The sequence below is a fragment of the Xenopus laevis genome, chromosome 4S (genome assembly GCF_017654675.1).
Source record: "Xenopus laevis strain J_2021 chromosome 4S, Xenopus_laevis_v10.1, whole genome shotgun sequence".
In the NCBI taxonomy this organism is placed as follows: domain Eukaryota; kingdom Metazoa; phylum Chordata; class Amphibia; order Anura; family Pipidae; genus Xenopus; species Xenopus laevis.
The window spans coordinates 105,659,238-105,770,346 of record NC_054378.1 but is presented as its reverse complement, the minus strand read 5'-3'; the positions used below and the strand labels follow the sequence as shown (position 1 = coordinate 105,770,346).

The following is a 111,109-nucleotide window of genomic DNA, read 5'->3' as shown; positions in this document are numbered from 1 at the left end:
TTCAAAAAAAGTTAAATTTTTTTCTAAGTACCAAAAAACGCTGGCGTTTTTTCTATATTATGGGTGATAGGCTGAAAAAGATCGAAAAATTTTTTGGGGCTCCCCTCCTTCCCCCCTACATTTCCTAACTCATGGCAACTTAACTATACAGTGGGCACATGTGTAGGGCAAAATAAAAATTTTATTTGATGTTTTGAAGGTTTCCCAGGCATTTGTAGTGCTGCTACATATTCCTCCATTGAAATGTGAATTTGGCGCCGTATGCAAATTAACCATCACTAGCGTAACTTCGCTTCGCTAAGCGAATCAACGCTAGCGCAACTTCGCAACCTTACGCTACCCCTGAGTGCAACTTCGGATTTTAGTGAATTTAAGAATCGCTGGCGAAACTACGCCTGGCGATGTGCGGCGAAGTTACGCCTGGCGCAACTACAAATCTTAGTGAATTTGCCCCATAGAGTCTTCAGTAAAACACCCCTCAGTATAGCAGTCTCTATCTGCCTCCCTTTGGGACTTTTAAATAGTGCTGACAGCTGGAGGAGGCAGTTGCGTTTACTCATGTACCTCAAGGAAAACCGATTTCTGCAAGGACCTGATATTTAATGAGCCAAGGACTCAGAAAGGTGTTCTGGGGTTGCAGGAATGCAGCTACTTCCCTTCAGCTGTTAGCACCACTATAAAACCTCAAGGAAACTAAGAGAGCACTTTGCAGAACAGCGTTACACTGGGGCCCCTGCCTGCAAATTCTGTTAACCATATAACTGCTGACATGTACCTCTGAATAAGAGCTGCTATGCTCAGTCCTGGAAGGAGCAATATCAAATTAGTCATATCTTAAAAAACTTAAATTGCAAATTAAAAAAATTCAAATGCAAAGGTGCTCTTTTAGATTTTTGATTTGACTTTAGTTCCCCTTTACATTTCATTTCTGATTGCCGGTTAAAGTGATTTTACCCTTTCTCTCCCCTACATGGTATGTGCTAATTTGGTTCCCTTTGCCCTTGCAGAAGACACTTTATGCGTCATTTAAAATTTCACAAGCCTGTTTCCTGTTTGAGCAGCAGTAATGAAAAAGAGTGCAAAGCTAAAGCAAGCCCTCTATCACATCAGCTTCAGCTCATAAATTACATCTCGAAAATTTGACTATGAAATAAAAATCAAATGAAAGAAAGGGCTTAGAAGCCAACATTCCACCTGCTATCTAAAGGTGGCCATACACGGGCCGATAAAAGCTGCTGACAGACCGAGTCGGCAGCTTATTGGCCCGTGTATGGGGCCCCCCGACGGGCTTCCTCGATCGAGACCTGGTCGAAAGTTGGCCAGATCTCGATCGGATGGGACTAAAAATCCCGTCGGATCGCGGCCGCATCTGTTTGTTGAGGTGGTCCCGCATTCCGACCGCCCGTTCATTTGGATCCGATCATTGGGCCATAGGGCCCACAATCGTATCAGCCCGATATTGTCTATCGGAGAGAGATACGCTCGTTTGGTGAACGAGCGGATCTCTCCGTGTATGGCCACCTCCTTAAGATTAATGGAGGAGTAAAGGTGCAGAGGATGCTTCCGGACCCCTATAGTCTCTTTTCAAGCAACTGTTGCATGGCATACGCTTTTGCAAGTGATTGCATGTGATTGCCAAAGGGAGGGGGTACTTTCTGTAGGATATTACCTGTATGTACATTCCATTGTAAAACACTGTAACTTTGCTGTGGCATACCTCTGAGTTCTGTGGCTAACCACCATGAAAGTCTGAAAGGTGTCAGTCTGAAAGGTTTCAGTCGCTGCATTGGCTGGCATGTTTCCTATTGCGTGACCAATCATAAATGTTATCTAAAGTATCTAACTATTGATAATGAAATTGGCATTTGTCCATGAGTCTCAACTATTTTTATTATGCGATGGGGGAACTGGCTTCGAGATAGCAGCTGGATATTTAAACAATACAATGTGGAGATGGAATTGCTGTTTTTATGGAAATTTTGGAAAACAAGTTTATACATTAAACACTATATATATATGTATATATATATGTCACTTCGGATTTGAACTGAGTTCTTTATGCTGCCGTAATTTAACTGCGCACTGGTGGAATTGTAATGGGCGCGCACAGTTCGCTGGCCGCTGAGCAACTTTTGTTTTCTTTTTAGGACTTGGATAAGCAATGATACAACTGTAATTATTAAAGATTAGGTCTCCTGGGGAAACTGATTATCACAGCTTCTTCACCTTCATTACCATTCATTGTCTAATTCTGGGCAGTGTTATTCTGTGGCTACTAAAGCAAATAAAGTTCTGTCTTGTATAAAAAGGGCATTAACTCAAGGGGTGAAAACATAATTATGCCTCTTTATAGGTCCCTGGTAAGGCCTCATCTGGAGTATGCAGTTCAGTTTTGGACTCCAGTCCTTAAGAGGGATATAAATGAGCTGGAGAGAGTGCAGAGACTAAGTGCAACTAAATTGGTTAGAGGTGTGAAAGACTTAAATTATGAGGGTAGACTGTCAAGGTTGGGGTTGTTTTCTCTGGAAAAAAGGCGCTTGTGAGGGGACATAATTACACTATACAAGTACATTAGAGGACATTATAGACAAATAGCAGGGAACCTTTTTACCCATAAAGTGGATCACCGTACCAGAGGCCACCCCTTTAGACTAGAAGAAAAGAACTTTCATTTGAAGCAACGTAGGGGGTTCTTCACAGTCAGGACAGTGAGGTTCTGGAATGCACTGCCGGGTGATGTTGTGATGCTGATTCAGTTAATGACTATAAGAATGGCTTGGATGATTTCTTGGACAGACATAATATCAAAGGCTATTGTGATACTAAGCTCTATAGTTAGTATAGGTATGGGTATATAGAATTTAATTAAAAGTAGGGAGGGGTGTGTGTATGGATGCTGGGTTTTCATTTGGAGGGGTTGAACTTGGATGGACTTTTTTGAACCCAATTTAACTAACTAACTATGTAACTAACTATGTAATTATCAAAACTGTTATAACACATAAAACATTACCCTAAAACTCCCAGAAATGTGTTTAGATTTTCCTAACCTGCCAAATTTTTCCATAACCTGCTTTCCATTTTTCAAATGTTGGGAGTTATGAACATCCTTTTGTTTTATAGGAGGCCTACACTGTACTATTTCCAATATCGCAGCAGCTCACATAAGGCACAGAGTCAGAAATGCAGCTTTGGTACTTTCTTGATCCAGAGCCCGTTGTACCTCTTCTGCTTCTGCTGAGTGCAAGGGAATTGTTTCACTGGCTTTGTTGGCTGCAGTATATGAAAATACAACAAAGCCCCTATAGTACATTGCACCGTAGATACTGAACATTACACAGTTCCCAGTTCCCTTTTTGCTTCCCAATACATGGGATCACTCTGATGCCTAAAACATGTTTGCGCCAGAAAAAACTTCAGTATCCAGTTCCCAACTTTATGTCCTTAATAAAGTGTCAATACTCAATTCTTCTGGATATAGAAACAGATATTCCAATGCAGAAACTGTGCTGCTAAAAGGTTGAATAAATAACGTAGCAGCACAGTTTCTGCATTGGAGTATCTGTTTCTATGTTAGTGACGGCACCAGTCAATGGTTTCTTTACTTAAAATGCCTTTATTAGGACATGGGCTCTGACCCCAAACAATTGGCAACGTTTCAGAAAAGAAACCATTGACTGGTGCCATCTATAACTAATGTGGTTTGATTGAACGGATTGAAGGTGGAAACCGTTGGACGTGCATCCGATTAAAGTGATTTGGAGGTGAAGGGTGCGTACTGTGAAACCTGTGAAACGTATCTGTTTCTTTATCCAGAAGTATTAAACATCTAATATACATTACTATGGCCTCTTTTTAAAAGTTGAATTGTCCATAAAACCTGAAAGCTAAGATCCGTTATCTTTTTATATCTATCAAGCTGCTTTTTGCATATTTTCTGTTTAGAAGGACTGGACTGGGATTCAAAATAGGCGTCCAAACAGCCCCCCATAGGCCCAATAAATAGTGACTGTTTATTTTGATAGAATGGTAGTTGCAGGAACAGAGATGAACTATTTTAGAAGACCTGTGTGGCAGGATTCAATCTCCTGTCTCATTTAGAATACAGTATATTGGGCTAATAAGTATAGTTTTTACGGCACCCTTCCAGAGATGCTGAGATTTCTATATGATCTTACTCTAACACTGTGTAAAATACAGTATACCCCACAATCATGTTATGTGCTACAGAAACCACACTAACAACTGGAGATGGTGTAAGCATAGGGTTGGTAGCACAAGGGTTCAGCTGCAATTTGCATGATATAGTGCAGTGGAAAAAAGGAAGGAGAAGATTATTTGTTTAGAAACCATGCCAGTTACACTAACACGCCCATCAGCTGGTCATTATGCAGAGCTGCAAAGGGGCCTAAAGCTCCCCATAGACGCGACGATTCTTCTTGCCAAACGACCGATTTTAGGGATGTCCGACCAATCCTTCTAAATTATCGTGCGGTTAGTGGGATTCGAACGATCGTACATTTTACGATTTTTCGGCCAACATCTGTCAGGAAATGGATAGGCCAGGTCAAAAAATCTTTGTCGGTCCCAGTGCAATCTATCTATGTTTGCAGGGACAAGCGGCATCTCCCCTTTGTTTTCCTGGCAAATTGGTCTTTTTAGTTGATGGTCAATACGTACGATCGTATGATCGTTCCGAGAAGATCGTGGTCTCACGATGAGGATGTGATCTTTTAAAAATGTCAACATCTATGGCCAGCTTAAATCCTAAAATAGCAACGGTATCCTAATTCTCTGGGAGAAATGCTTTGAACGAGAGAAAGATTTGTATGAAGTTTGCAAAATGCAAAGTTCATTCTAAGGGGCAGATTTATCAAAGGTCAAGAGTTTTTTTTTTTTTTTTATCTCGAATGACCTCGAAACTGGAATTGTATCTTATTGAAGAAAAAACCTGAACGTCTAAAAATCTAACTAATATTACCGACCTGGAAACTTGAATGCAATTCAAACGCAATTCGAATTGAGTTTTTCCGAGAAAAGAAGGCTATTAACATTTTCAAATGGGTCAACGGACCTCAGCCATTGACATGAACTTTAGGCAGGTTTTAGGTGGCGACCTATCGAATTCAAGTTACTTCCAGGTCATGGTATGATGAATCTCGAATTCGAATGTGGTTTATTCCCAACTCGAATTTGTGAGTTTTGACCAAAAATTTTACTCAAAAATTCAAATTTAACCATTGGAACTAGGGATGCACCAAATCCAGGATTCAGTTCGGGATTCGGCCTTTTTCAGCAGGATTCGGATTCGGACGAATCCTTCTGCCTGGCCGAACCGAATCCGAATTTTGTCAGAAACCAAGGAAGTAAAAAATATTTTCCCATTCCCACCAATAATTTGCATTCGGTCTTCGGCCGAATCTTTCACAAAGGATTCGGGGGTTCGCCCGAATCCAAAAAAGTGGATTCGGTGCATCCCTAATTCGAACCTAAAAGTGATACTGACACTAAAAAATATTATTCAAAATATTTATGTACATCAAAAGTTACCTATTGCTGTTGTTGATCATTTTTCACTGATAGGGCTGCTTTTGTAAGTAATTGTTACTTGAAGTTCCTAAACCCGACTGTTTTGCCAACCGGACTGTCCCATCTAAACATGTCAGTTACAGTTTCTAATGCTAATAGACTACTGAAGCTCAAATATGGCAGCCCCCTCAGAGAGGAACATGGGGGATCAGATGGGTAATGTAAATGAATCTGCAAATACTTTTATGGCAAAATTATAGATAGCATGCAATGACAATATTATGATAGATGTAAAAAAAGGTTTAATTTCTGGTGTCAGTATTTAATAAATCTGCCCCTAACTGATAGGTTCAGATTATTCACAGTGGGACTAGCAGGTGCCAAGACACAACAGAATGTTATTGCCATCCAGTGGTAAATAGTTTGAATTACACTGAAGTTTGAACCTACAGATTTGGTACAAATCATATAGATGTGCAAATCAAGAAAAGTGAAAGGGGCGGCATTGCAAGGGCCATCTTGGTCTAAATTTTATAGTAGCAGGCTTGAAAGATGTTATATTCAATCTCTCTGCAGCTCTGCTTGGTATTTAAACTACTGCAAGCAACATAAAAGAAAAGTCTGAAGCACTTATATATCATATAGGGATCAGAATAACTTATCAAGGGAAGAAATACTAAATTTACACCTGAGCAGTAACTCGTAGCAACCAGTCAGTGATTAGCTTTGTTCAGAATAAAGAAAGCAAAGATTTGATTTGTTGTCATGGGTTACTACAAGGGGTATATTTACCAGTTGAGCTGCCAATTGGAGTCCTTTAGACTGAGTAAGCAGCTTATCTGCCCACCTGACCAATATCTGGCCAAACATCAGGCAGGTTTGATTTTCATGTTGAATCGAGGACCACGTTGGCGTGTTGATGCAGTCCTCACTCCTGCAGCCCCTATTCCAGTTGTTGAAATCTGATCATTTGGCCCTAGTTCTAAATTAGTTTAAAAGTTTCAAAGTTTCTTCTCCTTAGCCCTCTTAAAGGGGTTGTTCACCTTCCAAACACTTTTTTCAATTCAGTTGTTTTTAGATTGTTCCCCAGAAATAAAGCCTTTTTTGAATTACTTTCCATTATTTATTTTTTACGTTTTTTCCAAAATCGAAGTTTGAAGTTGAATGTTCCTGGCTCTGGTGTTTCAGTCTGGCAGCTCAGTAATTCAGGGGCAGACTCTGAACTGTTACAATTTTGCTACATTTAGTTGATCCATTTCTCAGCAGTATCTCTGGAGTATTAGTAACTATTGTATCAATTCTAACAGCTGCCTGTAATGAAACCCAGAGATTCTGCTCAGCAGGGACAAAGATAAGAAATGTATCAACTAAATGTATCCATTTAGAACAGTTTACAGGGTCGACGACCCCCCTCCCAGAGCTGCTTCAGAAGGAGAGAAATTACACTTTACACTTCAATATTAGAAAAACAGTCACACATAGAAAATAGAAAGTCATTGGAAAAAGTCGTTATTTCTGGTGATCTATCTGAAACCAACTAGTTGTTTGAAGGTGAACAACCCCTTTAACATCCACAGTGTGTTTAGTTTATGGTTTTAGTTAATTCATTTTGTTTCTGGTACCACCCATTGGTAACACCAAAGGAGACAGTGCCCAAGCTTGTGGGGGAGGGGGAGGATGGATCCACAAGGGCAAAATAACTTGAAACTTTTTCAGATCAGGACTATTTACCAGCACCTTATGCTATTCTTCTTGACACATATGTATAAATCACCAACATAAAAAAAGCCAATACCTCCTTATGCATCAAACGGGGTGATCCCAGGCTTTATTCCATGGTGCTCTCAACACTGTTCACAATATCAAACATTTCGGGACCGTATGGCCCTTCATCAGTGATGAGCGGGGCCATGCGGTCCCGAAATGTCCAACTGGCGGCCCGCGACCCCCCCTCATGTGGCCCACCACATCAAAGTCTGCCTGCTGTGTCTGTTTACCATATGTAAAATTTAAGAGGTATCACTAGAGAGATTAATTGGCCCCTGCATTGTCTAAACCTCAAATTCAGATAATCCCTGTATTGTTCACACTTCTGACACCTCTATTGTTCACACCCCTAAACCCTGTAATGTTCACACCTGAGACCCAGACTGAAACTGCCCACATTGTTCACCTGTTCACACATTATACAAAATGCTAATGGGGCACCAGCACTGTGTCACTGTATGTAGTACATATTAGATTGGACCTGATTCCTGTCTCCTGCTCTGTTCTGTCTTTCATATGCTCTTGTGTGTGTCATACTTTGGTATTTGTTCTGAGGGTTTGTTAGCAATTGAAAATTATAGTTAGTGGCCCCTAAGTTGTTTAATCATATGCTGGGGTACTGTATTATACACAGGGGAGGAGGAGGCATATGGATTTATGGGTATGTCTTAATATGACTTATCTTATTTCACATATGAGTGACATCCTTGCCAGGGCAGGCACAAGGTAGTTTGGCACCCTAGGCAAGAGCTTTACTCAGTGCCCCCTGTTCTGCATTACAATTTCCCTCCTTACCATGATGGTTTTTAAATAAAGAGAGCAAGAAACACCTACTTAGCACGCGGATGCCCGAAGAAATTTGAGAATATTTGGAACCCTTGGCTCGAGTTGCCAGTCACAACGACTAACCATTGATAGTCACTTTTTCAGCCGTACCTCTTTCTCTACTTTCCCCTTTCTTTCCTTCTACCTAGCTTTACTTCCTTCAAATTTTTTTTACGTTGTTAAAATTCAATAAAAATCAACCTTTTTTTTAAAAAAAAAAAAAGAGAGCAAGAAAATGTACAACACTTTTTCATTTATATTACTGCCCCCCTGTACCTGTACCAGCAAGCTCAGCAGCCATCCATCATACAGCCCTCCTGCAGCCATCATATTGCCCCCCTGTGCCAGCAGCAGCCAAAAATAAATCTGATCACATCATACTGCCCCCAAGTATTTATGTACCAGCGCCCAGACCAGCAGCAACAGCAAACAAATGGGCCCCAAATCTGTACCTGGCTGTGCCAACAGGAAGCTTCACACTTTACAGTAATAGAAAGAATGTCTTCAGTTCGGTGCAACTGTGCAAGGCTGAGAGCAGCGAGAGCCACACCAACATGTCATTGACGCGTGTACACACGTCGCGATGCACCGCACAGAAGGAGCTATTACTTGCCGGCAAGAGGGAGAAGGGGAAGGAGATGGATTCCATCCAACTGGGTGACCATGATTACTGAAACAAATTATTAAATAAACGCTTGAAAAAAGTGCGCCCCTCAATGATGGTGCCCTAGACAGCAGCCTACTCTGCCTACCCCTAGTTCCGGCCCTGATCCCTGCAGTGAGCACCAACCATTTGGTTTTTTGGTGTGCTATTAATGTGGACATGGTCTTGCGGTAACATGGGTGTGGTTTAAAGTGGGTGTGGTTTAAAGTGGGTGTGGTCTAAAAACAGGGAGTGGCTAACACAGGCTTCCGCTATTGGCCCTCCACCATGTAGATTGGAAAAATTCTGGCCCTCGGTACCATAGAAGTTGGACAGCACTGTCTTAGATGATCACTTGGTCATGCACTGCATGGAGAATATCGTTTATCCCGAGCACTAGTGTTGTGCTAACCACCTCCTCTGGTAATGAAGAAACATAGAAACAGAGCAGGAAAGCAGGGGAAGTTGCAAACAGTACTGTGACTAGTTTGGCCCTTTGCCTGCAGTTTGGCATGTGGCACTTGCTCATGTAACAAGGAAGTTGGGCTAAATCCATCCCAATCTGTGAAAAAAATGGTTCCTTCTACAAATCATGTAGCACTATTGTGCACATGATCCCAATCAGGGCCGTCATCTGGAATTCCGGGGCCCCATACCAGGCTCAGACTGTGGGTTTGTGGGTTCTGGCAAATGCCAGCGGGGCTGCTGTAAGATGCCATAGAAAGTCACTATTAATTGGGCTGCTGGGGGGCTGTTTGGGTCTCTGTGTACTTGAAATGCCAGGGCCTATTTTAAATCCCAGGCCAGGAATGCCACATACTGCTTATTGGGGCCCATCTACCTTGGGCCCCCTTTCCCCTGCGCGAAACCGTGCACACATGCGCGTACACTCATCCCTATCTGCACCAAGGACTGCATTGGCAGATGGTGCAGCTGGGCGGCATGCTGCCCCTTCAAATCGTGCCGCCCTAGGCCCGGGCCTTTGTGGCCTCCCCACAAATCCGTGCCTGACCTTGGGGGGCAGTTATTAACAAATTATTCCACTGTTCTCCCCTGATAGCAGGACTAGTCCCAGTAGAGAGATAGATCCTGACTGTAAACTATAACGCTGACACTCTGTTCCCATTTGCCTATTCCAAGCTTCCAGAGCAAACATGATCTTCTTGCGTTGGTCTTCCCCAGTTTTTCAGGGCATTTCTTTGCAATCTATTTTTCCTCTCTCAAATCTTCCCTTCTGCTCTTTCCAAGAACTTCCTGTAGTTTTGAAAGTTAAACCCCTGAATTCTTACACACACAGTGCCCCCCAGCAGCACACACAGTGCCTCCCCCCAGCAGCACACACAGTGCCTCCCCCCAGCAGCACACACAGTGCCTCCCCCCAGCAGCACACACAGTGCCACCTGCAGTGGTTTGAATGGCTCAGTGCCATGTTGCCATCCCAGTTCCTGGCCCAGTGCCATCCCAATTCCTTTACTGGCTGAATAATGAGTGTTGTGTTTGGAGCGAATCTGCTGGTGACACACCCCACACTAATCTCTGGCTCTTGAAAATGTAGAGCAGAGATTATCTAACCAATTTATGATAGTATCTAACTGTGGCTTCAGTATCCTTCATGTTTTCATAAAGTTTTCTTTAAAGGGGTAGTTCATCTTTAAATTAACTTTTAGAATGATGTAGAAAGTGATATTCTGAGAGAATTAGGAACTGATATTTATTCATTCTTAAATTTTTTGCGATTTCTCTTTGACCGCTCTTTAGTTTGGTATTTCAGCATCTATTTGGTTGCTAGGGTTTTATTTAACCAAGCAACCAGGTAGTGGTTTGAATGTAGGGTTGCCTTCCTATATATTTATCTTTTTTCCCTATTAATAACATTGGGATCAACCATCATTTTTAACAGCCAGGCCGGTAAAATACTGGCCAGGTGGCAAACCTATTTGAATGAGAGGCTGGAAGCTTAATAGGTGAGGGACTGAATAGAAGCATAAGCAATACAAAGTATCAATAACAATACAGTAGTAGCCTCACAGAGGCTGTTCCATGCCAGCTAGAGGTTGCTGCGAGTTAAATTGCTATTTTCTGTTGGTTTTCTCTGGGAGTCATGGTGCTGTTAGATGCCGACATTCTTGTGGGGTATACAGGGGGTTATTTATTTAAAATTGAATTTTAGAGATTTTTCTTAAATAAAAATAGTGCAACTAAACTAAAACGATTTACCCTTAAGTATCAAGAAAAAAATGCAAAAATCGCGACTTTTTCAGATTGTTGCACAAAAACCGCAACTTCAGAACTTCAAAAATCAGAATTTTTCTGATGCCCGAAAAGTCAGAATTTTTAGTGAAATCTGAGGAAAAGCCAAAAATGTTCAGATTATTGTACAAAACCCAGCGCAGACAATAATATCAAATTGCAAATAGCACCTCTGCCATTGACTTCTACGGGACCTTGACAGGTTGAAGATAGTATTTTCAGATTCGTACTTTTTGCAGCCTCGGGTTATAATAAATCTCAAAAAGATTATAGGTTTTTTTTACCAAAAATTCGGATTTAATAGTAAAAAAATTAAACATTTTCGAGTTTTTAGCATGTGGACTTTAATGAATAACCTACACAGTGTCATTTATTCTGGAGATTACTGGGACTCTCAGTGCTGGTATGTTCTTGGTATGTTTTTGGGAACACAGTGCCATTGGGTGTCACTATGTCCTGGGGTCAGTGTCGGACTGGCCCAACTGGATAATAGGAAAACTCCCGGTGGGCCCAAGTGTCAGTGGGCCCTCATGCTGCTAAACATTGGGCCTATTTCATGGCCATAGTAATGTAATAATAGTAGGGATGGACTGAATCCAGGATTCAGTTCGGGATTTGGCCACGATTCAGCCATTTTCAGCAGCATTCGGATTCGGCTGAATCCTTGTGCCCAGCCAAACCGGATCCTAATTTGCATATGCAAATTAGGGACAGGAAGGAAAAGGTGTGACTTTTTGTCACAAAACAAGAAAGTAAAAATGTTTTCCCCTTCCCACCCCTAGTTTGCATATGCAAATTAGGATTCGGTTCGGTATTCGGACTAATCTTTCGCAAAGGATTTGGGAGTTTGGTCGAATTCAAAATAGTGCATTCGGTGCATCCCTAAATAATAGATTATAGTATGTAAAGAAAAAAGACTACAATAGAGGAAGAATAATAGTACTGAGAGTGGGCCCCTGGTCTAAGGTTTTTGGGTGGGCCCCTGGTGTTCCAGTCGGACACTGCCTGGGATTACAATGCCACATGCACAGTATAAACTACAGAATCCCCATGATTATTACCGGAAGACTATTCTTACTGTTTCTGAGACAAAGGGCCAGATTCAATTCAGTGAGAATAAGGTTTATCGCATGAAAACTCAGGGACAAGCTTCAATTTGAGGTGCAATTCAATTCAGAAAACTCCAGCAGAAGAAAAACATGTGAAAACGCCACTGAATTCTATGGGAAAAAAACTGGAACTGAATTAAAAGAAAAGATTTTCTCCTTGAATTGAATCTCGTCTTTGGGTTTTCATGCGATAAAGCATGAGATCATTTTTTTTCTCACATATTGCACATATGCATATACAAGTTCTCAATAATTCTAGTTTTAAATAATTAATTAAGCCCCCAACACAATTTCATTAAAGTGGACCTGTCACTCAGACATAAAAATCTCAAAATAAAAGTCATTTTCAAATTAAACATGAAATCCAAATTTTTTTTTCTATTAAAGTATTCATGGCTGTTGTAAACTCATTTAAAAATCTCAGTTGTCAATCAAATATTGTCTGCCCCTCTTGTATGCCTTAGGCATAGAGACGGGGCAGACAATTACTTTCACTTTCCATTTAGCACTTACTAGATGTCACTGCTCTCCAGGCCCGGATTTGTGGCGAGGCCACAAAGGCCTGGGTCTAGGGCGGCGGAATAATAGGGGCGGTATGCCTCCCAGCTGCTTACCGGGGGAGCACAGCTCAAGCATTCCGGTGCATGTGCGCTCGCGCCAGAGGGGGGGTATGCTGGACTGCACAAGGACCGCACGGCCTTGGGGCGCCCGCCCACTAAGTCCGGTGCTGCTGCTCTCCCCACATTCCCCCAATTCTCTTAAAGGGATACTGTCATGGGAAATTTTTTTTTTTTCAAAATGAATTAGTTAATAGTGCTGCTCCAGCAGAATTCTGCACTGAAATCCATTTCTCAAAAGAGCAAACAGATTTTTTTATATTCAATTTTGAAATCTGACATGGGGCTAGACATATTGTCAATTTCCCAGCTGCCCCAAGTCATGTGACTTGTGCTCTGATAAACTTCAATCACTCTTTACTGCTGTACTGCAAGTTGGAGTGATATCACCCCCTCCCTTTTCCCCCCCAGCAGCCAAACAAAAGAACAATGGGAAGGTAACCAGATAACAGCTCCCTAACACAAGATAACAGCTGCCTGGTAGATCTAAGAACAGCACTCAATAGTAAAAACCCATGTCCCACTGAGACACATTCAGTTACATTGAGAAGGAAAAACAGCAGCCTGCCAGAAAGCATTTCTCTCCTAAAGTGCAGGCACAAGTCACATGACATGGGGCAGCTGGGAAATTGACAAAATGTCTAGCCCCATGTCAGATTTCAAAATTGAATATAAACAAATCTGTTTGCTCTTTTGAGAAATGGATTTCAGTGCAGAAATCTGCTGGAGTAGCGCAATTAACTTATGCGTCTTGAAAAAAAATATGTTTTCCGATGACAGTATCCCTTTAACCATTTAATTGTGTAGCCAGGACATGGGGAAGTACATCAGGTCCCCCATTCTGGTGCACAAACAAGATTCTGAGATGATACAAGGCTTGTCTTAATAACAGTGACCACAAAATGGCTGCTGCCTACTTGCTATAATTATGAGTTCCCAGACTGAAGGAAACAAGATTCAAGTCAGACCACGTCCAACAAACTCTCCTGGGTAGTTCTGCCCAAAAGGGCTCATTTAGATTAAAATTGGATGGTAAGGAATTAGTACCTGTGTGTGAAAATCTGGGAGTGCAAAGAATTGTGCCTCTCTGTATGTGGCATTGCTGCACACAGGAGCGGTAGGTTGAAAGCAATAGATCATATACAGACATACCAAGGGGAAACTATTTTTAAGGTGTAAGATTCCACAGTGCCTGATATATGCTTAAAGGAGAACTAAAGCTTAACTAAAGAAGTAGCTAGAGATGCTGTACATTATTTTGGGCTTCTGTACCAGCCCAAGGCAACCATAGCCCTTTACCAGTAAAGATCTGTGTCTCCAAAGATGCCCCTGTAGCTCTCCATCTTCTTTTCTGCTGATTCACTGCACATGCTCTGTGCTGCTGTCACTTACTGAGCTAAGGGACCCACTCACAATATACAGTACACATAGATTAGAAATATCACAGTATAAGGCTGAATAGTAATTAATATAATTACTATATGGCAGCACAGAAACCAGTGCAATTAGCATCAGAATTTAATAATCAGCCCTGTAGCATCAGCTTATATTACAGGCCAACCTCATTTTCTGCTTGATAATTTGCGACGACCCCTAAGCTTAGCTTCTCGACAGCTGCTCAGAGCCCACTGAGCATGTGAGTGTCACAGACACTTTCCAAGATGGTGACCCCCTGTGACAAGTTTGAAGTCCTGGATCATTGCTGCTATTGACAAGCTGAAATTTTAGGCTGGTGCAATAAGTTTAGTTTTTAGCCATATTCATTTTTAGGGTTTAGTTCTCCTTTAACATGCCTGCGTGTGTATTTGGTAGACTTTCCCTAGACCCAGGGGAGTGATCTGCTGGCTGTGTTTGTTGATTGGGCTATATCTCAAAATAACTAAAGGAAGATAAAGATTGAAACAGAAGGAAACTGGGGGTCTATGTTGTTTTTTTTTAAATGTAGGATAGGGTTGTATGGGCAAATGGTGTCTATTTAGCCACTGCAGAAACTATTGGAAAGAATAAGATATTTTGGCAGACCCCTGGAGCTGGGGGGCAGATTTACTAAAGGGCGAAGTGACTAACTTCCCGGCGTATGCAAATTAGGCAACGCTAGCGCAACTTCGCTTCTCTTTCCACAGTAACACTAGCACTACTTAGCCAGCGTTCGGCGCCCTGGACGCAACTTTGGATATTAGTGAATTAGCGTTGTCCTGGCGAATCTACCCCTGGTGAAATGTTGCGATGTAATCAAAGCCATCGCTGGTGAATTTTCGAAGGTTAGCGAATCTGCCCCTTTGAGTGATGGATTTCTGTCAGTAGCACTGCATGTGTATTCCGGTGGAACTGGGGAGAGTCCGATTAGTCAGTTATTGGTATAAAAGGGGAATGCATCCATTCTTGGGAGGTTTGAGAGCTGAAACTGTACCGTATTTTTGCAGCTGGTCTGTCTTCATCGTACAAGTTCCCTTGTTTACATTGTGTTGCCCATTAGGTGGCGCCAAATACCAAAGAATTTAAGTAAAATCAGAACTGTTCTTCCAAACATGCCATGGGTTTTTTTTACTCTCATGCAGTATTTACTCCCAGAATTCCAATAGAGTTGCAGTCTCCAGGTCACAATGACACTGATACATCCAGCAGATGCCATTTCCGGCTGGTAATTATATAGTTCAGACAGAATCTGACCAGACTGCATGTAGTGATTGGAGCCAATTTAGGCAGCATTTGGTGTAGTGCAAGTGTCATATTTTATGTTAATGTTGGGCTTTTAATAATCAGATAATGAGATACTCAGTGTTAGGTTAGGCTGTTAGCTCTGCAGATGAGGAACCCTTAAAGGTAACACAAATCCTCCAAACAAGTTACTATTACATTGCTCAGCGCTTTTGCAAATTACATTTACTTTTTTTTATCTAGTTTTCAACATGTTAGCAGTTTGTACATATAATGAATCTGACTTCAGTGCCACCTGCCATTTATTTCAACCAACCAGACACAGTGGCTGTAATTTATCAACACTGGGCAAATGTGCCTGTGGGCAGTAACCCATAGCAACCAATCAGTGCTTAGCTTCTTCCAGACAGCTGCAAGTAGAACAATGAATGCAAAAATTTGATTGGTTGCCATGGGTAACTGCCCACGGGCAAATTAGCCCAGGGTATATGATAAATGACTCCCAGTTTATAGAAATTAAATTAGGCAGAAAAGGAAAGTCTTATGACGTTGCTCTGCTTAGAACTGACCAGGGAAACATCAGGTGACTCTTCTCTGCTCACTGACTTCATTTTCAGAGCAACATCTCAAGACTTAAAGGGGTTGTTCACCTTTGAGTTAACTTTTAGCATGATGCAGAGGGTGATATTCTGAGAAAAATTTGCAATTGGTTTTTATTTTTTATAATTTTTGGTTTCTGACTTTTTTATTCAAAGCTTTCCTGTTTTAAAAGTCAGGAATCTGGTTGCTAGGGTCCAAGTTACCCTAGCAACAATGCATTGATTTGAATAAGAGACTGGAATATGAATTGTAAAATACCTGAATAGAAAGATGAGCAATCAAAAGTAGCAATAACAATAATTGTGTAGCTTTACTGAGCATTTGTTTTTAGATGGGGTCAGTGACCCTCATCTTAAAGCTGGACAAAGTCAGAAGAAGGCAAATAATTCAGATAAAACAGAAAAGTTGCTTAGAATTGGCCATTCTTTAATATACTAAAAGAACTGACTCCTGTTACATTGTTTTCGAAACCCTGAAACCAGGAAGGGAAAATCATTGCTTTCAATAGCAATTACATTTACAACTAACATGTTTTCTTTCATTATGAAAAAAATCTTATTTTAACTTCATGAAGTTCTGCAAAAAATAAATTGTGAGGCTCCCGACAAGCACAAAGTGAATTTGTCAAATCGGAAGTAATAGGGGGCTTTGGCCAAGTGTCAGGTCAACAGGATGAGGATTCTTAGCTGAATCACAAGGCAGAGGCCTCAACTGGGCATTGTGGGAAAATTGGAGCAGACATTGTGGCCTGACTGCTAGCAAGTATAAGTCAAGTTTGAATGTGAGCTGTTTCCTGAATGGATAGCATGGATAATGAGTTCCGATTCTTTCTGAAGAGGCACGAGATATATTGCAACAAGACCGTTTTTATCTGCTTAGACTGGATAAAATAATCTTCATGTCACCCAGACTAGACCCAGACCTGGATGTTCCACTGGTGGGCCTAAGTATAGAAACATTTGCTACGCTGGAAGGCATTACAAATATTCAAGCAATGGAAAACCTGAGTAACGCTACTATATAATAGAGTCTCATTTTATAGAATGTACAAGAAAAAACACAAACCTCTCAAGATCAAAACTAAACATCAGCCAATCAAGTTAGCCATCCTAATAACATTGGGTCAGCACACATTAGGATTTACACTTCACTTTACTTTGACTTTTCAGTAAAACATTGCCATTTACTATTATTCCAAAGGAGTCTGATTTGCATGTATATTGAGTTTGTGTATAACTGGGAGCTGCCATACTGGTCTTCATTGTTGCAACTAGTTTATTTCATAGTAAATAGGAGGCCAGTGTCAGTCAAATATAACTTCTAAACAGCATCTCATAGAGATATTAGTATTCAGTGGCATAGCTACCAGAGGTCCTGTGTCTGCAATTGTACCTTGACCGCAGGATCTGAGAGGGACCCAAAGTCAAAGAACTGGATCTCTGAGCACAAATGAATGAAAATGATTGCAGTGAGAAGATATGACTCACATATATGTTTTGACATAGAGGTTGTGGGAAACCCATAGTAACAGAGTGAAAATTTTAGAGATTAAAAGAAATGGGGGGCCCATGACCAAAACTGTCACTGACATTATCCATGTTGTACTATAACAGAAATGATCCATGCCTTCAAAGTCCAAAATGTTACTCCCCATCTTCTGATTTTGCCAGGCCATTCATTGAGTGTCAGTGGCACTGCACATGCTCAATGGGCTCTGGGCTTCTGTTGAGAAGCTAAACTTAGCAATGGTCAAAAAACCATTAGCAGAAAGTTACTAGTTAATTTGTCTATCAAATATATATGTATAGATCAATGTAGCCGTGCAGATTATATCCAAGAAATCTTCCAAGCCCCTGTTGGTTACATCTGTCATAGAAGCTGACATTGGGACAATTATTTAATATCGATGTTAAAGGAATTGTTCAGTGTAAAAATAAAAACTGGGTAAATAGATGTTTCTAATATAGTTAGTTAACCAAAAATGTAATGTATAAAGGCTGGGGTGATTTGATGTATAACATGTCAGTAAGAACACTACTTCCTGCTTTTCAGCTCTCTTGGTTTACACTGGTTACCCTGGTTACCAGGCAGTAACCAATCAGACTTAATGGGGGGGCACATGGGTCATATCTGTTGCTTTTCAATCTGAGCTGAATGCTGAGGATCAATTACAAACTCACTGAACAGAAATGTACCATGTGCCCCCCCCCCCTTCAAGTTGCTGACTAACTCAGTTATAGAGCTGAAAAGCAGAAAGTTGGATTCTGGCTGTTTTATTAGACATCTGTTCACTCCAGTCTTTATATATTAAATGTTTGGCTAACTGATTATATTAGAAACATTTTTTATTTTGCACAGCCTATTTACCCAGTTTTTATTTTCACACTGAACTATTCCTTTAAATCTTAATTACCATTCAGGCATGTATCATCCCGCCGGCGATTTGCATTCTAGCCGACGGGAAGGCTGTTAGGAGAGATTAGTTGCCCCAAAAAGAGATTTGTCAATGGGCGTCTTATCTCCCCAGATCAGACCGTGTGTATGTACCTAGATACATTGATAGAATCTATTCAACATGTCGGATAATATACAATGTAGACAAGCGCAAGATGGAACTAAGGGACTGCGTAGGTTGGACTTGTATGTATAGGTATGGGACCTGTTATCCATAATGGTCTGGACCTGGAGCTTTCTGGATAATGGATCTTTCTGTAATTTGCACCTTCATACCTTAAGTCTACTAGAAAATCATGTAAAACTTAAATAAACCCAACAGGCTGGTTTTGCTTCCAATAAGGATTAATTATATCTTAGTTGGGATCAAGTACAAGGTACAGATTTATTATTACAGAGAAAAAGGAAATACTTGGATTATTTGCAGACAGCCTTTCCATAATTCAAAGCTTTCTGGATAACAAGTTTCCGGATAACAGATACCATACCTGTAGTCACACAGAAAGGGTTTCTTGTTTTACAGTGAGAGCTGTGAAGAAGTGGAATTCTCTCCCTGAATCAGTTGTACAGGCTCATTAGATATGTGACCAACGTGACCTGTGCATTATTCCTACTGATTTACATATAATCCACAATAATAACATTTATGGTGCTTTGCACTCAGGTCATTGACTTTGGGATCTGTTCATTTTACAATCTGTGACAGGTAAAGGTTTTACGGAAGAAAATCATGTATTATTTGTGTCATGTGAAGTAAAGTTTCACAACTTTTCTTTATTCCTATGGACTCAATTATATAATAACAACTACTAATAGAACTAGACTAATTGCCCTTTTCAAGATCTAACTCGTTATAGCTACATAGTCCAAAGCTTTAGGCAGTGATATTTTAGGTTAATTTTCAGTATATTTATATATATATATATATAATGTTTTGTTTCAGTATGTTTAACAGAAAAGCAAGTACAGAATGAAGACCATTCTGTTTGCAACCAGAGCTGAAAGATATAGAGGTAGTTAAGAGATTAGTATACATGATGTATATGGCCACATGGAGGCCCGCAGGCCTATAGTCAGAGCCGTACCATAGACAAACATCAAGGACTATTAAATCAAGGATTACGTGGAACACTGGATATCCCAATGCGAATACTCTAGAAGGGGTAGTGTTTAGCAAGTGAGGGAATACAGGGTTATGGAAGATAGCTCATAGTACAAGTTGATCCAGGGACAAGTCCGATTTTGGAGTCAGGAAGGAATTTTTTTTTTCCTATAACAAAATAGGAGAGGCTTCAAATTGGGGTTTTTTTTCCTTCCTCTGGATCAACTAGCAGTTATGCAGGTTTAATTGCAACAAAGGTTGAACTTGATGGACTGTTACTATGTAAACAGCTGTAAGATAGATCCATTCATGTATTATTGGCCCCATATAATGGATTCAACACCTAAAAAAAATGGTTATTACTGGACAAGACTATGAACTCCCACATTAAGCCACAAATCATGGTTTGGGAATTTTTCTTTTAATTACCTCTTACAAAGATTAATTTCATCAAACAATTCATGATTCCCCCAAAAAACAACTAGTTTAACATAATTTAAAAACAGATTATATACTACATATCTACCTAACGCATAAATGCCCACTTCCCACACTTCTGCATGGAACAGGGCTGCAAATTCCTACCTTGTACTGTTACAAAAGTACAAATATTACAATAATTTAGTGATTTAAACACATTGAATTCACAAGGAGATCATCAATTATAGGTTGTTTAGCAATTCAGTGGGTTGGGTGTTTACAAGGGAAAATAAGCAACGTTTTCACGTGTTGTTTCCTTAAATAGGTTGTAATACATAAATGCATACAGTAGTTTATTGTTTAAAGAATATTCATGGACTATATGCAATCATTTTTGCTTACGTGAGAATAGCATGGAAGGTTTGTTTGTGATAAGGTGGTAGCGATGTTCCATTTATTCCCTAGACAGTGAAATAACCAATATGGCCTTGGAGACGGCAAATATGCATAAAAGTGATGGTACAATACAGTATTCCCTTGTTCCTTATGGTCTATTTAAGGAAATTAAGAAAGAAAAGATAGACAGAGAGACTTTGCTTATTTTACCTTTATACATACTTCCTTTCCCAGCCCCATAACTTCCATTTGTACATATATATCTCTCTCTAAGGGCAGATACACACGCTCGGATTCCGGGAGATGAGCCGCCCAGCGACAAATCTCTTCTTCTTTGGGGCGACTAATCTCCCGGAACTGCCTCCTGCCGGCTAGAATCTAAATCGCTGGCGGGGTGGCACTCGGAGCTCGTTTTCCGAAGTCACCCAAAGTTGCCTCACAAGGAAACTTCGGAAAATGAAGAGCTCCCGGTGCCATCCCACCGGCAATTTAGATTCTAGCTGAGGCAGTTCAGGGAGATTAGTCGCCCCATAGAAGAGGCGATTTATCGCCGGGCGACTAAATCTCCCCGAATCTGAGCGTGTCTCTGTCCTTATATATATATATATCTCTCTCTAATGGGCAGCTCGATTTATGTTGAGATAAACAGTGTCCAACTTCACCAAGTCAACAGAAAATCAATATGTTGACAGCCTCCCTGATCTCAGATGGGCAGGATTAATTAAGGAGCTGCAGAGATTTTTGAAAGGAGTCCCTCTCTCTGCCCATCCAACTCTATTGTTTGTATACGGCCATATTCTTTTGTGTTTATCATTTACAGGATCTTTTCTTGGGGTCAATGATTCCTTTCGTTCTTCTAGTGCCCCCTGATCCTCGCTAGGGAAGAGCAATTAGCCAGTGACAGAATGTTTCTTCCCAAAGTCTTGCAAGGTTTTGCCTTTTTGTTTTGTAGGTTCCCCTCTGGCCTCACCAGGCTCTTTTCTCCCTGCTGTCACACAGTCTCCTGCTTCTTCTCCCTTCACACTTAGACATCATTGTGCAGACTATTAATTAGTTAGGAAAACCTTTCCAAGTGTTGAGCTGAATTCCAGTTGAGAGGTGTGAGAGTGTTAGTGTCCCAGTGAGACAGAGCAGAGCTTAGAGGGGTGCACAGAGACTGACAAAGCCCTTTAGGTGGCTTTCACCAACTCTAGACGTGACTTGATTTGATGGCTAGAGGTTTTGTTCTGTCTGTAACACCAGCCAGGGACTTGTATGACTCCCCAGAACCAGTTTTGCACTTTTTGTGATTTCTGCAAGCTTAAGCTGTCTATCAGGGCACAACACAAGGGGCCAGTATTGGGCAGGGCTCTTCATTCTACATTTCAGCAATAATGGTACATTGAGAATGCAGCGTGACTTGGCCATTCACCATGCTATAGACAGCAATCCTTTAGATTCCACTCTGGTTTTCTGACGAGCAAATATTATAGAGAATCCCCATGTCACACACAAACACTACCTAAAAGTTACACTACACTGGCCCTGCAGCGACAAAATGTTGTATAACCTCCAAGCCCTAGGCATTTTTATCATTCAGAATTCCTACTCATCCCTTTACTAACTAGGACGATGGGTCTGCTGCCACCATTATTACAATCTTGGACCTGCTTATGACTATAATATGTAACTCATTCCCCCCACTAGGATATCTATCATGACTTCATGACACCAAATCTGTTGCTCCCTCTACGGCTCCATCCCACCAAACCTCTATTTATTTCCCATGCTACCTCTACTGTGGAATACTTATGCAGATTTTGGGGCCATTATAACACTTACAAAAAAAACCTTTATAGGTATTAAGTTCCAAAATTCTATTTACATGTTACACTCTGTATTTGTGAAGACTGAGATCGTATTGCAAGACCGCATACAGATCCTGATACTGGCTTGTGCTGTAGGTTCCTTTTAACAGCAAGGAGATAAAATGCTCGGATCTGGACCTCCAAGCACCATATGAATCCAACATATGCTAAAAACACACAAGACACCGATTTATTTCCCCTTTATCTTGCATCTTTCAAATGTCCAGATGAAATGTGGTATAGCCTTGTTCAGTTCTAACGATACAGACGGAGGTATCTGCTACCCATGGAGTATGTCCCCTAATGCTACAGGATGAGACAGGAAGGAAGCAAGTCCCTCTCTTATTAGCACAGGGACATGTAGCTTCTGTATTCTTCCAGTTCTACAGTTAATAGCAGACACATTAATGCCACCACAACAGGTCCTTCCAGGGGTGCATTAAACAAGTCTATCCTCAAATGGCAACCATAACTATGATGTGCCAGCACTGAAATCACCATGATGGGTGAAGTCCCATTTTGGAGAAGGAATGGGGGGAGTAAGTAGTGATATTTCAAAGGTTAGTGGCTTCCACCACTTTTACTGCTTCCAGTTGCCCAGTCAATGATGATAAAGCTCAGGCTCATGATCATAAACAGGATCCCCAGGACGGCAAAGCACGCAGCCTATGGTAAAGCAAAAAAGAGAGTGAAGTTTAAATGGAGGCGAAAGTATAAAGTGTTAGACGTGGATTTAATAGTTTTAATGGGTTTGGAACATTAAAATAATGCAGTATCACTCTACCTACCAATATTTTGGGTGTGGATTTTGTAGGTTCCTTGTCTTTCGGCATAATTCGAATATAGAAGATGGCTGGGAAAATGAAGATAAGGCATGGAGCAGATGTGGCACCTGGAAAGAAATGAAAGGCACATATGTGATGTCAAAAGAACTGGGTATAAAGACTAAAGGTGGCCATTCACGGAGAGATCCGCTCGTTTGGCGATGTCGCCAAACGAGCGGATCTCTCCCCGATGAGGTGGGCATTATCGGGCTAATCTGATTGTGGGCCCAACAATCGGATCCTAACGAATAGTAATGGGCGTTCGGATCGTGGGACCGCATCAACGAATAGATGCGGCCGCGATCCGACGTGATTTTTTTGTCCCATCTGATCGAGATCTGGCCGACTTTCGGCCAAATCTCGATCGGTGAAGCCCATCGGGGGCCCCCATAACCGGGCCAATAAGCTGCCGACACGGTCTGTCGGCAGCTTTTATCGGCCCGTGTATGGCCACCTTATGGCTCATGGTTCCCAAAATCCAAGTCAACATTTCTAACATGCACTCTCATAATGAGGTTTCATATTACTACTAATGGCTAATACTAATGGCTAGGTAAGGACTGGAGCATTAGGAGGAACACACCAAATAATATTCTATGATAGTAGCAGATGAAAGAAAATACACAGTAACTTACCAATTATGCCAAAGATTCCAAGTATAGTTGGTGCAAAAATAACCAGAAGATTAATCATTGTGAGCAGCAGCACTGCAATGATGGTGTGTCTGATCCAACTAAACTCCTTGTTCTGGAACAGCATGTGCTGAATGGCACGTCTCACCTAAAGGGGCACAAGAGCAATGAAATAAACTTGACGGAAAAAGTAAGTTAAATAGCTGTGGCATCTCACTGGCGCTCTTATCCAGGTATTTCCTTTAATACCCATCATACAAGGTCAGTCGCCGGATTTCAACCAAAAAACTGCTACAAAGATGTCTGTGTACATTTATGTTATCTCTGCATGTCAATTACATACATCCCTTTACTCCATCGAAATCTGCTCAGCTGGCACTAATGATCTGGACCTACAAGTAAACATTCACTTCCATACACAAATCCAAATAATACCACCTTTATTTTCCCCTGCGTCTGTAACTCAAATGGATTCTTTCTACTTACCGGGAACAACACTATGGGGACAGTGAGAGTGACAGCTGTGAGCACTGCCACTCGCACACACAGGATCAGGATATCGAATTGATCCACATAGCTGTATGTGTGCAGGAGCTCGGACTCCACATGATCTGCAAAAGCAATCAGATACAGAGGGTTAATGATAGGAGAGATGCTGGGGAAACCTTGCGATGCTTATATAGAACTCATGGGCAAAGAACTAGTGATGTGTGAAATTATTCACCAAGTTTCACCACGAAAATTATGCACGTAGACTCTAATGGGTGAAAAAAATGTGTATAGGCATAGATAATGTTTTCGGCAAGCTTGGGCCATTTCCCAAATTTTACGGCAAAGCCAAATGGATCAGGTCCGCCCATCACTACTCCTAACAAATTGTGATAGCACTGCCCTCAACATACGTAAAACAACAACATACTTGCAGTGCCAATGTTGAGGATGTCTGTCTACTGGAAAATCAAGAAAATATAAAAAAAAAGCCTTGCTTAAAGGAACCGTAACATCAAAAAATTTAGGGGGCACATTTACTAAGCTCGAGTGAAGGATTCGAAGTAAAAAAACTTTGAATTTCAAAGTTTTTTTTGGGTACTTTGACCATCGAATAGGCTACTTCGACTATGACTTTGAATAGAACGATTCAAACTAAAAATCGTTCGACTATTCGACCATTCGATAGTCGAAGTACTGTCTCTTTAAAAAAACTTTGACTACCTACTTCGCCACTTTAAACCTACCGAGCACCAATGTTAGCCTATGGGGACCCTCCCCATAAGGTTTCCATAAGGTTTCTAAGCTTTTTCTGATCGAAGGAAAATCCTTTGATCGATGGATTAAAATCCTTTGAATCGTTCGAAGTATTTGCGGTAAATCCTTCAACTTCGATATTTAAAGTCGAAGGATTTTACTTTGAATGTCGAATATCGAGGGATAATTAACCCTCGATATTCAACCCTTAGTAAATGTGCCCCTAAGTGTTTTAAAGTAATATAATGCAGTGTTGCCCTGCACTGGTAAAACTGGTGTGTTTGCTTCAGAAACACTACTATTGTTTATATAAATAAGCTTCTGTGTAGCAATGGGGGCAGCCATTCAAAGGAGAAAGGGTTCAGGTTACACAGCAGATAAGCCCGTAGAACATAATGGTGTTATCTTTTATCCACTATTTAACCTATGCCATAGAGACATTTTACAAATTCCGCTATGGCTACACAGCAGCTTCTTTATATGAACAAAAGTAGTGTTTCTGAATCAAACACATCAGTTTTACCAGTGCATGGCAACAGTACATGATATTTTCACTACTTTAAAACACTTTAATTTTTTGGTGTTACTGTTCCTTTAATGGAGCCTCTTTACAGAATCAGTATTATTTTAGTGTTAAGTAATTTAATGCATTAATACAGTGTTTTGTTTATCCTTTTATATGGGACTAATAATCTATTATTCTACCAGGCCCTAATGAATGGCTGTTTCATGCAGTATCCACTAATTTTGTGCTTATCTTGCCACTACAGGTATGGGATCCGTTATCCTGAAACCCGTTATCCAGAAACCCCCGAATTACGGTAAGGCCGTCTCCCATAGAATCCATTTTATCCAAATAATCAACATTTTTAAAAATTATTTCCTTTTTCTGTGTAATAATAAAACAGTAGCTTGTACTTGATCCAAACTAAGATATAATTAATCCTTATTGGAGGCAAAACCAGCCTATTGGGTTTATTTAATTTTTACATGATTTCTAGTAGACTTAAGGTATATAGTTATGTGGAAAACCTTTGGTTCCGAGCATTCTGGATAACAGGTCCCCTACCTGTATCAGGGAAAATTTGTGCCCTCGCCAACAGAACCCAATCAAATCTTTAATCTCATTCCTAACTAGTGTCAAGCTTTTATCTGGTTGGTACTAATAACTGCATTGGTGAAAAATACCACTGCTCTTTTGCATTTTCCTGTTTTTCTCATCTTCCTATAATTCCTTTGGCTCCTAAATATAAATAAAATAACTTTAGCACCATTAACCTACCATTGAAGGTGAGGTATCCAAAGAGAGCAGCGAGGAAATACATGCAATACATGACAGCAATGGAGATATTAGATACACGTTGCATCTTCTTCTTGGAGGGGCTGGGGGAAAAAAAAAAAAGTACAGTTGAAAAATGTCCTGTATAAAAACATTAGCATCTCACAAGCTGAGGCCGATGGAACAAGGGAAGTTTTAAGGCACACAGAATAGCTCTCTCCACCTGTGGCACACATGAAGATTCAGGGGAGATTAGTCGCCCATCGACAAATCTCTTCTTCGGGCGACTAATCACCCAGAAATGCCTTCCCGCTGGCAAAAATACGAACCGACAGCTGGATGGTATGGGAATTGCTTTGGATTTCCGAAGTCGCCCGAAGTTTCCTCATGAGGCAACTTCGGAAATGTATGCCATCCCGCCGGCGATTCATTTTCTTGCAACGGAAAGGCACTTGGGGAGATTAGTCGGACGAAGAAGGGGAGATTTGTCACTGGGTGACTAATCTCCCCCTGAATCTTCACGTGTGCCACCACCCTTACAGCTCAATCAAACGCACATGAAATACTACAAACAGCCAATAGAAACAAGAGAAATTCCTGGTTCCTCATTCCAATAGGCTGCACATTAACACGGATCACTGCCTGAAAGGTCACATACAGCAGTCCCTGCCAATGAACAGAATTAAAACTTGACTCCCACCCAGGAACTTCTCTTTCCTGTATACTTACTCTTTCAGCTCAGTATATATGGGCAGAACCTCTGGGTGGCACACAAAGGCAAAGGCCATAATGGGAATTGTATATGCCGTCTACAGAGAGAGTAAAACAACAGCATGAAGGGGTGCACCTGCAGCCATGTGGGTATGAGAAACTTGCTAGTGTCTGAATTAACAAGAGGAAGGGGCATAGTGTGGGCATCAGTGTTGCCCACTCAGGCCACCTCTGTTATTACCTGTGAGTTTAAGGTGAACATCTTGGGTTCACATTCGCCTGCCTCAGCTTCTGTGATTTCAATGTGGCCGTTCTGATACGCATGGCCTACTGCCGCCAGGCTCATATTCCCCAACATTGTGCCATTGGCATTAGCCCAGTCAAGAGGGCAGGGAATCTGAAACTTCTTATACATAACCTGAAAGAGAGGAGGATGATGAGAGCAGTCAAGGATCAACACAATCATATGGAAGAAATGTATCATGAAGGGTGAGAAAGGGAAAGCTTGCCCAGTTCAAGAGGTGGCCATGGTAATGAAGAAGAACCTGAAAGGAATGTGGTGTGTTTGTGAGAGACATGGGGAGTGGGAGATATGAAAACAGAGTGGACATTGGTAGAATAGATGGAGAGAGAATGGATCCTTGCAATCTGACCTTAGTGCACATACACAGGGTAGGAAAGTGCTATGCTGGGCACAGGAGAATAGAACATTATGGGGTTTGGAGCTGCTGAATTCACAACACTCACCGAGCATAGAAAGAAAATCATACAGCTGAGAGAAAAGCCGCTGGCATATCCCAGGTACCCTGCAGAGAGAAATCAGAAGATCATTTTATAAATGGCTTTGTCTAGAGAGGTTTTCTTGCTCACATCTACCATTAGGGAAGTTCTGGGAAAATTCCTTCTGCTGGCGCCTAGGCACCGTAGCAAAGAGACCATCACTGTTAGGGTGAGAAGGGCTACAAGGAGCTGAATAGCTCTTCTCAATGCAAGATGGGCCGTGAAAACCTCCTTAACACAGAATCTGCCTCATGCTACTCCCATAGCACTGCCTTAAAATCCAAAGTGAAAGGCTTTGACCTTCTCTTAAAGAAGAAGGAAAGGGATGGGAGGGGGGAAAAGGGATAGAGTAGCAAACTGAGCATGCTCAAGCCCTAGCCCTGGAGGTTTATGCTGAAAACAGGAAGTCTGATACAGAAGCCCATGTGTACACAATAGAAGGATAAAAAATGAGTTTCTTTTGACAAAGGAGCAGGATTATTTTAAGGATTTACTGGTGTATTTATATAGACCCTTCTGATAAGATAATTTCTGATAATTTTAGCCTTTCCTTCTCCTTTAAAGAATATGGGTTCTGTCCGGGCCACTGCTACACAGCCAGGGAGAAGTGGCAAGAGATGGTGCACACCAACACCACTGTACCATTCTACTGTTTTCATCAGGTACAGAGAAGTAAGCTGTATTTAGGTGTAAGGGAAGGGTGGCCAGTATACAGGGGTTTTGTTGTCCTAAAGAATATTTCTGCTGCAACCTAAGGCCTATATGTCTAAGAACAAACATGTTGAGAATGAATGGTCTGTGCAGACAAAACGCTTTCCCTTTCTACATCATCTATCAGAAAACAACCTTTCACTTGAATTGAGAAATCTAATATCAGCATCTGCACACAATAGGAAATACACAAAAGGGCGAATTTTTGCCTAAGAAGTCTTTGCCACACTTTCCACAACTTGGTCAGCCGCAAATTCCCTACAACTATGCTAATTCAATAAAATGCGAAGTTACGTCTTGGCAGCTGAATGCTGGTGAAGTTTCGCTCGCGAGCATTTCATAGCGAACTTTCGCTAGCATTGATTTCTTCCAAGAGAAACTTCGTTATTACACTTACGCCAATTTGAATAGGGCGGGTACATATAGGACGTATAGACTTCTTTATTACAGATGTTGGTGCAAATGCTTGAAGTGGCCACTTATTATTACACATGTCCAAGGAAGCAAAATAAAGATTTAAAGAGATCCTCTAATTCCCTAGACATGAGCTCACCCTAAAACAAATTTGACATGCCCCTCAAATGGTAAAGGTTAAAACAAAAATTTGTAATAGTGACAACTTTTAAAGACAATCCCGCTTTAAAAGATGAAAAAACGCCAGCATTTTTTATCATTTCAATAACTTTTCGGCATACAGGATATGATGTCACTGACATAAGATTGAGGAGGATGTAGCTTCATCTTATCAGTTCACCAGGTCTAAGGTGGCGAAGGAAACTCTGGCGAAAGAAGTTACATTTTGTAATATTTGCCCTTTAGTGAATTTGCAGAGTAACGATCTTTCGCCTGAGCAAAAATTTGCCTGGCAATATGGCGTGAAACTGCGATATTGACTGTCTCTTTTTCTAGCAAATTGTCCTCTATGCCGGTTAGTAAATTGGCAATGTCCCTGCGAATGGGATTTCTGTAGAGTTTTCGCTGGCGACGGGCACTTAACACTGTGGGGCAGATTTACTAAAGTGCGATCATTCTGCCAATGAGATTGCTGCCATACTCACCCAGTTGTTTCATCAGTGCCAGGGGTAGGATGATGGCGATGGAGACCATGACTACCAAATAGTTGCCATTCAAATACCAATCTCTAGAACAGGGATACATATCAATTAATGGGCAAGAATCAAAGGTGTGGGAAGTGTGACTAATGGAATGAATGCACATACAATAGACTAAGGGTGGCCCAATGGAATTTGAAAGATGGCGACCACAGCACAATGTTGAAGGGAGACATAAGCAGGCAGTAGCCTGGCCTGTATGTAACAGGGCCTCAGTAGGACACATGGAAACATACTATACTGTATTCATTACTGGGCTGAGGGCACAGACTTTGCTTGGAGATGTAAGAGGATACATCTTTTCCACCATCCCCCATAGGTGCCTGGCAGGCTTGTTGTATTTTTCCACTGCTCTCTGTCCTCTCCCCATACTGTGTTATTTTTAGGTGCTGTGAGTGAATACATAGCTGGACGTCTCTGCTATCTCTCAATAAGGAGACATAGGAGTCATGGGGCTGTGCAGAGAACACAAAGTGTAAGGGGTAACTGGAGAACAGGGAACGTATTGTGTGGTAACCTGACCTGAACATGCCTATCACACACGGCCGACAATAACAATAACAAAGATCGACGCAGAGAAGAGAGACGTGAAGCAGGAGGAAAGAAGAGAGGGCAGAAATAAGAAGTAATGTATATCAGTCAGTTAGGAGAAGCAAAGCTACCAAGGCAGTTTATTGCCAATAGATTAGCCACAATATTGCAAGCTAGAACCCTATATTTATTCTTTAATTTGCTTAACCATACCTGAGTAAATAGCTCTAGAAACTCTCTGTTGGTTTAGGATAGTAGTTGCCATATTAGCTTGGTGTGACATCACTTCCTGCCTGAGTCTCTCCTTGTTCACTCATTGTTCTGGGCTCAGATTAGAGCAGGGAGGGGAGGAGCAAACTGAGCATGTTTAAACCCATGCCCTGGAGTTTTAACCCGAAAGAAGGAAGTCCGATACAGGAGCCCATGTGTACACAATAGAAGGAAAGAAATGCAGAGTTTCTTTTGACAGAGGACTCAGAGCAGCATTACTTTGAGGGTTTACTGGTGTATTTATATAGAACTTTCAGATAAAGCTTACTCAATTTTAACCTTTCCTTCTCCTTTAAGTAAGAGCTTCCCAGACCAGTGAATGGAAGGTGCAGCCTGATGGCAAGACAGGGTTAAACCCTATATTTACTGCCGAGTACCCCCGGAATGATAGCGGGAAGTGTCCATATTATAACAATGTTACAGGCCTGGCTATATGCTGCGCTACAATGGGGGGCTTATCTATGCAGACATCTTTCATGAGGCGTGTAGTGGGTAAGGGTGTCATAAGGGTCTATTGATTGGGAGCATTGTATTGAATATGAATGCCTAAACCAGATCGGACAGCATTTAAATATATTTGTAGACCATTTGTGTGTAGGTAATGTTGTAACCCAAGGAGCTGCTTCTGTTCTTCTGATCCGAGGGTAATACAGAAAGAGAGTGAGAGAAATGGAAGGTTGTCTAAGTAATAACCCATAACATAATGGATAGATCCTACTGCACCTCTGTATTTCCTAGAAATCTGTTACTGTTCTTGTTGAGTTGGACTACTAGCTGTTGTAGTTCAGCAACATCTGGAGATCTGCAAGCAGCTAAAGCAGTGATGATAGTCCTGCCCCCACCCAAGCACTGGTAAAATGCAATCATAATCTTATCTATGTAACAGATTCTCTCAACAGCTAAAGACCTACAGGTTTGACATTTCTTGATGTCCCAATAGCCTACAATGAAAATGTGTAGGGGAGGGAGGAAGGTAAAAATGAATAGAAAGAAGGGCAGAGGGGAAGTGCAGAGAAGAAGCTGAAGGGGACAGATCAGGACAGAACCGCTGTCATATCCAATAAGGCAGCCAATGTGCTTGCTGGGGATTTAGAAGTGAAGAGCTTCATATACAGCTGCAGTTTTCTACATTTCAGCTCTCAGTCGCTCTAGCAGACAGAGGGTGTCCTATGAGATAGTCAGTAACACACAGGCTTTAATACATATCCAAAATTGGGCTAGGGTCTGTGCCAGGACAAATAGGCCAGGACTCAAGGGACTTACTGCTTCAGAGAGATGCCTATAATAGCTCTCCCTTGGCCACTATGCAGGACTTGGATTAGGAGAACGTGCAGATTTCAGTAGACGTGCAAATGGGAAGCTCAGAGTTCTCCTGTTTTTAACATTGTGTGGATGAATTATCTAGAGGACAGGTATCCGCTCAGCATGTCATGTCTTATTTTCCCAGGATTCCCAGCACTGCAATATTTCTTTCAGGCCCCCCATCCCCAAATCACAGATGACCCATGTTGTGAGCACCTGCAATTTTGCGACCCCTGCATCAAGAGCCGCAAATAAATGCTCACCCCAAAACTCCTAATTGCCTCCTAAAAGCCTAATTGCCTTTCAAGCTGGGCTTTTAGATGCATCTAAAATCATATGACCCACATCGCAGTAATTGAAGTGAGATGAGAAAACATTTAAGACTCCACTTTAACTTACGATGTTTTCTCTGAGAGATTGAGGAATGTCTGGATGACAAGTGGAAGCTCTGACTTCACAATGTACAGATAACTAGACATGGCTGTAGAGAATAGAACAGTTGCGTGAGTTCGATGTTCACCGCTTCTAAAAAGATACACTTTATAGTATAAAGAGACTATATTCACCTCCAATATTCTGCAACGTTATAGCAATACCAGCAGCCATCTTTCCTGGAGTCCCAAACGCCTTATATCCCAGTTGCTCATAGGCACGGATACCTACAGGAGAAACAAACTAGGTGAACAGACAGGACAGATACAAAGGCACAGATTTATATCATATACCGTATATACTCGAGTATAAGCCGTCCCGAGTATAAGCCGAGGTACCTAATTTTACCTCCAAAAACTGGGAAAGCTTATTGACTAGAGTATAAGCCTAGGGTGAGAAACGCAGCAGCTTCTGGTAAGTTTTAATCAAAAAATTGAGGGTTTCTGCTCCCATTGGAGGTGCCGGCATCTCGTTTTTGGATGCCGGCACCATTCTTGGACGTTGGTGAATATTCTTGGAAACTATTCTTGGACGCTGGCGACTATTCTTGAGCGCCGGCGATCGTTTTTGCGCTTGACCCGAGTATAAGCCGAGGTAGAGTTTTTCAGCATATTTTGGGGGCTGAAAAACTCAGCTTATACTCGAGTATATACGGTACACCTGGGTATTGAATTAGCAGCAAACGACTGACATTTTGGTTCTTGAAAGAAAATCTTTGTCTGTGCCATCCTAATATACCATGATTCTGAAAAAAGGCATCTACTGGCATTCTAAAACAGTGCCATTCAGTGTCGGACTGGAGGGTCCGAGGCCCACCGGGGCTTCAAACAAATGGGCCCCCACCCAGGGTTGTTTCGCCAATGAGGCCAGTTGAAGCTGTCGCCTTAGGCGGCAGCGCCCCACTAGGTACCAGGGGGCGGCAAAAATGCTGCTCCTGGTACTTTAAGAGCGAATTTCCAGGGGAGGGGGGGGGCAGTAGCAACTGGATCGCCCCTGCCCCCACCCCCCTCCGGGCCCCCAGCCACGACCCCCCTTCAGGTCCTCCCACACTGCCGCAACCCAGTCTGACCCTGGTGCCATTATCACATGGATACCTTTTAAACGAGAACTAAACCCTTAAACTCTTGGACTGGTACATAACCCCAAAATATAATGTGTAGCGTTTCTACCCTCCTTCTTTGTTAAGCTTTAGTTCTCCTTTAAAGGGGAACTGTCACAAAAATGTTATATAAGCGACAGCATACTGAAATAAGAAACATTCTAAAAACAACCAATTAAAAATTCTGTACCATTTCTGAAATAATCACGTTAATCTTCACTATCCCTCTCTCAGCATCTGTTTCTCTACGTTCTGTCTTCATGCAGCAGTTGGGTGTCAGATAATCATTGACATTTAGATCCAATATACTGTATGTTATAGGGGGCTCCTTTTGTCTAGAAGATGTATTAGAGCTCACACTAAAACACCAGACATCATGTCTCTCTACATGCAAGGATTGTGCAAAAGGCAGTTATTTTGTTAGATTTTGTTTGTACTGGAATCAGTTATTTGAGTGAGCTCTAATACATCTGCTAGGAAAGGGAGCCCTCCTATAAGATATATTGGATCCAACTGTCAACGAATATCTGACACCCAACTGCTGAATGAAGACAGAATGAAGAAAAACAGATGCTGAGAGAGGAATAGTGAAGATAAACTTGATTATTTCAGAAACTGTGCAGAATATTTAATTGATTGTATTTAGAAAGTTTCTATTTTTCGTATGATGAAGCTTATTTTACATTTTCATTTTTGTGATAGTTCCCCTTTAATGGAAATGAGGTTCAGTGGTCAGAACTGCAGTCTTATAGCAATGGAGTCTTGAGTTTGATTCCACCCAGGGCACTCTTTTGTATGTTCTCCCCCATATTTCCTAAAGGCATCCTTCCACTTTCCAAAAAATATACAGGCAAATTAACTGGCCACTGATGACACAGATCCTAGTGACTGTGATTTTATCACTGCGTGTTGGCATGGCCCACAAACACTCTGGCACTGCCACTCTAAGGAGATACATAGAGGAAAAAGCTGTATCACAAGCGGTTTGGCCAGCTCAGTGCCAGTTTATAATGGGGAGGGTGAGTGAGTACTACTCAGTTCTGCCCCACTTACCCACAATTCCTGATGCTTTTAGCAGTAGGTGGATAGAGTAGCTGGACAGCAGTGCCACAGCAGTCAGGAGGAAACTGTGGGAAAGAAATGTCACATATAAAAACTGTAACTCTCTGCAGACACAGCAGTCATATTTGGAGTTTACAGTAGCTGTTTGATATTCTTGCTGTAAGGACTCCCCACCACATTCTTCTTTCTGCTTCAAATTGAAACAAATGAGCCATGGAAATACTGGTATGCACTTTGCATGGTTAATATACAATGCCAGGTCCATGTATACACACAACAAACAATTATATATATATATCCATCCAATAAGTACATAATACATTTACACAGTATGTATGTGTCACGGACAAACACAGATATTTTCACTTTGCTGTCCCTGAGGCCTGGGAACAGACAGCTGGGATTTAATGGGAGGACAAGGTATACAAAGAATTATCTGTGCCAACTCCCACTGGCCGGCCAATCCCATTCTACAAGCCACGTGTAACCACTCACACACATAAAGAAACATAGTAAACAAAACTATTTACTGTACTTACTACTTCCCACCATTCTATGCTATATAAAAGAACTGCGCCTGTCAACACAATTCTTCATCCACAAATACACTAGTATTATAATTAGATCCCCTGTGCTTCAGCTAGACTCATAGCAACCCTGATATATGAAATGGACACCATTGTCAAAATAAAGTTAGTATTTGTGCCGGGTTAACTAAAGGGTGCATTTACTAAAGCAAGTACAATTTAAAAACACTTGCAAAACTACATCAGTACACACTTCTCTATGCTTACTCCTGGTAGTACCTAGTCTGCTGCATATAGTATATAGTATATAGCACACTTGACAACTCTAAGCTAATAGTTAGGTGGGTATTAATTGTAATGGACTGGGGAAAGTCTGCACTATCTCTGCTAGTTTTAGTTCATTTAGAACACAGAGTTGTGCAAATTTAGGCTGAATGCCTACACCCACTAAACAAGCATTTTTTATAATGTGGTCGAATTTACCTTCATATTTAAAAGCAGGGAAGTGTCTCACCTACAGGACAGAAGAGCCAAGGACCTTGTTTATAAGCGCCAGTGTGAGGCCACCTGCATAATCAGCAATGGAACTTTATTATACTCAAGAGACGTGCCAAGCCCCCTTGGATACACACAACTAGCAGCTTGTCCCTAATGCTTGGTGGCAGTGCCAGCCCTCTCATGCATACTAATGTCTGACCTATTCTCTCCTAATGTTCATGGCTGAGCCAGTTGTTTCTAATTTACTCAGCTCTGTCATCAGAAAGGTTATTGTCCCCTGATTATAAATAACCAGAGCCTGTCTCTTCCATTGAAATGGAAATACAAGCCTATAGTCCTGGTAGCCCCTAAATTAAATATTCCACCTCTTACTCAGCACAAACATCATTCCATGACATCTTTCATCAAATAATAGCAAACTACCCATTTCTCAAGAGGATGTGCCACCTTCCATTCTCAGTAGAGCTTCCTTCCATATTCTATTAGCTAGTGACTAGTGAAGTGCGGGTCGGCCTGATACCTGCAGGACCCAGGGGTTGGGCGGGTTTGGGCTAACGTCGCACTCTTCTCTGAGGGTGGCGGGCGGGTGCGGATTGAGCTCTTCTCCTGATCTCTCCCTGCCCCCCAACGTCAAATGCCGGCTTCCGGGTTCTTCTTTTATAGATGCTGCACCTGCTCGCCCCGCCCCTTTTGTGACATCATCAGCGGGGCGGCACTATAAAAGGAACCCAGAAGTCAGTCATGGACGGGCGTGGGTGGTCGGGTGTCGGGGGAAATCCCGACCCGCAAATCACTACTAGTGACTGCTTCAGCTTCCTCCTTCCTTGCCTGGGAATTCTTTGTAACCTACCTCAGTAAGGCAAAGGTAACAATTAACTGTTGGTACATTATGGGTCAGATTTATTAACAGTCGAATTGAAAATTCAAATTTTTTTTATGGTCAAAACTCTCAAATTCAATGTGAATTATCCAAACTCAACCCGAGTTTTAATTTGAATTCCGAGATTTATCACACTCTGGCCCTTTAAGAACTTGAATTCAACTATTCGCCACAGAAAATCTGCCGAGTTCACATATAAGTCAATCGGAGACGTCCAGGGACCCTTTTGGACATGTTAGTAGCCTTCCGGACATTTGCGAAAAAACTCGAATCGAGTTTAGTCAAATTCGAATCGAGTTTTCGGGTCTTGTAAAATTAATCCGAGTTTTATATAATCTATTTATTTTTGATAACTAACCCCCGAAGTCGAATTTCGAGTATATTCGATTCTAATGGAGTTTTAAAAAACTCACATGAATTCGAACTTCAATAAATGTGCCTCCAAATATTTAATGTGTTTTTTTTTTGAGGAATGCAGTGTACCCAGTTAATTCTCTTCCTACTCTGAAATATCTAAAATACTGATTCACAAGTCACATGTTGGAAGATTATAGGTTCTGCATGACTGAGGCGGCAACATTCATCTGCATATTGATGGGATTTTGAGTGGTGTTAAATAGGTCAGAAGCTAACAGGAAGGTGTGGTGGGTTAATATACTACAGGTCCAGCCTCCAGAGCATTACAGAGAAAAAACAGCATTCTAGATCTGGGAAAACACGTTATATAGGGCTCACAACACCGTGGTTTAGAAATGGCTGTAGCTAGCAAGAGCTATCGGTAATACCAGACATAGCAGATCTAGACCAGTAGAGAAATGTAGGCCAAGAATTCACTCCTACACTTCTTGGATGTGGCTCGACCCAGGTGCAGGCACATGCTGCAGATTTCAGCACTAAAATGCAATTTCTCACATAGTGACAAAATCTGCCATATTTGAGCGCACTCAGCCCAACCTAATTTCTCGGATACAAGGCACATCCGAGAAGTGTAGGAGTGGAGTGGATTTTTGGCCTGCTGCTACTGCTGGCATTAGACTAAGGGGCAGATTTATTAAGGGTCGAAGTGAAAATTCAAATTAAAATTTTTTTTTGGTCAATACTCTCAAATTCAAATTGTGAATTATCCAAACTCGATTCGAATGTCAAGATTTATCATACTCTGGCCCTTTAAGAACTTGAATTCGACTATTCGCCACCTTAAACTGCCGAATTGCTGTATAAGTCAATGGGAGAGGTCCGGGGATCAATTTGGTGATGTTTGCTGCCTTCCTGACATTCGATTTTTTAAATTCGAATCGAGTTGGCATCAATTTGATTTTATGAATACATTTTTAATGGTCGAATTTCAAATTTATGAATTTGAAATTCGACCCTTGATAAATGTGCCTCCCCCTGTCACACTTTGTACTTACTACAACGAGATGCTCAGATTCTGGCAGCAGGTAAATCAGATAAAATAATTATATATAAATCTACATGATAAAAATACATAATCCTGCAACTTTCATCGTCTGACTTGACACAATGCACATTGTAGCATGCTACACCCTCACCTAAAACTTGCAGTTGTTCGTATGAATAACCCCATATGGGTGGATCATGACAAGACTAAATAGAGAGTCACACATTTTTTACCAGGTCTAGTAGTCCATAGCAACCATCAGTTGCTTGCTTTCTGGTGAGCAGGTAAATACCCACTGCTGATTGGTTGATATGGATTACTACACGATGCAAACGTTGTCTCCTGTTGCTGCACTGCTGCTTACTTTATAATGATGTAAGGCATGGGAAGGCTTCTGGATGATGCCAAAGAAAGACAGGGATAGCTGGGTGTCCATGTGTAGCACAACTATTTTTGTGCTTTGTGCACTACTTATGAATGATAACTCAGTAGTACTCAGTAAAGCAGTGTGAGGATGTAGTTATTCTGGGGACAGCTGAAGAGCCAGGTTAGTGAAAGAGATCAGTGTTATTACATCAGCTATTACAGATTAAAGGGCTGCAGTGCTTCTAGGAGGATGCTCAGTATTATTGGAGATTTTGGATGGCCGGTAGCAGTATCTGGAGACATTATATTGGGTACAGACTTCCTTTTACCCCATTCTTCCTCGTTCATTTACTGGTACTCACAGGAAAAGGATAATCCCAGTATTGGCCATAGCGTATGCCAGTCCCAGGATGCCGCTGCCCATGATTGCATTGCTGAGGTTAAACACTGACATGCCAAAGGACGTCTTTCCCTCAAACTGCAAAGACAAGAACAAAAGAACAATACATGGTTTCATTAAAGGGATACTATCATGATTTTTATGGTGTTGTTTTTTTTATTTCTAATTTACATTGCAAATAAATCACTCTACCAGATAAAATGTTATTCCTGAACCAGCAAGTGTATTTTTTTTAGTTGTAATATTGGTGTGTAGGCAGCCATCTCAGGTCATTTTGCCTGATCCTGTGCTTTCAGAAAGAGCCAGCACTTCATGATGGAACTGCTTTCTGGCAGGCTGTTGTTTCTCCTACTTAATGTAACTGGAGTCCAGTGGGACTTGGCTTTTACTATTGAGTGCTGTTCTTAGATCTACCAGGCAGCTGTTATCTTGTGTCGGGGAGCTGTTATCTGGTTACCTTCCCATTGTTCTGTTGGAAAGGGAGGTGGTGATATCACTCCAATTTGCAGTACAGCAGTAAAGAGTGACTGAAGTTTATCAGAGCACAAGTCACATGACCGAGGTCACCTGGGAAACTGACAATATGTCTAGCTCCATTTCAGATTTCAAAATGAAATATTAAAAAATCTGTTTGCTCTTTTGAAAAACGGGTTTCAGTGCAGAATTCTGCTGAATCAGCACTATTAACTGATGGGTTTTGACAAAACATGTTTTCCCAATATTCCTTTAATGTGACACTAATTTCCCAACCGGAAGTAGCAGGTTTATTGGTGCATTACTTATCCCTTGCTCAATAAGCTTCATAGCATAGGGATATTTAATGTTATATATATGCTGCTTTGCTGTCCAGCCTGAGCTCTTTCACTTACATCAGTGAAGTGTGGCTTCTCTTTCCCCTGGGCGTGCGGCAGGAACTCCTCCAGTTCTTGATTGTCATTTCCGCTAAAACTGTGAAAAATAATAATTTTTGCAAAGGAAGAAGGAATTGAGCAGCACATGCAAATTCAGAGCAGACAGCAATAAGGGAACTGGCGTTAGAATTCTATAATGGGAGGGTAAATGGGCAAGCATAATGGAGTCTAGAAATTCACACGGGAATGCACATTACATTCATTCAATGTAGAGCGGCACATATATGTGACAGTTGGAGGGTGCAAACATGAAAATGTAGGGTGGCAAATATAAGTGACAGCTGGAGAGTGCACCCTTGGGAATGTAGGGTAGCACATACTGTATATGTGACAGTTGGAGGGTGCAAACATGGGAATGTAGGGTAGCACATATATGTGACAGCTGGAGGGTGCAGGGAATGTAGGATGACATGTATTTGGGACAGCTGGAGGATGCAAGGAATGTAGGGTGCCACATATTTGGAACAACTGTATGTACTTAAGCAATGTCAGTCATAGAGAAACTAGGTTATCAGCATGAGTCTGTAAAGTATTTAAGTTATACAGGTATGGGACCTTTTTTCCAGAATGCTTGGGACCTGGGGTTTTCCAAATAATGGATCCTACCATAATTTGGATCTTCATACCTTAAGTATATTAGAAAATAATTTAAACATTAAATAAACACACGGGGCTGGTTTTGCATCCAATAAGGATTACTTATATCTTAGTTTGGATCAAGGACCAGGTATTGTTTTATTATTATTATAGAGAAAAGGAAATAATTTTTAAAAATCTGGATTATTTGGCTAACATGGGAATCTATGGAAGACGGTCTTTCCATAATTCAGAGCTTTCTGGCTAATGGTTTCCGGATGATGGATCCCATACCTATATAAAATGGATGAAGTAAAAAAAAATTGAACTTTGGGGTGATAAAAACAAAGCAAGGTTGAGGGTTTCAGCACTTTGTCATTACCTAGGTTCTGGGGTTTCTGTTCCTAAACCCCCTTTTCCATTCAGACCCATATCTACCATTTCCGTCTGTTTAGGAAACTCCATTGCTATGGGACTATGGGACAATCAGATTACTTTCCCTGTAATACAAAAGAACAGAAACACAAATGAATTCATTTTTCATTATACAGAAGAAGTAACAAGTGATTTTTCTATTTTCCTTGACCAAGTATATTATGCTGTGATTTAAGCACTTGTGTGGCTTTTTTTTCTATATTATATGGCCAAATAAATCTGTTTGGTTTTAGAAACAAATTGTCTATGTTCTATTTAATTTATTGTATTGACTGATATGTATCTTCCAGTGTATGACCAAGTTACGGGAATGAAAGACAAGGAACATATACTTATGAGACTTAGCACAGCACCAATAAGAGTTTTAAGGGATTCTGTCATGATTTTTATGATGTACTTTTTATTTCTAAATGACATTGTTTACACTGCAAATAATTCACTCCAATATAAAATTTCATTCCTGAATCAGCAAGTGTATTTTTTTTTTTATCTCAGCCATATCAGGTCATTTTGCCTGGTCATGAAAGAGCCAGCACTTCAGAAAGAGCCAGCACTTTAAGATGGAACTGCTTTCTGGCAGGCTGTTGTTTCTCCTACTCAATGTAACTGAATGTGTCGCAGTGGGACCTGGATTTTACTACTGGGTGCTGTTCTTAGATCTACCAGACAGCTGTTATCTTGTGTTAGGGAGCGGTTATCTGGTTACCTTCCCATTGTTCTGTTGTTAGGCTGCTGGGGGGAAAGGGAGGGTTGATATCACTCCAACTTGTAGTGCAGCAGTAAAGAGTGGTTAAAGTTTATCAGAGCACAGGTCACATTACTGGGGGCAGCTGGAAAACTGACTATGTCTAGCCCCATGTCAAATTTCAAGATTAAATATAAAGAAATCTGTTCGCTCTTTTAAGAAATGTATTTCAGTGCAAAATTCTGCTGAAGCAGCACTACTAACTGATGCGTTTTGAAAAAATTATTTTTGAGAAGATAGTATCCCTTTAAAGTAAAAAAGTTTAACATTGAACCCATGTCTATATATGTGCCATACTTGAATATGTTGTTAGAAACGAGTAGACATTTGTATTCAACCTCTGTGCCTATGCGTCTTCTTGTCCCAATCCCAGAAAATAAACAAGATAAAGTAAGTAAACTGAGTGGGAGGAGTGAATTCAGCTTGGAAGATAAATGAGACACACAAGAACAGACAATAGAGAGCAGAAGTCTGTGTGCAGCTCTGGGTATATGTGTTGCTTATAACAGATAAGAGTCCAGCTGTATCAGACCTAACACTCCCAGCATGTTACCATATATATATATATATATATATATATATATATATATATATATATATATATATATATATATATATATATATATATATATATATATATACACACATATATACATATACATATATACATATATATATACCTGCCTTACAGGTAGATTTACATGTGTGCTGATATAAAGACCTACATGTTGCCTTTCCGGGTGAATATTGCTCCCATACTCCTTTGTGCACATCATCGGTTTAGGTTAGAGGTGGGGAAGTAGACTTTGCTCTTTTGTAAAGAAAACCATTAAGTAGCCAGGAACTCTCACCCAGGGGCAATAAGACTTTACAGCGCTATTCTCATCTCATAACCCAATGGCTAAATCAACACTACAGGCTACATTTCCAATAAACATCCTTTTTTCTGTGAGTTTTATTTTTCGTTCCGTCACTTGTTCATGTTTGCATGAAAGGAAAACTGATTTGGCATTTTGCACATAATATGGGGCATGTTGTGCCTAGTTCCAGTGCACCAGTGGTTGTCAGAGTCTTTTTGGTTCAGGTACCAACTGATGGTGGGGCCTTTGGTCAGGGTCCTCCTTAGCTCATAATAAGCTTACAGATATGTGGAAATATTGCATCAGCCATTTAGTCATAGTCTCTACAATATATAGAGTTCCACCCCCCAAATCTCACTCTGCCTAACCTTTGTGTTTGGCTTCCAGGTAAATCTAGAAAAGCATTTTACTCAAATCATACCCTTTGAGCTGAGCCCCCAACCATTGCTCCTTAGCATGGCCAGTGGCATATTTATGGAACCAGTGCACCCTCAATGGTTCCATTTGTTGGTATGTTGTTGTTATTTCCTACATGTCTGGCATCCTATAAGAAGATCAAGGCGTGGCAGACTCCTTTTTTGGGTTGCTTATCAGGAGGCAATATTTCCTTGTCCAATTTATTTTTATACATATGTTCATTTGTATGAGGTTGTTGGACATATTATGATGTTTTCAGGGGATCCCAAAAATAATTTACAACTCAATCAGTTTTTAAGATATGGTCTTCTGCTTCCCCCTGGTAAAATCACATTTAATAGGTTTTGAATCTTGTGAAAATGCTGGTCTTTAGTTACCACCATGTAGTTACCACCTTGAAGTGGGCAATATCGGACTGATCTGATCATGGGCCCTAGGGCCCAACAACCGGATCAGAATGGATCCGATACCACTGGTCAGATCGCGGGAACGCACAGATGCATTTTTTAACCTGCCCGATCAAGATCTGGCCGACTTCCGGCCAGATATCGATCGGGGGAATCCAGTCGGATGGCCCCACACATGGGCCAATAAACTGCCGACTCGGCCCGTGTATGGGGGCCTTAAGGGTAGTGACACAGGGGGAGATGTCACCCGCATTTTTTTAAAAGCATGTTTTTGTTTTTAAAAGCTGTTTGTCTTGCCATAGAGAAAAATGTAAATTGCCAGATACTACACCTTTTCAACCTTACTTACTATGTTACACATACAATGCTATTTGAAATCACCTGTAGTCCCAAAATGCACAGAGACCACTTTTGGAGCAATTTATCAGAAATAGCATGGCTTTTCAGAAGTAGTGAAAATCTGCGCTACCAAAACACAAAACAGGAGATTTGTAGCCGCGATAGTATGCAAATTCCTGTGTGCGCGGCATGTCGTAAGTACATAAGAACATATGGGTATAATTTCTGGGGTGGCAATTTCGCATTCTTTTTTCCAGGGATCACACGCTCACTCATCATTCACATACGAAGATATGCACAATACTTGTGCCAAATATGCTGCAAAAAATGCCTTTTTTAAGGCATTTCTTTCACACATCTAGGCACATTGATCTTGTTGAAGACCATCCAGCTCGTGTGGGCGGAGAAAGCACCGTGGTGCTTAATGGGATGCAAATCACTCGGAAGCCGAAGTTGCCTGAAATCTTTACTTGCAAAAAGATGATCGCCTTTCTCACTTTTAAAATATGGCGGGCGAAAAATATCCTCATGTGCCACTATGGGTGGTTTGCGAATCAGATGTGATGAAATATTGGTGATCACTGAGGTAGATTATGGCACACAATATACTGTCATGTCTCTGTGACCAAATTGAGACCTATGTATATTGTCCCTGGGGTTCTGACTCCCATGCTGTAACCTAAGAATTACACAGGTATCCGCATTTTAAGATAATTGCCTGAGTGTGCCATACCTATGGGCAATCCCATAGTGATATTTCCTGGGAAAAAATTGCTAAGAAAACATGCCAGGAAACTGTATGCAAATGTGGTCTCTTCTCGGTCAAGCTAATATGGATAATTTTCTGATTGTTGGACATCTGTGGAATTAAACAAGGTGGCCATTAACATGCCCTTGTGCTGTTGTTGACATTTACAAAAAACTGCCATTAGCACACAGGGCGATTCCAAGTGTTTTGTCACCTACACAATTTCCAGTTTGGAGGGCAGCCATCCAATACTGGAAATTACCCCTTCCATTGGTTTCTACAGTAATGACATGGACCCTGCTGCAAGTGGTATATAATAAACGTAAGCTGAAATGTGCACTTCCTTTGTATTTTATCCCCCGGCATATGCATAGTCCTGTGTGAATTTATGAGCATGTCAGAATGTGGTGAAACTATTTTTATTCTTCTATAAAGAAAGTCATCAAGAAGGATGAACTGTCACCAATTGGAACACTGGCGTTCACAGTGCTATCGTCATCTCATAAACAAAACAGCATCATCAGCACTACAGGCAAAATGACATGTCTTTAAAACTCTCATTAAACATCATATCTACCTGTGTGTTTCATGTCATGCTGTCCAGATGCAAAATATTGCCGCCATAAAATGGAAATTATCACCTGTGCATTTCAACATTTACAAACATGTGGAAAGGTGAAAAGTGCAATGAACAGGTTTAAAATGTCTGGTATTTTCCACCTCGCCCCAATCGACCACATCGTGCCAAGGCACCACTCGAATGGAGCTCAAAGTGTTGGGGCTCTCAGTGTAGGGCAAAGAGCACTGGATGCTAGAAAGGCACAACTGGTTAGTGCAAGTGGTTAGAGTTAGCACTTCTGTACTTGCACCTAAACTTTTGTAAATGGGCCCTGTAATCCCACCAGTTTATAGGGCACCTATTATTGAAAAATGGTGCGGGCTAATAAAGCTTTTATTCTTGTAGGTGAACACAATAGTTTTTTCCTAAAAATGCCAAGCCACCGTTACATCCATTTTTTGATAGGTGCCCTTTCATCAATACAAAGAAACTAGTGATGTGCTGGCCAGCCCAAATCCTGCAGGACCTGCGGGTCAGGCAGGATGGGGCCAACTTCTGCAGTACGTCCTCGGGAGCCATCTTCTGCACCACTTCCCAGGGCCACCATTAGAAATCAAGGAGCCCTGTCCAACAGGGGCCGAATGTTCAGATTTCCCTGATATAGCCCTGCCATTGGTGGGCATATCTGGGAAAGATCCGCTCGTTTGGCGTTGTCTCCAAACGAGCGGATCTCTTTGTGTATGACCAGCTTTAGTGCTTTTTATAACATAACCCCCCAGGGCTCAGTTTACAATTCTGCCTCTCAGTTATCATAAGCATCATGCTCTTCTGATCTTATATTGCCCTCATCATAAACTTCCCACTTTAACATGCCTCCTCCTGTCTTTCCTCACTTTCATGAGTTCTCCTTTTGCAATAATTAGTTGCCCCGAAGAAGAGGAGATTTGTCGCCCTGAATCTGACCATGTGTCTCTGCCCTAATAAAGGTTTTTTTTCCCTCTAAAATTTTGAGTTTTTCCCCTTTCAAAACTAGACCAGAAAAAATTTTGAGATTTAATAAGTAGGCCCCTCTGTGTCACATTTCTACTTTTGGGCATAAATGTAAACTAAGAGGAAAGTACATTTGACAGCAAAAGTGGACTCAACTTTGGCATTTGCAATTTGTAGTTAAAGAATAAAGTTAAAGACGATTTACCTTTATGTCCTCTGTGCTTCTCCTATCTGCTGACTGTACAATGTGTAGGACACAACATGAAACATGAAAGCATTTCTTGCAATTCCGGCTTTGGATGGTTTATTTGGGTTGCTAGTTTTGTTTTAATTAATGCTTTACCTCTACCTTTAAGTCTCAACACATTTACCTGCTCTAACACTTCAGTGTATCTTTTATTTAGTTTTACTAAAGAGATATACGTTGTTTATCAATATGTACTGTATCACATTGTAGGAATAATAATGTGTTTATTACCCACAGCATTTATTTAACTAAAGAACCAAAGAGTTGTACTTTATCCCGGCCCTTGGGCGTGTACTTTACACAATCAACTAAACCTGTGAACAGTCATAAATCATGAAAAGAATGTTTTGGGAAGTGCAAACAGAACAATCTCTGCCATCGCTGCTGAAGTAGGTAGGTAAGAAGCTTCTAGGTAAAAAAGCTTTGATTCCTGTTGAGATTGGTTATAAACCAATACCTGTCCTGCCATGCAGGCACACACCTAAAGGCAGCAAGAAGTTTCAACCTTTGGGAAAAGGGGTCGGGATAGAGCTGATGACACTCAGGCCCGCCGCCACTCACTGGTCAGTGATACTACACATCATTAAACCAAAAATACTAATAATATAAGTTCTAAAATGTTAATGCCACACAGCGACAATTAACCATGGAACAAGTTTGACATACAGTATAGCACTGAGTATACAATTATCTCTAGATCAATTAAAATACATGAAAACATAGAACTGAACATCAATTTTAAAGGTGGCTCCACACACACACACAGAGATATTATCGTATTAAACCAACAACAATATTCGGTATGGTGGGTTTATGGTGGGAGATGACTGATATCACTAAAAGACTTGGATATTAGTCATCTCGTTGATCGGCCAAGTCAAAATATTTTGATCGGGCGCCAGAACATCAGCAAACGTATACTACTGAATCATCAGATCGAGGTAGAATTTTATTGTTTTTACCAATATATCTGAAGATTCGGCTCTTAACGTTTGTAGTGAAAATGAACGATCTTTCCTGAGACCAATATATAATGGACAAAGGAAAGATTGTAATTGTAACATGTCTGGCCTTCATAAAGGTGACCGAACACAGAGAGATTCGCTTGTTTGGCGATGTTGGCAAACGGGTAGTTCTCTACCTGATATGCCTACCTTGAGGTGGGCGATATCGGACTGATCCAATTGTGGGCCCAATGATTGGATCATAATTCAGGAGTATGGGTGGTCGGATCGTGGGAATGCATCAATGAATAGATGCAGTCCGCGATCCTACGGGATTTTTAGCCCTGCTCGATTTTCGGCCAGATATCGATCAGGGAAGCCGGTCGGAGGGCCCCATACATGGCCCAATAAGCTGCCGACTCGGTCTGTCAGCAGCTTTTATTGGCCGTGTATGGCCACCTTAAACCTTACTCCTGAGCTCTGCTGCCTTAAAGGTGGCCATACACAGAGAGATTTGGTTGTCTGGCAATGTTGCCAAACGAGCAGATCTCTCCCTGATATGCCCACCTCGAAGTGGGCGATATTGGACAGATCCGATCATGGGCCCTAGGACCCAACGATCAGATCATAATGCAGGAGTACGGGCGGTCGGATCACAGGACTGCATCAATGAACAGATATGGTCCGCGATCCGACAGGATTTTTGGCCCCATACATGGCCCAATATGCTGCCAGCTCGGTCTGACGGCAGCTTTTATCAGCCCATGTATGACCACCTTAAGACTTATACTCCTCTGTAGCAGCTCTGCTGCTTGACTGTCCAGCTAAGATGACAATAAACAACAAGGATAAGAGTGCTGACAAAGGGACTGCTTGCATTTGGCTGGTGCAGATAAACTGGCAACTGACCGTTAAAACGTCATTGCACCGTCATTCTTCTGACGCATGAGAGGATAGGCCAAACCTAGATCAGTGTGCACCATCATCTCTGTTTTTGCATGGTCATTCTATGGGCTTGCATGCCAGCAATATTAGTCTGTCATGTCTATTTTGTTATGGAGCCATCATGCCTGTTGATGCAGTGAATGGTACAATGGCAATTCTCTAATGAGGCAAGAGAACATCATAGGCCAGGGCCACACTATCAGTACCTTTCCAACCTTTGTATATCTCAATATTTAGTACAATATCGATATAGGAATTTTTTTTATTTAAATAAATTATATAAAACCTCTTACAAAAAATGCACACCTCTAAAAAACTAACATGAGGAAAAAAAAACTGATTTGAGAGTCCATTTGGAAATGTTGATTTAGCATGTGACCCACCAATCCACCCACCAGAGGATAGTCAGATGCCAATGTCCAACCTCTGCCCACTCCGAATCAATTCCAAAAGTCTGCTTGAATTTCCTCCACAATACATTTCCACCACCCCGTCCCCCACCCAAAAGAAAAGATCCCAAAAGACAAAGCGAAGCCGGTTGCCATTTTCAATATAGATATAGGGAAGTGGTAACAGGCAAGTGTTCATCTAAACCCTTGCTGGAGTTTTGGTCCAGGCACAGAACAGGGACTGGGTGGGTATATATCAAGGCGGAGCAGTACCAGAAATTGGAAGGTTCTTACATCAAATACACACTCTTGTATAAATATGCCTTCCCCCAAAATGTCTGAATCCCTTTACAAGGAAACCCTGGGAAGTGCCTTGAGGAGGTCTTCCTTCCCGGGGTCCATTTTTGTGTTGCACTGACACAAGCACCTGAAAGCTCTTTTTGGTGCTACTAACATTGGCATGAAGATATGAAACAATTCACAACCCATTAATTGTAGGCAAATCAACGACACCACCTGTGCGCTATTTACCAGTGCAGACACATTTTTGAGTGGACAACTTATTGGACCCCCTGCAATTATTCCTGATTGTGGGTACCACAACTGTCAGAATCGTTACCAATCCTTTCCTCAATTTACAGCCATGTTTGCTTAATACTTGGGATTGGTTTTTTTGCTTTTTCTGCATCCTTCCCTCCTAAAGATTAAATCTGCTCCTAAACTGATACAAAGAATGGGGTGAGCTTCTCACCCCCTCCACATACTTAGTCCGATGAAAGGCTTGGCACAACAGACAAAGCTCTTCTGTCTCCCTCTCCCGTTATCCATTCCCTCTCCACTTAGCGTGACTAACATGCACCCCCTTTGTTAGCACATTGATTCTGACCCTATAATTATGGGGTCACTGCATCTTTGTTTTGCTTGCTCTGATATTAAGAATGTATAGAACATTGTATGTATGGATGTGCCATCTTATATTTCTTTATATAGCACTAACATATTCTGCAGAGATTACCCATCAGTCCCTGCCCCAGTGGAGCTTACAAGATAAAAAAACCACACACACTCAAGTCAGCTTATCAGGAGCCAATTAACTTGCATGTATGTCTTTGAGATGAGTGGGACAAAACACTAAAAGTACAAGGAGAACATACCTTCTACTTTCTACTAGTGCCCTGGGCACTTTTTCCTTGTAGGCGCCACTAAGGAGAGTATCATGAGAGCGACCTTACCTGCATTCTCCAGTTATACTCACTTAGTAACATCATAGTGCAATATTCTTTCTATTCTAGAAAGCGCTCCGAGTGCCATCCTGCCGGCAATTTAGATTCTAGCCGACAGGAAGGCTTTTCAGGGAGATTAGTCGCCCGACGAAGAGGCCATTTGTCGCCAGCTGACTAAATCTCCCTGAATCCAATTGCGTGTCACTAGCCTTAAAATTATACCGACACGTTCCTACAAAAATCATAGGAAAGTGTCTTATTATTAAGTATGTGCTGCACCCGCAATAGCCCCACTCAAAGCCGCCCCTAGCCCCGCGAACCTTGGTGCAGCAGACTGGCTGACACCACACCACTAACAGATCTTCCGTATTGCTTCAGTGACGCTGGGCTGGGGGTGGAGTGATCCTTCCATACGCTGAAGTCCTGTTTTCATTCGTAATTAGCCTATGGAAGGATTGCGCCGCCCCCAGCCCAGCTTCACCGTAGATCTTTTAGCAGTGTGAGGGTCAGGTTCATGAAGGTTCACGGGCTTAGGGCGGCTTTGAGGGGAAATATTGTGCAGCACAAACTTGATACTGACACCTTCCTATGATTTTTATAGGAACGTGTCAGTATCGCTTTAAGGTGGCCATACACAATAAGATCTGTTCGTTTGGCGAGGTCAACAAACAAGCGGATCTTTCCCCGATATGCCCACCAACGGCAGGACGATATTGGGTTAAACCGAACATTGGCCTTAGGGCCAAACGATCGGATTATACTAAGAAAATGGGTGCCATTGGATTGTAGGACCGATGCGGTCCTCCGTTGAAGGAAAAAAAATCAAACCTGCTCGATCGATATCAGGCAGATTTTTGGCCAGATATCGATCAAGGAGACCCGTCGGATGTCCCCACACACGGGCAGATAATCTGCCAAATTGGTCTAATTTAATCTGCTTGTGTATAGCCACCTTTACTCAATAGCTGCTATTATCGCTTTTGAGGACCCCAGGAACAAGGGGGTAAGTGCAGCTGTACATTAGACTGTAAGCCTTTGCGACAAGGGCCTTTATTATGTCCTGTCTCTGTCTGTCTGGGTTTCAGTTATTGTGTACCCTTATATACAGCACTGTGGAATATGTTTGTACCTTATCAATAACTGTAATAATACTAATACGATGACTGTCGTGCCCTGGGTGCATGATGTATCAGCTAGCTTTATGTAAGCGGGCCCAGTAGGTGGCTGGAGCTATATAGATAGTGACCATACATGATGTAAATTCTAGTGCCCAAGTGGGCCAGACAAGCCGTTTGGGTTCCCCCCTGGGTAATTAAATCAGAATCCATGGACATTCTGTGTATGTGACTTTATTGTGGCGCAGGAGGTAACTTTTATTCGTTACTGTATGAGCGGGACATGTTGAACTGATCTTTTCAGCTTCAACTACGCCAGCAAGATATAATGTTTCAGCAGTGATATGCGACAACCCACTGTCACTTTTCATATCCGTAGCCTTTGGATACTGGCTGAGTGTTGAATTCTTTTTCATTTACAAGCAGCTTGGCTCCAAGAGAACAGAAGTGGTGCCCTTATCAAAAGCATACCATTTGTTTTATTTTTCCTACGTTGCAATAAAAGTGGCCGATGTTGAACTGAACGCCTTGACTTATTTCACATTTTGTATTTATTGTGAAATTTCCTAAGCACATGATGTTATTGTGCAGATGCATCTTTGTGAGTACACATAGACAGTGTTGCGTCAGCCTATGGCTGGACCTGACATCATACTGATAAAGGAGCTGCAAAAAACCGATGGTGATGTCAAGAGAACGCCACGTTCCAGCCTCTGGCCAGTTGCAAAAGTTATCACCCTGCGCCCCTGAACCAACACTGACCTTCTCCTCCTCTCAAACCTGTTTGCACAGAGAAGCTGTTTTATCAGATCAAAATCCTCTTGTATCCGGAAAGCTAGCCGACATGGAGCTGCTTCTGGCTCCGCATGACTACTCCTTGCCACCTGTAACTCTGTGTCCTGCCAGTGCTTTTCCTCTTACTGGAACTCGGTAAACTCATGAATTTCTCCAGTAGGAAAATGAGTGAACTCTGACACCCCCGCCTGTACTGTCTGTTATCACCTAAACACAGGAGTAGCTGATATACGCACGTGCAGGGCACAAAGGTCTGACGTCAGCATCTACAAGAAAACCTTTATTTGTTGTTGGCATATATGTATCTGAATCTATGCACACCAAAATGTTTTGCTTCCATTTGTGTGAAGAATAAAAGCAAATATAGCTGCAATACAGGTTTGTTCAGGGGGTCTGGCTTAGCTGCATGGACATACACATTCCTCTCAAGCCTCTGCTCCGTCCACACTATTTGATTACTTGCAGTGGCTGGCAATCTTTCTAAAAGTGGCCATAGACACACCGATATCATATGCAAGATCGGCTCAGACTCGGTTCCTGCCTTTGCTGCCCCGATCTCTGTCTCCGGCCCCTTTAAAAACAGGTACGCTGAGGGCGGAGGCCCTGAGACAGCAGCCCGGTGGGCTATGGCCCCCCCCGTCCGACCCTGATCGTACGAAATAGATTTTCGTACGATATTCGGTTCGTGTATGGTGGGAAAAGAGCTGACCGATATCGACAGAAGACTTGGATGTCAGTCAGCTTGTCGATTGGGCAGGCTGGAAAATTTTGATCGGGCACCTTTGAAGGCACCAGAACATCGGCCTGATGCTGAATCGTCAGATACAGGTAAAATTAATTTATTTCTACCAGTATATCTGATGATTCAGCTCTACACGTCTGTATTGAAACGAATAATCTTTCTTGGAAAGATCTTTTCCTGGAAAGATTGTAATTGTTACTTCTATGGCCACCTTAACAGTGTGCAGGGGATTACACTTCAGCAGGGAGTCTGTTGTATTATAGTTACACCACTGGTGAAATATCTAGAGAAAAATCTTATCGTCTTTGGTAACCTTAAAGGGGACCCGTCACCCAAAAAAATTATTCATAATCCTAGTTTATCAATCAGTCAAGTAAAATGAACTTTAATTACACTGTATAAATTATTTGAATCTTGTTTCCTTCAGTCTGGGAATTCATAATTATAGCAAGCAGACAGGAGCCATTTTGTGGACACTGTTATTAAGACAAGTCTTGTATCATCTCAGAATCTTATTTGTGCACCAGAATGGGAGACCTGATGTCCACCCCATGTCCTGGCTACACAATTAAACTGTGAAGAGAATGGGGGAATGTGGGGAGAGCAGTGACATCTAGGAAGTGCTGAATGGAAAGTGAAAGCAATTGTCTGCCCCGTCTCTATGCCCAGGGCAAAGAGGAGGGGCAGACAATATTTGATTGACAGCTGAGATGTTTAATTGAGCTTACAATAGCTATGAATACTTTAATAAAAAATAGAAATTTGATTTCATGTTTAATTTGAAAATTACTTTTATTATACAGATTTTTGTGTCTGGGTGACAGGTCCACTTTAAGGCCCGAAGGGAGCATACAGACGGGTTTGGGGCATGGGGAACATACATCTTCTTTGAGTGGTAGGATCAGCCTCTCCGCCTGAGTTCCATGAATGTAGCCCAAGCCTGAGCAGAAGCTCCACATTGTCTTATATAATTTATTTATATAATATTCCACTTATTTTCCCATTCCCTGACTGGCAACATTAGCTCAGGGTGTTCTTCCATCTGCATTGCTTTCCCTTACACGCAGTTAGTTGAGTGCTGTGGAAAGGGCTTCTTCTGAGTAACCCAGGAGCATTTGTATTCCAGCAACGGGCAAATTCACTATAGGGCGAATATTCACCTGTAATGGCTTTGCATCTCTCTGTGCCACTTCGCCAGGCATAAATTCGCTACCACTTCGCTAATTCGCAAAAATGCAATGTTGCGTCTCTGGCAAAGTTTCGCTAGCGTCAATACGTCAGATCGCGAGCATTTCATAGAGAACTTTCATTAACATTCATTTCTGCCTAGTGAAAATGCATTAGTACTCTTACGCTTAGGTCAATTTGAATAAGGCGGGTACATATACCTCTTAAATATGACTTTATTAGAGATGTTGGTGCAAATGCTTGAAGTGGCCACTTATTATTACATATGTCCAAGGAAGCAAAATAAATCAAAAGAGATCCTTTAATGCCCTAGACATGAGCCCACCCTAAAACAAACGTGGCATGCCATTAACTAAATGTTAATAGTTACAACTTTAAAAGACAATCCCACGTTAAAATATGGAAAAACACCAGTGTTTTTACAACTTTTATGAGTTTTCAATAGGGATGCACCGAATCCACTATTTTGGATTCGCCCGAACCCCCGAATCCTTCGTGAAAGATTCGTCTGAATATCGAACCGAATCCGCACCCTAATTTGCATATGTAAATTAGGGTGGGAAGGGGAAAAATGTTTTACTTCCTTGTTTTCTGACAAAAAGTCACGTGATTTTCCTCCCGCCCCTAATTTGTATATGCAAATTAGGGTTCAGATTCGGTTCGGCCTGGCAGAAGGATTCGGCCGAATCCTGCTGAAAAAGGCCGAATCCTGGATTCAGTGCATCCCTAGTTTTCAGCATACAGGATGGATATGATGTCACTGACATACTACTGCGGAGGATGTAGCTTCATCTTATCAGTTTGAAAGCTCTTAGGTGGTATAGGAAACTCTGGCGAAAGGGGTAAAATTCGCACTTGCAGAGTAACGAACATTTGCCTGAGTGAAAATTCGCCTGATGATAGGGAGCAAAACTGTGCTAGCGACTGTCTCTTTCGCTAGCGAATTGTCCTCTAAGCCTGTTAGTAAATTGGCGATGTCCCTGTGGATGGGATTTCTGGAGATTTTCACTAGCGACGGCCACTTTGCCCTTTAGTAAATCTGCCCCAATGTATATTTCTAAATGAACAGAGGCAGAAAATAAAGTATTTGTTCCTATTTCCCTGCAATGACACAGCAACACAGGTTCATGTGCTCAGACACACAATATCCTTAGGATAGAATCTGGGCCCCAGCCCCCACACAGTCACACTGACCTAGCTTAACCCTCGTCCTGGCTATAGGTGGGTGGGGAGTGGAATGCTGGCTTCTCTGCCCAGTGCTGGCCCCATTATGTATTTATAGGATACAAGTTGGAACGTCCCTTTCCACCCCCCAACTCTACAGTGTTGCATTGTAACCAGAGTCTAGAGGAGTGTTCTGCTCGCAGATATACGTATGTAGCCTCTATCCTATGTATGCATTTCTAAATATATCTGGTCATCCTTGGTCATGTATGAAAAAAAACTCATTTACCTGCCCTGCCAAAAAGCTGTTTGATTTCTTTACAGGAGGGTTGTCTGTCTTGGGGGGGAGGGCTGTGGTTTGCATGTGACCCTACAAGTTACCTTTATGGTCCACAGCTTCCTCTAGACTTTATACTATGTGCACTTATGAACAAATAAGTATTTTATCATTCCTGTGCCTAAGGGTAAGGCCACACTGGGCGTTTTGGGGAGATTTGGTCGCCTGGCGACTAATCGCCTCGTCTTTTCGGCGACCAATCTCCCCAAAGGAACCGGGCGACTTTGAAAAACGAATCACCACGTGTGATTAGCGCTGGCGTTTTTTCATTTTAGCGGTGCAGAGTAAGGGAAGGCCTTTGGAGAGATTGGTCGCCGCAAAGACGAGGCGATTAGTCGCCAGTCGACCAAATCTCCCCAAAACGCCCAGTGTGGCCTGACCCTTAAAGCCCATGAACGTTGAGCCTGCTTTTGGTCAGGTATCCACAACTAATCCAAAGAATGCATTAAAGGAATTGTTCAGTGTAAAAATAAAAACTGGGTAAATAGATAGGCTGTGCAAAATAAAAAGTGTTTCTAATATAGTTAATTAGCCATAAATGTAATGTATAAAGGCTGGAGTGATTTGATGTATAACATGTCAGTCAGAACACTACTTCCTGCTTTTCAGCTCTCTTGGTTTACACTGACTGGTTACCCTGGCTACCAGGCAGTAATCAATCAGAGACTTGAGGGGGGGCCACATGGGTCATATCTGTTGCTTTTGAATCTGAGCTGAATGCTGAGGATCAATTGCAAACTCACTGAACAGAAATGTACCATGTGGCCCCCCTTCAAGTCGCTGACTAACTCAGAGTTATAGAGCTGAAAAGCAGGAAGTTGGATTCTGGCTGTTTTATTAGACATCTGTTCACTCCAGCCTTTGTACATTACATTTTTGGCAAACTAACTATATTAGAAACATTTTTTATTTTGCACAGCCTATTTATTTACACAGTTTTTATTTTCACACTGAACTGTTCCTTTAAATGGCAATTATCAGTACTACGTGTTAGTGCACAGGGATCAAGGCGGATGGAGTTAATGCTTCTCGTGCTATAATGTTCCCACTGTTTATGGGAATACTTGGCTTTTTCCATAAAGGAGTGGTGATTTCTAGTAACAGAGACTGGGCCTATAAAAAAATGATGGGAACCCTTCACAGAATCTCTTCTATACCCCATTCATCACATCGGGCTGGAGAGCGGGGTGTATTCTTTAAAAATCAGTTTGAGGCTAGAATACTGCGCACAAATTTCCCAGTACTACACACCTACCCCAGGCTCTGGGATAAGTACCGTTTGCTTATACTGTACATTGCCTGCACCTTTGGGGTACAACATTTATAAAACACAGAGCAGCATGGGGTCCAGCATGTATAGAACACAGAACTAAGATCACACTTCAGCATTTAAAGGAAAAGTTTAGTTTAAAAATAAAAACTGGGTAGCTGTGCAAAAAATGTTTCTAATATAGTTAGTTAGACGAAAACTTAATGTATAAAGGCTGGAGTGACTAGATGTCTAACATAATAGCCAGAACACTACTTCCTGCTTTTCAGCTCTCTAACTCTGAGTTAGTCAGCGACTTGAAGGGAGGCCACATGGGATTTAACTGTTCAGTGAGTTTGCAATTGATCCTCAGCATTCAGCTCACATTCAAAAGCAACAGTTATGACCCATCTGGCCCCCCTCACATCACTGATTGGTTACTGCCTGGTAACCAATCAGTGGAAACCAAGAGAGCTGCAAAGCAGGAAGTTTGGTTTTGGCTATTATGTTAGACATCCAGTCACTCCAGCCTTTATACATTACATTTTTAGCTAACTAACTATATTAGATTTTTTTTATTTTGCACAGCCTATCTATTTACCTAGTTTTTATTTTTATGCTGAACAATTCCTTTAAATTCATTCAGGTCCCTGTCTTCTAGATGTGCAGCAAATTATTCAAATGAACCTCAAGTATATTAGGAGTCACAGAGGTGTTTGCTGACTATACAGGTATCGACTCTGCCTGTGCCCCATGTTACCCCCTGTTCTACAGAAAAGGAAGCTGCTCAGAATGTCCTGACGTCAGACTACTGTAGAGCAGCAAAGCTGCAGACGGGTTTCAAACGAAGACTTAAAAACTTTAGAAATTTTAAAGAATTACAAAATACTCTTTCACATGGGGCAAAAGTGGCCTTTAACTTATAAAGCACACATTGGTATCTCCTGCCATGTTCAGAATGTCCCGTGACACATTAATATTCCTGTCTCTGGTTGCCGAGAGTGGTGACACAGCATGACACTACATTGTGCAGCGCATTGAACACGTGCAAACTTTATGGCAAGGAGCCCAGGCCACAGGGAGCAGAACATCCCGCTGCTTTCACCAGTGAAGCCTCGTTCCGTAGGGAGAGCACAGATTGTATCACAATATTTGCATTAAAGAGAACACACTCGAGGAACGTTGAGTGTGAGACGGTTGCCCAACTCCAAAGTCAAAGGTGGTCTGGGAGATATCAGAAGCTGAGTTTTGATGTACAGGTCGGTTTTTTTCCGGCCCGCACCGCCTGCTGGCTTCCTTTTATAGACCCGTGTGAACCGCCAATGATGTCACAAAAGAGGTGGGGAAAGCAGACGCAGCTGCTATAAAAGAAGAACCCAGAAGTCGGAAGCCGGCACTGCAACGTTGCGGGTGGGGAGAGCAGGAGAAGAGCTCAACCCGCACCCAAAGAGGAGTGCGAGGTTGGGCCGAACCCGCGCGACCCGCGGGTAAACCCGAGGGTATTGGGTCGGCCCACACATCACTAGAGTGAGGGGTAGTGGGGAGCAGGGCAGAAAAACCTTTGGGGTCTTTCAAAGCTGTATCCGCAGTGTGCATAGTGTACTTTTCTGATTTATTTATCCACAATGCAGTGTTTTACCCTAGAATTCCAGTAATTGTAGCTGATGCACAATTAATGTAATTAATACAACTGCATTCGCATTTTGACAAGACACACAACAAGTGCTAAAGGAACGCTGAAGCTCCCACATGGTATGGATGTGGCGGGAGCTCCAGGGTTCCCTTGTGTCAACGGGTGTTGCACCCAATTCAAAACAGATGGCAGAAGGGAGGCAGCGGAAGCAAGCGCAGCTATCAGGCCCCCACTTCCTTATTTGACGCCTCTAGGCCACCAGGTCCAAGAATCTGCCAGCTTTGGCAGGCACCGCCTTCCTCCTGCTTGTGCAAGCCAGATCGGTGGGGAGCTCCTTATAATGTGGCTGGGTGGCATGCCGCTCCTGAAATTTTCCTCACCTAGGCCCGGTTCTTTGTGGCCTTGCCACAAATCCAGGCCTGTCAACTATACTGAAGTGCAAGGAGTTAATTTTGATGCAAGTTCCTTTCATGAAAGAGATTTTATGCACAACTGTCTGCTAGTATATATGTGGGAACGCAACTGTGCTTGCAGTCATCCATGAGCCCAATCTTAATATTAATAGTGCTACCTGATCTGAAGCACAGGTACCACATCTCTCAGACCGCTGTAGGGCCACAGGTTACACAGTCTTACTTTACATAATAAATGTTTCAGCACAAAATCTGGTTTGCACCAGGTACTGCTAATACAGGGCAGGCTGGCCATAAGAGAAACTCCCACGTTCTTAACAAACCAGTCATACAGGGAGCGCTGAGTTCAGCCTTAACAGCAATACATTAAAATTTTCCACAAATGGCACAGGTACCCGTCGACAGATCTGTTCCAGCCCACCTGTTATAAGAACCAGGACTGATGGGATTAGAGAAACTGAGCAGCAGAACTACCTGTACAGAGAAGCTTGTGCTGGACCGGACGCCAGCTGGCAAATGCACAACAGCCTAATGCTGGAAATAAAGTTAAAAAAGAGCACATGTCCTGCTCCGCTGAAGCTAAAAAGCACTTTCAGAATCTTCAGCAGGTACAATAGGGAACAAGATGGGCAATCGGATTGGTCAATAAGTCACTAAAAATGATGGTCCTCATTTCCAAAAGTCAGTGACAGACGCTGTTTATGCCTTGTTACTGTAGTGTCTAGCAGCAATATTTCCTTAATACTTCATGGGGCAAGACCAGTGTGCAGCACTCTAGGCTAAGGGATATCTTAATTTAACAACTGCAGACCAGGCCTATAATCGATGGTTCTCATTAAATGCTGTGTCTGTATAGGTTATACCACGTGCAAATGGCATGTAAGTGAATGCCCATGTCATCGAAATGTGGTGCCCATAATGACACAAACTTACTTGCACAACATTTTTAGACAGGTTCTTTGCCTGAATTATCTCCAGAGATGGCCATGAAACACTGTTGTGTGTAGGTACCTCTGCTGCCTATCCCTACTTCTAGCCCTGCAACCCTTCTAAAGCTAACCATAGATGTGCAGATTTTAGTCGTGTATTCAATGAACGATGTTACATTGCAAGCTTCCAACCTGCCACTAACCATTCAGATGAAATAAGTAGTAAAAGAATAAATCAGATGTATCGATGAGCGTTTTTTTTTGCCGAGTTTCACCGACCATAGACGTTAATGGGTGAATAAAATTAGCACGCAACGAAAAAAAAATGGATGCACATAGACTTCAATGCATTTTAGCGAATTTTTGGTGAAGCGAAATGGGTCTGAATCCCCATCACTAATCAGATGATGTTGTGGCCATGACAGCAATTGTACGAAAGTTATGTCTGAAAAATAGAAGTGACAGTCATCTATAGATATTGTCAGATATATAGTGAATAAAGTACCCCCTCTTGTAAAATATAAGGATATTATTAGTTACCGAGGAGTTTCATGACCATATAAAAACACGAGGCCGAAGGCCGAGTGTTTTTATACAGGTCATGGAACTCCGAGGTAACTTCTAATATCCTCATATTTTACAACTGGGGGTACTTTATTTATTATAATACACAAAATTTAGTGAGTCATGTGACAGAAATGACATCACTACTCACCGTTTATAACTGATGACATCACTACTCACCGTTTATAAGGATATAATTTACAGGATATTCATGGCTTTTGTGTATTATATAATCATTCGCCAACAGATCGACTGTCTGATCGACTAAACGACCGATTGCCATGGTCGACACACGGTCCATGGCCAGCTTTAGTGTGTGTCTATGGCACACACTATATATTTTCACATTTCTCCTTGCCTGTCATGTACCTCAGACAAAAATGTCACGCCTGTGCTCCTACAGATGATAAAGAATTATAACCCCAAAAACCGCCATTTGGAGGGCCACAAGCTGGATACCCCCATTATAAGTGTGGAGTCTCCTGCCCTGTAAGACGGTATCAAACTTGCCTGATAGGACAGCCTGTAGTACATGAGATGACTTTACAGTGGTATGGGTTAGGGTAGAATAAACCAGAACAAGTCTCGTCCCACTGACTGACAAAGACTGAATAGAATTCATGTTACATATCTGTTCTCAACTTCTATATTCCTATATACTGTTTATGGAGGTAGGCGTAATAAATGGTGTGAATCCTTATAATGAGTAACCAGTTATATACATGTCAGAAACTGCTACTGTGTGTGACAAAGGAACGTTTGAAACTTGTGAGGCTATAAACCATGACACGTTTATTATGATACACACCTTAGATAATCCCTGCCAAAATGAAAGACGTTGTTCACCTTAGGCCTTGATATTATTGGCCATTTTCTGTTTTCTACTAAACTGCAAGAATAATGCAAATATAAATCAGTTATGAGATGTTGCAGTAGAACTTTCTCTTGTCAGGTCATTGTGCAGTGTTGCTTTAATATTAATGTTTTCCTCCTTGAATTTGAAGCTATATAATAAGAACAGAGTAACTGTTTGTCCATAGTAACTGGATTGCAGCTACGATTGTTTTGGACAGTTTCAACCATACTGCCCAACCTTATGGGCATTTCTGGCCCTTGTAAATCAAGTATTATCGTTGATCAGCCTAAAGCAGGGATCCCCAACCACTGGGCCGTGGACCTCGGGCTGTACCAAACAGGGCTGACCTCTGGTTCCAGTTGCAGTCTATAATAGTTACAAAAACAATTAAAAAGGCCCTATTTACCTGCAATCCCATGTCAATGATGCACCATTGTCATGACAACAGTTTTGTGAAGCCCATGAAGCTTTCCACTGATCGCGACGGACCAAAATACTGTTTGGACAGTTTTTTTGATAAGCCTGAAATGCACCCACAAATCTACATCCTCCCACCGGTCCTCGTAAAAATTGTCTTGCTTGAAACTGGTCCATGGTGCAAAAAACATTGGGGACCACTGGCCTACAGGAACAGCAGTTGCCCTGAACAGAAAAAAAGATAGAAAAGTATCCATAGATGTGTATGTCTACTTGTACAGTATCCATCTGTTCAGCCCTTGGGACAATCATTCAGATATCATATGGTTCAGTATACGTATGGCCACTGTTAGTCTAGAGCAGGGGTCCTCAACCTTTTATACCTGTGAGCCACATTCAAATGGAAAGAAAGTTGGGGAGCAACACAAGCATGAAAAAAATTCCTGGGGGTGCCAAATATGGGATGTGATTGGATATTTGGTAGCCCCTATGTGGACTGGCAGCCAACAGGAGGTTCTGTTTAGCAGTAGATCTTGTTTTTATACAACCAAAACTTGCCTCCAAGCCAGAAATTAAAAAATAAGCACCTGCTTTGAGGCCACTGGGAGCAACATCCAAGATGTTGGTGAGCAACATGTTGCTAATGAGCCACTGGTTGTGGATCACTAGAGTCATACAGAGGACCCTTTCCCCTATATGCAAGTCATTGCTTGTTTGATGAGACACCAGTCAAAGCTACCCCATAGTGCTAATGGCGGTGAGCAGGAGGGATCTACAGAAGGAAGGCAAGGGCAGCACCTGCTGACACCCAAAGCAAATATATATAAGCAGTAAATCACTGGGAGGATGGATCCAGGACAAGGGGCTAGAATTCTAAATGGCTTTAGAGGCACCTTCTCAGCAAATGAGATAGTTGCTTCAAGGGTCTAATCTTTCCCCTGGCCACACTGAGATATTTTAAACAAATACAAGGTCACAGCTTTTTAGGCTAAATTACAACTTAGCTCATGGCGTATGTGAAGAACCATAAGAGGCCCATTCCATACCAAAAGCACATTTGTTTATGTCACAAAGTGACTGTAGAGCTAGCAGCATAATCTGCTACTTGCCGATGACCTACATATGCCATCATTTGTGTGCCAATACAGTGCCAGGTAGTGCCATTGGCAGAAATCATATGTTTGTACAGGTATGGGATCCGTTATTCGGAAACCTGTTATCCAGAAATCATCAACATTTGAATGAATTAATTAATTTTTCTCTATAGTTATAAAACAGTACCTTGTATTTGTTCCAAACCAGGGTCTAATTAATCCTTGTTGAAAGTCGAACCAGCCTATTGGGTTTGTTTTATTTTTACATGATTTTCTGGTAGACTTGAGGTATGAAGATCCAAATTACTGTAAGATCCGTTATCCGGAAAAGCCCAGGTCTCGAGCATTCTGGATAACAGGCCCCATACCTGTTTAGAAGTAAAGCTTAATCTGAATTTGACTCTAGTTAATGCTTTTTGTGGGCAATAATAATGAGCATATGCATTAGATAATCTCCCGCTAACCTACAGCCCACTAAGCAAATCATTTCATTTATTTAAGGGTTAAGGCCCATCATTCCTTCACAGACAGAATTGTAGGACTTTCCTTGAGCAATATTTATTTTTTAATGTATCACCCTCTCTTCTGTATATTTAACTTGCGCCCCACTGCATATAAACAGATGATAGCCCCATACATAAAATAAAGTCCTATTTATGCTGGAGCCTTAGGTACCATAAGTATTGCCTTTGCCGTGTCAGGGTCAGTTCTAATGATCTTGAAATAATATTGAATACTATTCTGATTCTAAAAGGAACACATCCCTATAGAACAAGAGAGATCAGCATTTATTCCCCTGGAGAGGAGGAGATGCTTCCCATAGCTCAGCATGTGTCATGGACTGTAGGGGGGGCAGTGCAAAACCCACCCAAACAGCTGTCAAAATATATATATATATATATATATATATATATATATATATATATATATATATATATATATATATATATATATATATATATATATATATATATATATATATATATATATATATATATATATATATATATATATATATATATATAAATAAAATCATGATCTGGCAGATTCCATGCACTTATCGAATATACAAATACTCTTTTCTTTTGCACTGAACTTTGGATTTTATAGTGGCGCTATACAAAGAAAACTACAGTCCACTGGGAACCAATCAGAGCCCCGTCCACCTCTGCAGGAGTCGCATACTGTTCTGGTTTAGCAATTCCTATGGATTTGGATTTAAAATAAATTACACAGTTCAAAGGCCTTCAACATAAACCTCCCCCTGTACAGCAAAATTAACAGAACCCCTTTGCAGCGGGATTAATATTACTCCACCCACCAGGGGTAATAATACCTTTTATGAATTCAGTATAGATATGTACAGTAATACCAGGAAAGGGGGTTGCTAATACACACACATATACTGGGGGTTTTTTTTCCTAAGAACTAAGCTCTCTATGAGGTGATCAGTGACCAAAGCAAAAGGCAGTAGTTGGTGGACCTTATCAGCTTAAGCCCTCCTAGTAGGTCTAACCTTTATTTAGGGGGTTATAACATGGTTACATGCAGGACAACATTGGTGTATTTGGTTCCAAGAACAAGGACAGCAAATATGTTTTCACCCCATATCTTATTCTAACTGATCTTCAAGTTGAGATTTTAGGTGTATCTGGAAAAGCAAAGAGGCATCCACCCCAAATCGTTCCCTAATTGGTATGAAGGCTAGACCCTGTGGAGTCAGACTCACAATTTGGAAACCACATGCCTAAAAGTATAACAAGTTCCAGCTACATGGCAGCACTGATCTAACTCTTTGGTCAATAGAAATGAATGACAAGTGACCGCAGATAATCACAAGAAAAGTGCAGTCACCCCATCATCTTTATACTGCTTGGAGTCACAAGGGAACTGCCTAGACAGGCTGGAGGATCAGATCCGATATTCATGGAATCCCATGACATAATTACCGTCACATGGGCTCTGGACAAATAAAAAAGGCTCCATACTTGATCTGTGAATTCCACTACTTCATTTTTGGTAATATCATACACATGACTGCTGACTGCTTTAGAACTTATAGAAGTTGCTACTCAACTTCAATCTGACCTGCCCAATTGTTTCCTATTTGCACCTTTCAACCAGCAAAACCACTGTAGTCTAATCAGCCAAATTCCAGAGGTTAAATTGCCAGACAAACCCCCATTCAGGACTCTAACTGATGCGGAAGTTGTTACTCTTTTTTCACTAGAAAATTTGAAATAAAATGTAGAAATTAGGGTTAGAGTAATGAAAAAAAAGATGCACTAAAAGTTATCAGTGACCATTTAGGATGGGGTGAGTGGTATGACAAGCAAGAACTTGGTTATTTGGTTAGCTAAACAGTAGCTTTTACTAGAGTAGCAGGTTGTTCATTAATTATGAGACAAACAACTACTTCAAGCAGAAAAAAACAATAACAATAGCGATGACTTGGATTATCCAGTGGCGGAATGTCATCACAGATCAAGGGTGAGCTTCCAAAACAAAAGCGGACATGTGCTGATGCCCCTTAGTGGCGGGTGCTTGATATATCGGCAGATGGTGAAGTGGGAGTTAATTCGTTCAGTTCAATCATTTTCAATATGATGATCATTTAAAGGAACAGTAAAACCAAAAAATAAAGTCTTTTAAAGTAATGAAAATATTATATACTGTTGCCCTGCACTGGTAAAACTCTACCATAGTTTATATACACAAGCTACTGTGTAACTTTGGTGGCAGCCATTCAAAGCTGAAAAAGTGGAAAAGGCACAGGAAACATAGCAGCAGATAGGCTCTGTAGTATATAATGAGATTCTTCAGAACTTATCTGTTCTCTATTGTGTATCCCGTGCTTGAATAGCTGACCCCCAGGGCAAGCAAGCACACCAGTTTTACCAGTGCAGGGCAACAGTACTTTATAATGGTATTCCTTTAAAACACTTTCATTTTTTGCTATTACTAGTTCTTTAGGCCACTGTTCCAAACAAACCTAAAAATAGTGTGCCACGTCACACAATATCTATCTACTTGGCCAACAGGCTAATTGGTCTCATTTATTTAAAGGATGGCCTGGATATGATCACCTTAAATCTCAACAAATATATATAACAATCTGCTCATTTGGCCAAGATGCCACTAAATGATACAGAACATCAGCCCCTGGGCCAATGATTAGATCACAATTGAGACCAGTCAAGTGGCATCTACTGGGGACAGGTCTCATGGCCAGACGTTTGGAGAACGTCTGGCCATGAGACCTGCCCCCATTGTGATCTAATCATTGGCCCAGGGCTGAAGGTCTATATCAGTTAGTGGCATCTTAGCCAAATTAACAAAGTGGTTGTTTAATCTCCAATCTTCTGATTTAGTAAAGAATGACCACGTTCACCATATATCTGGCCACCTTTCAACAGGAGGTCCACAGCAATCCTTGCTAGAAAAAAAAATTGTTAGGATAAGGCCACACCTTGTGCAGGCCAGGAATCCTTTGCTGCTCAATCAGAGAGAAAATAAATGCTAATTATTGATATGTTGCAGTTAAGAGGCTAAAGGTGGCCATAGACATTACAATTCCAAGGACGATTGTTCATTTCAATACACACATGTAGAGCTGAATCGTCAGATATACAGGTAGAAATAATAGAATTCTACCGTTATCTGACGATTCAGCACTAACAATGACTGATGTTCAGGTGCACCCAATCAAAATTTTCTGGCCAGCCCGATCAACAAGACGACCAATATCCAAGTCTTCTGCCGGTATTGGTTGGCTCGTTTCCCACAATATTCGCACCGAATATTGTACGAAAATTTGTTTAGTACAATAATAACGGTGCGTCCATGGCTACCTTAAGGTAATCTACTCTTAAGCTTATAGATTTCGATTGGGCAGGTTGATGAGGTCCTTGCACCAACCTCCTGCATCCCGCCATTGTGATCCGATCAGTCCGATATCATCCACTCAAGGTGGGCATTTTGTGGGCAAGATCCGCTCATTTGGCGACCTCACAAAACAAGCAGATCTGCTCATGTATGACCACCTTAACTGTCAGTACGCCACCCTCTTTTTTTTTACCCAATGAAGCTCTTATTTTGGCCTCTCAAAAGAACTTAGGCACAGAGCATGGCAATAAAGAGTAACTTAATAATTACATAAGGGAAAAACAAGGCTGAGCTATGAGGCAATGTACAGACTTAGCACAAGGCTCCTGCAAGTAGGGGCGACTGTCTCTCTGCTCTTTGGGGGGGGTATCAGTTTATGTAGTTGCAAAGAATCTGTATTAAACCTCACACATTCATCCTTGTGGACCACAGTGTGATGTAGCATGTATAAAGTAATCCTGAACTACAACTCCCAGCATCCCCTTACAACTAGGGGCCACTACTAAAGGACTGCCTTATAAATTAATAATAATTTAAATATTCAATTCAGCATATACAGGACATGTATTTACACTGTAATGTGTACCAGAATCCTGATACATTTACATTCACTTGTGGAATCCCTTACTAATAATACCAGCTATAAAGTAATACAGATATGAAAGTAGATGAAAACCTTGGCACGGCCCCTACTTTCTTAATCTCTGTTGGATTAATTTGTGTGACTATTGCCCTACGCATTCCTTGCATGACAGCCACTCTTTTTTTTTTTTTAATCTGTAGCAAATAAAAATGGATTGGCAAGAAAAGGAAAAGCCGACGTGCGACTGTATCTGTCATTAAAAAAAGGTTCAGCGTCCCATAGTACATAGCTGTAATGGTTAAATATCTTTCCTGCCTCCCCACTGATTTCCTATAAAGTCAGCTTAGCAGATCAGCAAATAAAAAAATAAAAATGCAGTGGGCGGGGATACGTTAAATACATACTTACACATTTAAAGAGGTATGTCATCCAATATACAGTCACAATGAAATTCGAACTGTCCAATTTGCACAATTAAGATGGCTTTAAAGTTATTTATGAATGTAACTGCTACTGTAATGGCTGTTTCTACTGTCTGCACTGATGGATCTGACTCATGAAATAATGTAGCAGAAGCCAGGCTGCTGCTACAGAGAAACCAGAGAACAGACAACCGAGAACAGAAAAGAACAACACTGATACTGCTTGCATTTGCAATTACATTTACAAAGAATGTTACAAACAGCTTAATATTTCTAATTAATGTCAACGAGGATGTTGCTTAGATTGAGATTTTCATTCATTACGCAAATAAGAGTATCTTGCTGGAGGTCTCCTTTAATGCAATACATACAGGTAAGGATCATGCAGTCAATATACACGTAGGGAAGATTTTATCAGTATATACGTGGCCAGCTTTACACCCAGTTGGTAAACTTCTTGTAGCCTTAGCCAGACAGCGCCCGTTGGACTCTGCCAGCAGCACAGAACCTTTGCATTGACATTGCTGCTGTATAATGCAAGTTAAATCCTAGGGAACCCAGAGATCCCACAATTTCTGAGGTTGGAATTATTTCCAATGCATGGATAAAATCAATGGTGCAAAAAGACACAATCTCTCGTACTGGTCAACAATCCCAACTCAAAGATTTAGCCGCATCTGTTCACAAGACAGTGTTGCACACGGACAAATGAATAGGATTTAATAAGAGCCCTGGCAAAACCCAAACAGGGACCCACCGAAAGGAACTATTGGCCGGTGCATGAAACACAGGACCCTCTAGTTGTTGTTGTTATTATTATTAACACATATTCATAAAGGGGCAAATGTACAATAGATGGGTGTATACATCAAACATACACACCGATAACCAACACAAGAGGTAAGGAGGACCCTGCCCAACAGAGCTTGCAATCTACACGGCAGGTCCCAAACTGTCATAAAGAAACCGGTCTATACAATCTGATCCACAGGATCTACATTCTCTTTATGGAAAGTGAAGTTGGCAAAGTGCTGTTATACAGAGTGTATTTTCTATATACTGTATTATATACTGTACATACTGTATTGTCCCTCCTTTTAATAATTCATTGTGTGTACTGTAACTAGAGTATTCTATATCCTGATCAGCTGCTCACATAAGCACACACACACAGCAGTTGAAAGAACACACAATATCCACTCCAGAGCTCACAGTTGTAGCCCATAGTAAGTAGAGTGCTAGCTGTGTGCTCGCACACTCGGGAGTACAGCTGCAATGATCAGGGAGAGGCAATACTTGTTGGCACTTCTGTAGGAGCCCCGGGCACACGAGGGAGCGGAATGAAGCACATGGCTCTGGACTTACTTGTGTGTGTGGGGGGGGATCCTGGGCGCAGAGCTTCACACGCGGCCGGGCACCGAGCACTCGCAGGGTCACACACAGCAGCGCGCAGGCAGCAGCACACGTGGTGCCAACTTAGGGCAAGTGGATGAGAGACGGGTGAGTAAAGCTGCCACTGACTTTAATGATCCGGCAGCATACACGGTGCCACTGCTGCTTGCCTTTCTTCTCTCCCTGATACGGACTCTCTCCTTCTCATAATCTATCGGCTTGGAAAGTCTGAGCTCTTAAAAAAGGTCTCTGATACTGGTCCCTCCCTCCCAGAGGGTGACGCGGTGAAGGGGGAGGTCACAGACCCAGAACAGGGGGTTCAGCTAAAGTGAGAGCCACTCAGCCATACATGAGGGAGAAGCTGAACTGAGGGGGACGCATGAGGGAGAAGTTGGGGCTAAAGTGAGGGGTTTATGTGAGGTAGAAATATGAGCTAAAGTGAGGGGTTTAGATGAGGGAGAAATATGGGCTACAGTTAAAGGGATACATGAGGGAAAAGTTGGGGCTAAAGTGGGGGGGGGATACATGAGGGAGAGATGGGCTAAAGTGAGGGGTTTATGTGAGGTAGAAATATGAGCTAAAGTGAGGGGTTTAGATGAGGGAGAAATATGGGCTAAAGTTAAAGGGAGACATGAGGGAGAAGTTGGGGCTAAAGTGGGGGGGATACATGAGGGAGAGATGGGCTAAAGTGAGGGGTTTACATTAAGGAGAAGTTGGGGCTATATTGAGGGGTTTATGTGAGGTAGAAATATGGGCTAAAGTGAGGGGTTTACATGAGGGAGAAATATGGGATAAATAAAGGGGATACAAGAGGGAGAAATATGGGCTAAATTGTTGGAGATACATGAAGGAGAAATTGGGGCTAAAGTGAAGGGGATACATGAGGGAGAGATATGGACTAAAGTGTGGGGTTTACATTAAGAAGAAGTTGGGGCTAAAGTGTGGAGTTTATGTGAGGTAGAAATATGGGCTAAAGTGAGGGGTTTACATGAGGGAGAAATATGGGATAAAGTGAAGGAGTTACATGAGGGAAAAGTTGGGGCTATAGTGTGGGGTTACATGATTGAGAAATATGGGCTAAAGTGAAAGGGTTACACGAGGGAGAAGTTGGGGCTAAAGTAAGGGGGATACATGAGGGAGAGATATGGACTAAAGTGAGGGATTTACATTACGGAGAAGTTGGGGCTAAAGTGAGGGGTTTATGTGAGGTAGAAATATGGGCTAAAGTGAGGGGTTTACATGAGGGAGAAATATGGGATAAATAAAGGGGATACAAGAGGGAGAAATATGGGCTAAACTGTTGGAGATACATGAAGGAGAAATTGGGGCTAAAGTGAAGGGGATACATGAGGGAGAAGTTGGGGCTAAAGTGAGGGGGTTAAATGAGGGAGAAAGTGAGGGAGATATATGAGGTAGAAATTAGAGTTACACGAGGATAAATATGGGCTAAACTGTAGGGGATACATGAAGGAGAGATTGGGGCTAAAGTGAAGCGGATACATGAGGGAGAAGCTGGGGACAAAGTTAGGGGGATATATGAAGTAGAAATTGGGGTTACATGAGGGAGAAGTTAGGGCTAAAGTGAGGAGGTACATGAAGGAGAAGTTGGCACTAAACAAATGAAGGAGTCATGCATGAGGGAGAAGTTGGGGCTAAAGTGAGGGAGATACATGAGAGACAAATTGGAATGAATAAGAGGTTCACACTAATGGGGTTCACAGTCTCTCTTCCAGATTGTAGTATGCCCTCATTGCCCAGTCAGTATGTCCAAGTGACTGCGCTCTTTAGGCAAAATAACATGCAGGATAAATGTATTACCAGTTTCACGAATCATACCAAAGAACACATCATAATATAAATACAGTGCCAATTCCATACATCACAGAACCCACAGCAGTATAAATAAAATGATCAGATTCATGTCTAATGCCCTAGAACACATAGCAAGTGTAATGTGCCAACACATTTACACAGCAAACATTATTTATCATTATCTACCCCAGTGGAGTACCATGTATGTTAAATGAGAATAAAAGCTTAACTAAATAATTAGGCTAGAAATGTTGTACATTATGTTTTGGGCTTCTGTACCAGCCCAAGGCAACCACAGCCCTTTAGCCATAAAGATCTGTGTCTCCAAAGATGCCCCAGTAGTTCTTCTATTCTGCTGATTCACTGCACATGCTCTGTGTTGCTGTCACTTACTGAGCTTAGGGACCCACTCACAATATACAGTACACATAGAATAGAAATGTCACAATATAAGGCTGATTAGTAATTAATACAAATAATTACTACATGGCAGCACAGAAACCAGTGCAATTAGCATCAGAATTTAATAATCAGCCCTGTAGCATCAGCTTATATCACAGGCCAATTGATAATTTGTGACGACCCCTAAGCTTAGCTTCTCGACAGCTGCTCAGAGCCCACTGAGCATGTGAGTGTCACAGACACTTTCCAAGATGGTGACCCCCTGTGACAAGTTTGAAGTCCCGGATCATTGCTGCTATTGACAAGCTGAAACTTTAGGCTGGTGCAATAAGTTCTGTATGTAAACAATGGCATTTCTAGCCATATTAATTTTATTCATTTTTAGGGTTTAATTATCCTTTAACACCATGGCAGGATAAATTAAATGCCATACATCGCAGACCAGATGGAAGCATAAATACAGTGTTAATTCTATATATAATGCCCCAGAAGAGATGGTAGCAGAAATACAGTGCTAATTCTATATATAACCTAAGGAATGTTACAAACAACTAAAGCCAATGTATAGGGAGAATAAAGGGAGTATTTTTACCTTTAAATGAAAATATTTTGGTTTGCAGACTGAGAACCAAGGAACACTGTTAAGGAATGGAAAAGATTTTGTTATTGTCTGAGATATTTAAAGGGGCCATCAAGTGTCAAGAACAAGTATTTGGCCTTACATCACATACTTCTAAAAATAGAAAGGGGTTTCCTTGTCTGCTACTTCACTGGAAAATGTCTCCATAACCCTACTGGCACCTCCCATCTGTTCTACTTCCTACTGGCTGCTTTCCCATGCCTGTGATGTGCAACTCCTTCAATGCCAGCCAATCAGCACCTAGGCACAGACATTTCCCTGTGTAGAATAAATTAAGTAGTAATTTGGATGGAGATAGTTGGGGATTAATGGATTTGTAAATATGTAAAACATTTTGTAAACACATGTTGTAGGCTTTCATCCCTTCTTATATCCTATATGTGGCGGGGAATCAAACCATAGGTTACAACCCTGGAATATGCGTTTTTATTATTGAGTAGGTAATCAGTGGCTCACTAATTAATTTATCCAGGTTCCAGAATGAAGGGTTGAAAGTTTGTAAAAGGCCATGCAGTATGGATATAATATAAATAGTTAAAATAGGAAATCCTGTAAAATGTATAAACAGTCATGTATTTATACAATAAACCCTGGAAGGTGTATAAAGTAATTATGTAGGTAAGGTAAGCCCCCCCCCCTGCAAGCATGTACCTGCTTTACGTGCATCAATTCTTTATGCGATCGGGTGGGGGGAAGTTGGGGGCCCATCGTGTTTTTTCCCTGTGTCCCGCCGGCCTGGTCCGAAGCTGAAAGAATATATAGTGAATAAAGTACCCCCTCTTGTAATTTATAAGGATATTATAAGTTACCGAGGTTTTTATACAGGTCATATACAGGTCATGGAACTCCGAGGTAACTTCTAATATCCTCATATTTTGCAACAGGGGGTACTTTATTTATTATAATACACAAGTTTCAGTGAGTCATGTGACAGAAATGACATCACTACTCCCCCTTTATAACTTATGACATCAGAACTCACCGTTTATAAAAATATAATTTACAAGATATTCTTTGCTTTTGTGTATTATAAATTGTATATCTTCCCCTGGATACCTCGTTTCATTCTGCTTGTTTATGCTCCATGGGTGATAATGTGTATGTATATTTTAGAAAAAGGAGACCTACCCTGCAGTATTATATCTCCATACATTGTGGTGTTTTTTTTTTTATCAAAATCCGAATGATATTTTATTTTAAAAAAGTCAGAAAAAGGGTAAAAACTGGATAAAATTGAGCAAAAATCTGAATTGTATATATTTTTTTTCTGAATCATACTATTTTTAGAGGCATTTTCCCAAAAAGGCAGAATTTTGCCAGAAAAACACGAAATAGCTAATTCCAGCGCAGACCACAGAAACTTCCAAATTAGATAGGGACCTCTCCGATTGACTTATCTACAACCTCGGCAGGTCTAAGATGGCGGATTTTTGCATCCTCGGGGTATAATAAATCTCAAAAAATTTTAGGATTTTTTCCACCAAAAATTTAGATTTTAAAGTAAAAAGAATTTTTTGAACTTTTAGCATTTAAACTTTAATACATAACCCCCTGTATGTTTGCGGAACAGGTAAGGGCATGTATACCTCCACTCAGCTTTCCCTCCCAGCCCATTCCCTTACATACCATTAGCTTCTCCTTATATTATTATAACTGAGACAAGAGCACACCACAGAGAGCAGTACAAACGGTGAAAGCTCATTACTGTCCTCATTTTCTCTCTATGCACCAAATTCAAATCAGGGCCCCTATTCCATGAAGAGAGAGTCACATTGAAGGGGAACATGAATCATGGAGAGAGGGAATGGATAATCCAGTGCTATTTGGCAATGGTCGATCCACTCTGGTCATGTGGTTTAACTGTTAAGTCATCCAATGCACACTTTCAGCCTGCCATTTTAGCTGGATACGTATGACGAGTGTAATAATTAAAAATCCAGATTTATTGAAATGTAGAGTTCAAATCATGGCATAAATACACATGGATGCTGCAGGCAAAGGGGAGCATGGCTCGACGCGTTTCGTGACTATGATAGTCACTTCCTCAAGAAGCCCTATTCCATGAACACTAAGCAGGGTCAAGGAAGTGGGAATTAGTGTAAGAACATTTACACATTCTATATTATACATATTACACAGTTGGGAAAAGGCATGTACATCATGTTCAACCTTTTATTTTTATAGTTATGTTTTACTATTAATCCAGAGGATGGATCACAAGGCATTTATTAGTGAACAGTGATTCAATCCCCTCTGATGTTCTAAGGTAAATGTACTGAACTTACATGACTCTTCTTCATTCCTGGACATCACCATTGTTCTGATTAATTTAGTGACCATGTTCCTGGAATATTGGTGTATATTTCCCAATTAAGAGTTCAGATACCTCAGCCGCCCCTTGTACTTCCTCTCACTCCTCTCCGTACTCATTCTCGGCAGTTATAAATTAACCATTGTCTCTAAGTATGTAGAATAAAGAGAAAGTAAACATGTTTTTCCTTGGAATAGTTGCAGGGGTGGTCCTAGTTATACTGTTGCCCTGCCACTTTCTCTTACCCTTCATGGCAGGGGAGAAGGTCTTTAAGCTTATATATTTCTATAATACACAAAAGCCATGAATATCTTGTAAATTATATCCTTATAAACGGTGAGTTCTGATGTCATCAGTTATAAACGGTGAGTTCTGATGTCATTTCTGTCACATGACTCACCGAAATTTGTGTATTATAATAAATAAAGTACCCCCAGTTGTAAAATATGAGGATATTAGAAGTTACCTCGGAGTTCCATGACCTGTATAAAAACACTCGGCCTTCGGCCTCGTGTTTTTATATGGTCATGAAACTCCTCGGTAACTTATAATATCCTTATATTTTACAAAAGGGGGTACTTTATTCACTATATATTTATTATTATTATTATTATTATTTGTTGTGACCAGACATGTAAGTATCATATAGATGATTTGCACATGCAGCATTTTGATCCATGCTATTGTCCTGGGGGTGGTGCAAGGAATCAGGGCCTAGAATTATGTTGATGGCGTCTTAATTTTTAAAAGTACACATCAGAATTACAACCAGAAACCTGTTATCCATAAAGCTCCAAATTATGGACAAGCCCTCTCCCATAGACTCCATGTTATCCAAATAATCCAAATTTTAAAAAAATATTTCACTTTTCTCTGAAATAATAAAACAGCACCATATACTTGATCCAATTTATTGAAAGATCTGTTATCCGGAAAACCCAAGGTCCCAAGCATTCTGGATAATAAGTCCCATACCTGTACCCAGGCCTGGATTTGTGATGAGGCCAGCCCTGTCTGTACAATGAATTTATTTTAAATAATCTGGTTTACTTAATTTCTTACCCAGGTTAAGGTAGTAGTGTACAAGGTTTGGAAAGTACCATATTTCATTTTCATATATTCAAAGTGTAGTTGTTGAATGTCCTTTGATTTTTCCTGTTACTCTCCATCGTACAAGGGATCAAAAAGGGAAGTTAGACTCTGCTATTCTTTTCCTTAAACATATAATATCTGGTCATAAAATGATTATCAAAGAGACAATGGGAAAGACACATCACCCACCTGTAGTGGCACACCTCTGAGTTAGCAGTGAGTAACCAAATAAAAGCACACAATATTAAACGCAGAAATATGATGATATAAAGAATTGTTCATTTTTGGGTTCAACCAAATTCCAATGAAGCAGAATTAGGAACCAAATCCTAATTTTTCAATTTAAAATTGTGTTATCTGGTTGGCAAGTCTTCAAAGTCACTAGACTTTAAACCTAGGATTAGGTTTGGGAAGAATGAACTATTTGTTCTTCTGGATACACTTGAACGCCAAGTTTTTGCTGAGATTTAGGGACAGATGTATCAAAATGTGACATAGGAGTTTACTACAGAAAAACTCAATGACTTTCTTTTCATTCCTATGGGATTTTTAGAAGTGAATTTATCAAATGGTGAACTGTAACTGTCAGGCCCAGATTTGTGGAATGGCCACAAAGGCCTGCACTTAGGATGGCAGAATTTTAGGGGGGCGGCATGCCACCCAACCACACCCGCATTGGTTCAGAAGCACTGGGGATTCACAGGAGATACAATAGTTTTTAAAATTTCCTGTGCACCAATCCCCAGTACTCTGGACTCAATGCTGAAAATCTGTGCTTGTGCGCAAAAGAAGGGGACAGGAGGGGATAGGATGGGGGTGATGAATGGCAGGGGGCCTGGGGCACCTGCTAACTTTCACCTATTGATAAAACTCTTCTAAAAAATCCCATAGGGTGACTAGAAAGTTGAGTTTTTCTCTAAAGTTAAAACTTTACTAATTCTGCCCCATAGAGCCCTATTTAATGAGATACTGTCATGGGAAAATGTTTTTTTCAAAACACATCAGTTAATAGTGCTGCTCCAGCAGAATTCTGCACTGAAATCCATTTCTCAAAAGAGCAAACAGATTTTTTAATATTTCATTTTGAAATGAATGACATGGGGCTAGACATATTGTCAGTTACCCAGCTGCCCCCATTTCATGTGATTTCTGCTCTGATAACCTTCAAGTTGCAAGTTGGAGTGATATCACCCCCTCCCTTTCCCCCACAACAGCCTAACAAAAGAACAATAGGAAGGTAACCAGATAACAGCTCCCTAACACAAGATAACAGCTGCCTGGTAGATCTAAGAACAGCACTCAATATTAAAATCCAGGTCCCACTGTGACACATTCAGTTACATTGAGTAGGAGAAACAATAGCCTGCCAGAAAGCAGTTCCATCCTAAAATGCTGGCTCTTCCTGAAAGCACATGACCAGGCAAAATGACCTGAGATGGCGCCTACACACCAATATTAAAACTAAAAAATACACTTGCTGGTTCAGGAATGAAATGTTATATTGTAGAGTGAATTATTTGCAGTGTAAACAGTGTAATTTAGAAATAAAAAAACACATCATAAAAATAATGACAGAATCCCTTTAAGATTGCTCCATCCTCAACCAATCATTATGCTACAGTACAACCACACAGGGCCGAAATCAGCTAACTGAAACACGCTGGCTGATATCAGCCATATCTCGGGCAGTAGCATCCTCCCTTTACCGCATTTGTAAGTGTTGAATTGGCTTGGAGAGAACAGACTTCAGTTAAGAACCTTGAGTGTCTGCATTTTGAGCCAAAAGCCACAGAAGTCTGTTTGCGCCGAGGCAAGTCAACACTTGCGAATATGCAAAAGAGAGGAGGCTACTGCCAGTGATAGGGCGGAAATCAGCCAGCATATTTCAGTTATCTGATTTCAGCCCATGTGTGGCCCTAGCCTTAAAGAAGAACTAAAGCTTAACTAAAGAAGTAGGCTAGAAATGTTGTACATTATGTTTTGGGCTTCTGTACCAGCCCAAGGCTACCACAGCCCTTTAGCAGTAAATATCTGTGTCTCCAAAGATGCCCCAGTAGCTCCCAATCTTCTTTTCTGCTGATTCACTGCACATGCTCTGTGCTGCTGTCACTTACTGAGCTTAGGGACCCACTCACAATATACAGTGCACATAGAATAGAAATGTCATAATATAAGACTGATTGGTAATTAATACAGATAATTACTATATGGCAGCATTGAAACTGACATCAGAATTTAATAACCTTTAGTATCAGCTTATATTACAGACAAACCTCATTTTCATCTTGATAATTTGTGACGACCCCTAAGCTTAGTTTCTCAACAGCTGCTCAGAGCCCACTGTGAGTGTCACAGACACTTTCCAAGATGGTGACCCCCTGTGACAAGTCTGAAGTCCTGGATCATTGCTGCTATTGACAAGCTGAAACTTTAGGCTGGTGCAATAAGTTCAGTATAAAAAATACGGCATTTTAAGCCATATTCATTTTTAGATTTTAGTTCTCCTTTAAGGAAATCTCGTATCCGTTAACAATCTCACACAATATCTCAAACCTGATAAACGTTCGGATACCTGTCATACATTTTAATGCAATGATCTAAAAATAACATTCAGAATTAAATTGTAGGATGATTAAAGCAGAAATATTGTAACAAATCAGACAATGTTCTGGCCATTAATTGCTGGACAACAGTCGTATGAAAGTTATGTCCCAGTGACATCCCGTGTTACCCATGGATATCGATATCAATACATGCAAAGATATTATCATTATCCCATAGAAATTTTCTAATCTGTCTAATTTAACGCCCTATTGTCATGGTATGAAAATTGTCAGGGCGATGATTTAGAACACACAAAGTCCAAAAATCATACAATTGTATGGCCAGCTTAATTTGGTAAATTTCATTTTTTGCCCAAGCAGGCTTTTTCAGAAAAAAAAGTTTGCCTCCTAACTATACTGTATGTCTTAGATATTCTTCTTTTTACATATATTTGTAAAATTGTTAATAGCTAAGGAGCCCTAACTGGACGATGAACCTACAAAGTGGGACTTGAATGTCAACTGTGGTCTAAAACGTACAGCTGAGATATAAGCAGAAATGATGGGAAGAAGTACAATGAGGATGAAGCTTGTACAGGTATGAGACCTGTTATCCAGAATGCTTGGGACCTGGGGGGTTTTGGATAACGGATCTTTCCATGATTTGGATCCCCATACAGTAGTGTAACAACAGAGGAAGAAGACCCTGCAGTTGCAGGGGGCCCAGGAGTGTAGAGGGCCCAGTGAGGTCCTAATTAGAGAGCAATTTCAATATATTGTTATAGAATTGGTCAAATTACCAATCTTTTGGGGCCCTGAATTATATTTGCTGTGGGGCTCAGTAACATTTAGTGACGCCACTGTCCCCATTTATGCAAGAGAATCATTTAAACATTAAATTAACCCCAACAAATTGGTTTTGCCAATAAGGATTTATTATATCTTAGTTTGGGTCCAGTACAAGGTACTGTTTGATTATTAAAGAGAAAAGGGGAATTATATTAAAAAATGTGGATTATTTGGATAAAATGGAGTCTATGTGAGACTGCCTTCCATAATTTGGAGTTTTCTGTATACCGGGTTTCTGGATAACAGATCCCATACCTGTAATATACAAAGATATTTGATCTAGTTGATGCAGACTAACCACTGCCGCAACCCTTGTTCTAACTACAGTACTGGAGGGTGCTGGGGTTTGTTGTTTCCAACAGCTGGAGCTCTCTTTCTCTCTCTGCTCACAAATGAGTTGTGATCCATGAATACATTTTACAAACAGGGGAACTGTCCCGAAAATTCATATTTAATATAAGCTTACTCTCATGGAAATAAGAAACATTGTAAATGTAATGCGTTCGATATTCTGTACCATTTCTGAAATAATCAAGTTAATCTTTACTATCCTCCTCCCAGCAATCTGTCTCTCTACATGCAGCAGTCTGATGTTGATAAAGCAAATTTTTTCATAGTTCCCTTTTAAGGTGATCTATATCAGCAGGTCCCTACCTTTTTTAAATCCCCAGGGTCTCACATGCTTAGTAAAGTCAGCACCTGGGTCTCAATTATATGAAACATCGCTACCAAATTTATAATTAAAGTTACATCCTTCTGCACATTTTGTCACTGCCTTCAATGATTTTTTTTTTGTAGATCTGTGTTTATTGACTTTATAGAAATATGCAAATTGTTGTAGATAACAAATGTAAGAATGCAATGACAAGTTATAGTGATGTGCTGAAATGGCAAAATCCAGACAGTAATATACTGTATAATCAGAGAAACTGGACTAGCTTTGTGAGTGGGTGAACATTATTCATTACACTCGACCATTCTGCCGTTGATGGGGGACACCCAACTAATAGAGAAGTACATCTTGTATAAAACAGAAGGGTAACATCTAAAGCTGGCCATAGATGTAAAGATTTTTAAAAGATCTTTTCGTCATCGTTAGACCAAGCTTATCTTAAAACGATCGTTTAAATGTATGATTTGTCCATCAACTAAAAAGACCATTTCAAGCGATGTTGTCTAGTAGAAGCCAGGAAAACTGAACGTAGCTGCCTGCTTGGCCCTGCAAACAATTGGACAATAGATAGATTTCATTGTGAATGATAAAAAATTTCTAACTTGGCCGATCAATTTTCTGACCGATGATGGGCGAAAAATCGTTAGATGCACAATCGTTCGATTCCCACTCATGATAATTTGATGGATTGGTTGGATTGCACTAAAATCGGTCGTTCATCAAAGAAAAATCTTTGCATCTATGGGGGCCTTAACCTTAGCAACATTTGTAGATGGGGCAATCCAGGAGCTACGTTACCGCCCCCTCTGCCGCTCTGTGCTTTAGCATTGAGATTGTTTGAGGGGGGGATAGTGAGATGCATCACTAGTGCAGAAAGCCCTATATAAAAAAGGAAATTAGGCTCTTACCAGAGACAGCTTTTTGCTTATTTTAAGTTTTTTTTGCTCAAACATATGAAGAAAATACCTGGAAATGCCCCTCTGTGCTCCCTGGAATACGTTATATCAGTGATCCCCAACCAGTAGCTTGTGAGCAACATGTTGCTCTCCAGCCCCTTGGATGTTGCTCCCAGTGGCCTCAAAGCAGGTGGTTATTTTTGAATTCCAGGCTTGGAGGCAAGTTTTGGTTGTATAAAAACCAGGTGCACGGCCAAACAGAGCATCAATGTAGGTTGATAATCCACATAGGGGCTACCAAATGGCCAATCACAGCACTTATTTGGCACCCCAAGAACATTTTTCATGCCTGTGTTGCTCCCCAATTCCTTTTACTTTTACTAATGTTGGTTGCTCACAGGTTCAAAAGGTTGGGGATCCCTGCTGTATATAATGATGCACAGCTTACTAAGGTTTATGATGGACATACATGCCCAACATTGATGAGACAGTCTGGTTATTTGTAACTATTACACAAATGCTTGTTCATAGCACACTTGGGATGTGGAGGAAATTTAGAGACCATCCAATTTGCATTGTCCATCGTAATAGGAGAACTGGAAAATATTGCATGCTGCTAAACTCTGATGGCAATAACCAATATCAAACAATGTTGGTTCAAATACACTTTTGATGGGTCAATCAAATGTCAATGGACAAACTCCTGGTCATTTTATTCAGTCAAATACAGGCAAATAACTCAGTATTTCATTTCATCAGGTCCAAACACAGTGAATAAATATGAATGATAAGTGAAGTTGCATTATCAGCAAAAATGATCTGCACTTATACACATATTTTCCTGGCATGATGTGTGACCTATTATCCTCCCGCCACGAATGGGTGCCACATTACTCTGTAATCTATGGATTAGATTAACAAGAGCCTGGCTTTACAAGGGAGATAAGAAGATTTTAGGAATGAAATGGTTCCACAGCAGTGGATTATTCTTCACACCCCTAGTGTTTGCCTGCAGAGATGCAGAATACAACCCTATAACCAACAAATGGCTGGAGCAAACAACTATTAGGGTGCATCAGAAGCGCCAGACTCAATGTTCTACAGCCACTAATGCATTACGGTGCATTCCCAGTACAATTACATGCTGCAATGGCTACTCCATCTGAAATAGATGAACAAAGCATTACATTTATGTGTATAAGAGAAAAATTGAACAGTATCTGGGCAATCAAAGCATTAGTCATCATCCCTTTCTGATCATTAAATGCATGACACATACACACATGGAGCCACAAGACACAGCATTAGTGTCCCCACAAATGTAATTCAATAACAGCCGATGGGATGAATGTTCTCTTATTCAATTACAGAATAAGCTGTTGAAAACTACTCACCACAATGGATTATTTAGACAGTTTTCTACAAATGTACATATGAAATTCATAACTGGGCACCTAAAGATTTGCTCATTTGATAAGGCAGCTAAACAAGCAGATCTTTCCCTGATATGGCCACCCTGAGCTGGGTGATCAGATCATAGTGAAGGTTAATGAAAGCCTCAGGAGAGCACTACATCAACGAGCTGATGGGGTCCTTGCCCCGAGGGAAAAATCAAATCTACCTGATTGATAACTGACCGATTTTCGATCAATATTATTTGGCAGGCCCATCGGTGGGCTTCTCATGGGGGCCCATGTATGACTTTCTTATGATTTTAAGTTATACAGGCTAGACATATGGCATCCCCAGTGATTGAAGCTTTCCTTCTGCTTTTAAGGGTATCATGAAGACCATCTGTAAACAGCACTGGGATGCAGTTTCTGGTCTCAAACCTACAGAAATGCTTTCTCTCTTGAAGACTGCATTGACTTTGGTATGCTTTGTATGTATTACTCAAGCATTTTACCAGGGCATGGTAGGGAATCCATCGGAATACTGTTTTCTACATTGGTTGTAGGAAGTTTGGCTGACCTGTTTTAATTAATTTATGTTAATATTCTGTTATAAATTTTTTAGTAAAACATTAAAAAAAAAACTATTGTCACCCCCACATCCCAGTGCTGTTTTGTTCCTTTCCCCCACCCTCTGGCACATGCCTTTCTATAGTGTTTACCAAGAAGTTCTCTTCATAACATGTTGTTTTGTTTACCTTAGTCTTAAGATTGCCTTTATTTTTCGGTTACAGGGAAGCCAGGCAGAACCTGGGTCTTGGCAGGTTTATTTTGTTTTGATTATAAATGGAATTATCTAGTGTAGCACCTGTCATACTTTGCAGCTAGAGGATCACTTAACTTAAGGTGCCCATACATGGAGAGATCCGCTCGTTTGGCGATGTCACCAAACGAGCGGATCTCTCCCCGATATGCCCACCTTGAAGTGGGCAATATCGGGCTGATCCGATCGTGGGCCCTAGGGCCCAATGATCGGATCCTAGCGAACGCAAACGGGCGGTCGGATCGCAGGACTTCATCAACGAACAGATGTGGCCGCGATCCAACGGGATTTTTAATCCCATCCAATCGAGATATGGCCGACTTTCGGCCAGATCTCGATCGGGGAAGGCCGTCGGGGACCCCCATACACGGGCCAATAAGCTGCCGACTCGGTCTGTCGGCAGCTTTTATCGGCCAGTGTATGGCCACCTTAAGTTGTTAAAAAGTGCAAACCACTGGCCTTTATTTACATTTCCTGTTATACAGTGTTTATAGATATACGACTACCCCTACATGGAGAGGCAGGCAGGTGTGGGATATTTTGTTTTATTTCTCAACTTCAACTTGTCTCGTGTTACAGGCAATATCAACTTATCACTCATCTCACAAATCGAGAAACTCTACTCAGTGCTATATGTTTCCCTGGCATGTTGGCAGTTGAACTTGGACCTTATATTATTTTTTGCTAGAATCCTTCTCCAATCATGCTTGACTCTTTGGAGTAAGCTGCTAGACATCTCCCGGTGGTTAGCAAATTGTATGGGTGGGCTAATACTTAGAAGAGTAAAGGATAAGCCAAAGGACAGATGTTCTGTTGTATTCACTTACCACAGGGCCTAGAAATCCAATATACTGGAGAGATATATGGTCTCCTATACCTTGTGTAAAATTTGAAGGTGTACTTTATTTGGCTCAAATGTGAGCAGACATGTGCCACATGTCTGCTCACATTTGAGCCAAATAAAGTACACCTTCAAATTTTACACAAGTTATAGTGTGCTGCAGTATATTGGATTTCTATAATTGAAGTTTGGATCCGTGGCAGGTGTGATCGAATACTGCTAAAAGCACCTGATCCGAAAGGAGATATTATCTGAGGTGAGCACTCCAATTTTGTGTGGAATTACCACAGGGCCTAGACTTAAATAAGGATCATTAGATAAATCCGACTCGATTTCTAAATAATTTGTTAATTTTTTACTCTAAAATAAGCCCAGATTTCTCAGAAGCAACTGTTACTGTATTAAGTGACTGCACTGGTGCAATTTAAATTGATGGAGACCATATCATCTCTTACTTGTTCCACCAAAATAGTATCATTGAACAATTAAATTTTCTGCTTAATGCAGCATAATATACATCTACCTGGAAGAGATTGCGCCTTTAAGGTACTTTTCCGTCACTTGTATAGCCCATTCATGCTCTGTGAGGATCAAAGATGTACAGTCATGCAGCATTTGGTGTATCCTGGAAACCTAAAGCCCTGGGTTGGTGGTGGAAATTGATTTCATACAAGGCTAGGACAACAAGGGCCTCTTCATGCAGGTTTGGCTCCTGGTTGACCTGTGGTGCATCATGGTAGTGTTCACCTTCCAGCTGCAGCAAATCCAACACAGGCACCTGCCCCATATGCACAGAATGAATTAAGAAGAATGTTTGTACACCTAATATAGGTATCAACATTTAATCCACAGACACATCCCACAAAGAGTAAAGAGCGAAAACTTAAAGGAGCAAATTCACTAAAGGGCGTTTTTCACCAGCGAAGGCTCCGCCACAACGCGCCACGTGCAAATTCGCTACCGCTACGCTAACTCGCTAAAATGCGAAGTTGCGTCTCTGTAGTCAAATGCTGGTGAGGTTTCACTACCGTTAATTCATAGCATAAATTTCATAATGATCTTTCGCTAGCATTCATTTCTGCCTAGAGAAACTTCGTTAGTAGTCAATTTTAATAGGGCGGGTACATATACCTCTTATATATGACTTTATTAGAGATGTTGGTGCAAATGCTTGAAGTTGCCACTTATTATTACATATGTACAAGAAAGCAAAATAAAGACAAAAGAGATTCTCTAATGCCCTAGACATGAGCCCACCCTAAAACAAATGTGACATGAGCTTTAAATGATTGGGAAAGAAATGTTAACACAAAATTATTTAACAGTTAGTACTTTTGAAGGCAATCCTGCTTTAAAATATGAAAAAACACCAGCATTTTTTAGAACTTTTATGAGTTTTCAGCATACAGGATATGATGTCACTGATATAAGATTGAGGAGGATGTAGTTTCATCTTATCAGTTTGCCAGGTGGCGAAGGAAACTTTGGCGAAAGAGGTAAAGTTCTGTAAAATTTGCACTTTAGTGATATTGTGGAGTAACGAAAATTTGCCTGGCGTTAGGGAGCAAAACTACGCTAGTGATGGTCTCTTTCTCTAGCGACTTGTCCTCTATGTCTGTTAGTAAACTTGCGGTGTCCCTGCAGATTTCTGGTAAATTTTCGCTAGGGACGGACACTTTGCCCTTTAGTTAATCTGCCCCATGGAATAAAAAACAAATCATCTTTAGTTCCAAACAACTATGTGTATATATTTATTCATACAAAGTGCTACACAGCAGGGACATTGCATCAACATGCAGTCCACAACAGCTGGTGGCTGAAAGCATACCTGTGCTAGAGATGGCTTAGCTTTTGACCTGTTGCTCTTTTCATTTAAACATGCAAATTTGCCCGACAGACCTTATTTGTGCAGTCCCATTATGGGGCCTTTGAACTTCTATTTATTGTGAAAGGCAAGCTTAACACAGCCTAATACTGCGATATTACAACAATCCGACAGCAGACATTAGAAATAATCATAGAGTGAATAAAGGATTAAGCAGAGGATGAAGGTTGCAAAGAGGTCAGAGTGAAAGAGAAATCAAAGATCGAAAGGGAGGACAGAAATGAGGATATAAAAGATTGTCATGAGAATAAGAAGTGTTTACAAAAAATTAGAGATTCACAGGATCCATAATTTAGTTTACGTTTTGGCCAAATCCACAAACTTTTTGCAAAGTGTTCAGCCAAATGAATTATTAACCCTTTATAATATATATTAGCTGTGTTAAAGAGAAATAAGGCCAATTACTGCCTGGCCTCGTTTGGTTATAGACCTCAGACACAATGGAAGATACTGCCACAGGGAAGTTTCCTAGTCTTAGATTTATTTTGGAGTTGCTACAATGGCTCAATAATGTTCTGACCTTGGTGCTAGCTGGCAGGTTACCATAGTAGTCTCCATGCTAAGGGCAATGCTCATTTTCACCGAACAGCAAATACAGGGGCAAAAAACATTGGCAGAAAACATTGGTACTCATTGTCAGGTGATGGGGTTCCCAGTTCTTTCTGCACAAATATTATGGTACCCATCACAATGACAGAAACTGGATTCATTGGATCTTGGACAGTGTTTCTGTCATGGTTTAGGAAAAATATGTTGAGCTTGGTAAATATTTATCCAAAATAAACACAAGCTAACCATTAATTAAGGATGGTACATTAATGACGGTGGTTGTTCTGGGTCACAGAATTTTTCATGCAGTTGTGTGTAATGGGGAAAGCAAACATGTCATTAACAGCACTGGAGAGTTTGGACCCGACTGATAATTTGATACCACATGGTATTAGATTGAGACTAGAGACATAATAATGATGGAATAAGCACAAATATGCTAATAAATAAGGTTCCCTGTGCAGAATAATTTCACTGATCATTTATATGAAAATCAAATACACCCGACTTTAAATAGGGTATGTTATCCTTAAAGGAGAACTAAAGCCTAAATAAGGAAGTAGGCTAGAAATATTATACATTATGTTTTGGGCTTCTGTACCTGCCAAAGGCAACCATAGCCCTTTAGTAGTAAAGATCTGTGTCTCCAAAGATGCCCCAGTAGATGGGGATCTTTTTTTCTGTTGATTCACTGCAAATGCTTTGTGCTGCTGTCACTTACTGAGCTTAGGGGCCAACTCACAATATATAGTACACATAGAATATAAATGTCACAATACAAGGCTGATTAGTAATTAATACATACAATTACTACATGGCAGCTCAGAAACCAGTGCAATTAACATCAATATTTAATAATTAGACCTGTAGCATCAGCTTATATTACAGGTCAACCTCATTGACTGCTGGATAATTTGTGACAACCCCTAAGCTTAGCTTCTGAACAGCTGCTCAGAGCCCACTGAGCATGTGAGAGTCACAGACACTTTCCAAGATGGTGACCCCCTGTGACAAGTTTGAAGTCCTGGATCATTGCTGCTATTGACAAGCTGAAACTTAAGGCTAGTGCAATAAGTTTAGTATATAAAATATGGCATTTGTAGCCATATTAATTTTTGAGGTTTAGTTCTCCTTTAAAGATGGTTTCGGTACACACCACATAACTTTAATGGAAATTAAGGAGGCTTTTATGGAAAATGCCTTCTGCTGCATTATTATTAGCTGTAACCTACCAGAGAAAGAAAAAAGACTGTAATCTTTTGGGAAACGTATCTTGTATATTACTATTTGATAGATTTCATTGTATGAGATTAATGCTAAAATAAGGCTTTTGAAAAAACTTCTGGGTGCTATAAAATAAAATATAACTGCCTAACTGATTTACAGGGCATAAAAACTGACTTTTCCACTTATTTCACTTGAAAAGCCGGAGTAAAAATAGTTACATTTCTGGAGGAAAAAAAAATTAAGAAAAGTAAGTAAATATTCCTGTCTTAAAACCACAAACTCCTGCCTGGGCACACACAAACACAGGTTCTGTTCTGTGGATTAAGCTTCTCAAATCCTGTTCTAAATGTGTACAACTCTCTGTCGGTCCTTGGTCTTGCGGTGTCATGCAACAGTTGGCCATGGTTGCAAGGTAGGGCATGGGGTGGAAATGTAGATGAAAGTACATTTAATATTGTGTTATTAAAGGACATGTAAAGTCTAAAATAGAAAAAGGCTAGAAATGCTGTATTTTGTATACTAAATATAAACATGAACTTACTGCACCTCAAGCCTAATCAAACAAATAATGTATACTTTCAAAGTTGGCTATAGGGGGTCATCATCTTGTAACTTTGTTAAACAGCTCAGCAGTTAGGGACCATCTGACAATTCCTATCCACAGCAGTAAATGAAGGGAGAATTTCACTGCATACAGTCAGGTTTCTTAGAAAAATGGTACAATTTTTTTAATTAAAGTATATTGGAGATTGGTTTCTTTTTCTTTAAGGAAGGTAAAATGAGATTTTGTTTTTTTGCATTTACATGCCCTTTAAACTGCCCAACACACAGTTGAATCCTTCAAGTTGGACATCCCTGATTTATGCATTTTCCTCCTTCTTCTCATGGAGATACCTACATTGCTGGATTACCTACTCTGTTGGCCTGTTGGCCCTGTTTCTTAATGCTCACATAATAAATAAGCTCTAATTACCTAGAATATAGGGGAGGCCTATTTATTAATGTTCAGATTTTAGCGGTTTTTGAGGTTTTTGAAACCACAATTAAACTCTATGGGGCAAATTCACCAAGCGCCGAAGCCCCGAACGCTAGCGTCAATTCGCTAGCGTCGGGCATTTTCGTTACTTCGTAAATTCACTGGACGCTGGCGTAATTTCGCTAGTGTAACTTCGCACCCTTACGCCTGGCGAATTTGCGCAACGAACGAAACTACACAAATTCACTAACGCGCGCATTGTTTTGAACGCCACCTTTTACGCTAGACTTCCTTCGCCACCTCAGACCAGGCGAAGCGCAATAGAGTAGATAGGGATTGCTTCAAAAAAAGTGAAACATTTTTCTAAGTCCCAAAAAACCCTGGTGTTTTTTCTATATGATGGGTGATAGGCTGAAAAAGATCGAAAAATTTTTTGGGGCTCCCCTCCTTCCCCCCTACATTTCCTAACTCATGGCAACTTAACTATACAGTGGACACATGTGTAGGGCAAAATAAAATTTTTATTTGATGTTTTGAAGGTTTTCTAGGCATTTGTAGTGCTGATACGTATTCCTCCATTGAAATTTGAATTTGGTGCCGTATACAAATTAACCATCGCTAGCGAAACTTCGCTTCGCTTGGTGAATTAACTCTAGCGCAACTTCGCAAACTTACGCTACCCCTGTGCGCAACTTCGGATTTTAGTGAATTTGCGGTGCGCTGGCGAAACTACGCCTGGCGAAGTGTGGCGAAGTGCGGCGAATTTGCGCCTGGCGCAACTACGATTCTTAGTGAATTTGTCCCTATGTCTCTAAAACCTTGAATGCCATGAAAGTTATTAAAAGATCATTGAAAAAGTATAAATGAAAGTAGCCATCGAAAAAATACAGAAACCGTTAACTTTTTGTGAGCGAACAAAAAATTTGTATTACAATGAACATTTTAATCTACCTAAACTAAACTATGAACGAAAGGCTGATTCTTATAAGAAAAGAAATAGGAACGCCCTTTGAGTTTGAAAAAAATTGTGGGTTAAGTAACTATACGAAAAATGTGTTCATTTGTTCTAAAAAGTTCGATTTCAGTTTCAGAAATCGTTTTCAGAATTTCTGGAAAAAGTTCAGCATTTTTAGGAAAAATGTACATAAATCTGAAAAAAATGGAGCAGACCAAAACATAAAAGGTTTAATTTACTAACACAACTGCAATATATATTTTAATTTTGGAAGCAATTCATTATGAATGAATCCAGAATACAGTGTTATGCCCTAGAATTTCAGCTTTATTCTGATCATAAGGGCATCTAGTGCTAATGTGCCCAATGTGTCAAAATGCATGCATAAAATGACCCCTGTGTGAAATTCTTTAGGCCCAAGACTGCAGTGGGAATCCTGGAATTACCAGGGAGGCAGTAGCTCAAGGGTTTACCTGTGTCAATAGATACACATTTGCATTATTTGGCACAGGAGACCAGCCAGACACACTGGTGCAAAGCACTAAGGTTTCACCTTTGCGATAACTCAACTCTGGGCAGGGCAGGTGATGTTAGGGCAGGGTTATGACCTGGTGATCAGCGATTGGTTGAATGCCATGCCATTAACTTCAATGTCCTGTCTGGATTTTCTAATTTGGAAATCCTGATAGGCCGTTTTCACCCATACAACCCTGCCAAAAACCGGGCTGTCCGGGTGAAAACTGGACAGGTGGAAATCCTACCAAGCACAAATATATGTAAGTGCAAGCTCAGATGCATGGTCAAAGCTGCAACGCCAAGGGCCCCCCTGGCAGTCACCGAGGGCTCCCCTCCCAACTTCCAAACTCCGGACCTGAACCCTGCCCCCCATGAAGGTGGGCTGTCCTGCTGCCATGCACATCACACTCTAGGGGCAGCCAATCAGGGGAGTGGGTCTAGGCCATCCCTGTGCTGCACCAAATTGGCAATATCTACAGAAATTCCAAATATTTTAATGGAGCACCAATCATGTACCAACGTACAAAAAGTACATCCAATGTTGTATAAAAAGGGAAAAACTGTAGTTGCATTCCAAGTTCTCAAGTTGTATGTGCCAGTTAATTAAGGCAGTGCACATCAAAAAAGTCATATATGACCCCTGCTAGGCTCAAAGCCTAGCAGGCTGCTATGGCCATGGCTGGTTTTGGGAATACAAAGGTGCTATCCAAATAACTATAAACAAGAGTCCAGCATCTGATCACTCAGAGGAATGTATGAAGCATGTGTGGCATGCATTGAGTAAATCACATTTATAATAAATGACCATGGTCCTTACTGTGCATTGCAATACATCTGAATGGATATCATTATTTAATATATTCATTTAAACCTAGCTCTCCGTTTTGTCCAAAAAAATTATTTTCTTTCATTTATTGTACAGCACTGCCAAATATTTTGGCTCTTCATAACTATGTGTTGATAATAATTTAAAAAAATACATTGGCAGTCCCTCAATTGTAGAATTTCCTGCTCTCTGTTTTTAGTTGCTCAAGGTAAAATGACTCGGGCACTTGTCACCTGTACGGAGCTGTAAGTAAATGCATCCGCCCGAGGCTTGTTTGTATTGGCCTTGAATGTATTTGTATTGGGGTTATCATATCTGCTTGGACTGTTTTCCAGTGGAAAAAAAACTTGTATAACCCATGCTTTCCAGTAATGTTTTTCTTTTGCAGTCCTATCACATATTTATTTTGCTAGTACAGCCCATGTCTGTATTACATTCACACATAATTGCATTTATAACCCTCCCCCCCAAAAAATATTCACATTTGACACACAGACATTGGTTATCACTGCAAACAGACTATAATGTAACTAATGTAACTATATGCGTGCCATCCGGCTGTTTATTTACCATTGGGAATGCATGCATGATACTGTTTGATGGGTAATAAATATAATGTGACATACTTGGTAAGTCTATGTTTTCTCCAGCATCCTGTTCTTGTTGAGGTGTTGCTGTTTACACTTGCCTCTGTTGTAAATAGGTCTTGTGCACCTGCTTCTACTATATCTTATGTGGGATTTGTTGGCTAGCAGTAGAAATCATACTCTATATGGCTTCTGTTACACTGACATGGAGAGAGAGTGAGAGAGAACAGGCACCATACAATTCCATTTTCTTCTAGTATCTAGCATCGGACTGGGGTCTGGGGCCAGTGAGTCTGTTACCTCAGGGGTCACCACACCCTCCCCGGGCTCCATGCCCCAGTCTTGAAGTCCACCCAACGTCGCAACCCCCTCCCCACTCCTAGGATTTACAGTACCTTGTACTCTCCTCTGTAACAGCAATCTTGAGGAAGGGGGATCACTCAGGGTTTTTGTAGGGTATGATGGAGTGGGTCTCGGTCTGCGGGGCCACAAGGTCCAGGGTTTTTCCCCAGTGTTCTACTGACCCTGTATCACTCTGCAAGTATCCTTACCTTCTTTACCTGTGCTTTCTTTCTCCGAGTGAATGCCTTTGCCTTAAAGGGCATGTAAAGGCAAAAAAATTAAATCCAATTTTTACTTTCTTAAATGAAAAAGAAACCTATCTCCAATATACTTTAATTTAAAAATGTGTACAGTTTTTATAAGAAACCCGACTGTATGCAGTGAAATTCTCCCTTCATTTACTGCTGTGGATAGCAATTGTCAGACGGTCCCTTACTGCTGGGCAGGGAAACAAACATACTTATGAACAGCAGGGGGAGCAGAACTCAAGCAGTTACAAGATGGTGACCCCCTGTAGCCAACTTTGAAAGCATAAATCATTTGTTTGATTAGGCTTGTGGTGCAGTAAGTTCATGTTTATGTTTAGTATACAAAATGCAGCATTTCTAGCCTTATTATAGTTTAGACTTTAAAGGAACAGTTACACCAAAAGAAGGAAGTGTTTTAAAGGAATGAATATATCATGTAGCATTGCCCTGCACTGGTAAAACTGATGTGTTTGCTTCAGAAACTCTACTATAGTTTATATATACAGGCTGCTGTGTAGCAATGGTGGAAATTGAATAAAGTCTATATGGCACAGGTTAAATAGTGGATAACAGATAACACCATTATGTTCTACAGAGCTTATCTGCTGTGTAACCTGAGCCGTTTCTCCTTTGAATGGCTGCCCCCATTGCTACACAGCAGCTTATTTATATAAACAATAGTGTTTCTGAAGCAAACACACGAGTTCTACCAGTGCAGGGCAACACTGCATTATATTTTTATTGCTTTAAATCACTTTTATCTTTTCATGTTACTGTTTTTTTAAGTTGTTGTGGAAAAATAGGGGTTCTGTCATACCTTCATATTATTGGGATGCAGAGAAACCCCCTCAAGTAACTACTACTGAAATATAAGCTTCTCTAAAACAAATGGTGCAGCATGCACAAAAAGGGGATACTTGAATAACCAACATAGGGCTGCATGGCAGAGTTGCCAGAAAAAGGCTATTGCTGCACCAACGCCATAAAGCAGCCCCCTTACAGTACAACACTTGGAGAAGCCTCAAAATGTCTTGAAACAAAATCATTTGGTGTGATAAGTGAAAATCTGCACAACATAAACGCGCACTCCACAGACTCTATAATAAAAACATTGTAACACTATTTGGCATTCTATTTCCCCTTTATGCACGAATGCTGAAGAAGAATACTGACTAATATGCGGATTTCATTTGGCATCTGATTAGATGGCATCTGCCGAGTAGGTGATCTAGCTGTTAGACACCACCACCTGAATTATTCTGCATTGGCACTTTGTTTTGCACAAAAGCACTAGCACTTTCTTTTGGCTTTAATGGAAAACTAAAGCTTAACGACAGAAGTAGGGCAGAATTGTTGTACATTATGTTTTGAACGCAGGGTCGGACTGGGGGGCCCAGGGCCCACCGGAACTGCAGTCCAGGTCCCCGTACAGGCCCCCCGTCCCCCTGCTGTGCGCACCTTGCGGCTCTGTGCTCTGCTGTACGCCATGATCCGACATCCCCTTGGCGCGCATGCGCGTCGCAAAGATCGTTTTTTTTTAAAAAAAAACGAGCAACAGGAGAGCGGGGTCTGGCCTGGCGGGGTCCCATGTGGGTCGGGGCCCACCGGATTTTTTCCCGGTGTCCCGCCGGGCCAGTCCGACACTGTTTGAGCTTCTGTACCAGCCCAAGGCAACCACATCCCTTTAGCAGTAAAGATCTGTGTCCCCAAAGATGCCCCAGTAGCTCCCCATCTTCTTTTCTGCTGATTCACTGCACATGCTCTGTGCTGCTGTCACTTACTGAGCACAATATACAGTATACATAGAATATAAATGTTACACTGTAAAGCTGATTAGAAAATAAATCAGATTATTGGTACATGGCAGCTCAGAAACAGCACAATTAGCATCAGAATTTAATAATCAGTCCTTTGGCATCAGCTTATATTACAGACAAACCTCATTTTCTGCTTGACAATTTGCAGACAACCCCTAAGCTTAGCTTCTCAACAGCTGCTCAGAGACCACTGAGCATGTGAGTGTCACAGACACTCCTAACACTCTTCTATAAAGATGCGGAAACTTTAGGCTTGTGCAAAAAGTTCAGTATATACTGTAAAATATGGCATTTCTAGCTATATTCATTTTTAGATGTCACCTCTCTATAGAGTTACAATGTGCCATTGTGATTGGATTAGTGGAAGAGTCTATATGCCGAGGACTTCCCATACCAGTCAGTTGAACTGAAGAAGCTGCTCGGATAACTAGTAAAACATCTTCAATGATTACTCAGTAAGTCCAGTTCTTTTAGAATTACTAGATATACCATGACCTGGATGAATGAAAGTCTTCATAGTCATTCATTTTTAGGGTTTAGTTCTCCTTTAAATGTAACATCTTTATTTTATTGATTGTGCAGAAGTTTCTTCACCAGGACTAGTTTCTTTGAGTTTCCCTGCAGAAATTTGATTTTGTCTTGTGGATCCAACAAAGTGGGTTTTTATCAGGGCAGCTGCAATTGAAACACCTTTTTCACAGTACCACTAGAGAGCTAAATTAACTATTTTCTATGAGTCTTGTGATATTATTTTCTATAGTAGAAAAAGTCTAATATTATGGTTTTCCAGTGGAATAAGAAGAAGACAGTCTCTTTTCTAGAGTTTCTCTATGTCTGCCCTTGCTCCTTGGTGAAGGGATCTAGTCCTGTGCCCTGTGCCCAGGCCCAATTCTAGAGGCATCAGATTGTAGGCACCTGCTGCTTACTTGTCATATAAATGTCAAGGTCAGTATGATTAATGTTGCTTTCTCCTATAATAGTCGTGCTTTGTGGGTGCCCAAATAAGAGTATGTCAGTACTGCATGTAGATTAGAGATTTCCTACTACAAATGACAGCTCCCATCATCAGCCAGTACTGAACTGCTTATATAGGAACAGCCACTGCAGTTATAGGAGTCTGAAGCTGTATGTCAATCGATAAAATACATGTTTTTTGGTGAATTACATAATCATTTAGTGGAACAATGTGGGGGATCAAAATGCACTGACCTCTATTAAAGTCAGATTTTTCACTCATTCTACCCAAAATATAATTATTCAGCCTCCTTTTTAAAAATTGGTAATTTTCAGCCCAGTTGAATATATGGACAGGAGGGCACTCATAACTCCAATGATAAGAGGTAGTATGACATTACCTACATTTTTGTTTGAAAACCTAACAGGGTTCTGCAGGAGGCTACAGTGCTGGGATCACCTGAGGCTCTTGTTAAGCTGCTATACAGCAGTCTCATAGCAACTAGTACATAGTACTACGTCTCCTGTGATCACAATCATTAAATCCTTAGCACCGCCCACATTTATTATGGGCTGATACAAGAATTGAAATCAGCAAGTCATAGGGGCAGATTAACTAAAGGGCGAAGTGACTAACGCCGGCGTTACCACTTGCCAATTTACTAATGGGCGCAGGCGTAACTTCGGCTGGCGAATGGACATTACTCCGCAAATTCACTAAGATTTGGATTTTACTGAACGTTACCTCTTTCGCCAGCTCAGACCAGGCGAAGTACACTGGAGTGCATAGATCTTCCTCAATCTTCTGTTACTTGCATCATATTTTTAGTGGAAAAAGTTTCTAAAATTTTCTAAAATTACCAAAGTTTCTAAGTCCCAAAAAACGCTGGAGTCTTTTCCTTTTTTCAGAGTGATAGCCTGCAAAAGTCCTTAAATTTTCTTTTGGGTAACCGGGTTCCCCCATACATTTTCTAACATATGGAACATTAACTATACAGTGGGCTCATGTGTAAGGCATTATAACAACTCTATTTATTTCTTTATTCTTTTTCTTTATTAAGGTTCTCTGGACTTGTGTAATTTAATGTATTTGCTGCAATATATATGTCAATTAAACTTTATAATTTCCCACCGTATGCAAATTAGCCTGAGCAAAGACCTCTATCACGCTAGGGACTATGCGCTAGGCATATTTGAACGCTAGTGGATCTTCGCTTTGATTGCCGAAGTAATGCTAGCGAAAATTCAACACCATTCAGTGCCCTGGACGCAACTTTGCATCTTAGTAAATTAGCGTTGTCTGAGCGAATTTTCACCTGGCGTAGTGCTGCCGAATTTTCGGTGTTTAGTAAGTTTACCCCAAAGTATCAAAAGTGGAATGTGTGCAATAAGGAGATAACTGAATTTCTTTTATTTACCACTACATCATGTCTCTTTCAGCTTAGTCTCTAATAGGAGCAGATTTTTAAGTGTGACATTAGAGCTCAACACTGAAAAACTCATCCACTTTCTATTTATTCCAATGGGGATTTTTTGTGTGTGTGTTGAAAGTAGGAAGTCTTTTGGGAATATCAATGAATATGGGGCAAAATCCTGACATTTACAGACCAGCTGTTAGCCATTCCTAACTAGTATTTATTTACTTGGTATTACTGCTTACGTGCCATATCATATTATATGCCAAGCTATGGTACCTGCAGATATTCTACTATGCCACTAAGATCATTCTTCCATGTTGGAAACTTACCTCTCCTCCCTCTATGGAGACTTCTGAAAAAACCTGATTAATGGCTGTTGCTACGCAAAAAACTGATCTATCCATTAGTGATGTGTGGGTCAGAAAAAGCTGAGCCTGCACTCAACCCTAACCTTAACTCAAATCCAACCCTAACCCACACAGTGTTACCATGGCAGGTCATACCCAACCCATACCTGCATCATCCTGCTATGGGAGCAGAGAAGGAGAGTATTTCCCCAGTCTAATCCTCACTTAACTCGGCAATAGTTGCCCACGTTTCAACCTGAAAATGTCTGACCCATGGCTTAATCTGGTCATCATCTGGCCAGAGACAATATGGGTATATAATTCTTTATACAAGAAATATGGTGCCAGTAAAGGTTCACCTGTAATAGACTTTAGCACTGTTTAAAGGAGAAGTAAAGTCTAAAATAGAATAAGGTTAGAAATGCTGTATTTTGTATACTAAACATGAACATGAATTTACTGCACCACAAGCCAAATCGAACAAATGATTTATGCTTTCAAATTGGGCCACAGGGGGTCACCAACTTTGTTAAACATCTTTGCAAGACCAAGACTGTGCACATGCTCAGTGTGGTCTGGGCTGCTTAGAGATCGTCATTAATGATCAAAACAGCACAAGTCAAATAATATCTGCCAGAAGGCGATACAGCGAGACTGATTAATAATCAGAATATGCAGCCTGCACTGGGCCCTGTGTTGTCATGTAATCTAATGTGGATTTTATAGTTGTTGTATTGTTTAATACAAACTTTCTCCAAATCTGCAGAACCAGTGGCTGCAGCAAAATAATCCTCCAAATAGATTCTCAGTTTATCTGTTCAAATCTGGTTCCATGATTTTTGGAAACAGTAAAGGGGATTTAAAGGCAAAAATAAAACCCAATACAAATCTCTACACAGTCGCCAACTGCTCTACAGGGAAACAAACAAAGCTGCCGTCCGTCAATTACTATCCAAAGCAGTAATTTCAGTATAAAAGAACCTGTACATCAAATTCATCCCTGTTAATTATAAATAAAAATTGCAACTGTATGACTCTGTCCTGTCTGCTCTGACTACATATACCATTAAAGCAATGCAGCAGCAGTGGCTCTCCTCTAGCCATGCCTCTATTTCCCACAAAGCCTGGTGTGTTCTATGATTAACATACATGTTGGAATAAGAATAACAGACATGTGCAAGGCTTTGTGGGAACTGCTGCATAGTTTCCATGGCACCAGTAGTCAAAACCAACAGTGCAGAGCAAAGGACAGACTGATGAACATCATTTAACTCTTTAGGTTCTGACTCTCATTGTACCTTATAATTTACTCTGCCCCCAAGTCACAAGGCTTTGCAAATAAAGGTTTATATATAAATATAAGAATTACACCAGTAGGTATTTCTCTATAAATATGTGCTGTGTGTTGACATACATTGTGACTGTCACACCCCCCCCCCCAACACTATCACATGCCGGCAATGTCAGTGGGTGAGATCAGTGCCAGGCCCCCTGAGAGCTCCACCTTAGGCACTCCCCCCAGGAACTCACAGCTATTGGCTGATAGGGACATGGCCCTCATCTGATGTCACAAGCAATGGAAAGACTCAGGAGCACATTAAGTAGAACGTGTATATACCGGTCACTGGGCAGCACTTTCCTGTATTTTCATTAGGAACAAACTTTTAAGGGCAATTTCCTTTATCTGCCTACTTGCTCCCCGCCCTCCCGAGACAACATGAAGGATGAACACTCAGCCCAACAGAAATGGGAACCCAATTATGTGACCAATAAAATATTTCCAGTTTGGGTTGGCTATTGCTTTGCCTGGACATCTTATAACCGGTACAAGAGGGGGAGTGTGGGTGCTGTACAGCAGGAATGTGCCATTTAAAGAGATCCATTTGTGCAATTATAGTCATCTCTCTGTATTTTATATCATCACCACTCAATGGACATTATGCATATTACCAATAAGCAGCAAAATAACCAGTTGCATCACCGAAATGCAAGTGGTGCAGAATTAACAAACTTAAATGAATGCATTATTACTGTTATTAAACACAATGCTACTTTATACACAGAACCCTACTCTGCATTGATAAAACCATCTGTCATATGAACAGCACTCCTCGGGGAACTTGCAAATATATAGCTGCATGTATGTCACATACTTATATACTGTTCATGGATTTTATTGTCCACAACTTTTTTGCTTATTGCTCATTTTTGGCTGCAGTTTTGACTCTGTGACCAGTAGAGGGCACCCTTGTTCCAGCAATGCTTTCCAAAACAGCTCATGCCCATAATGACAGTTCCAAAATAAATGAAACCAATGTCAAAATCTTGGTCAGGTAATTTTAGAGTTGACCGTCTAATGGGGAAAAATGATAATAGATTTTATGGAACTTGCCATGTTGCATGCTATAACCGAGTCTCAATAAAAACATTTATAGGGACCCAAATGATCAATGGTCCCTATGGCTTCATCCCCTACCAGTAACTCATTTCCTTGTTGCTGAGTTACCCATGTCACCATTTCTACTTATTTTGCATACCCAGTTTATTGGCCCTTAGGTTGATGACTTTATCCTGCTTTACTGTAATATAGTGTTTACCAGGAGAAGGTTCTTCCTCTTTTGCCTTCAGCATTTGGAGTCAAAAAGGCCCTCAAAAGAGAACATCTTTAAAGAAGTTAGGGAACAGGGACCCCATGAACGAAGTTAGCTAGTGTGCAGGATAGCTCTCTCTAGGAGGAGTGAGTCAATGAGAATTAGTTAGTAAGAGCTTTGAGCTCCACCAAGGAGTATAGAAGGTAGTAGCTCTCCTCCAGGCTCTGCTTTGCCTGTAGTGAAGGGACCACAGTACTGACAAGGCAAACAGGTTATTGTTCTATCCCTGTTCCATGTCTACTTTAGGGATCGGGACCACATGAGGTACTGACAACCAGAGCCGTCCAGTGTAGCTCATGCTCTACCTAACTAGTTAAGGTAATACATTTAAGTTAAAAACTTTGATTTTTATAGAAATAAATTTTAATTGGTCTTTTTTTATTCGAATTTCAAAATTATGGGAGTTCAAAAAAACTCCCACTACTTTGAAATTTGACCATTGATAAATCTGCTCCTTAATGTGAATTTGGCTTAGCCAGAGGGGCTGCTATAAGATGCCTTCACATTCGCATTCAAGTACACAGAGGCTGTTTGAGCCTCTGTGTACTTGAAATGGCAGGGTCTGTTTTAAATCTTTTTTCAGACCTTGTGCTATCACTAATGTTCATGGTGTATAGCACAGTAGGGGGAAACTATAGGAGCTTTTCCCCTGAAACGCAGATAATATGGGTGTTCACAATTGAGCTGCATAGGACCTTAGAGGAGAAGAGGTCACTGGAGATCTTGGATTAGGCACCCAAGCTAAGAATGGTGCTACCAGAGGTTATCAAGGGCCCCCAGCAGTCATCAAAGAAGAGGTCCATCTATTAAAGTAGGGAAGGAGGGGTTGCCTTGATCAGCTTAGCAAGAACTTGAATTTCTGCAATATAAGAAGTAACAGTTTCAAAATTTGTTGGCTTCCAGGCTGTATGATGCCCAGCCACTGAGTGAATAGCGGATACTTGGTTTGAGGTTTCTATGTGCAGTGGAAATGATGCAGGGAAATGTACATTGTTGGTTGATTATATATTATGCTCTCCGAACAGTTCTTGGCTAATCGGCAGTCAGTCCAAGCTCTGCTGCCACCTAATGGAAATATTCATTACCGCATGAGAGCCAAACTGCCAAATATTAGAATTGTAAAAGCCAGGTAAGTCCAATAACTGGTTCTCTAGATTGCAGTACTGCAGCTTAAACATCCTAATGACAATGAAGATTCTAGTTGGATGCCAGTTGGAGTTGTATTTATACAATATCTGATCCAGACAAGGATGTCACCATTGAAGCTTATATATTTACTGTGTATATCCCCTATGTGAGTATATTATTAGGATCTTCCTTTCTTGCCTGATTTTAAGTTGAGCCATAAATGTGCCATGTTCCTACTGGCTGCTTCAGGGTTATACAGGGCAGTTGGTGAATGGCTTGCCTTGGTTACAAGGGGATTGTTCTGCCAGTTTGGATATAGCAACATTTTCATGATTCCTTTATTTTCTTTCCTGGATTGTCAGTGTTGTTCAGGTTGATGTGCTCTTGTCATACACAGGAAATGTGACCAAGCAGTGTGGCTGATTTTGAAGGATTTAAGAGTGGCCTAATTTCCAAACTGGCATATCATAGCAGCACAGAAAAATCTGCATGGGAGAGAGGGTTTTTAATCTCCTACGACCCTTGAGATCTGCTCATTGTCAATGGCTACACAAGGAGATGAGTGAAAAATAATAAAATATTCAATCATTCAAACTGAATCTGCCAATCAGAGATTCCAAAAACTGTGTGGCCAACTTTAAGTGATAATAGTGTCTTTAAAATCCTCAGAGAAAACAAAGAACCATTTTTATCACCCATGAGAGCTGCCATGTCCTTGTGTGAACAGTGATTGGAGTGCTAAATCTATATTACTAAGTCAAACACTAAATATGATCTTTGTCCAGGTCATGCCCAAGACCATAGAATCTTATATTACGCACAGGACCTGTCAGGTGCAAATAGCTTTTTTGAAATTCTTCTGTAAATAAAATCTAGATGCTGTTACAAGGTTATTCCCTGGTCTCTTTTTGTCCCCTTATGCATCTCTTGGCCTTCTCAACTGCTTCCCCAATCTCCATATAGACCCTCCACTTCCCCAGAGGGATCACTATGCCCTCACATCTTATTCCCTGATCTTTGTGTTCTCCTCCACCACAGCTCCTTCCCTTAATTCCATAAAGTCCCTAAATGCTCATCCTATTGTTAGAGCTTTTTCCCCAATCTGCTTGCAGTACTGATTGTTTTCCATCCAGCTACTAAGGTTTAAGCTCATATATCTCTTTACTCAATCTCCCTTCTCGCCTTCTCATTTCTTTGATGTAAAAATCCCAGTTGGTCTGATCTCAGTGCAGCCTCCACTTACATCCATCTTGACATAAGCTACACCTTGAGATCTACTCATTTGATGAGGTTGCAATTGGGTAATATTCAGCCATATCTAATAGGCAGCCCAATGTGAAGCCCCCTGTTGGTGGTTGCATCACACCCTTTATCAAATAACAGTGTGTGCTAAAATGCACCGGTTATACTAGAGTTGTTGGCCTACTTCGGTCACTTCCCCTACAGCTCTATGCTTTTGGTAGGACACTGAGAATTTTGGATCAACTCAAACTGGGGTTTGGCATGTTAAGTATAGACTGTGATTCTAGTGGTTGTAGTGTAGTGCCCCACTCTGGTCTGTGAAAAGTGATGACGTAGCATGATTATTGATCACACAGTGATTCCAGCCATACTTGACCTGAGCATTGTCTTCCACTATTTCGACTACTCCTTCACTGCACAGCCCTGTGCCCTGTTCTCTTCACGGTGTGTGTTCAGTTCACATATTCAGCACTTAAAGGGGAACTATCGTCGGCAATATATTATATTAGCTTCCACTCATGAAAACAAGAAACTTTCTAAATATAGTCACTTAAAGATTGTGTGATGTTAAACTTCAGTATCCCCCTCTCAGCAATCTGTGTCCCCCTATGCAGGAATCAAATTCAGATTGGAAAAATCATGTGTGCTTCTTTTGCCTAGACAATGCGTTAAAGACAACTGTCTTCTAAAATAACCCACTCTGCCACAAAACTACATGTAGAGATACAGATTGCTGAATGGGAACAGTGCAGAGTGAGTCATATTTAGCTGATATAAAGATCATTGTAATAAACACATTTTTGTGTTGAATGTGCATGTGCTTGTATATGCCATACCCCTACTATTACGCGCTATGTAATATGATGGCACTTTATAAAAACGTATTTTATTATTAACAACAATAATTATAAAGCAGATTCATCATTTTAAAGTTGATTTTTACATTTTTACTCTTTTATCACAGGGACTTTAGCAACTAATGCTAATTGCTCAGGGTCCATGTGTAAATTTTGCTAGGACCAACATGTAATCAAAAAGAATTTGTAGACCGACCTGTAACCAAGTAGAGTATGAATTGGTTGTGCCTAAATTATGTATTTTAAGCCTAAATAGTCTGTGTAAGGCCTAAAAATGGGAGCAATATAGGTGTTGACTACTTGTTTAACTAACACTGTTGAGAATGGTGCTCATTGTGGGGACACAAAGAGGGGTCCCTGCACCAGATTCTCTTTCAATGGCCATTAACTTCTACCTAAGATAAGGTCATCAAGCTCATTACCACCAATGGACAAAGAATAAGAATACGAGAGGAGATGATTTTGTTGATATTTGTTCTTCACGGCCTGCTTGTTTATAAGTCCACTTATAGAGGTGTACCTGCTAATATGCCATACCCAACCCGTACCACCCAGCAATGCTGTTGATAGTTCAACAATGATAGGAGAAACATGTTGTGACATCATTCCGCCTAACAACGGCATTTAATGTATCGAAAGCCTGCTACATTCTATCTGTACAACTGTGGATGGGAAAAGTGAAGGATAAGTAGGAGCACAGGGAAAAGTTACAAAACAAAATTAAATGCATTTAGTACTGAAACCCTACAGAAATAGCAAAAGGTGCCATCCCCTCTTACTGATCTGCAGATGCATTCAATGTAAATGTGGGATTTTTTTTATTTTCTTGGAGAAGCTGTTAAAATATAAGATGTTCTTTTAGGGTTGGAATAAATATATATATATAAGTAAAGATATCCATATACTGACAATATACTCAACATTGCAACAAGGCTGTTTGTGCTGCTTTTCAGTTAACTGTGGCTGGACAAACATAGCAGATTCCCGAGGAAAATGCCTCCCCATTGGCTTGAAAGAAAGCATCTCATCACATTATGGACACCTCTACATATATATTTATGTACATTATATTAGGCCTCTTTTTATTAAAGCCTGGGTGATATAGCCATGGGATTACAGCTGGGCACATCTGTAAAGTGATAAATATGACGTTTGTGTAAAAGAAGGGGTAAAACATAAATTTCTATGAAAGTGGGGCAGAAATGAAAGTGAGCTTCTCTCCAAGAACTGAGCCCCATCTTCCAATGCCAAATACTGCCCAAAGTGAGAATTAAAGGTTCACATCTGGGGAAGTTCTCCTGTCTGCTAAAAAAAATTGAATTATAAACAGACTGGCAATTCTTCCCACTCTGATATGCTCCTTTAACCACTACATTCCTAAAACCTCAGCCCTTCACCCCACCATAACCTACAGCTGCACAACTACTAGACTGAGTCAAAGTGATACCTGCATCTGGAATATCTCTTATAAGATGCAGCCAGTTAGCCCTCGCCAGTAGTTGGGAAACATTATAGACATCTCTGACAGAGAAAGGGGTTCTATGAAATGGAGGAACCGTTTCATTTTCAATTTTGAACCTATAAAAGTTCTCCTTCGCTGAGGTCTTGTTTATATCCAGTGCTTTAATTTCCTTTACTTAGTTCTCTAAAATATAATTTGTTTGGCTTTTTAAAACCATGTCATGGGTCCTCTATGGGTGCTTAGGGTTCCTTTAAATGGGTGTGAAGGAACTGTATACAATAGGCTGGTGTCACTCCTCTGTCAGCTGGAGATGGGGGTCCCACAAGGGTAGCAGCAATGCTCCATCGATGAGTTGCTCACCATTGGGTGATGGGGTAAAGGGCTCAGGATAGAGTCACCATGGTAAATTCCGTAGCCTTCTATGGGGAGAAAATAGAGATATAGATTAGAATAGCAATAAAGACAACTGTGAAAGTAAAAGGTTATATATTAATATTAACCCAAACCCTGCTTTGCACATTTAGCCCAAATTCTTGATTCTGTCCTCCCAAGACATTATATATTTATTGAGCTAATGTCTTATGATTTTATGCTCATCTAATGTACCATGTGATATGTACCATTTTGAGTTATTCAGAACGAATAATGAAGACTAGTACAGGAAATAACCCAAGGATTGTATTTACAGGCCTCAGTCCCAACCCTTTAGGCTGATGGTGGCTGAACAACAGGACTTCATTAAGGCCTATCATTAATGGTGGTTCATACCTCCTTAGAACAGGCCACAGTCCTTCAAATTCTCCTTGATGATAATGTCTGTGACTGCATCAAACACAAACTTAACGTTCTCTGTGTCGGTAGCGCAAGTCATGTGACTGTAAATCTCTTTGACATCTCGTCGAATATTCAGTTCCAGGAACTGTGTCTTGATGTAACTCCCAGCATCCTCATATGTGTTGGGCCCTGTGTTAAAGAACAGAGAACAATCAGGAATTAGACCACATTGGTGTGTTAGTGATGTAATGTCATTAGCCAGGCTCGGATTTGCGGAGAGGTCAAAGTTTTAGGGGCAGCATGTCATCCACTTTCTGTAGTAATAGGGAGCTGCACCGGGGATTGTGCCAGGTTTAAAATCTCCTGTCCTAGTGCGGTTCCTGTGTCTCCATGTGGACAGACTTATTGGGTGGACAAAGTCCCCTATTGGATCTTTCATTCATGCAAATGTGCACCTGTGTCTGTCAGGGACTGCATGCTGGGTATGCAGTCACCATCCTAGGGGAATATAACTTTGAAATCTGGCCCGGTCATTATTATTGCACTCACCATCATAGTCTGGGAAGCAGATGCTCAGGTGGGCCTTCTTGATCTTCTCTGTGAAAACATCCTTCTTATTAAGAAAGAGTATGATGGACGTTTTGGCGAAGTAACGATGGTTGCAGATACTATTAAAAAGGTGCAGACTTTCATGCATACGATTCTGTAATGAAAATAACAAGATAAATAGTAAGAAAAGAATATAACATACTATTTACCATATCGAATATAACTGAGATAGGATTTATTGATAGCCTATGCATTTCCTTGATCTTGGAATGTTTTGTATAGCATGTCTGAGAAGTTTTCCATTTATCTATTACTTTTTAATCTGTCATGTTATAAGGAGGTGAAACAGAGATTCATTTCATATGCAAATAATTTGGAAAATGTTACAATTCAACCAGAAAGTGATGCCAACCCTTAATCTTGAGGGGAATTCTCTCTTTGACCTAGGATCATCAAGCAGGCAGGATTGACCAGTTATGACCAGACCAGGTGGGAGGCTGATCCTTAGGACTAGTAAGTGGATAGTAGTGGGGTGTGAGCTCACTCTACTAGTGAAAGGTAGAGAGGTTAGTCAGCAATGACAGCCTATTGTCCTGACGAGGAGTAAGTATTTTGGGGTGGAGCCCCATGGCGACCAGATACGGACTGAGTGTTCAGTTGTAGGTTAGAATGAACCTACAGGAGTGGTAGTGAGGCAGCTCAACGGAAGCTTGTGCACTGTATGTTGGATACACCAGAGTATGGAGAAGGCTTTATTGGTATACAAGGCCCATCAATGGCTAGTGGCACTCTGCTCATGCATTTCCACATGCCAGGGGTCCTAAAGGCTTCATGGGAGGCATGCTGTGTGTATGAGAGGATAAGAGAGAATCCTTGAAAATAGTGCTTACCGTGCAACTGATCGTTAGCCTGCAGACGAGCCCGCAAGCAGAGCTTGTCTATAAACTGCCTCTGCAAGAATTCATCCAATAAAATTGTGCCCTGGTGTGTGCAATGCTGTGTACCATACCTACTTCTTGCACTAGGTCTTTCATATTCTCTTCACTGTAGTGAGTGTCTGCCAGTCATGTGTCCCCCCGTTAGAAGGCAGACTAAATATCTTTTTTAGTGAACTGCACATTATGCCTATCACACCCTACTGAAGCCAGCCTTCTCTTATTTTAATCTTACCACTTCATCATCCTCAACCAAAACCATGTCGTATGCACTCAGTGCAGCAATAAAGATGATGCAGGTTACGCCCTCAAAGCAATGGATCCACTTCTTACGTTCAGAGCGCTGGCCCCCCACATCAAACATCCTGTGAGCAAAAACATTGCCTTAGACCAAAGATGCCAATATTCCAAAGAGCAATATTTAAGATCTCCAGAAATTGGAGAGGTTAGGAAGGAAAGCTAAAAAAATGAGTAACTAGATGTAATAAGAGCAAATCCATGGAGATTAACACAATACATTTCTAAATAAAGTCTAGAGAAGAAACATATTTTATAGCAGTGGTTTCCAAATAGTGGGGTGCAGTGGCTGAGGGGGCTCAACACAAAGGCCGGTAAAGGTGAGATTGGGGTGAATGACTCTTTGCTGTAGTCGATAAACCTGAAATCCCTCATAAAAGCATTAACAATTAACAGTTCTAATTGATCCCAGCAGAAGAACTTCAGTACCTAAAGTTGAGATCCTTGAAGCCAAACTGTGTCTCAATGATACCTGTGGTTTTCACTCGAGATCTCAGCACATCCTGCTCAGTTGGGACATACCCAGGAGCCGCCAGCCTCTCCAAGTCATTCAAGTAACTGAGAACCAAGCAAATTAAGAACAGTTAGCTCACTACTCGCAATGTTGGTGGTCATCTCCCATTATGATACTGTATATGAATGTGTACAATATATAGATGTACAGTGTAGACATATATATATACTACTAGTGTTGCCTCCTGGATAATGCAGTTCTGCCAAGGTCTTTGGAAAACTCTTGATGTTATGCACCTAGTGTAATGCAAACAGCTACTACCAAAATAGAAATATATAGGAAAGGATATTATGCATATAGGACTTTTACCTTTGAAGATTGGAAACTAAGAAAATGATACATTGTCATAATCAGCCCTTGGATATTTGCTTATTTCTGTTGTTTTACTGCTTCCATTTGGGAGGTCTAACCTTGGAAAAGCAAGCTGCAGTTAAAATTAGACCCTATAAACTTAGACCCTACAAAAAAAATAAATCAGATAAAATTGAGTGTAAGATTGCCAGACCAGGAATGACTTTCACAAAGAGGACCAATATAATAAGTGGAGAATGGTGATGGCTAAAACTGGCACAGCAAAAAAAACATGCAGGAAGACAAAATATTTGCTTACTATCCAGCTGAGTCATTGAGCTGATATTCAGATGCACGATCAAAGCATGCCTGGATACCCGTGTCTTTCCATAGGCGTCCAATGATATCAGACATCTCCTTTGGCATGGTGCCTTCATCAATGGTATCTGCCAGGTGCAAGAGCTTCCGAGAATCATCCTGAGGAATAACATATGTGTCATAAATGTAACCACACACCTCTTAAGGGTCATTTACTTATGTTTGGTGATGCTTGGTGTCGAAATGATATGTTATTCTTTGGGCACAAGTACACTGCGCGTATTGATACGGCCAGCTGTAGAAGCCCTGGAGCTACAGCCACCTTTAATTTAGTAGATCTCCAGGGTTCCTATATGTCAACAGATGCACTTGGGAACAGTTTGAAATAGGAGGCAGCACAGACTGAAAAGTGAAGGGAGCATCATCTTTAATCAATATTGCAAATTTGTGCAATGACTGTATCCGTTTTTGTGCAGTTGTTGCCATAAATTGCATCATAATTATTTTGTGAAAAGATAAAGTTCTCACCTGCCTTGCTGCGTCCCCATACTGGATGTTGAGTGTATTCATGGCTTTCACAATAGCAAGCATGGACTGTAGTGTGTTTCCATTAATAATTGAAATAAACTCTAAGCATTCCTCAAGCGAGTACCCATCCTGATGAATAATTCTGGTCAGAGAAAAGAATGCATCAGATTGGTAGGAACCTTTTTGGCACCTATCCTAATGGTGGATATGTAGCACATAGGCACAAGCATGTTGGCTAAAGGGAACTGGTGTTGAGTTTGCTAAACGAAGAGCATTTGGTTAGTATATCATATTAAGTAAGAGATTGTAAATGTTTGTGAGGAATGATAGAAGCATTGTAGCATATTAGATATGCAAGAGGAGAATCCATAGCAAGTTAGGAGCGGAATCTTAGAGGGATCTCTAAGCATGTGCATCACTGCAACTCTGGCAGTTATATCATATCTAAAGGTATATTTATTGTAGTGGAAAGCTTAGTGCAAAGTAATGGCTGTGTGTGCACAGGTCTCCTACATATGCCATTTTTATTGTGTGGAAGAGGAATATGGGGCTGTATGTAAAACTTACTTCATCTGTTTTACAATGGTGCTTTTTCCAGACTCACCAGCTCCTGTAACCAAAAGAGAAAAATAATTGTAATATAGGCATAGAAAGTTCTGTGCAGCAGAACAGTCATGGGCTCAGCAATGAGGGTGCTGCAACTAAAACAAGATGACAAATACAGGTATCTGGTATTCACCCATGTTAAAAAAATTATGACTGATTTTTGTGGATTGCTGTATTGTGTCTTGAGTTGTACTTTAATTTAGTAATTGAGGGCCTCTGTATGCAAATCCTGGCTGTTAATCACGGTGTAAAACACTGATGTGCCTTATCCTCATGGTGGAAACAAAAGAAAAGGATCCAGAACATTTTCCATTCAGAGGACCTGTTAGTAGAAATGCAACATTTTTATGGGCCAGATTATATCAAAATGATGTCATGCAATCCAAACCCATTTGCAAACTGGGGGGGGGGGTGATATCCACATCCAGCCAACAGGCCTCCAGTTGCATAACGATTTACTGTGGGCCCCAATATCTTTTAGCTAAGCCACTACTGTAGACTAGATAAGGCTGCTCCTGATGAATGGAGCAGTTAATTATGATTTTCTCCTTCTGGTGGGCCTCCCTATTGAGCTTTCTAGAATGTTGGGTCGTATTGAGCCATAGGCCTATTTTCAACAAACCTGAGAGAACATTGCTAGTGAGATCCACAAATAATCAGTGGTATTTGGGCAGAAGATGCCAAGGAGAGACATTTAAACTCTTCTAGCAGCTTTTGTGTTCTGTCATTATAGAGGACTCGTGACAAACATAGCAGAGGGACGAGTAATAATACAGACAAAATGTCCTCCGGTCTAATAACCATTGGGAAACTATCTTTTATTGGTCTAGTGCAAATAAACATTACAGAAAATGTCTTAATATTGCTATGTGTAACTAGACCAGAGCGAAAGATCATTCATCTAAAATGAACCTCTATCACAATTGTGTCTCCTATATTATGTCACACCCTGTATTACAATTGGCTCATTCAAAGACATACAGCACTGTATAGCCATTTCTATATATTATTTTTTTTATTTATGAAAACCAGGTGATTCACACATGAAGATTCATATCCAAAACCATGTGGCACTGGTATCTAGGGGCCCCAAGGTAATTCTTCTGTAAGTTGTGTGTCAATTTCTGGCAAACTCCCCTGAAAAGCAGCAAGATTTTACATTTCAGTCCATCTACACCGATAGCATAACACTGATAGCAGTTTAAGCCCACCCTTGAAGTCCAACATTTGGGCAGGGCTCATTTGAAAGTCAAAACTTTGGTCTGGGCCCCCCTTAGCTCAAGAAATGGGTACAGTTATAGGAAAATATAAGTATCAGTCATTCAGCTATAGTTTAAAGAATATATTGGACACCAAATCCATATCCACCCCGTATTTTATCCTAATTAATAGTCAAGCTAGGACTTTTAGGTGTATCAAGGAGAACAAATGGCCATTGTCCCCAAATCTCACACTAGCTGGCCTTTAGATTGAGCCTCCCACCTTGCCAGTTACTGGTATCTGAGTATGTAATAAACCACAGAGAGATTTTACTAGTCTTGATTGCTGAGCAATATTCCTGGAACCCTATAACTGGATGCAGAACAATAACTGGCAATAGATCAGCAATTTTAGCTGATTCTAGCTGATTTTAGCTAAAAACTCCACCATTGGCTTGGGGGATTGGGCTTTTTCATGTTTCACAGGTATCATTGGAGGTTTACTACGTTAAGAAAAATATGAACCGGAACACTGTACCTAAACTGGTTTCATGGTTGCCCTCTAGGACATAATTTGAAAATGCAGTCACCTCATCTTTACACCATATATCATTTTAATACTGTATATACAGTATTAATTATGCTGCTAATAATGGTGCACATAGTTATGTATGAGCAGTGGGAACGCCACAAAATCTGGAGATAAAGACCACATTCTGTGTCAGATGGTGTTGTGCCACTAAATTGTATCTGTATCATATGGCAAACTGTCTGTGTTTCTTTGGGATTACCAAGCCGACCTTGTACCTTCTCAAGGTGTACGGATTTAACCTCCTTTTCTAGGGGCTGGGTGTCTTTAATGGGATAAGACCCAGAGCTGGGATCAGCTATTAGAACTTGATCTCTCTTCTCATCACTTTCATTCTATTTGTGTTTAACTCAGATATCCCTCAATTATCTGAACAGCCTTTCATGGGATGTGTTGGAGTTGAAATTACTTACAGTTTACAAGTATTATTTTAAACATTTTTGACTTGTATCTGAAGGGGTTGAGGTTTAAGAGCGGATGGAAGGAAGGGAGTAATTTGAGGTCCAAACCAAGCCATATTATTTTATTTTTTTCCATGGAATATACTGTATGTATGAAAGCAGTATACATGTGATGGTATATACTACAGCACCCTAGAAGGTTTAATCCAGCCAGGAAAGGATGGGATACCGTGACAAAATTATTCAGTTCAGATATTCTGACAGCATCTGCCATGATGTCAAGCACACTAATGTGACCCTGAATATCTTGTCACATACATTGTCACCTGACAACCGAACAAGGAGATTCATATGGCTTTAAGTGTTCCACCGAACACTAATCAAAACCCCTAAGGCTTTGGCCATATTCAAAATCCTGCAACAAATTCTGGGATGCATATGTCACCATGCATGGGTATTTGCAGTTCAAAAACACAGGCATTAATATACTGTATAACGCAGGCATAAATGTCAGCATATTACTGGGAAAATTAATGACTGTTCCAATATTATATTTGCATTGCGTTACCCATGTTAAATGCCCATTTCATCTCATAGAATGCAATTATTCAACTCTCCATCATAGAAATTGATCCACAAACTACCAAAATTGATCCACATAACTACCTGATTTCACCAAAAATTGAACTTTCTATTATTCTGCTTGCTAATAGCCATGCTTTCATCTTAGAAGCAGAACAGGCATCAAGGGGTACAGGGCCCTGAACCAAAATGAACCAAAATATATTATTGTGCATTATGACACAGGCTCAGTTGGAGAAACTGGTTTGTGATGGCAGCTTAAATCAGTAGTACTAGGTACAATATTGCTCCATTGTAGCAACCCCTAGCAACCAATCACTTAAAAGGTTGATGGGGAAAAATAAATGCTCAGTTGTAATATTTCTAAGTCGGCGCTTTTTTATACCTTTATTAGATTACCGCTGTCTAAATAATAGTATACTCTAAATGGCTATGTTCTTCTTTTCTCTCCCACTGCTTTATTTTTTCAGAATATTCCCTTTTTTGTGACAAAAAAAGGTTGATGGGCCGTTTCTACAAACGGATGGTTTCTAATTGATGTCTCTTTTCCAGCAGAAGCCCTTTAGTTGATGTCACTCCCTACAAACAGAAGGGCTATAGCCAGTCACTTTCTGCCAAATGAAGTTCTCTAATTGATCTTGCATTCTTTTTTCTCCCCTGCTTTGACCTTTCCTTTCCCATTCATTTGTCTAATTCTCTATCACTGTACCGTTTCTTGTCTGGGAAAAGTCTGTTGTGGCCAACAAGAGCAGAACATGAAAGATCTCTTAACAGGCTGACCAGCAGTACTTTGTTCTGTTAGTTACGAACAGCTTGCTTACTCACCCAAGAGGAGCAGTTTGACAGTCCTTGCATCTTTGTCTGCATCTTCCTTTAGTTTCTTTTCTAACTCCCGAGAGTGCTTCTCTTCAGCACTGGCTCCAGCCCCCATATTCCCTTATTCCAAGTGCGGAGCAAGAGAGAGATGGCTGAACCTGACCTCCTGGTTTCCTGAAAATGGGGGGAATTCCAAACAGGGGAATGGGGAGCTGATGTGGTCCCTGCAGCCTGGCTGTTTGACCACCACTTAGAGTGCTCAACCCCCTCTCCTTCTCCCAAAGCTGATCTGGTCTAATTCCCAAAAGAGTTTTACAGATCCAAGTAGTCAGATGACCGGCTTTGGCCTATTGGGTGCAAGGACAGGTATGGGGGCTGAGCAGGTGTGGGAGATGCTGAGCTCAGCTGTAGTGTATTGCCCATGAGAGATGGGTATCCTTATCCACAGAAGAGGTTTATCTTAAATCTGTGTATACGCTGAGTCCAGAGAGGAGAGATTTGAGCTAAGCCATCTCTATCCTGTACAAAGAGCTCACCAACACAAGTAGCATTTGTATTCAGACACACCGCCTGCCCTTTCCTACCGACATATACAGTTATGGTCTCTGGAAACAAGCATAGAGGTTGGATCTTTTATTGAATAAAGCATTGATGTGA

The 111,109-nt window shown here is 40.9% G+C and overlaps 2 protein-coding genes across 2 annotated transcripts; both read right to left on the bottom strand.

Moving 5' to 3' along the window:
* Positions 1-21,204: 21,204 nt before the first annotated feature.
* On the bottom strand, positions 21,205-68,018 carry slc38a3.S (solute carrier family 38 member 3 S homeolog). The gene is made up of 16 exons (XM_018261307.2): positions 67,767-68,018; positions 40,150-40,267; positions 39,150-39,228; positions 38,243-38,358; positions 34,199-34,272; positions 32,181-32,273; positions 32,014-32,095; positions 29,458-29,540; positions 27,656-27,714; positions 27,150-27,326; positions 26,927-27,006; positions 26,201-26,301; positions 24,160-24,284; positions 23,677-23,821; positions 23,006-23,109; positions 21,205-22,883 (listed from the first exon to the last, which is right to left on the bottom strand). The coding sequence occupies exons 2-16, from the start codon at positions 40,230-40,232 to the stop codon at positions 22,779-22,781; spliced, it is 1,506 nt and encodes a 501-aa protein (XP_018116796.1). The 5' UTR covers positions 40,233-40,267; positions 67,767-68,018; the 3' UTR covers positions 21,205-22,778.
* Positions 68,019-101,188: 33,170 nt separating this feature from the next.
* gnat1.S (guanine nucleotide binding protein (G protein), alpha transducing activity polypeptide 1 S homeolog) lies at positions 101,189-110,679 on the bottom strand. The gene is given in 9 exon segments (NM_001092927.1): positions 101,189-102,472; positions 102,822-103,016; positions 103,377-103,530; positions 104,547-104,676; positions 105,038-105,166; positions 105,733-105,890; positions 106,260-106,401; positions 106,827-106,869; positions 110,462-110,679. Coding segments are annotated over 8 exon segments (1,053 nt in total). The 5' UTR covers positions 110,568-110,679; the 3' UTR covers positions 101,189-102,472; positions 102,822-102,825.
* Between the last annotated feature and the right edge of the window lie 430 nt (positions 110,680-111,109).

Bases quoted from the DNA above. Each gene is read 5' to 3' on its own strand.
- slc38a3.S (XM_018261307.2), bottom strand. From the start codon at position 40,232: ATGGAGTTTCCTAAACAGACGGAAATGGTAGATATGGGTCTGAATGGA. The intron at 27,327-27,655 runs GTGAGTGTTGTG...CCTCTCTTTCAG, and splicing joins TGATTTTCTTTCTATGCTCG to GTTATGTATAAGAAGTTTCA. The intron at 22,884-23,005 runs GTAGGTAGAGTG...GCTTTACCATAG, and splicing joins AATCCACACCCAAAATATTG to GCTGCGTGCTTTGCCGTCCT.